We start from the raw sequence: 144,179 nt of genomic DNA, 5'->3' as shown, positions 1-144,179 counted from the left end.
CACACACACACACACACACACACACACACACACACACACACACACACACACACACTAATCCTGCCAGGACTCTTTAAAATCAGTTAAAATAACATAATTTAGGACTGTTTTTGATATTACAATATTATTAACCTCAGTAACATTAATTTCCAGTCAATTTTGACCAGTTTAGGCCGAAGGGTTGCGTCGAGGTAGCTGGATGACTAAGCTAAGTGACAGCAGTGGGCAGCACAAACATGTGGCACTTAAATTTCCAACATGGCACATCTAGGAAACAGAATGGCACTGCAGTGGCAGACAGGGTGTCATTTTAATAAACTATACAAATATTTGTCATCACAGTCAGCAATGCTCCAAACAGCACATAATGCAAAGAAGAGAGGTTGAAGATGTACTGTGTATATTAAACAGAACATGCACACTTTAACAAAGCAATAACTTCAGCGACAGGCACTGTCAATTGTGGCTGAAACGACTGGTTTGCTTGGGCCCCCACAAAACAAGCTGCCAATGGGCAATGATTATTGCTAGTAATGATCTCTACATACACAAACTGGCTCTACATAGGCAAGATCATGGAATCGCCATCATTATCCGATTCCTCAAACCCAACAGTGTGTACATCATCTTCTTCACACAATATTAATTAGTCCACCATTTCAGACAGGGCCATAACTACATGTGTGCGAAGTGTGCTTTGCACACAGCGCACTTTAGCTAAGGGCCCATCCTGCGCTGTGACCCCCAATTGGCCGCCCTATACCTGCAGCAGCACTCTTCATACCCACATGCCCCCCACCCCTGCGATCAACCCCCCTCCAGAGCAGCAGCATCTTCAGCACATATGTAATGTATCGTAATGTAGGTAACTGTGTGCTCAGCTCCATCTCTGCTCTGCACACAACTACATACATTACCTTACATTCTCCACCACCTCCGGCCTCCATCAGCATCTATCACCGCAGGCAGCTCTGCAGCTGTGTGCCCACTTTCTCTGCCCCCTCCCGGCTCATTCATTGCCCCCTCCCGGCCGCAAATCGAGATCCGCAGTACTCCCTCCTTCCCAGGCAGCTTGGCGCCGCCACCTCCTCCTCCTCCGCACCCCTGGGGTTAAAGATACCTTTATGTGTTCCATCAACTCTACAGCCATAGTGAGCGGGAAACGCCTATTAAGCATCATGGGAACCTTGTTTTGCACATTATCCCCTTTTGAAGTGTGAGTCTGGGTACTCCAGCAGTACACTATTTTTAAAATTAGGAAAACCTTATGAACATTTGTTTGTAAAACTGTTCACAGTTGTATATATTTTTTTTTTATGTGCACAGCATCAAGAGAATTTGGAATAAAGCATTGTCGGAAATCAAAGTGACATCGAAACAATATAACTGGATTCCATCAAAAGGAATGTATTGTGTATGTAACAATATTTAATATTTATATTGTATATTCATCAGCGCCCAGGATTGTGTTTTTTCCAACCTTTTTTTTTTTTTATACGAATCTAGATTCCATGTAGAGGAATCTAAAATATACATTGCTAAAAAATTTAATTGTGCCACAGGGGGGTGCCATACACACATAGGGTAAGAACCATTTGGCCTATCAAGCTACCCTAAACACATATACATGCACACACTAGGGTTACTTTTTTGTCGAAAGCCAATTAACCTACCAGCATATTTTTGAGTTTGGGGAAAAAACCTGGAGCACCCAGGGACAACCCACATAAGCATGGGGAGAACATACAAACGCCATGCAGTTAGGGCCATGGTGGGAATCAAACCCAAGACAGTGATGTGAGGCAGTTATTTATTATTCTATTTATTACCAGTTTCTTATATAACGCAGCATATTCCGTTGCACTTTACAATTAGAACAACAGTAATAGAACAATAGAACTGGGTAAAAACAGACAGTCGTAGAGGTAGGAAGGCCCTGCTTGCAAGCTTACAATCTATAGGGAAATAGGCATTGATACACAAGGATAGATGCTACCTATTACATAAGGGTCCACCAGATTGCTAGGTTATTAATGGGTTATATTATATGATCACCCATTAATGTTGGCCAAGGGTCAGGAGGGTTTGAGAGTACAGAAAGACAAAATATGTGAGGTTATGTGGACTGTACAGAGAGGATGTCATTGGATCGGGAAGCATTGAAAGTTATGTGGATGGGTCTGGAATTTGATAGGCTTGTCTGAAGAGGTGAGTTTTCAGGGAACGTTTAAAGGTTTGGAGACTAGAGGTGAGTCTTATTGTGCGTGGGAGGGCATTCCACAGAGTGGGTGAAGCCCGGATAAAGTTCTGTAATTTTGAGTGGGAACAAGTAATACGTGTGGATGAGAGATGCAGATCTTGTGAAGAGCGGAGAGGTCGGGTAGGGAGATATTTTGAGATGAGTGAAGAGATAGATGTATGTTGGTGCATTTTAGTTAATAGCCTTGTATGTAAGTAAAAGTATTGTATATTTAATACGGTAGAATACCAGTAACCAATGGAGGGACTGACAAAACGGATCTGCAGACGATGAACATCTAGCGAGGAAGATTAGCCTCGCAGCTGCATTCAAAATGGATTGTAGTGGTGAGAGCCTATTTTCGGGAAGACCAGTCAGGGGACTATTACAATAATCAATGCGGGAGATAATGAGAGCATGGATTAGAGTTTTTGCTGTGTCTTTTGTAAGATATGGTCGTATGTTGCATAAGTTTCTTCGATGTATGTAACATAATTTTGAGACAGATTGAATGTGTGGAACAAAGGACAGTTCAGAGTCAAGAATGACACCTAGACAGCGAGCTTGTGGGGTAGGGATGATTGCTTAGGTAATATAGTGGTGGATGCTCAATTAGCTTAGTGATATCATTCAGGTGCTTGAAAGGAAGGGGAATTTCTAAGCAAGAAAAAAAAAACATTTTGTTTCCCCCAGCACCCTGAATGATAGCAGTAACTAGATTTTAATCCCATACAATATTTTAGAATTCAGAGATCTATATCTAGGTGCAGGGCGTGGCACCCCAAAAAGGATTGTAGTGTTTGTATGAGAAGAGAATGGTCACCAGTGTCAAAAGCAGAAGAGAGATCAAGGAGAATAGGAAGTGAGTAATGGCCTTTAGATTTAGCAGTGACCAGATCATTCACTACCTTAGTCAGTGCTGTCTCTGTGGAGTGTTGGGCACGAAATCCTGACTGAAGTGGGTCGAGTAAACTGTGTGAGTTAAGAAAGTGTGTAAGGTGAGTGTAGGCAAGTTTCTCAAGTAGCTTGGAGGGGCATGGGAGCTGAGAGATGGGACGGTAGTTTGAGAGAGAGTTAGGGTCAGAATTTAGTTTTTCCAGAATGGGAATAATCACTGCATGCTTGTACAGAGAAAGAAAGATACCAGTAGGCAGAGAGAGATTACAGATTTTAGTTAAGGTTGGGATGAGCACAGCAGGCAGAGCTTTACTAATTTGTGAGGGTATAGAATCAAAAAGAGAGGTAGTAGAGTAGGCAGATGAGAAGAGTGCGGATACTTCATCTTCATTTATGGGATCAAATGACGAGAAGGTGTTAGAGGATTCAGGAAGGGAATTGAGGCTGTGGAAGAGCATACCATTTCATTTCGGATCTTATCAATCTTGTCCTTGAAATAGGAAGCAAGATTTTGCACACTGATAGTGGCTGGTGGGTTGGGTGAGGGAGGGACAAGAAGCGATTTTAATGTATTAAAACGTCGCTTGGGGTTAGAGGCTTGAGCAGAGATGAGCAATTGGAAGTATGTTTGTTTGGCAGAGTCCATAGCATTACGATAAGAGTGGTACACGGTCTTATATGTGAGAAAGTCACTTGAACTACGAAATTTACGTCACTGGCGTTCTACTTTACGCAAGAGATTTTGTAGATGTCTTGTGTATTTAGAGTGCCACAGTTGACATCTAAGTCTACGTGGACTGTGATGGTTAGCCAAAGCCACTTCATCGAGTGCTGTTTCTAGAGTTTGGTTAAGGTGTGATACAGCAGTGTCAGGAGAGGTGAATGTAGAAATTGCAGTTATGCTAACCCCTACACCATCCATTTCAGAACATTAAAAAGGTCATGAGAAATTGAAAGCTTATATGAGACCACGCAGGACTTTTGCCCGGGGCGCCGCCTTCCGGAGGGCGCTGGCGCCATCCGGAGGGCGCCGCACCGTGGCAAGATCCGCCACTGCTGCCCGCTGTGTCCCTGTCCGCCTCCGCTGCCGTCCCCATCCCGATCCCCGTCCCCGTCCCCGTCCGCCTCCTGAAGGGAACTAGACGCTATGCGTCTAGTTTCCCTTCCTGGAGAGTAACTTTGCTGAGCGGTGCGCGATGACGTCATCGCGCACCGCACAGCAAAGGTCCTCTCTACGAAGGGAACTAGACTCATAGCGTCTAGTTTCCCTTCGTGGAGAGGACCTTTTGCTGTGCGGTGCGCGATGACGTCATCGCGCACCGCTCAGCATTCAAGCGGCGCTTTTAATGTACAGGGGGCGTAATTGACCACGCCCCCTGTATTAGGCCATGCCCCATTTCCTGCCCGGGGCGCAGAGCGCCCTTGAACCGGCCCTGTATGAGACTTGAGGGTAAAGTTACTAAGTGGCACTTTTCAAAGCGTGCAGTTTTAGTCACTGGATTTAAAGGTAGAACAATGGTCGGTTTAGTGAGATTTGACTTAATCCACAATAGATGTCTACTATTTCTTTTACAAGATGTGTTATTATGCACATATAACAGGAAAACAAATGACCTAGTATAATACTGTTTATGTTAGGTGTACATTCTTGTGACATGGTTACACTAAGGGTGTATACACACGGTGAGATATTTTCTTTCGATTTTGACTATATAGTCAAAATCGCAAGAAAAGTTAGTACAGATCGCAAGGTGAAAGTCACCTTGCGATCCCGATGAGCGGTCCCGCCAGGTCGGCATCGCAAGAAAAGATAGACTGGGCAGGCAAGTCAATCCTTGCTAGATCGGTGTACTATCTAGTTCAGGGTTTCTCAAACTCGGTCCTCAGGACCCCACACAGTGCTTGTTTTGCAGGTAACCCAGCAGATGCACAGGTGTATTAATTACTCACTGACACATTTTAAAAGGTCCACAGGTGGAGCTAATTATTTCACTTGTGATTCTGTGAGGAGACCTGCAAAACATGCACCGTGTGGGGTCCTGAGGACCGAGTTTGAGAACCTGTGATCTAGTTCATCTCACATGTCAATGACATCTCACATAAGCGAAAATCTCACATAAGCCAAAATCGTAAGCACACAGAAAAGTTAGTCAAAATCTGTGCTATCTGGGCTCCAGGGAGTTGAAGGGAAATCGCAAGTGAAAATCGGCCATAGCAAGGATCTCACGGTGTGTACACACCTGAAGGGGTTGTAGTTCAAAATTGGAAGAATACCAACAACAACAACAACAAACCCTTTGTTGGTGCTGATATTCTTTCAACTTTGGGTACAAGTTGGAAGACTATGTCACAGAACCACATCATAAGGGTGTGCACATAATATAAACAGTATTATACTTTGTATTATTTGTTATTCTTTAATATGTGAATAACAACACAGCTTGTAAAATAAATAGAAGACATCTTTTTGTGGATAAAACCGTAAATCTCTCTGAACTGACCATTGTTCTATACTTCGTCTGTTTAAAGTACAGTAAGATGACTCTTCTTTGGTGTAGAGGGGTTCAGCATATTATTCTACAGACATTGCACAGGTAAAAGTACCCATACACATCTTAAAATCCAGTGGTCAAAGCTACCAAAGACTTTGAAAGGTTCACTTAGTAATTTACCCCTATGAAAAAAGACAACTAAGGTATTGAAAAGAGTTTTGTCGCAGTTCTAATATAAACTGGCACATACTTGAAATAAAAAAATGATTACCTTTGTAATGTTCCAAAAACAGCTGAGTACCCTTCTATCTGGGGAGTGATCCCATGATAGCAAGTTTTGGACCAAAGCTAGTGCATGCACCACTTATCTTTATCATAACTTCCAATATTGTGAGTGGGCAGGTCAGGACTACTGCGCTGGCACTCAAAAAGGGGGCATGGTCACAGGAAAAGGGGCATGGCTTTGGAGGAATGACGCGTGACACACAGACACTGTCTTGCGGGATCATGAAGGGAAATCCAGTGAGACAGTGTCTGTGTGTCAATCGAGTCTTTCCTCTGAAGCCACGCCCCTTTTCCTGTGATCATACCTGTGCAAGGAGGAGCTCCTCGTCAGCCGCTGTTAATGAACAACTGAGCAGCTGGAGGGAGACTTCTCCGATTCAACAACACAATGTGTGGGGACTCCTAGTCCCTTAATCCAGCACTGGCCACACCTCCCCTTCTTGTTATTGTGGGGGCATGTCTAGCACTCCCCTATGTTTCCCATGAATAGACGCAGCATACACGAGCACAGAATTTACTCACTGCTGCTCTGCTAAGGAGAACAGTGAGTGAGAGAGGGTCTCCCAACTTCCCCCCACTATGGGACACTGCGGCCCATGGGTGGGACAGTCCCAGAAAAATGGAACTGTTCTGCAAAAGTTGTGACATTTGGGAGTTATGCTTTAAACCTCAACCTGGTGTATGTGGCTATACTATAGCAATCCTAGTAATTCTAGCTATGTGTAAGCTGGTTCTAAATGTTAGCTTAGACCACCTCTGCTAAGCAGATCTACAGAATGCAGTGTGCAGTTGCAGCTAGTAGCAGGTACTGAGTCTGTCCCTGTTGTCTCCCCTACCTTCACCATTTCTACACCCTCCGGACATGTGGGGATGGACAGTACAATTAAAGATGGTGACATATAAATTGAGGATGCTAATGTGGAAGAAGTGCAACAGGATGATGGCGATATTTGCATACTATCTGGCTAATGAGGATGTTGTTTGTGTCAAAGTAAGTCAGATACCTGTGACAGAAGTTCTTGCTCATGAAAAAGAGAGAAACATAGAATTTGATGACAGATAACAATCACTTGGCCTATCCAGTCTGACCATGTACATCCACGCTACACACTAGGGTTAAGTTTTGTTGGAAGCTAATTAACCTACCAGTATATTTTTGGAGTGTGGGAGGAAATCAGAGTACCCAGAGTAAACCCACACAAGGATGGTAAGAAGAATATACAAGCTCCACACAGTTAGGGTCATGGTGGGAATATGACCCATGACCTTTGTGCTTTGAGGCAGTAATGCTAACCATTACACCATCCATACTGCCCATAAAAATAATGCCATTGTCATGCCTGCAGACAAGACCAAAAAAGCCACCTCTTGTATTTGGAACTATTTTTACCCAAATCCTGACAACATTTGTGAAGGCATACAGATGTACAATTTGTGAGGGCAAAGTTAATAGAGGTAGGGATATTAACCATCTAGTCACCTTCTCCCTGCTACGTAATGTGCAGTGAGTTCATGCAAGTTATTTATCAAAAGCTAAAACAAATCCTGTAAAATAGTAACAAGCAGTGCAGTATCAGCTATTAGCAGTTTGGACCAGCACATGCTATCTCAACCATCAACACCCTCATCATCAACCTTAATGATCTGAGGTAGCTCTTCCAAAATTGTTATGTGGGGACACAAACAAATGAAACATTTTAGCAATAAAAGGGACAGTCCCTGTAACTGGAGTGCTTGGTTTGTAAAACTGTGAATATCTTTTTTAAATTAACATACAATATAAGGATGGGTGGTAGGATATAAAGACAATTCCATCATGCACCATGTCACGATCCGGGTATCTGGACGCCATTTCTTACCCATCAGATGCCTCCTAAGGCTGGCTCAGCGCTCCAGGACCGGATCCCATCTGTTATCCTGATGTGTACATTCCTGTATCCTCTCCTGTCACTCTGGGACGCTGTCACAGTAAACGCCATATTACACCTGGCATGGCGTCTCCCGCGGCCTCCGCCGCCGTCCCTGAACTTCTGCATGCAGAGTGTCTGAGTGGCGATTACGTCAGCCGCGGCCTCCGCTGTGTCCGCGTGGTTGGATGTGCATCTGTCAGCCTGGCGCCTCCTGTCTCCGGTGGCCGGCGCCGCCATTACTGTTTTCATTACCACATGGATTACAAACCAAACTTCCCTCCAAGTGTCTGCATGGGCGCAGCCATCTTGGATTCTGTCAGCTGATCATTTCCACCAATCTGTTCTTAGTATTGATAATCTGCATAATTGCCTAGCCAATCCCTTCCTTGCTGCAGGTATAAATACACTGTGCCTGAGCAAGGAAGGCGTCAGTGCTTTGGTTGTCAAACCTAGTTCCTGTTTGTCTCTCTCCTGTGATTGTCTTCCAGGTTCCAGCTCCTGTCTCAAGACTTCCACCATAGAGACCCGCACCAGCATTCCACCTGCGGTGTAGCCTGACTCTCCAATCCATTGTGGATTCATCTGTTTCCAGCTACAACATTACCTGCTTCCAGCTCAGCTTCCAGCAGAGTACAGCTTCCCTTAAAGGGCCGGTGTCCTTTCTACACTTTACCACTCTCCACCGGTATTATTATTTCTCCGCTCTCAAGTTCTACATTTCAGTTCATATTTCATCGCTCCCAAGTTCATTTATTATTTAACTGGTTCCAGCCAGTATCCACTCCGTGCTAACAACAGTCTGGTTCCAGCCAGTATCCACAGCAGCTGTTTTATCTTCAGCAACCCAGCTTTTCCTGGAACACCAGCTGGCACAATCCTGGGTTATCTCCATTGCTACAGTCGGGCCTGGTAAGGACTTTCCATCTAGAAGATCATAAGAACTATCTCACACTACCAGTGCCCTGTGGCTCCTGCCATCCTGTAGTACCCAGGAACTGTATTTATTCTTTGCTGACTTTTACGTTTTCTTTTACTGCTGCTGTGTTGCGGAGTTGTCATAATAAACATCATTGACTTTTATCCAAGTTGTCGTGGTCACGCCTTCGGGCAGTTATTATTCATGTTACTTACATGTCCAGGGGTCTGATACAACCTCCCAGGTTCCGGTACATCTCAGCCCCTACAACTGAGGCTGCCTCCTGTCAGCTCAGGCCCTCAGTTGTGACAGTAAGCACTGACCTAATGAATCCAGCCGGAGACCAGGATCAAGCGGCCAGGCCGATGCAAGAACTGGCAGCCAGACTAGAACATCAGGAGGCTGCACAGGGCCACATCATCCGCTGTCTCCAGGATCTCTCTACTCGGCTGGATGGGATTCAGACAACTCTCCGTGGATCAGGCGCGTCTGGTGCGTCAACCACAGTGACTCCAGCTATAACCCCACCCACCTTACCCATTTCTGCTCCACGTCTTCATCTTCCAACGCCAGCAAAATTTGACGGATCTCCAAGGTTCTGCAGGGGATTTCTCAACCAGTGTGAGATTCAGTTTGAGCTACAACCTGGCAATTTTCCCAGTGACCGTACAAAAATTGCCTACATTATTTCTCTTCTCAGTGGCTCAGCCCTTGATTGGGCATCACCGTTATGGGAGAGGTCCGACACCCTGCTATCTTCCTACACTGCCTTCGTGTCAACATTCAGGCGCATCTTCGACGAGCCAGGCCGGGTAACCTCAGCTTCATCCGAGATTCTCCGTTTACGCCAGGGGTCACGTACTGTAGGACAATATCTGATACAGTTCCAGATCCTGGCATCCGAACTGGCATGGAACGACGAGGCCCTGTATGCTGCATTCTGGCATGGCTTATCTGAGCGTATTAAAGATGAGTTAGCTACCAGAGACTTACCTTCTAAGTTAGATGAGCTAATCTCACTCTGCACGAAAGTTGATTTACGTGTCAGAGAGAGAGCAACTGAGCGTGGAAGATCATCTGCTCCAAAATCTTCTGCTCCTCCTCCTCGTCAACTGTCACCATCTAAAGATGAGCCCATGCAACTTGGCCGTTCCCGTTTAACTCCTGCTGAGCGCCGAAGACGTCTCTCCGAGTCTCTCTGTCTCTATTGTGCAGCTCCGTCTCACACCATTAATGCCTGTCCCAAACGTCCGGGAAACTCCAAATCCTAGCTCGCCAAGGAGAGGGCCGGCTAGGAGTAATGATCTCCTCTCCATCTCCTCAAGATTGTAATCTCCCAGTCTCGCTTCAAGTTGCTCAACGTTATCGGAACGTCATTGCCCTCCTTGATTCCGGAGCAGCTGGGAACTTTATTACCGAAGCCTATGTTAAACGGTGGTCCCTACCCACCGAGAGACTTCCTTCGTCCATTTCTTTAACTGCCGTGGATGGCAGCAAAATTTTTGATGCAGTTATTTCTTTAAGGACTCTACCAGTTCGTCTGAGAGTGGGAGTTCTTCATTCCGAACTTATTTCTTTTTTAGTGATTCCAAGAGCCACACATCCTGTGGTCCTGGGCCTTCCATGGCTCCGTCTTCACAATCCTACAATTGATTGGACGATAAAGCAAATCCTGGCATGGGGTTCCTCCTGTGCTGAGACATGTTTGTTTAAAGTATTGCCTGTCTGTTCTTCCTCCCCTAGGTCGTCTGATGTTCCACCTCCTCCATATCAAGATTTCACGGATGTGTTCAGTAAAGCTTCTGCTGATATCCTTCCTCCTCATAGAGAATGGGACTGCCCGATTGATCTCGTTCCAGGGAAGGTTCCACCTCGAGGCCGAACTTATCCGTTGTCTCTGCCTGAGACGCATTCTATGGAGGAATATATTAAAGAGAACCTAGCAAAAGGGTTCATTCGACCTTCTTCTTCTCCAGCCGGCGCAGGCTTCTTTTTTGTAAAAAAGAAAGATGGTGGTCTGCGGCCGTGCATCGACTACAGAGGTTTGAACGACATTACCATCAAGAACCGTTATCCTTTACCCCTGATTACTGAGCTCTTTGACAGAGTTAGCGGAGCTACCATCTTTACAAAGCTGGACTTGAGAGGTGCATACAATCTCATCCGGATCCGTGAGGGTGACGAGTGGAAGACCGCCTTTAACACCCGTGACGGACATTATGAGTACCTCGTCATGCCCTTCGGATTGAGCAATGCTCCAGCTGTCTTCCAGCATTTTGTCAATGAGATCTTCAGAGACATTCTATACCGTCATGTCGTGGTCTATCTAGACGATATCCTCATTTTTGCCAACGATTTAGAGGAACATCGTTTTTGGGTTAAAGAGGTTCTGTCCCGTCTCCGTGTCAATCATCTCTATTGCAAATTAGAAAAATGCGTCTTTGAAGTCAAGTCCATTCCGTTTCTAGGGTACATTGTGTCCGGTTCCGGACTAGAGATGGATCCTGAGAAACTACAAGCAATCCAAAATTGGCCGGTACCCTTAACCCTCAAAGGGGTCCAGAGGTTCTTAGGGTTCGCCAACTATTACCGAAAGTTTATACGAGACTTTTCCACCATTGTGGCGCCTATTACTGCTTTCACTAAGAAGGGTGCTAACCCGTCCAAGTGGTCTGAAGAAGCCATGCAAGCATTTCATCTTTTAAAACAAAGGTTCATCTCTGCGCCTGTTCTGAAACAGCCTGACATCGACTCTCCTTTCATCTTAGAGGTGGATGCCTCCTCCGTTGGAGTAGGAGCGGTGTTATCTCAGAGGGCTAAAGATGGCCATTTACACCCTTGCAGTTTCTTCTCCCGGAAGTTCTCCCCAGCTGAGAGCAACTATGCCATTGGCGACCAGGAGTTGCTAGCCATCAAGCTCGCTCTAGAAGAGTGGAGGTATCTGTTGGAGGGAGCTTCTCATTCAATCACCATACTTACAGACCACAAGAACCTTTTATATCTGAAAGGCGCACAATGTCTTAACCCTCGTCAGGCCAGATGGGCACTTTTCTTTTCCAGGTTCGACTTTAAACTCCAGTTCTGTCCGGGCTCTCAGAATCGCAAGGCCGATGCCCTTTCCCACTCATGGGAGCAAGAAAATGAGTCAGAGTCTTCAGACAAGCATCCTATTATAAATCCGTTGGCATTCTCCACGGTAGGGATGGACTCTACGCCCCCATCAGGGAAAAGTTTTGTGAAACCGATGCTAAGGAAGAAGCTCATGCATTGGGCCCATGCTTCCCGTTTTGCCGGACATACAGGTATCCAAAAAACCCTGGAGTTTATCTCTAGGTCCTATTGGTGGCCAACTCTGAAAAAGGACGTCTTGGAGTTTATTGCGTCTTGCCCAAAGTGTGCTCAACATAAGATATCCCGCCAGTCGCCTGCGGGGCAACTGGTTCCACTATCTGTTCCCCGTCGACCTTGGACCCATTTGTCGATGGATTTTATTACAGATTTACCCATGTGCAACAAGTTCAATACCATCTGGGTGGTAGTTGACCGGTTCACCAAGATGGCACACTTCATTCCTCTCACCGGTCTTCCGTCAGCTTCCAAGTTGGCTCAAGTATTCATACAAGAGATCTTCCGACTCCACGGTCTTCCTGAAGAAATTATCTCAGATCGAGGAGTTCAATTCACAGCCAAATTCTGGCGGAGTTTATGTCAAGTCCTTCAAGTCAAGCTAAAGTTTTCCACGGCTTACCATCCTCAGACCAATGGTCAAACCGAGAGGGTGAATCAGGACTTGGAGGCCTTCCTCCGCATCTATGTGTCCTCCTCTCAAGATGACTGGGTTCAATTACTTCCCTGGGCCGAGTTCTGTCATAACAACCAGTATCATTCTTCATCTGCGTCAACACCATTCTTCACTAACTTTGGATTCCACCCTAAAGTCCCTGAGTTCCAACCGCTTCCAGCAACTTCTGTTCCCGCAGTGGATATCACCTTGCATCAGTTTGCCAAGATCTGGAAGAGCGTACGATCAGCTCTGCTCAAGGCATCGTTCAGGTACAAGAAGTTTGCGGATAAGAAGCGTCGAGCAGTTCCTGCTCTCAAGGTGGGTGATCGGGTATGGTTATCCACGAAGAATTTGAGGTTAAGAGTTCCCAGTATGAAGTTTGCACCTCGCTATATCGGTCCTTTCAAGATTGAACAAGTCATCAATCCTGTTGCTTACAGACTCCAGTTGCCTCCCTTCTTAAAAATACCCAGGACATTCCATGTTTCCCTGTTGAAACCGCTGATCTTGAATCGGTTTCATTTCTCACTTCCTCCAACTCCGAAAGTCCAAACTCAACGAGGCGTTGAGTATGAAGTGGCCAAGATCCTGGACTCACGTCACCGTTACGGTCAACTACAATATCTTATTGACTGGAAGGGTTATGGTCCTGAGGAACGTTCATGGACCAATGCTTCTGATGTCCATGCTCCTGCCTTGGTCCGGAGATTCCATTCCAAGTTTCCTCAAAAGCCAAAGAAGTGTCCTGGGGCCACTCCTAAAGGGGGGGGTGCTGTCACGATCCGGGTATCTGGACGCCATTTCTTACCCATCAGATGCCTCCTAAGGCTGGCTCAGCGCTCCAGGACCGGATCCCATCTGTTATCCTGATGTGTACATTCCTGTATCCTCTCCTGTCACTCTGGGACGCTGTCACAGTAAACGCCATATTACACCTGGCGTGGCGTCTCCCGCGGCCTCCGCCGCCGTCCCTGAACTTCTGCATGCAGAGTGTCTGAGTGGCGATTACGTCAGCCGCGGCCTCCGCTGTGTCCGCGTGGTTGGATGTGCATCTGTCAGCCTGGCGCCTCCTGTCTCCGGTGGCCGGCGCCGCCATTACTGTTTTCATTACCACATGGATTACAAACCAAACTTCCCTCCAAGTGTCTGCATGGGCGCAGCCATCTTGGATTCTGTCAGCTGATCATTTCCACCAATCTGTTCTTAGTATTGATAATCTGCATAATTGCCTAGCCAAGCCCTTCCTTGCTGCAGGTATAAATACACTGTGCCTGAGCAAGGAAGGCGTCAGTGCTTTGGTTGTCAAACCTAGTTCCTGTTTGTCTCTCTCCTGTGATTGTCTTCCAGGTTCCAGCTCCTGTCTCAAGACTTCCACCATAGAGACCCGCACCAGCATTCCACCTGCGGCGTAGCCTGACTCTCCAATCCATTGTGGATTCATCTGTTTCCAGCTACAACATTACCTGCTTCCAGCTCAGCTTCCAGCAGAGTACAGCTTCCCTTAAAGGGCCGGTGTCCTTTCTACACTTTACCACTCTCCACCGGTATTATTATTTCTCCGCTCTCAAGTTCTACATTTCAGTTCATATTTCATCGCTCCCAAGTTCATTTATTATTTAACTGGTTCCAGCCAGTATCCACTCCGTGCTAACAACAGTCTGGTTCCAGCCAGTATCCACAGCAGCTGTTTTATCTTCAGCAACCCAGCTTTTCCTGGAACACCAGCTGGCACAATCCTGGGTTATCTCCATTGCTACAGTCGGGCCTGGTAAGGACTTTCCATCTAGAAGATCATAAGAACTATCTCACACTACCAGTGCCCTGTGGCTCCTGCCATCCTGTAGTACCCAGGAACTGTATTTATTCTTTGCTGACTTTTACGTTTTCTTTTACTGCTGCTGTGTTGCGGAGTTGTCATAATAAACATCATTGACTTTTATCCAAGTTGTCGTGGTCACGCCTTCGGGCAGTTATTATTCATGTTACTTACATGTCCAGGGGTCTGATACAACCTCCCAGGTTCCGGTACATCTCAGCCCCTACAACTGAGGCTGCCTCCCGTCAGCTCAGGCCCTCAGTTGTGACACACCACTTGTAGACTAGAGTTAGAAGGAAAAGCATGGTGTTATCCCTCATATTCAGACTCTCTTGAGCACATCATAAATGTATTACAGTTAGGCTGATTTGGAGTTTGCAGCTCTGCATTGCAAGTATATATTTTCTTTTTCTTTTTTTAATACTTGTCATGAATTCTTGCCTATTAACATATTCTTTTATGGCCTTTTCTCTTCTCAGTTACTGCAAAACAGATGATTGTGTTTTTTTTTTAAATGTATTAAATTTTTTAAATTAATCAACAAAATTAATCCGTATGTAGCAATTAATCACAATCAATCAATCAATCAATCAATCAATCAATCAATCCTTGTTTTACCTGCCTGACACTGCATACCCCATCTCCATATTGCTGCACTGCCATGGGGCCTCTTCTTTTGAAAACATACTTTCTATGGGGTCAAATAGTTTATTAACCTACCATCCTGTCTGCCACTGCTCTGCTGCAATGTTTCATAGATGTGCTATATTCTCAATGTAGCTGCCATGTGTTTGTGCTGCTGCTCTGTCATTTCATTTAGCCAGCCAGCCTTTGGCCAATATTGGTGAACAATATTTTGAGCTGTGAGTGGGTCAAAATAGGCTAGAAATTACTGGAAATTAATGTTATTGAGGTTAATAATACTATAGGAACAGAAACAGGCTCAAATAACATGATTTTAACAGGTTTTTTTTTTTAAATAAAATCCAGGTTTTCACAGTGGTTTTGGCAAAAACAGAAAACAAAGCCAAAACAAAGAAGGTGGTTTTGGCAAAACCAAAACACAGGGGTCATTGCACATCTCTACTAAAACCTACAATTATCTCACATACTGTATAGTTAGAATGAAAGTGTCCTGCATGGCATGCTAAGCATTGTGTGTTTTAAATACAGGGGTGGGGTAAATTAAAAGTTATTGTTGATGAGGGTCACATTTGTTATACTATTACTGATTGCTCCATGTTAAGTGTCTGATTATGGTACAGTAGGTTTGGTGTTCAAAGCTCTTCCCTGTATTATTGGAATTACAATACAGTAGAATTAAAACAGTGAAGGTTACCATTACCAGGTGCAAGCACAGGCGACTTATACCCCTTTCACACCGCAGCTTTAACCCGGTAAAATGCAGATTTTTCAGCCTTCCTAAACGGTTCTAGCTGCGATGTGAAAGGGCCACCTTGAATTTACCGTTTTCAAAATACTGGTATTTTGAAACGGTTAAAAAGCAGGGTCCTACCCGGTTCAGAACCGTTTCATTGTGCAGTGTGAAAGGCTCTGAAACAGTATTTCCAAGCCACAGAAGGTGATAGGCTGTCTCCATGTGTGATGTCACCAGGCAAAAGCAGGAAGCTGGAGGAAAAACACATCAGACACATGAGAGTGGGTTTAGAAGCGTTTTCTTACTGCAAATATATTATACAATGGCAACTTGGAGTGATGAAGAGGTGAGGGAGCTGCTAAGAATCAGAGGGGATGAGGAAATCTGCAGACAAATAATACCTCTTTTACACTCGCAGGAAAGTTCATTCCCGGGAATGTGTCCCGGTATATTTGCCGGAACACATTCCCGGGAATGACCCTTTCACATTAGCGGGCTGACCCGGCATATTGCCGGGTCAGTGACGTCACCGCTGAGTCTCCCAGAGGCGGTGCTTGGAGATAATCTTCTCCAAGCACCGCCTCCTCCTATGAAGAGAACGGGTGCCGGGTCGCCTTGACCCGGTATACCCGTTTACACTGGCAGCTTCCCGGGACGGTCCCGGGTTCAACCCTGCTCTAGACCTGGGATGAAATCCCGGGATGCTCGTCCCGGGAAATTGTCCCTGTACCCATTTACACTGAGAAAAATCCCGGGATGATGCGCGTTCACGTGCAATATCCCGGGATTTTTCTGCGAGTGTAAAAGGGGTATAACTGGGATAGTCAAGGATGCACTCATATATAAAAACATGGTTAAAATGCTTGAAGCTGCTGGGTTCCATCGTACGACTATCCAAATTATTAATAATTAATTAATTAATAATTATTAATAATGTGTGGGCCAGAAAAGTCCATTTATAATGACAACCACTGTTTTCTATGGGTGAAACGGGTTCAGTGTAAAAGGTACCAAAACGGTAATGAAATGGTAATATACTGGTTACAACATGCGATGTGAAGGGGGTTTAACTGCTCAGACCCGTTTTAAGAACCGTTTAAAGAACTGTTTCAAAAGCAGGTTTTGCGATGTGAAAGCAGCATTAATCACACATAGCTCTAGAGTTAAATATCTGAATATGGCACATGTCTGGAGTGTGAATCCACTGCTAAATGAGATGTGATGTGTGCATTTTAATAAAGAGAATGGTGTACACTAGTACAGATGTGTCCACATACACCTTTCCATGTATGGCACAGTTTGGCATGCCATAGACACAGAGATTTAACCATGGTTTATGATTTTTTTTAAATTTGCTTCTTTAACATTCTACTTACATATTCTATTATGGCAAAAAAAAAAAAAAAAAAAATCTATCCACTCACTACTCGTAGAAAAAAAGCTTATCCATGCTATGTATATTGGCCCTCATTCTGAGTTGTTCGCTCGTTAGCTGCTTTTAGCAGCTTTGCACACGCTAAGCCGCCGCCTACTGGGAGTGAATATTAGCTGTGCAGAATTGCGAACGAAAGGTTAGCAGAATTGCGAATAGAATAGCGATTAGAAATTTCTTTGCAGTTTCCGAGTAGCTCGAGACTTACTCTGCCACTGCGATCAGTTCAGTCAGTTTCGTTCCGGGCTTGACGTCACAAACACACCCAGCGTTCGCCCAGACACTCCCCCGTTTCTCCAGCCACTCCCGCGTTTCTTCAAGAAACGCAAGCGTTTTTTCACACACACCCATAAAACGGTCAGTTTCTGCCCAGAAACACCCACTTCCTGTCAATCACACTCCGATCACCAGAACGATGAAAATTCTTCATTATGCTGTGAGTAAAATACCAAACTTTTGTGCTAATTTACTTGGCGCAGACGCACTGCGAACATTGCTTATGCGCAGATTGCGACTTATCGCACCGATGCGAAGAAAAAGAACGAGCGAACAACTCAGAATGAGGGCCACTGTGCCAAATTGAGCAAAATAGAAAAGGTGTGAGTGGACACATCTATAATTTGTTCTGATATTAATTCTATTTGTTCTGCCTTCACTGTGGTGTTTCTTTTAACCAAATTCAGACAGACAGCATAACCACCTCTACTTTTCAATAATTCCAATCAGATGTGATGATCTGAAGAATGGTGTTTATTATGCAATAGAGGAAACTGTTAAAATTCTAAGAATACAAATAATGAAATGCAATTATAATGTGCAAAGATAGGATAATGCCATATAAACATATAGACATGTTGGAAGCAGAAACATAAAGAAAGGGTGCAAACATTACTTAATCGCATGTACAAAGGATTGGCTGCAGCTGGCATGCATACAGTAGCTATACTAAAAAATATGGGTGCCCTGGGGGGGTTTGGCTGGGCTAGTTTAAAGGTGCCCTGCACCCTGGATGTGAACCCCAAAGTGCTAGGGACTTGCTCGACAGAGGTGACCTCGACACAGTGGGCAAGCCCATATTATTGGCCAAATATATGCTAACAACCTCTAATTATAGTATTCTAATTTGCAGTAATAATTGCATAGTGCATCTGCACCCATTCCTTTTAGTGTAGCACCAGAAATCTCAGCAAATAGCACCTCTCAGTACAACCACTACGGTGTGCAGTCTAGAGCTATTCCCCTTGCATAATACATACAGTACAGTAGCTGTCAGCAGATCTATGCCAGCAGATTTATGGGTCAGTATCTCTTTCTATTGACTTCTATGCTGCAGGTGAGCACATGTGTGATGTCTGGCTGGGACCCAAAGGAAAGTAGAAAATGGATGCCTCTACTGAATTACCCAGAAAACCCTGAGAACCTTGCTATGGTGAGCTGTGAGGTTCTTAATTGAGCTATAGTACTTCTGTGCTGACCACTAGATGACACTAATAACAGAAATAACAGAAATAAGATGTACTGTGTCATGAACCTGACTTACTTCTCCCATGTTCAAGTAACCAATCCTGTGACTTACTGTACCTCAGCTTCAGAATTCCATATTGACTTTTGCTTCATTCTCTGACACAAGTATCTCCTGAGTATACTGGTTATCAAGCTTCTATACCTTCAGTGAAGACTGTGTTACTGCTGCAGCAAATTCCCCAGGCTGATTGTGCACTTGTGCAGACTTCATATTGCTGGTAACCATTTCTGTGCTTATTTGCAGGGGTTATGCAAGCTATCCTGTGTGCAGTACTGTGATGCTGTCATTGTCATCCCTGCACCCCATGCACCCCAGCGTGTACCCCATGAAGTTCCTGCCATACTCGGTACTGGGAGCTGTCATGACACTTGCAGTCAGCTGATCTCCACATCACCAACCACAGGCCTCAGTCCAGTCAGCTGACTCCACTGTCTTATTGCTGCAGAGCAAGGGGAATAAAAGGATCTTTTCTGGTAAATAGCCTGAACAACGTTGCTTCCTGCTTTGCTTCCAGGTCTCCGTTTAGCTCCAGAACAACCATTCACTAGTTGTGCTATGCAGCAATACTCCTGGTTCCAGTTGGTGCAGCAATACTCCCGGTTCTAGTCAGTCTAACGCAGTGGTAGCCAACCCTGGTCCTCAAGAGCTACCAAAAGTTCACGTTTTTCAGCTCACCTGGCAGGTGCACATGTGACTCCTTGCTGGTTAATCATAGACCCAGATTGGGGTAATGGAGGTGTGGGGTGTGGTGTCTCTGGACTGTCTGAGCTGGATGGCTTTAGTGTGGCATACCTTTACATTCTATTAACACTTTTCACACGCTGATTTCTTTAACACTATTTCTCCATTTTAGCTACATATAATTTTTGTATCCTTTATAGCATAATTTATTAACACTATAGTTTTTTTCACTAGTATGCTGCACTGGGATTTCTGGCTTATGCTGATTTTTTGGGGTGCCACACCCTGCACCTAGATATAGCGCTAGGGACCCCAAATATACAGAGAGGCCTTGACGTGGTTTTGGGGCTAATTTATACATTTGCGCAAATATATGTCCTGAGATCTCTGAATTCCAATATTGTGTGGGATTTAAATCTGGAAACTGTTATCATTCAGGGTGCTGGGGGAAACAAACTGCCTTTTTTCCTTGCTTAGAAATACCCCTCCCTTTCAAGCACCTGGATGATATCACTAAGCTAAATGAGCATCTGCCACTATATGTGTCAGTGGAGAAGAAGAAGGCTGACATGGGTGTCAGATAGGAGAAGGCTCGCTGTTCACAGTACTATAGCCGTCCGAAAAGAGCCAGTGCTGCCAGCCTTGATAGGAAGGAGCCAGGCTCCAGCACGCTGTGACACAGACACTGACTTAGGAAATCAATAAATTGAGCTATGTAATGGGGGATCTTCCTTCTTGGGTAACTAATAACCTGCCAGTTTTGTTTGCTTTCAATATACATATATTGCATTCCTCACAAAAATATGAAAGTCTGTAATGGAACAAGGGTGCAGCATTGCTGTGTCATAGTGGATGTAACCACAGCTTTCAATGGGCTTGGTCACAAACCTAGGAGTAATACTTAGCACTTATGAAGTGCTTGGCCATCCCCAACCTGTCTGAAACTCGGATGTACCTCCTTATATCCTGTGTCCGTGTATTAGACTGTCCTGTCCCCTCAAATCCCGACTGTCCTACAGAAATTACTTGTCAATAAGATATTGCCTGATTTTTTAAAGAACTGATTTTTATTGAGGTTTTTTCATAACAGAAGAAATATACGTTTGACAACATGACACCAGTATCGAGAAATTGCGACCCTCAGAACATAGGGAACGCACCAAAAAATGAATCAGAGTAGGTATACATAAGTCAAACAACAATGTGCAATGAGAAAAATACAGTCAAACGCGGGGGGGGGGGGGGGGGGGTGGAGATAGAGAGAGGGGGGGGGTCTAGGATGGAGAAAGGAGGGGGGGGTGAAAAGAGAGAGAGGGTAGAGCGCTGTCAGCCTAACAAAGGAGGAATCCTCACACAAGGGTGGGGTCATGAATATAAAACCATATATCATTATACATAGTCATTGATCAAATTACTGCAGTTGAGATAAAATATAGCATTTTTATAAAGGAGAGACAGGCTAGGCATGGAGAAGATATGTATAGAAAAATAAAGAAGATGGTATCCAGGAGGGTGACGAGGAGAAAAAAGGAGGGAAACAACAGGAAACAGGAAACCAAGTTATTTGGACAACTTCCAATGGGGATTTTCAAAGGCTGCAATTATCGTGGATTGAGTGGTCTGGTCTAGGGTAGCCATATAGGGACCCCATTTTTTGTAAAACCCAGCGAGGCCAGAGGCTCCCATAAGGAGAGTGGACCTCCGATCAAAATACAAGTATTGTAACATAGTTTTTAGAACTTCAGCTAAGGAGGGGGTCGATCTGACGACCCAATGTTTCAAAATTGCTTTTTTGGAGATGGTAAACAGCATGGTCAGCATGGGGAAAAGTAGGTTAATCCCTCTCACCGAGCTCCAAATGGAAAAATTAATGCAGAGACAGGCCAGCGGGTCAGGTCTTAGTGACGTATGAAAATGGGTATTTATGAACACAAACAATTTGTTCCAGAAGCGTTGAATCCTGGTACAGCTCCAGAAGCAGTGGTAGAAAGAGGCTCTAGCCCCTTTACATTTAGGGCACCTATTAGGGATCACAGGATCTATGGAAATCTGTTCATAGGGGGGCAAGTATGCACTGTGGATGGATTTAATGTGTACCTCCTGTAAATATGCAGAGCTTAGGATTGACATGGTGCGATGGTGATGAGAAGGTCAAAAGAGGTCACACTCGGAATGTCTGCTTGCCAGGAGGCAACCAGTCTGGGGATGAAAGGCTTGGAGGGGATATTCACGATGAGGGAGTAAATTTGTTTTAATTTGTAGGGATGGGATTCCCAGCGCTTTAGAACTTTGGCTAGTGGGGAGGAGGGGGTCGGGAGAAAAGAGTCAAGGCGCAATGATAGTAGATAATGTCTCACTTGGAGATACATAAAGAAGTGGGAGGACGGAATGGAGTACCCGTCTCTTAGCGTTGCAAATTGAACAGTATGGCCGCCCGGGTCAAATACTTGGGAAGCAGCGCACAGACCCCTCTCCCGCCATCGAACAAAGAGAGCATTGTGAAGGGAAGGAGAAAGAGATGGGTTACCCCAAAGAGATACATAAGAGGAAGCAGTATGGTCAGATTTAAGCTTCTTGTGTAGTTTCCCTTAGCTAAAGTAAGTGTCCCGAAATAAGGGGTGTTCCAGGATTGAAGAGGGTATGTCAGCTTTCTTGGCGTGGAGAAGGGCACAAGGGGAGTAGGGTCGAAAAGCGTCAGTGTCGAGAGCTAAATCAGTATAGGTGCTTTTACCTAAGAGCCAGTCAGCAGCATATCGGAGAAAGATTGTGAGAGAATAGGAAAGAAAGTCCGGGACTCCAAACCCACCCTTTGACTTGTCCATTACAAGCTTAGCAAATGCCACTTTTGGTTTCTTCCCATGCCATATAAATCGAGTCATAGCCTTGTGTAGTGCGACGCCATCCGCATCTCTGAGTCTGATTGGAAGAGATTGCATAATATAAACATTTTGGGGGAAAATCATAGATTTGATAACTGCAATCCTCCCTAGCAAGGAGAGCGGTAGGGTAGCCCAACCATCCAATTTAGAAAGCACAGCCTTAATGGCCGAGGAAAAATTTAGCTCATAGATCCGTGAAATATCTTGTGGGATGTTTACCCCTAGGTATTTAAAGTGTGACTGAGTGATCGTGAAGGGTGATGTCTGTGTAAGTGAGGACAGTGAGGAAGGGGGTATGTGTATAGGAAGCAGTTCTGATTTTGTGACATTGATCTTATAACCAGCCGTCTCACCAAAGTCCGAAATCAAATGCAGGATTTCCGGGACTGACGTGAGAGGATTCGAGACAAATAACAGCATGTCATCTGCGAATAGGGCGACTTTAAGCTCAATGTTACCGATATAGATGCCAGTGAAGGAAGAGGAAAGTCTGAGGGCTAAAGCTAGAGGTTCTAGGGCGATGGCAAAAAGGAGGGGGGAAAGTGGGCAGCCTTGTCTAGTGCCTATTTCTATGTAAAAGGGGTCGGAAAGAAAACCATTGCAAGAAATTTGAGTGGCCCGGGACGAATATAATGCGCGGATAGCCTGAATGAACGCGTCAGGAAAGTTAAAACGTTTCAAGGTTGTGTATAGGTGTGGTCATTCGACAAGGTCGAAGGCCTTTTCCGCGTCCAATGATATGATGGCATAATCCGAGGAGGGCAAGCTACCATGGCAGGAGTGTAAAGCCGCTATCACCTTCCTTACATTGACTGCCGAGTGTCTACCTGCAATAAAGCCCGTCTGGTCAGGGTGGATGATGTGGGGAAGTATGAGTTTCAGGCGATCGGCCAATATCTTGGCGAACAATTTATAATCCAAGTTTAACAAAGATATTGGTCGGTATGAGCCTGGGAGGGATAAATCTCTGCCCGGTTTAGGGAGCAGTTTGAGGAGTGCCGAGTTGTAGTGGAGCGGGGGGGTCTTGGCTAGCATTATGGAGTTGAAAATGTCTACCAGGATGAAGTCAAATTTGTGAGAGAGGAGTCTATAAAACTCTCCACTATAGCCATCAGGGCCTGGGGCCTTGTTGGGTTTCAACTGTTTGATCGCTAAGTGGACTTCAGCGAGAGTGATCGGGGATAAAAGTTGAGAAGCCATATTATCGGAGAGGGCAGGGTAAGGCAGAGCTTCCCAGGAGAGAGGAGTGGTGGGAGAAGTGTCAGCGGGGGTGGTGGGAGAGTGCGGTGGATGAGAGCAAGATGTCGGGGAATGCGAAGCTGGTGAGGATGGGTGCAAGGTGATTGGAAGAGTGGATGAGTATAATTGGGAAAAGTAAGACTGCATGATGTGAGCAATCTGCTTGTTTGTGGAAGTCAGTGTGCCGTGTTGTGTGCGAAGGGGGGTGAACCACTGCAGGTGAAAATGTGCCTCGAAGCAAGTTGGAGAGTAAACGGCCAGACTTGTTCCCGAATTTATGAAATTTGTAGTGGACAGAAAAAAGGTATCTATCCCCCACTTCGGAAATGTGTTCGTCAAAGTGGGTTTTAGTGAGCAGATATGCTTGCTTAGTGGCCGGTGAAGGTGCCTGTTTGTACGCCTGAAAGGCCTTAGTGAGAGCGTCCTGGAGCCCCAGGTACTGCTTGGAGAATTTCTTGTTGGAAGCTGCAGTGAAAGACATAATCGCTCCTCTGAGAACGGCTTTTGCCGACATCCAGAACAGAAAAGGATCCGTCTGGAGATGCTCAGAGCTGGTAGTGCAATAATCATCCCAAGTAGCTTCCAAGAAGGACTTGAAAGTAGAAGAGCGACAAAATCTAGAGGGGAATTTCCATAACCTAGTCGAGTCTCTGTCGTCAGGAAAGTGGATATCCATAGAAATCAAAGCATGGTCTGACAGGGAGATGGGGGCAATAGAACAGTCCGTTACCTGAGGAAAAAGAGCATGAGAGATGAAGAAATAATCAATGCGGGAGAGAGAGCCGTGCGCTGCCGAGAGACAGGTGTATTCTCGCTCCGTTGGATACAGGGCTCGCCACAGGTCAATAACCTGTAGAGTGGATGTGAGGAGGGGGATGCCTACTTTAGGAAGTGGAGGGGGGGTCCCTCGCATATTCGATCTATCAAGTAGGGAGGAAGAGATCAGGTTAAAATCTCCGCCAATAATCAAATTGTCTCCCATGAAGGGGGTCAGAAGGGTAATCAAGCGCTGGAAGTATAACTTAGAATAGGGAGGGGGAATATATATATTAGCCAGTGTGAGATCTCTTGCCCAGCATATCCACTGAGACCACCACATATCTACCTGTATCGTCAGTAACGACGCTGTGAATTTCAAAGGCCAATGAGTGTTTTATCAGGATAGCCACTCCACGTGCCTTGGAGCTGTAGGAGGAAGATGCCAATACAGACCAGCCCAACATTCCCAGTTTCGCAGACTCAGAAGGAGTCAAATGAGTTTCCTGGAGGAATGCCACATCCACGCCAGATTTTTGTAAGAAAATCAGAATTTTCCTGCGTTTCGCCGGAGAGTTAATCCCTCCAACGTTCCAGGTTGCGTAGCGTAGACTAGGCATCCCCCGAGGAAACAGGGGGAAAAAAAGACATTGGTTTAAAACATAAAAGTACAACAAGGGGAACTTTCAGTACAAGGATGCCAAAGGACATCAGTAAAACTGACCCATTTAGACAGTACAGGACAGCGCTCAAAGGAGTAGGAGAAGGACACCACATAGGAAGGGAGGGAGTATATGGGAGGGGGAAAAGGGAGCACAGATGAAAAGAGGCATACAAACGCTAGCATTTGAAGCCAAACTTCCGAGCAAATGTACACATAATAACTGAACAAAAAGGATATACATCCAGCACGGAGGGGCATATCCGTCCCCGATCCTCAGAATGCAGTAAAGTATAACTGTATAACTGGACCCCGGAGGTCCCAGCAGCGCATTGCGCAAAAGGACCTTAAAATAACATGCAGTATACAGAGAATGAGCCATAAGTGTGAAAAAAGAAGAGGAAAAAAGGCAGCGTTATAAATTTAGAAAACATTATTCAGACATGAAAACATGCATGGCAGGAATAACGTAATGAGGCAATTTAGAACATGGAGCACACTCCCTCATTCTGGGGAATCAGAGATGTCTGCATCCTTGGCCTGGGACAGCTCCTGGAGGTAGTCCAAAGCGTCAGGTGGGGTGGAGAAGTCCTTAAATGAAGTCCCATCATAAATGCGAAGCCTGGCTGGGTACAGTAGGCCAAATTTGCGCCCTTCAGCGACTAATCGAGAACAAACAGGGGAAAAGGATTTCCTGGCCCGTGATAACTCAGCGGAGTAGTCTTGAAAAATAAGGAGCTTATGTCCTTCCCACGACAAAGATTTAGCTTTATGAGAGGCTGACCATATCTCCATCTTGTGTAGATAATTTAAGCAGCGGAACAGGGTAACGCGGGGTCTCGGCATGTTAGGGGTCGGTGTCGGGCCAACCCTATGGACCCTTTCTATAACCATGACCTGGCAAACCGCCTCTATGCCTAAGAGTGAGGGTAGAGTGTTGCGGACAAAATGGGCCAATGCGGGCCCCTTGATAGACTCAGGGAGGCCGACCAGCCAAATATTATTTTGACGCGATCTGTTCTCAATGTCGTCGATCTTATTCCACAGCTGATAGGAATCATTAGTGAGGCGCTTCACAGTGTGCTGTAAATCTCCTATATCATGGGAGGCTACACTGAGCTGTTGTTCTGTTGTAGAAACCCTGTGTGTCAAATGTTGCAGCTGACTGATGATATCAGCCACTGCTTTAGATAGTAGGGGAGTCATAGTGGCTGTAATGGCCGCCACCACCTCAGCATATGTCACAGGGGCATCGCAGCCCACACTCACGTGTCCCCCAGATGTGGGTCCCTCGGCCGCGGCTTTCTTGTGCAGGGGGGGGAGCGCTCTCTACGGCAGAGTCCGCCTGCATGGTCCCCGCAGCCTGCCGCTTCTCCTGACGTGGAGGCTGCGGCTGTTGCTGCTGCTGGTCCGGCTGGGGCTGCGGCACCAGCGGCGCTAGAAAGCGGTCCATGTGAGCAGTGGGAGGAGTAGGTGCACTGCGGGCTGGCTCCGGGGGTCAAACGAGGCTTTAAAAGCCTAGTAAACGGTGTCTGTAGAGGAGCGGGGGACGGAGCTCAGAACGGAGCTCAGGTCTCCATGAAGCCGGAACCGGAAATTAAGATATTGCCTGATTTAAAATAAATATTTGATTTTTTTTTTTAAATAAGTAATTTTGTTTGTGTAGCTATAATCTAAGTTACTAAAGGCTGAATACACTAAGGGGTGTATTTACCAATACCCATATAAGAACCCTATTCATTCCTTAATGCACATATAGCGGCAATAATAAACTAATTATTGTTGTAATTTATTAATAAAATCATAAATCAATATGAGCTCATCCCTGTGAAGTGTAAAAAATAATGCAATTAATTTACATCTGGCTGCATGTGTGCAAGTGCTCATTAACTGAGATGGAGAAAAATCCCCTCCAAAAATAGGAAATTTGTAGCTACTGTATTTGCAGGTCATGACACATTTCCCCATACCTCAGTCCCTATACACTACAATGTAGACTGCACTTGCAATGGAAAACAGAGGGACTACACATAGTGGCGTCGTGAGGGGGGGGTGGGGGGGGGGTGGCCCGCACCCGTGTGTCACCCTTCAATGGGGTGACACCAAATAGAGCCGCGCGCCAGCATCCCATTCCCATCCAGCAATCTGAGAGAGGCGAGACACGTCTGCGGGCCGCGGCGCTGTCCACACCCCCTTCTCCCCGCTGTCACTGTCAGACAGTACGGACCCATGTCAGAGTGTTGCAGGCGGGGAAGTGTACCTTTGTCAGCAGGGGTGCAATCGTAACTTCATGGGGAGAAGCCGGGAAGCCCCGCCTCCTGTCTGCACAGGATGTCTTATTGATGGTGTCTCATTGTTGGTGGATTCCTTACGCCGAGGCTGGGCACTACACTGTCTATTCTCCTCCCACCGGGCCGCGCCGCACCGCACCGCAAGCGTGAGGCAGTGATCCCGGCAGCCACCTCACAAACACCAGGCTGCCAGATCCCAGCACCAGCCGGAGCGGAGGGACTGCTCAGCAGGCTGCTGTGTATTAGTGCGGTGCTGCAGCCAGTGTGCGGGGCCAAGCTTTGACAGGAGCAGCAACCCAAGGTCAGTGCTCTCTGCCCACTGTCCCCCACCATTACTGCCCCACCATCCCAGTGTCTCCCACCCTGCCCAGTGTCCCCCACCATAACTGCCCCCCCACCCCAGTGTCTTCCATCCTGCCCAGTGCCCCCACCATTACTGCTCCACCATCCCAGTGTCTCCCACCCTGCCCAGTGTCCCCCACCATAACTGCCCCCCATCCCAGTGTCTCCCATCCTGCCCAGTGCCCCCCACCATTACTGCCCCATCATCCCAGTGTCTCCCACCTGCCCAGTGTCCCCCACCATAACTGCCCCCCATCCCAGTGTCTCCCATCCTGCCCATTGCCCCCCACCATTACTGCCCCACCATCCCAGTGTCTCCCACCCTGCCCAGTGTCCCCCACCATAACTGCACCCCCCCACCCCAGTGTCTCCCATCCTGCCCAGTGCCCCCCACCATTACTGACCCACCCTCCCAGTGTCTCCCACCCTGCCTAGTGTCCCCCACCATAACTGCCACCCCATCCCAGTGTCTCCCACCCTGCCAAGCCAGTGTCTCCTCATTTCCCTCCCCAACCAGCCCACTGCACTCTTCTCACTGCTCCTGCACCTAGAATGTCCCCTGCCAGTATAGTCACAGTGTCCCCTTCTCATGCACATTAGTGTCCCCCCTCTCACCAACATCTCACTCCCCCTCCTTCCCATAGAGCCTAATTTCCACCCCTACCCTTCCCAACCTGACGACTGCCCGTCTTAACTGCTTACCTGCTAGAACTTCCAGCCAGTCCAATCACAGTGCCTCCCTCATTCAGCATAGTGTATTGCTACCATCACCATTTCACTGCCCACCTTCCCATCCAGCCCAGTGTCCCCACATCACACTGCTCCCCCCATCCAGACCAGTGTCACCACATCGCACTGCTCCCCCCATCCAGCCCAGTGTCCCCCCATCGCACTGCCCGTCCCCATCCAGCCCATTGTCCACCTGTATTGTATTGTACTCTCCCTGTCATAAACAGTATATCAGTGTATGTATTGGGATTGGGGCTGATATGCCGGTGGTCAGGATCCCAGAAGTCATCATATCAACCTCGAGATCCCGGACACCAGAATGCCAGCAGGGGAGTGGGGCGCTCGCCACCGGTGCTTTTCACACTCTATGGGTGTCGTGGACTCCCACAAGTGGGAATAGGCACTGTTGGTCGGCATGCTGACCGTCGGGATAGTGAGAGAGCGGGATGTAGGGGGAGGTCATGTGACTGTCGGTCTCCTGACTGCCGGTCACATAACTACATCCCGTTTATGTTACTACTTTTGCCATTACATTCAGTGATATACACTGAATATATAGTAAAACTAGTACAAAAAGGGTTCCGTGTGGTGTGATACAGAAGGAGGTCCATGGGGGTGACACCATGAGTTACCATACCGGGTGACACCAACCGTAGTGACACCTCTGACTACACAGCTGATATTTCCGTTAATTGCTGTACACTCTTAATAGATTTCAAGGGCACAGCTAATGTGGAAACTGTCAGAAAACTGCATTTTTTAAAAGACTTTCTGCAGAGAGAGATAGATTTGGGTGGGGTATGCTCAAACTGAAATCTATACTGCAGTGTTAAAATAAAGCTGTAATTTATGCTGGCCATACACTATGAAGATATCGCGTATGAATGTTTGATTTAGACGCGTCATATGATGTATTGTGTGCACATAGGCCCTCATTCCGAGTTGTTCGCTCGCAAGGCGATTTTAGCAGAGTTACACACGCTAAGCCGCCGCCTACTGGGAGTGAATCTTAGCTTCTTAAAATTGCGAACGATGTATTCGCAATATTGCGATTACAAACTACTTAGCAGTTTCAGAGTAGCTTCAGACTTACTCGGCATCTGCGATCAGTTCACTGCTTGTCGTTCCTGGTTTGACGTCATAAACACACCCAGCGAGCGTTCGCCCAGACACTCCTCCGTTTCTCCAGCCACTCCCGCGTTTTTTCCGGAAACGGTAGCGTTTTTATCCACACGCCCATAAAACGCCGTGTTTCCGCCCAGTAACACCCATTTCCTGTCAATCACACTACGATCGCCGGAGCGAAGAAAAAGCCGTGAGTAAAAAAACTATTCATAGCAAAATTACTTGGCGCAGTCGCAGTGCGAACATTGCGCATGCGTACTAAGCAGAAAAACGCTGTGATGCGAAGAAAATTACCGAGCGAACGACTCGGAATGAGGGCCATAGTACGTGTTTTGGGTATGATTACGATGCGATGCACGGCCCCGTGGGTCGAATGTTGCATACTCAGATCATATGTGCAGCACATATTATCCGTCGGAATTGTATGCACATTGTACCTTGGGCCCGATTCAGCCCTGATCGCTACTGTGCATTTTTGCACAGTGGGTGATTATCGAACTACTGCACATGCACCACAATCCACTCGTGCGTCGCCAAACAGCAACAGGATAGTGTGAACATTTTGATTGCACGAGCGTTCGCAAGGTGATTGACAGTAAGAGGATGTTTGTGGGTGTTAGCTGACTGTTTTCTGGGAGTGTCAGGAAAAACACAGGCATTCCCAAGTGTTTTCAGGGCGGGTGTGTGACGCCAGCTCCGGCCCCGATCAGCCTGATTCCTTCGCACTGGAGGAGTAAGTATTGAGCTACGCACAGACTGCGCACACTGCGCACAATGGGAAAAACATTCGATGGTGAGTGTGTTGCAAACAGTTTTGCAGCTGTCCACTGACTGAGGGGAATTTTCGCACAGTGTACACATACATTTGCACACTTGCACAGGGCAAATTTTCACTCCCCCTGGGCAGCGACTATCTGATCGCAGGACGGTGTAATTTGCAGCACAGCGATCAGGTCTAAATTAGGCCCCTTGGGTTATGCATATACATTGCATCGTACAGATGTAGCCACGCTAGTCGTGGCTCCGTCTGTGCTTAGGCGTGCCTAGGACTCGGCGTCCGTCTCTGACTGGGCGTGCGTGCCCGTGATGGAGACGTGCTGCATTCTCTTGAATGAAGAACATCTCCATCCGCACGCCCGGACAGAGATGCTCTGAATGGGAGCATCTCTGTGCACTCCCGGCGTGACTAGGCAGATGGTCTTACAGGCGTGCTGATGGAGCTTGGAGGAGACGTGCTGTCGGACCGGAAGCGGAAGTGATCAGCTGCGAGGAGGAGGAGTCAGGGAAGCCGCGCCAGGCGGAGTGGAGCGGGCAGTGGGTGATAGCTACTGCTGCCGCTGTTGTCTGCTGTCTAAGTGTGCGGCTGCTGTGTGAGCGGCTGGGAGCAGAGTTCAGCGGAGCGGGCATCGGGGGATCGCTGCTGCTGCCACTGTTGTGTGAGTGTGAGGCTGCAGGGGAGCTGCTGCGGGCTGACTACAGTGCTATGTGAGTGTGTGTGTGGGATTGTGTGAGTGAGAGGGCACTGCGTGAACCGTTGCTGCTACCGTGGCTTGTGGACTGTGTGTGTGTGAGGAAGAGGGAAGGGTGAGTGTTGCTGCTGGGTGAGTGACTGAGGGTGTGCTGCTGGGGGTAAGAAAGGGTGTGAGTGCTGCTGCAGTGAGAGAGTGAGTGAGAGATTTCTGCCAGGGGAGTGAAAGTGTATGAGGGCTGCTGCTACTGGTAGTGAGTGTGTGCTGCTGCAGCCAAAGCCTGCGTATGTGAGGTCTGTGGTCTGTGGATGAAGCAGGAGCCGGAAGCCGAGTGTAAAGGAGGTGCAGAGAGCTGGAGCAACTGCGAGGTGGAGTATTGGTGTCGCAGGAGAGGACCCACTCAGATAAGTATTGATTATCTACTTTATTGTGTATTGATTATATTGGCTAGTTAGTCTTTATTGTTTTCATTGGGTTTTTTCCGGAAGGTATTTAAAAAAATGGGAGGGGCATGATTGAGAGTCTCACCCAGTGCGTGTCGTGCAAGGTGTATGCGCACCTGGAGTAGCCGACCCAGGGCGAATACATATGTGCGAGATGTGAGCGAATGGTTGCCCTGGAAGCCCAGGTAACTGATCTAGAGCAGACTGTTACGCGACTGAGGGATATTCACAATCTCGAGCGAATGGTGGAGGAGTTGCAGCAGGGGTCACTGGTAGACGAGGATAATCAGGTAGGCAGTTGGGTCACTGTTAGAAGGATGAAAAAGAGGGGGAGGTATGACATCTCGGATCTATCAAACCCGAATAAATTTGCCCGATTGGACAAAGATTCGGTGGATGATGGCGAGGAAATGACGGAGCCGGAGGAGACGGCTCCCTCTAGCAACCGAAGGAGTGGTCCCTCTGGCTCAGATGGGATGAAAGCTAGAGAGGCGCCCAGGCAGATGGTGGTGGTAGGGGACTCTATCATCAGGAAGGCAGATAGGGCAATCTGCTACTGGGATCGTGATCGCCGTATGGTATGTTGTCTCCCGGGGTGCTCGGGTATGGCACATCGCGGACCGGGTAGATAGATTGTTGGGAGGGGCTGGGAAAGACCCGGCAGTCTTGGTGCACGTTGGCACCAACGACAAAGTTAGTGGTATGTGGGATGTCCTGAAGAAAGATTATAGGGACTTAGGCCAGAAACTAAAAAAAAGGACATCAAAGGTAAAATTCTCCAAAATATTACCAGTGCCACGCGCTAGCCCAGGGAGACAGAGGGAGATTAGGGAGATAAATGTGTGGTTTAGAGACTGGTGTAGGAAAGAGGGCTTTGTGTTCTTTGAACACTGGGTGGACTTCTCAGTCAGGCGCCATCTTTTTTCTCGCGATGGATTGCACCTGAATGAGGAGGGGGCTGTGGTGCTGGGGGAAAGGATGGTTAGTAGGTTGGAGGAGCTTTTAAACTAGGAGCCTGGGCGGAGGGTTTAGCTAGAAACTATAGGACATGCAGTGAGAACAGTAGGGATGATGGTAGTGAGATAAATGGGGGTGGAGAAGGGGGGAGGGAAAGTGCAGCCGGTAAGGGTATTTACATGGGTTCTAATAAGGGTATTAAGAAAGGTATTGCCAAAGCATTAACTAATAACAATTATGTGTCATCATTACAGCATATAGAAAATGATGTACGGAACATAAGGGAAAATACGTCAGGGCGGTGAATTTAGACAGAAACATTGGGTTGATCAAAGAGAAGAGTAAGGTGGGCAATATTAAGTATGGTGGGGTTGGAGAAGGAGCAAGAAGGACAGTCTGTACCAGTAACTCTAGGGATGCACTGGTAAACCAGGATAGGATATCCTTAAAAAAAACAAATGAATAAAGGAACCGCTAAACTAAAATGTATGCTTTTAAATGCAAGAAGTCCAACAGGTAAAATGAGGGAATTGGAATTGTTAGCATCAAAGGCTGAGTATGACATTATTGGTATTATGGAAACATGGTGGGACGACTCCCACAACTGGGTTGCAAACTTGAAGGGGTATTCTCTTTTCAGGAGGGACAGGGCATGCAAAACAGGAGGAGGTGTATGTCTTTATGTTAAACCATCACTTAAACCATACTTAAAAGAGGTTATTTATGAGCAGACTGGCAATAATGTGGAGTCACTATGGGTTGAAATCTCAAGTGGGGGTATTCATGCAAAAAAACTAGTCATAGGCACGTGCTACAAACAGCCGGATATTAGCATACATGGGGAAGAACAACTCTTGCAGCAAATCGAAACAGCTGCGGGATTGGGGGACATCCTTGTGATTGGGGATTTTAATTATCTGGATATAAACTGGAGTAACGATTCATGTGTTAAAGCAAGGGGAAACAGGTTCTTAAATATGTTAAAGGATCACTACTTGTCTCAATTAGTCGAGGACCCAACTAGGGGTAAAACTACTCTGGATCTAGTAATTACTAATAATATGGACATTATATCAAACACAAAAGTTGGGTAGACTTTGGGTAACAGTGATCACTATATGATCACATTCAACATCAGTTTCAGGAAACATAGCTACAGGGGTTCTACGAAAACTTTTAACTTTAGGAAGGCTAATTTCAGTATGCCGAGATGTGCACTTAACGACATTGAGTGGGAAATTCTGTTTCAAAACAAGAACACTACGGAAATGTGGGATGTTTTAAAAGGGTTGCTGGATAGCAATATTCATAAATTTATTCCCATGGGCAGTAAACGCAGGAGTACTAAACTCAAACCAATGTGGCTTACCAAGAAGGTTAAGGCAGTAATGTATAAAAAAAGCAGGCTTTCAAAGCATTTAAATCGAATGGAAAGGGAGAGTCTTTAAAAAAATGCAAAAAAGCAATAAGAGCAGCTAAAATGGAAAATTAAAAGCAAATCGCTATAGAAAGTAAAACCAATCCTAAAAAGGTTTATAAATACATAAACGGTAAAAGGTTAAAAAATGAGAATATAGGTCCATTAAAAGATGAATTTGGAGAATTGATAAATGATGATGAAGTAAAAGCGGAAATACTGAACAATTTCTTTTTTATCAGTATTCACCAGAGAAGAACTGATGGTGGGAGTAGTGCATAACTATTGTGACAGTAATGATTCATGGTTAGATACTTGTTTAAGTGAAGAAGTAGTCCGGGAAAGACTAAGCAAAATTAGTATTAATAAATCACCTGATCCTGATGGACTTCACCCGAGGGTTCTTATGTAGCTTAGTTCACAACTAGCACAGCCCCTATACTTGATTTTCAATAGTTCAATTAGATCAGGCATATTACTGAAGGACTGGCATATAGCTGAGGTAGTGCCATTATTTAAAAAGGGATCCAAAAATCATCTGGGTAACTACAGACCGGTTAGTTTGACGTCTATAGTGGGGAAAATATTGGAAGGAATTCTAAGGGACAGCATACAGGAGTATCTACAGACCGCTATGATTATTAGCAAGAACCAGCATGGGTTTGTGAGGGACAGGTCATATCAAACTAATTTCATTAGCTTCTATGAGGAAGAGAGCAATAATCTTGATCAGGGAAAAGCAGTGTATGTGGTCTACCTAGATTTTGCAAAAGCCTTCGATACAGTGCCTTACAAGAGATTGATCAACAAATTAAAAGGAGCTTGGTCTAGGAAAAACTATTTGCACATGGATAAGTAACTGGCTGGATAGCAGGGTACAGAGAGTAGTGGTCAATGGGAAGTCCTCAAGATGGACCCCAGTAGTCAGCGGAATACCACAAGGGTCCGTACTCAGGCCACTACCGTTCAACATATTTATCAATGACCTAGAAATAGGCCTGGAAAGGACAGTGTCAATCTTTGCAGATGAAACTAAACTGTGTAAGGTAATTAACTCGGAATTAGATGTGGAGTCCTTGCAAAATGATTTATCTAAACTTGAATTCTGGGCGTCTAAATGGAAAATGAGGTTCAATACAGACAAATGCAAGGTTATGCATTTCGGAACTAAAAACAAACTCGCAGCCTACATATTAAATATAGAACGTCTAGGGGAAACAGTATTGGAAAAAGATTTGGGGATACTCATTGATAATAGGCTTAAAAACCATACACAATGTCAAAGCGCAGTAAAGAAGGCAAGTAAGGTGCTAGCGTGCATAAAATGGGGAATTGAGACAAGGGACTCGTATGTAATCCTGCCGCTGTATAAAGCATTGGTATGTCCGCACCTGGAATATTGTGTTCAGTTTTGGGCATCACTGTATTAAAAAGATATCGGTGAACTCGAAAGGGTTTAATGGCGAGCTACTAAATTGATTAAAGGCCTAGAGGGACTGGATTATGAGGAAAGGCTTACTAGGTTGAATATGTATACACTAAAAAAGAGGTGCCTAAGAGGAGATATTATATTAATATCTTCAAATATGTAAAGGGTCATCACAAAGAGTTATCAGAGGTATTATTTATTAAAAGAACACAGTTTAGGACATGTGGGTACTCGCTGCGGCTGGAGGAGAGAAAGTTCCGAACGCAACGGAGGAAAGGGTTCTTCACTGTTAGGGCAATAAGGATTTGGAATTCCCTACCAGGGAAGGTGGTACTGGCGGACTCTGTAAATTAATTTAAAAAAGGAATGGATAAATTTCTGAATGAAAATGATATCCAAGGTTATAATATTTAAAATATTAACGTGGTTAATCCAGGGGTAATATGAGTTATAGTAGTTAACTAGTCATAATCATTATTCAGCGGGTATGTTAGAATCATCACAACTTAATACGGGTTGAACACGATGGGCAATTTGCCTCTATTCAATCTCAATTACTATGTTAACTATGTTATCAGCTATTACTGTGGTTCTAGTGGCGATAAGTAATTCTCTCAATACATCATTATCCTAGAATTTATATTGCTTTGATAGCATTATTATTTTCTACTGGAATTACACTTTTTTTCTACCCTGTGAGGTTAAATTCACAGTTTTTTCACTAGTGGGTATATTTACTAAGAAGCAGCTTTTTCAGTGATTCGGGCTAGGGTTTAAGAGGGCAATAATAATAAATGCAAATGAAAACATGGTTTGCATTTTATCTCATTGCCTAACTAAATACACCAACCAGAACAAGTGATAAGTGGTGGCTTATATAACCCCTATGTGTGTTGTTTTGGATCAACACAATTGAAATATACAGTATAATGAAACGGTGACATCAATAAATCTTTGTCTTTGTTCTGTGTAACAATGAATTATCAGCAATAGCACCACTACCTCGCATCTGTTTATTTAACCTCTTAAGAGATACCGACACATATGTTTAAGTTTACTTAACGGTTATTTTTAATTGAATAACTTTTTGAAGTTTGAATATATATTTATAACTAAATCAGTTACTACATAGAACAATTTTTTTCTTAACTTGAAACATATTATCTTTTCAATAAAATATATTAAAATACATCTTTAAATTATATATTTTTAATATAAAAAATTTGTCCATGAAGACGTTAAGTTCTTGAGTGTTGTGTCTGAACTGCCACCGAAACGGTTACGGATCAAAAGAACTACAGTAAGAAAGTCTACCATCATTAGGTCAACACCATATGGTCGACAGTGAAAAGGTTGACTTTGACAAAAGGTCGACATGGTCATTAGGTCAATTTATGAAAGGTCAACACAGGAAAAGGTTGACAGATACAAAAGGTCAACACATGAAAAGGACAGAATGGAAAATGGTCAACACAGGTAAAGACACAGTATTTTTGCATTTTTTTTGGGTGTCGTTTTCACCGTCTGAGCATGTGGACCCCCAATTAGTGCGCTGTGTCCCCTATCATGTCTTGCTTCATAAGACCATGCTTTGGGCAAGGTGCCTCGATATGCTACTGCTGCGCTTGGCACAGGTTCTATTCCCAGTTGTAGTCCACGTGGATAGTAAAGTATGAAAAAGTTTTTAAAAAGTGATTTTTTTTTTACAAAAGCTCATGTCGGCCATATGTGTTTCAACCATTGGCATGTCGACCATTTGAACCTGTTGATCTTTTGTACCTGTCGACCTAAGCACTGTCGACCATTCATAGGTCAACCTAATGACCATGTCAACATTTTGACCATGTCGACTTAATGCATGTCAACCATTTGGTGTCGACCTAGTGACTGTCTAACTAGACTACTTGAACGCATACCCACCAAAACAATGTAGCACAAAAAAACTTAAGCAAGACAAGCCATGAGATTTGTCTTTGTCACACCAGTTACCTGTACATCATTGCAACCTTTAAGCCTGTGTGGGAATCCATATACAGTACCTCAGAAAACAGAATACCTGACACGAGATGATGATTTGTGTATAACAGCACTGCTATATACTTAGGGTTTCATGCTGAGTTTGTCAAATTTGCATATAAATTGCAATTGCTGTATACATCCTTATGAAAGGCATATTTTGCTTTACTTGCACAGCTGGCCATATCACAAAGATGCTTTCAGCTTGGCAGGAGCAATACAATATATATGTCTGCTTTACGTCACGAGTGAATACATGTATATGCACCTGGTTTATGCAATCAGATATGACTTCAAAGTGATAGCAGCAAATAAGTTCCAAAAGATGCCCTTAAAACATTCATACAAAACTGTTTTATGCATACTGTATTTTAGGGCAGGATTCGGTATTTCTCTGACGTCCTAGTGGATGCTGGGGACTCCGTAAGGACCATGGGGATAGCGGCTCCGCAGGAGACTGGGCACAACTAAGAAAGATTTAGGACTACCTGGTGTGCACTGGTTCCTCCCACTATGACCCTCCTCCAGACCTCAGTTAGAATCCTGTGCCCGGCTGAGCTGGATGCACACTAGGGGCTCTCCTGAGCTCCTAGAGAGAAAGTATATTTTAGGTTTTTTATTTTACAGTGAGATCTGCTGGCAACAGACTCACTGCAGCGAGGGACTAAGGGGAGAAGAAGCGAACCTACCCAACTGGTGGTAGCTTGGGCTTCTTAGGCTACTGGACACCATTAGCTCCAGAGGGATCGACCGCATGGAACCGGCCATTGATGTTCGGTCCCGGAGCCACGCCGCCGGCCCCCTTACAGAGCCAGAAGCAAGAAGTGATCCGGAAAATCGGCGGCAGAAGACTCCTGTCTTCAACAAGGTAGCGCACAGTACTGCAGCTGTGCGCCATTGCTCCTCATGCACACCTCACACTGTGGTCACTGATGGGTGCAGGGTGCTGGGGGGGGGGGGGCGCCCTGAGCAGCAGTATAAACACCTTGCCTGGCAAAATAATCACAATATATAGCCCCAGAGGCTATATATGTGATAATTTACCCTTGCCAATATTCCTGAAAAATGCGGGAGAAGTCCGCGAAAAAGGGGCGGAGCTATCTCCCTCAGCACACTGGCGCCATTTCTCCCTCACAGCTCCGCTGGAAGGAAGCTCCCTGGCTTTCCCCTGCAGTCTACACTACAGAAGGGTAAAAAAGAGAGGGGGGGGGGGGGGCACTAATTTTAGGCGCAATATACATATATAGCAGCTATAAGGGGATATAATTTAATTAATCCCTGTATTATATAGCGCTCTGGTGTGTGCTGGCATACTCTCTCTCTGTCTCCCCAAAGGGCTTTGTGGGGTCCTGTCTTCTGTCAGAGCATTCCCTGTGTGTGTGCGGTGTGTCGGTACGGCTGTGTCGACATGTTTGATGAGGAGGCTTATGTGGAGGCGGAGCAGATGCCTATAAATGTGTTGTCACCCCCTGCGGGGCAGACACCTGAGTGGATGGACTTGTGGAAGGAATTACGTGAAAGTGTCGACTCCTTACATAAAAAATTTGACGACATGCCAAATGTGGGACAGCCGGCTTCTCAGCTCGTGCCTGCCCAGACGTCTCAAAGGCCACCAGGGGCTCTAAAACGCCCGCTACCTCAGATGGCAGACACAGATGTCGACACGGATACTGATACCAGTGTCGACGACGAAGAGACTAATGTAATGTCCAATAGGGCCACTCGTTACATGATTGAGGCAATGAAAAATGTTTTACACATTTCTGATGTGACCCCATGTACCACAAAAAAGGGTATTATGTTTGGAGAGAAAAAACTACCAGTAGTTTTTCTCCCTTCTGAAGAATTAAATGAAGTGTGTGAAGTAGCGTGGGCTTGCCCCGATAAAAAATTGGTAATTTCTAAAAAGTTACTAATGGCGTACCCTTTCCCGCCAGAGGATAGGTCACGTTGGGAAACACCCCCTAGGGTGGATAAAGCGCTTACACGCTTATCAAAAAAGGTGGCACTACCGTCTCCGGATACGGCCGCCCTAAAGGAACCTGCTGATAGAAAGCAGGAGGCTCTCCTGAAGGCTATATATACACACACTGGTATTATACTGAGACCAGCTATTGCTTCAGCATGGATGTGCAGTGCTGCAGCTGCATGGTCAGATTCCCTGTCAGAAAACATTGACACCCTATACAGGGACACTATATTGCTAAACATAGAGCATATTAAAGACGCTGTCTTATACATGAGAGATGCACAGAGGGATATTTGCCGGCTGGCATCTAAAATAAGTGCACTGTCCATTTCTGCCAGGAGAGGGTTATGGACTCGGCAGTGGACAGGTGATGCAGATTCAAAAAGGCACATGGAAGTTTTGCCTTATAAGGTTGAGGAGTTGTTCGGGGATGGTCTTTCAGACCTAGTGTCCACAGCAACGGCTGGGAAGTCAGCATTTCTACCACATGTCCCCTCACAACCAAAGAAAGCACCGTATTATCAGGTGCAGTCCTTTCGTCCCCAAAAGAGCAGGCGGGGTAGAGGCGCGTCCTTTCTGCCCAGAGGCAGAGGGAGGGGAAAAAAGCTGCAGCATACAGCCAGTTCCCAGGAACAAAAGTCCTCCCCCGCTTCTTCTTCTAAGTCCGCCGCATGACGCTGGGGCTCAACAGGCGGAGCCAGGTACGGTGGGGGCCCGTCTCAAAAACTTCAGCAAACAGTGGGCTCGCTCACAAGTAGATCCCAGGATCCTTCAAGTGGTATCTCAGGGGTACAGGCTGGAATTCGAGACATTTCCCCCCCGCCGTTTCCTCAAATCTGCCTTGCCAACAACTCCCTCCGGCAGGGAGGCTGTGATAGAGGCAATTCACAAGCTGTATTCCCAGCAGGTGATAGTCAAGGTCCCCCTACTTCAACAAGGACGGGGTTACTATTCCACAATGTTTGTGGTACCGAAACCGGACGGTTCGGTGAGACCCATTTTAAATTTGAAATCCTTGAACACATATATAAAAAAATTCAAGTTCAAGATGGAATCGCTCAGGGCGGTTATTGCAAGCCTGGACGAGGGGCATTACATGGTATCACTGGACATCAAGGATGCTTACCTGCATGTCCCCATTTACCATCCTCACCCGGAGTACCTCAGATTTGTGGTACAGGATTGTCATTACCAATTCCAGACGTTGCCGTTCGGCCTGTCCACGGCACCGAGGGTATTTACCAAGGTAATGGCCGAAATGATGATACTCCTTCGAAAAAAGGGAGTTTTAATTATCCCGTACTTGGACGATCTCCTGATAAAGGCGAGGTCCAGGGAGCAGTTGTTGGTCAGCGTAGCACTATCTCAGGAGGTGCTACACCAGCACGGATGGATTCTAAATATCCCAAAGTCACAGCTGGTTCCTACGACTCGTCTACTGTTCCTGGGGATGGTTCTGGACACAGTCCAGAAAAAAGTGTTTCTCCCGGAGGAGAAAGCCAAGGAGCTGTCATCTCTAGTCAGAGGCCTCCTGAAACCAAAACAGGTGTCGGTGCATCACTGCACGCGAGTCCTGGGAAAGATGGTAGCTTCCTACGAAGCAATTCCATTCGGCAGGTTCCATGCCAGAACTTTTCAGTGGGACCTGTTGGACCAATGGTCCGGATCGCATCTTCAAATGCATCGGTTGATAACCCTGTCTCCAAGGACCAGGGTGTCTCTCCTGTGGTGGCTGCAGAGTGCTCATCTCAAAGAGGGCCGCAGATTCGGCATACAGGACTGGGTCCTGGTGACCACGGATGCCAGCCTTCGAGGCTGGGGGGCAGTCACACAGGGAAGAAATTTCCAAGGACTTTGGTCAAGTCAGGAGACTTCCCTACACATAAATATTCTGGAACTGAGGGCCATTTACAATGCCCTAAGTCAGGCAAAACCCCTGCTTCAAAACCAGCCGGTTCTGATCCAGTCAGACAACATCACGGCAGTCGCCCATGTAAACCGACAGGGCGGCACAAGAAGCAGGACGGCGATGGCAGAAGCCACAAGGATTCTCCGATGGGCGGAAAATCACGGTGTTAGCACTGTCAGCAGTGTTCATTCCGGGAGAGGACAACTGGGAAGCAGACTTCCTCAGCAGACACGATCCGACTTCATCCAGAAGTCTTCCAACTGATTATAAACCGTTGGGAAAGGCCACAGGTGGACATGTTGGCGTCCCGCCTAAACAAAAAGCTAGAAAAATATTGCGCCAGGTCAAGAGACCCTCAGGCGATAGCTGTGGACGCTCTAGTGACACCGTGGGTGTACCGGTCGTTTTATGTGTTCCCTTCTCTTCCTCTCATACCCAAGGTCAGTGGCGTAACTACTGCCCCCGCAGCCCTCGCGGTGGCTTGGGGGCGAGGGGCTGCGGGGGCGCCGCCACTGATTTAGAGCAGATTGACATGCGGACGAACGTCCGCATGTCAATCTGTTGTCACTAGCCCCCCGCTGTGAAGTAGGGACACGGAGGGCACAGCGTACGCCTCTCCTGTGTCCCTCTGAGTCTCCGGCGTGTCCTATGAAAAGGGGGCGTGGCTTCGCGGAGGACCCGCGATCGCGGGCCACGCCCCCGTTTCGTCACTGAGGGGGCATGCCCAGCGCTCTGTGAGCTGCTGGCATGCCCTCTCTCCCACTGTCTGCGCTGAATAGACGCTGTGCGTATGCGCACAGCGTCTATATTCACTACTGCTCTGCTATGCAGAGCAGTGACTGTAGGAGCCTCCCAACTGCCCCCCCCATCGCGGGACACTGCGGGAGGTATGCATATATGGCACTGGGGGGGCACTGAGGGGGCATATATGGAACAGGGGGGGGCACTGAGGGGGCATATATGGCCTGAGGGGGCATATATGGCACTGGGGTGGCACTGAGGGGCATATATGGCACTGAGGGGGCATATATGGCACTGGGGGCACTGAGGGGGCATATATGGCACTGGGGGGGCACAGAGGGGTCATATATGGCACTGAGGGGGCATATATGGCACTGCGGGGGGCACTGAGGGGGCATATATGGCACTGAGTGGGCATATATGGCACTGGGGGGCACTGAGGGCATATATGGCACTGGGGGGCACTGAGGGGGCATAGATGGCACTGGGGGGCACTGAGGGGGCATATATGGCACTGGGGAGGCACTGAGGGGGCATATATGGCACTGAGGGGGCATATATGGCACTGGTGGGGCACTGAGGGGGCATATATGGCACTGGGGGGGCACTGAGGGGGCATATATGGCACTGGGGGGTACTGAGGGGGCATATATGGCACTGGGGGGCACTAAGGGGGCATATATGGCACTGGGGAGGCACTGAGGGGGCATATATGGCACTGGGGGGGCACTGAGGGGGCATATATGGCACTGTATGTGTACCTGACACATGGGGGGCTATATTTGGCACTGGGGGCACGTGAGCACCTGGCATTGTGGGGGAATATCTGGCACTGGGGGCATATGTGGCACTGGGGGGAGAGGCTATATTTGGCACTGGGGGCATGTGAGTACCTGGCACCGTGGGGGAATATCTGGCACTGAGGACATATGTGGCACTGGGAGCACAGCCCTAGCAACAAGCACTACCCCCTAGCAATGAGCATGACACCCAGTGCATGAAACCCCTGGCAACGAGCATGACACCGAGTGCATGAAACACCTGGCTATGAGCATGACACCCTGAGCATGAAAACCCCTGGCACCGTGCATGGAACCAAGAGCATGAAACCCCTGGCAACGAGCAGGTAATTTAAAAGTAATTAGAAGCCTTAATGTAGGACTTAATGTGTAATGGGCATTACGGTGTGTGGCATAATGTATCACGGACATTGCGGTGTGTGTCAGAATGTGTCACAGGCATTACGGTGTGTGGCAAACTATATCACGGGCATTGTGGTATGTGGTATAATGTCTCAGGGGCATTGCAGTGTGGCATAGGGTATAACGGGCATTGCGGTATGTGTCACAGGCATTACGGTGTATGGTATACTAGATCACGGGCATTGTGGTATGTGGTATAATGTCTCAGGGTCATTGCAGTGTGTGGCATAATGTATAATGGGCATTGCGGTGTGTGGCATAATGTGTCAGGCATTACGGTGTCTGTATACTATATCACGGGCATTGTGGTATGTGGTATAATGTCTCAGGGTCATTGCAGTGTGGCATAATGTATAACGGGCATTGCGGTGTGTGTCATAATGTATCACGGACATTGCGGTGTGTGGTATACTATATCATGGGCATTGTGGTATGTGGTATAATGTCTCAGGTTCATTGCAGTGTGTGTCATAATGTATCACGGACATTGCGGTGTGTGTCATAATGTATCACGGACATTGCGGTGTGTGGTATACTATATCATGGGCATTGTGGTATGTGCTATAATGTATCAGGGGCATTGCAGTGTGTAGCATAATGTATAACGGGCATTGCGATTCCTGTCATAATGTGTCACAGACATTACGGTGTGTGGCATAATGTGTCGGGGGCATTACGGTGTGTTCATATTGTGTCATGTGCATTATTGTGTGTGGCATAATGTCTGAGGGCCTTTGCAGTATGTGGCATAATGTATACTGGGCATTACTATAAGGAGGAAAAATGACAAATAATGGAAGGGGCATGAATCAGGATTATTTTTCTTTCCTGTGGTGGCTAACGTCTGGGCGTGCAGGTTGCAAAACTGGGGTATAAGGTAGTCTATTCCTGCAATGCCACGCCTCTTTATGCGAAGCCGCGCCCATTTAAACAAAACCACGCCCCTTTTTGGCGCCGCGCGCCTTCGGCGCGCACATGTTTGTCCCTTTCCTAGTGCCAATTATGGGGGGGGGGGGGGGGGCGCCGAAGAATTTTTTGGCTTGGGGGAGAAAAATTTCTAGTTACGCCACTGCCCAAGGTACTGAGGATAATAAGGAAAAGAGGAGTAAGAACTATACTCATTGTTCCGGATTGCCCGAGAAGGTCTTGGTACCCGGAACTTCAAGAATTAATCTCAGAGGACCCATGGCCTCTGCCGCTCAGACAGGACCTGCTGCTGCAAGGGCCCTGTCTGTTCCAAGACTTACCGCGGCTGCGTTTGACGGCATGGCGGTTGAACACCGGATCCTAAAAGAAAAGGGTATTCCGGAGGAAGTCATTCCTACGCTCATTAAAGCTAGAAAGGATGTAACCGTACAACATTATCACCGCATATGGCGAAAATATGTTGCGTGGTGTGAGGCCAGGAAGGCCCCAACGGAGGAATTTCAGCTGGGTCGATTTCTGCACTTCCTACAGTCAGGGGTGACCATGGGCCTAAAACTGGGTTCCATTAAGGTCCAGATTTCGGCTCTGTCGATTTTCTTCCAAAAAGAACTGGCTTCACTGCCTGAAGTTCAGACATTTGTTAAGGGAGTGCTGCATATTCAGCCTCCGTTTGTGCCTCCAGTGGCACTGTGGGACCTCAACGTGGTGTTCAGTTTCCTAAAGTCACATTGGTTTGAGCCACTTAAAACCGTGGATTTAAAATATCTCACGTGGAAAGTGGTCATGCTTTTGGCCTTGGCTTCGGCTAGGCGAGTGTCAGAATTGGCGGCTTTGTCATGTAAAAGCCCCTATTTGATTTTCCATATGGATAGGGCAGAATTGAGGACTCGTCCCCAGTTTCTCCCTAAGGTGGTATCAGCTTTTCACTTGAACCAACCTATCATTGTGCCTGCGGCTACTAGGGACTTGGAGGACTCCAAGTTACTGGACGTAGTCAGGGCCTTGAAAATTTATGTTTCCAGGACGGCTGGAGTCAGGAAGACTGACTCGCTATTTATCCTGTATGCACCCAACAAGCTGGGTGCTCCTGCTTCGAAGCAGACTATTGCTCGCTGGATTTGTAGCACAATTCAGCTTGCGCATTCTGCGGCTGGCCTGCCGCAGCCTAAATCGGTAAAAGCCCATTCCACGAGGAAAGTGGGTTCTTCTTGGGCGGCTGCCCGAGGGGTCTCGGCTTTACAACTTTGCCGAGCTGCTACTTGGTCAGGGGCAAACACGTTTGCAAAATTCTACAAATTTGATACCCTGGCTGAGGAGGACCTTGAGTTCTCTCATTCGGTGCTGCAGAGTCACCCGCACTCTCCCGCCCGTTTGGGAGCTTTGGTATAATCTAGAGATGTGCACTTGAAATTTTTCGGGTTTTGTGTTTTGGTTTTGGGTTCGGTTCCGCGGCCGTGTTTTGGGTTCGACCGCGTTTTGGCAAAACCTCACCGAATTTTTTTTGTCGGATTCGGGTGTGTTTTGGATTCGGGTGTTTTTTTCAAAAAACACTAAAAAACAGCTTAAATCATAGAATTTGGGGGTCATTTTGATCCCAAAGTATTATTAACCTCAAAAACCATAATTTCCACTCATTTTCAGTCTATTCTGAATACCTCACACCTCACAATATTATTTTTAGTCCTAAAATTTGCACCGAGGTCGCTGGATGACTAAGCTAAGCGACCCTAGTGGCCGACACAAACACCTGGCCCATCTAGGAGTGGCACTGCAGTGTCACGCAGGATGTCCATTCCAAAAAACACTCCCCAAACAGCACATGACGCAAAGAAGAAAAAAAGAGGCGCAATGAGGTAGCTGTGTGAGTAAGCTAAGCGACCCTAGTGGCCGACACAAACACCTGGCCCATCTAGGAGTGGCACTGCAGTGTAACGCAGGATGTCCCTTCCAAAAAACACTCCCCAAACAGCACATGACGCAAAGAAGAAAAAAAGAGGCGCAATGAGGTAGCTGTGTGAGTAAGCTAAGCGACCCTAGTGGCCGACACAAACACCTGGCCCATCTAGGAGTGGCACTGCAGTGTCACGCAGGATGTCCCTTCCAAAAAACCCTCCCCAAACAGCACATGACGCAAAGAAAAAAAGAGGCGCAATGAGGTAGCTGTGTGACTAAGCTTAGCGACCCTAGTGGCCGACACAAACACCGGGCCCATCTAGGAGTGGCACTGCAGTGTCACGCAGGATGGCCCTTCCAAAAAACACTCCCCAAACAGCACATGACGCAAATAAAAATGAAAGAAAAAAGAGGTGCAAGATGGAATTGTCCTTGGGCCCTCCCACCCACCCTTATGTTGTATAAACAGGACATGCACACTTTAACCAACCCATCATTTCAGTGACAGGGTCTGCCACACGACTGTGACTGAAATGACGGGTTGGTTTGGACCCCCACCTAAAAAGAAGCAATTAATCTCTCCTTGCACAAACTGGCTCTACAGAGGCAAGATGTCCACCTCATCATCATCCTCCGATATATCACCGTGTACATCCCCCTCCTCACAGATTATCAATTCGTCCCCACTGGAATCCACCATCTCAGCTCCCTGTGTACTTTGTGGAGGCAATTGCTGCTGGTCAATGTCTCCACGGAGGAATTGATTATAATTCATTTTAATGAACATCATCTTCTCCACATTTTCTGGATGTAACCTCGTACGCCGATTGCTGACAAGGTGAGCGGCGGCACTAAACACTCTTTCGGAGTACACACTTGTGGGAGGGCAACTTAGGTAGAATAAAGCCAGTTTGTGCAAGGGCCTCCAAATTGCCTCTTTTTCCTGCCAGTATAAGTACGGACTGTGTGACGTGCCTACTTGGATGCGGTCACTCATATAATACTCCACCATTCTTTCAATGGTGAGAGAATCATATGCAGTGACAGTAGACGACATGTCCGTAATCGTTGTCAGGTCCTTCTGTCCGGACCAGATGTCAGCATCAGCAGTCGCTCCAGACTGCCCTGCATCACCGCCAGTGGGTGGGCTCGGAATTCTGAGCCTTTTCCTCGCACCCCCAGTTGCGGGAGAATGTGAAGGAGGAGATGTTGACAGGTCGCGTTCCGCTTGACTTGACAATTTTCTCACCAGCAGGTCTTTGAACCCCAGCAGACTTGTGTCTGCCGGAAAGAGAGATCCAAGGTAGGCTTTAAAACTAGGATCGAGCATGGTGGCCAAAATGTAGTGCTCTGATTTCAACAGATTGACCACCCGTGAATCCTTGTTAAGCGAATTAAGGGCTCCATCCACAAGTCCCACATGCCTAGCGGAATCGCTCTGTGTTAGCTCCTCCTTCAATGTCTCCAGCTTCTTCTGCAAAAGCCTGATGAGGGGAATGACCTGACTCAGGCTGGCAGTGTCTGAACTGACTTCACGTGTGGCAAGTTCAAAGGGCATCAGAACCTTGCACAACGTTGAAATCATTCTCCACTGCGCTTGAGACAGGTGCATTCCACCTCCTATATCGTGCTGAATTGTATAGGCTTGAATGGCCTTTTGCTGCTCCTCCAACCTCTGAAGCATATAGAGGGTTGAATTCCACCTCGTTACCACTTCTTGCTTCAGATGATGGCAGGGCAGGTTCAGTTGTTTTTGGTGGTGCTCCAGTCTTCTGTACGTGGTGCCTGTACGCCGAAAGTGTCCCGCAATTCTTCTGGCCACCGACAGCATCTCTTGCACACCCCTGTCGTTTTTTTAAAAATTCTGCACCACCAAATTCAAGGTATGTGCAAAACATGGGACGTGCTGGAATTTGCCCATATTTAATGCACACACAATATTGCTGGCGTTGTCCGATGCCACAAATCCACAGGAGAGTCCAATTGGGGTAAGCCATTCCGCGATGATCTTTCTCAGTTGCCGTAAGAGGTTTTCAGCTGTGTGCGTATTCTGGAAAGCGGTGATACAAAGCGTAGCCTGCCTAGGAAAGAGTTGGCGTTTGCGAGATGCTGCTACTGGTGCCGCCGCTGCTGTTCTTGCGGCGGGAGTCCATACATCTACCCAGTGGGCTGTCACAGTCATATAGTCCTGACCCTGCCCTGCTCCACTTGTCCACATGTCCGTGGTTAAGTGGACATTGGGTACAGCTGCATTTTTTAGGACACTGGTGAGTCTTTTTCTGACGTCCGTGTACATTCTCGGTATCGCCTGCCTAGAGAAGTGGAACCTAGATGGTATTTGGTAACGGGGGCACACTGCCTCAATAAATTGTCTAGTTCCTTGTGAACTAACGGCGGATACCGGACGCACGTCTAACACCAACATAGTTGTCAAGGCCTCAGTTATCCGCTTTGCAGCAGGATGACTGCTGTGATATTTCATCTTCCTCGCAAAGGACTGTTGGACAGTCAATTGCTTACTGGAAGTAGTACAAGTGGGCTTACGACTTCCCCTCTGGGATAACAATCGACTCCCAGCAGCAACAACAGCAGCGCCAGCAGCAGTAGGCATTACACTCAAGGATGCATCGGAGGAATCCCAGGCAGGAGAGGACTCGTCAGAATTGCCAGTGACATGGCCTGCAGGACTATTGGCATTCCTGGGTAAGGAGGAAATTGACACTGAGGGAGTTGGTGGGGTGGTTTGCGTGAGCTTGGTTACAAGAGGAAGGGATTTACTGGTCAGTGGACTGCTTCCGCTGTCACCCAAAGTTTTTGAACTTGTCACTGACTTATTATGAATGCGCTGCAGGTGACGTATAAGGGAGGATGTTCCGAGGTGGTTAACGTCCTTACCCCTACTTATTACAGCTTGACAAAGGCAACACACGGCTTGACACCTGTTGTCCGCATTTCTTTTGAAATACTGACATCTTCAATCTGACTATCAGGAACTGGACTGCGGGTGCTCCTTCCAGCACTTGCAGGGGGCGTGCAAATGGTGGAAGGCGCATGCTCTTCACGTCCAGTGTTGGGAAGGTCAGGCATCGCAACCGACACAATTGGACTCTCCTTGTGGATTTGGGATTTCGAAGAACGCACAGTTCTTTGCGGTGCTTTTGCCAGCTTGAGTCTTTTCATTTTTCTAGCGAGAGGCTGAGTGCTTCCATCCTCATGTGAAGCTGAACCACTAGCCATGAACATAGGCCAGGGCCTCAGCCGTTCCTTGCCACTCCGTGTGGTAAATGGCATATTGGCAAGTTTACGCTTCTCCTCCGACAATTTTATTTTAGGTTTTGGAGTCCTTTTTTTACTGATATTTGGTGTTTTGGATTTTACATGCTCTGTACTATGACATTGGGCATCGGCCTTGGCAGACGACGTTGCTGGCATTTCATCGTCTCGGCCATGACTAGTGGCAGCAGCTTCAGCACGAGGTGGAAGTGGATCTTGATCTTTCCCTAATTTTGGAACCTCAACATTTTTGTTCTCCATATTTTAATAGGGACAACTAAAAGGCACCTCATGTAAACAATGGAGATGGATGGATACTAGTATACTTATGGATGGACTGCCGAGTGCCGACACAGAGGTAGCTACAGCCGTGGACTACCGTACTGTGTCTGCTGATAATATAGACTGGATGATAATGAGATGAAATCAATATATATGTATATATAATATCACTAGTACTGCAGCCGGACAGGTATATATTATATATTTATTATGTAATGACTGATGACGGACCTGCTGGACACTGTCAGCTCAGCAGCACCGCAGACTGCTACAGTAAGCTACTATAGTAGTATGTATAAAGAAGAAAGATAAAAACAACAACCACGGGTAGGTGGTATACAATTATGGATGGACTGCCGAGTGCCGACACAGAGGTAGCTACAGCCGTGGACTAACGTACTGTGTCTGCTGATAATATAGACTGGATGATAATGAGATGAAATCAATATATATGTATATATAATATCACTAGTACTGCAGCCGGACAGGTATATATTATATATTTATTATGTAATGACTGATGACGGACCTGCTGGACACTGTCAGCTCAGCAGCACCGCAGACTGCTACAGTAAGCTACTATAGTAGTATGTATAAAGAAGAAAGAAAAAAACAACAACCACGGGTAGGTGGTATACAATTATGGATGGACTGCCGAGTGCCGACACAGAGGTAGCTACAGCCGTGGACTAACGTACTGTGTCTGCTGCTAATATAGACTGGATGATAATGAGATGAAATCAATATATATGTATATATAATATCACTAGTACTGCAGCCGGACAGGTATATATTATATATTTATTATGTAATGACTGATGACGGACCTGCTGGACACTGTCAGCTCAGCAGCACCGCAGACTGCTACAGTAAGCTACTATAGTAGTATGTATAAAGAAGAAAGAAAAAAACAACAACCACGGGTAGGTGGTATACAATTATGGATGGACTGCCGAGTGCCGACACAGAGGTAGCTACAGCCGTGGACTAACGTACTGTGTCTGCTGATAATATAGACTGGATGATAATGAGATGAAATCAATATATATGTATATATAATATCACTAGTACTGCAGCCGGACAGGTATATATTATATATTTATTATGTAATGACTGATGACGGACCTGCTGGACACTGTCAGCTCAGCAGCACCGCAGACTGCTACAGTAAGCTACTATAGTAGTATGTATAAAGAAGAAAGAAAAAAACAACAACCACGGGTAGGTGGTATACAATTATGGATGGACTGCCGAGTGCCGACACAGAGGTAGCTACAGCCGTGGACTAACGTACTGTGTCTGCTGCTAATATAGACTGGATGATAATGAGATGAAATCAATATATATGTATATATAATATCACTAGTACTGCAGCCGGACAGGTATATATTATATATTTATTATGTAATGACTGATGACGGACCTGCTGGACACTGTCAGCTCAGCAGCACCGCAGACTGCTACAGTAAGCTACTATAGTAGTATGTATAAAGAAGAAAGAAAAAAACAACAACCACGGGTAGGTGGTATACAATTATGGATGGACTGCCGAGTGCCGACACAGAGGTAGCTACAGCCGTGGACTAACGTACTGTGTCTGCTGATAATATAGACTGGATGATAATGAGATGAAATCAATATATATGTATATATAATATCACTAGTACTGCAGCCGGACAGGTATATATTATATATTTATTATGTAATGACTGATGACGGACCTGCTGGACACTGTCAGCTCAGCAGCACCGCAGACTGCTACAGTAAGCTACTATAGTAGTATGTATAAAGAAGAAAGAAAAAAACAACAACCACGGGTAGGTGGTATACAATTATGGATGGACTGCCGAGTGCCGACACAGAGGTAGCTACAGCCGTGGACTAACGTACTGTGTCTGCTGCTAATATAGACTGGATGATAATGAGATGAAATCAATATATATGTATATATAATATCACTAGTACTGCAGCCGGACAGGTATATATTATATATTTATTATGTAATGACTGATGACGGACCTGCTGGACACTGTCAGCTCAGCAGCACCGCAGACTGCTACAGTAAGCTACTATAGTAGTATGTATAAAGAAGAAAGAAAAAAACAACAACCACGGGTAGGTGGTATACAATTATGGATGGACTGCCGAGTGCCGACACAGAGGTAGCTACAGCCGTGGACTAACGTACTGTGTCTGCTGCTAATATAGACTGGATGATAATGAGATGAAATCAATATATATGTATATATAATATCACTAGTACTGCAGCCGGACAGGTATATATTATATATTTATTATGTAATGACTGATGACGGACCTGCTGGACACTGTCAGCTCAGCAGCACCGCAGACTGCTACAGTAAGCTACTATAGTAGTATGTATAAAGAAGAAAGAAAAAAAAAAAAACACGGGTAGGTGCTAGGTGGTATACAATATTATATATATATTATATACAATTATATATATATATATATATATATATATAATATATATTAAACTCATAAACTGGTGGTGATTTATTAAACTGGTGGTCAGGTCACTGGTCACACTATCAGCAACTTGCAAGTAGTACTCCTGAGTCCTAAGCAGACAATCACAATATATATTATACTGGTGGTCAGTGTGGTCACAAACAATGGCAGTGTGGCTGGCACTCTGGCAGCAAAAGTGTGCACTGTACGTTATATGTACTCCTGAGTCCTGAGTCCTGCTCTCAGACTCTAACTGCTCCCCACTGTCAGTGTCTCCCCCACAAGTCAGATAATACAGTCACACTATCTCTCTCTATCACTTCAGCAAGTACTAGTAGTAGTAGTACTCCTCCTAATGCTCCCCAAATTACTACTGTGTCTCTCTCTGTCTCACTCTCTTCTCGAATCTCTATAAACGGAGAGGACGCCAGACACGTCCTCTCCCTATGAATCTCAATGCACGTGTGAAAAATGGCGGCGACGCGCGGCTCCTTATATAGAATCCGAGTCTCGCGATAGAATCCGAGCCTCGCGAGAATCCGACAGCGTGATGATGACGTTCGGGCGCGCTCGGGTTAACCGAGCAAGGCGGGAAGATCCGAGTCGCTCGGACCCGTGTAAAAAAACATGAAGTTCGGGCGGGTTCGGATTCCGAGGAACCGAACCCGCTCATCTCTAGTATAATCCCCATGGTCCTTACGGAGTCCCCAGCATCCACTAGGACGTCAGAGAAAATAAGATTTTACTCACCGGTAAATCTATTTCTCGTAGTCCGTAGTGGATGCTGGGCGCCCGTCCCAAGTGCGGACTGTCTGCAATACTTGTATATAGTTATTGCCTAACTAAAGGGTTATTGTTGAGCCATCTGTTGAGAGGCTCTGTTATGTTCATACTGTTAACTGGGTATAATATCACGAGTTATACGGTGTGATTGGTGTGGCTGGTATGAGTCTTACCCGGGATTCAAAATCCTTCCTTATTGTGCCAGCTCTTCCGGGCACAGTATCCTAACTGAGGTCTGGAGAAGGGTCATAGTGGGAGGAGCCAGTGCACACCAGATAGTCCTAAATCTTTCTTAGTTGTGCCCAGTCTCCTGTGGAGCCGCTATCCCCATGGTCCTTACGGAGTCCCCAGCATCCACTAGGACGTCAGAGAAATACTGAATCCTGCCCTAAAATACAGTATGCATAAAACAGTTTTGTATGAATGTTTTAAGGGCATCTTTTGGAACTTATTTGCTGCTATCACTTTGAAGTCATATCTGATTGCATAAACCAGGTGCATATACATGTATTCACTCGTGACGTAAAGCAGACATATATATTGTATTGCTCCTGCCAAGCTGAAAGCATCTTTGTGATATGGCCAGCTGTGCAAGTAAAGCAAAATATGCCTTTCATAAGGATGTATACAGCAATTGCAATTTATATGCAAATTTGACAAACTCAGCATGAAACACTACGAGAAATAGATTTACCGGTGAGTAAAATCTTATTTTTTACAACATAACAAAATAAAGAGCAGAATAAATTGGAGATTTCCTTTCAAGTTGCCATTTCCATATTAAACTACTGTATGGCCAAAACCATGTTGAACTGCAGGTGGTCAGAATTAGATTTTGTAGAGGGACGTGGGGATCCGTACAGGATATCAGCGTTTGGTATACCGGCAGACAAAAATACTGACACTTGAATACTTACCCCATGCCGGGGTTCTCTCAATCGGGATGACGGTGTTAGTCATATGACCACCAGCATCCAATCTACCAGCATATCGTATGTATTCTGGGATGTGTGCAAACCCAAATTTATAGAACAGTGTAACAATAAAAATACCCAGTATTTGTGGGCTACATGCAAAAGCAGCCAGTATTTACCATGCATGCAAACATTTTCTGTATGTGCTGTGCTTGAAAAATTACAGGAGCTGATTGGTCACTATGAACAACTTCTCAACATTATCGCTCTCTTAGATTTGATAAATCTCGCCCCATATCTGTAATCTGCACAGGACATTGTAGGTGGTTATTGATTCAGTAAATGTATTAAATATTTGAAGTCAGGAAGGAATGTTTTGTATCCTGCCAGGCAGGGCCGGTTGTAGACCTTGTGGTGCCCAGGGCGAAAGTTTCCTTCCCCCCCCCCCCCCCACACCCACGATAGGTAAAACAGGGTTAGTGTGCGCCGTAGGCGTGCGTCAAAAAATAGGGGTGTGGCTTCATAGGGAAGTGGCGTGGCCACAGTTATGCCCCCTGTAGTTGTGCCCCCAGTAGATTTGCCCCCTGTATCTGTGCCCTCAGTAGTTGTGCCCCTGTAGTTTTGCCCCACTGCTGTGCCCTCAGTAGATGTGCCCCCTGTTGCTGTGCCCTCAGTAGTTGTTCCCGGTGCTGTGCCCCCAGTAGTTGTGCCCTCAGTAGACGTAAAAATAGGGGCATGGCTTCATAGGGAAGGGGCGTGGTCACAGTTATTCCCCTGTAGTTGGGCCCCCAGTAGATTTTCCCCCTGTATCTGTGCCCTCAGTAGTTGTGCCCCTGTAGTTTTGCCCCACTGCTGTGCCCTCAGTAGATGTGCCCCCTGTTGCTGTGCCCTCAGTAGTTGTTCCCCGGTGCTGTGCCCCCAGTAGTTGTGCCCTCAGTAGATGTAAAAATAGGGGCATGGCTTCATAGGGAAGGGGCGTGGTCACAGTTATGCCCCAGTAGTTGGGCCCCCAGTAGATTTTCCCCCTGTAGCTGTGCCCTCAGTAGTTGTGCCCCTGTAGTTTTGCCCCCTGTTGCTCTGCCCTCAGTAGTTGTGCCCCTGTAGTTTTGCCCCTGTTGCTGTGCCCTCAGTGGATGTGCCCCTGTAGTTTTGCCCCATTGCTGTGCCCTTAGTAGATGTGCCCCCTGTTGCTGTGCCCTCAGTAGTTGTGCCCTCAGTAGATGTGCCCCCTGTTGCTGTGCCCCGTTTCTGTGCCCTCAGTAGATGTGCCCCCTGTAGCTGTGCCCCAGGTAGCTGCGCTTACAAAAAATAAACATACTCACCAGCCCCGCTCCTGACCACTGCTGTTGTCCTCCATCTTCGGCTGCCGCTCCTTGGATCTATGGGAGAGACGTCACTCCCATAGCACTGCACACAGACACTAGACGTCAATTATGACCTCTAGCATCTGATGCCGCTCCCGCAATGCTGTGCGGTGTGCAATGACGTAAAGCGCACCGCACGGCACCAGTGGGAAGGGACAGTCGGCGATGGTAGCTGCGCCCCCAGGACTGCGGCGCCCCGGGCAAAAACCCAGGCTTACTTAGCAGTTACACTATGAGGATACTACTGTGTCTGTGTAGCATCTTTTGCCGTGTGAGACTATGTTAATAATGCTATAACCCCTTGGTGTACATCCGTATGTCTGCATGTGAAAGGATTAAGACACCCACTTCAGTGTCTTTAGATACTGAAATACAGCTTGGTGTTGCAAATGTAAGCATCAGTCGCAGCATCGAAACTTGCACCAGCCCCATGTTATTTGTAGAATCCTCATCAAAGTATGGCATCCAACATGAGTGATAAAGTGTCTGAGTATATGCCCAGTTCAGCTACTTGCATACAGCACTCCTAAAATGCCCATAAGATGGACCATGTTCATGTGTCTAAGTAGCCACCTCCCATTCCCCAACCAGGAACACCCGGCTCATTTTGTCTCGATCGCAACTGTGCATCTGGGTGCACACACATTATGGGATACATGCACCTATAGGCGTGCGCAGTACATTTTATTCGGGGGTGCACTGTCAGAGGGGCATGTCTAGAACTGCCTATCGGGCGTGTCAAGCACTGCCTATTGGCACTCACTGCAATGTAAAACTTCTTTCAGCCACACCATCATCTCCTCAATGCATTGTCTCTCAGCTACACCATCAACTCCTCCCTACATTGTCTCTCAGCCACACTATCATCTCCTCCCTGAGTTGTCTCTCAGACACACCATCATCTCCTTGCATCATCTCTCAGTACACCATCATCTTCTCCCTTAGTCATATCTCAGCACACCATCATCTCCTTCCTAGTTTGTCTCTCAGCCACACTATAATCTCCTCCTTGCCTCATCTCTTAGTCACACCATCATCTCCTGCATTTCGCAGCCACACCATCATCTCGTCCCTGAGTCATCTCTCAGCATACCATCATCTCCTTTTTGCAACTCTCAGCACACCATCTCCTCCCTAAGTCATCTCTTAGCACACCATCATCTCCTCACTGCATTGTCTCTCCGCCACACCATCATCTCCTCCCTGCATCTCTCAGCACATGATCTCCTCCTCCCTGCGTCATCTCTCAGCCACACCATCATCTCCCTGCATTGTCTCTCCGCCACACCATAATTTCCTCCCTAAGTCATCTCTCAGCCACACCATCATCTCCTTCCTGACTCATCTCCCTGCCACACCATGATATCCTGCCTGCATCTCTCACCACCCCCTCACTTTGTGTCTCTCAGCCCCCTCTCTTCACTGTCATTTAGCCTGCCTCCGCACATCACTATGTGTTTCACAGCCTGTCCCCCTTCATTCTGTCTCTCAGCCTCATACCCTTCACTGTTCCTCAGCCTGCCTCTCCCCTTTCACTCTGTTTCTCAGCCTCCCCCCTTCATTCTGTGTCTCTCAGCCTCATACCTTTAACTGCTACTCAGCCTGTCTCTCCCCTTCACTCTGTGCCTCTTAGCCTGCCCTCTTTCACCCTGTGTCTCTCACTCCCTTCACTGTCACCCAGCCTGCCCCCCCCCCCACCTTTACTGTGTCTCTCAGCCTGCTCTGCTTCATTCTCTCTCAGACTCATACTCTTTACTGTCTCTTTTGCTCTCATCCTGACCCCCACCCCTCACTCCCTCACTATGTCTCTCAGCATCCCCCCCCCCACCCGTTCATCTGTTCACTTGCAGCCACTCTCAACTGTATGTCTGTATGAACCACAGAATGTGAGGCCAGGCTGGTGTCACAGTCAGACAGCATGGGAGTGGGCTGCACTGTAAAGCCTGTGTCACGCTCCTGGCAGCCTGGCAAAATGGGTGGCGACAGTAATGGTGGGCCGAGTCACAAGTGCAAAGTGTGCGGCTGGCAGTATGGCATACCTGCTGCTAAATTCTTAAGGGCACGTCATACTCAAGTGTACCCAGCTGTATACTTGCACCATTAGCGAATTTCTACATTAGGGTGTGCCTGTGTACAGTAGGCACACCCCTTGCGCACGCCTATGCATGCATTGAGACTTTTTGGCAAGCAAGATGCGTGCATAGTTGAACTGATCATTTGCGTGAATATCGGCATTGTGAGCGACACAGAATCAGACCCTATGGGCCAGATATAATGGCTTGCAAAACGGCCGGAGCTCCGAGACTCCAGCTGAACTTGTAAGTTTTTTTAAAGCAGCAAACAGTTACAGGGCAAAACCTGGATGGTTTTGACTTGTAAACATTTGCTGCTTTAAAAAAATGTTTGAGTTCTGCCAGGATCTCGAAGTTCTGGCTGCCTTGCAAGCCATTACATCTAGCCCTATGTGTTTGTTGTGGATCAACACAATTAGAATTTCAGAATGGGCGAACTGATTTTTTTTTTTACTATGTACTGTACTCAGGGCCGGTAACAGAAATCTTGGGGCCCGGTACAGTGATATCTCTGGGGCCCCCTCCGATTATATATATATATATATATATATATATATATACACACACACACAGCAACAGGACCTGGCACAGCCTCTTATGTTACTAATGTTCTGAGAGCCGTCACAGGAGAACGTGAATACAATACAGCAGGTGCGGCACTCCAATAAATAAACGTTTTCACGGCAGTATATATGACGTTTCAATGCCTTTAATAATATGGCATTTTCATCAGGACAAAGAATACAAAAATGTGTCTTACCTTATAATGAACTAGACACCCAGTGAAGCACCAAAAGACGCGGCGGGACTGCACACCCGGTCGGCGGCGCTGAACAAGTGACGTCATTCTGGTCAACCTATCACGGGGGAAACCGATGACGTGTGCCATCACCATGGATACATCTAAACAGGAAGTAATAGCAGAACAGGACCGAAGCATGTCTATATATAATAAAATACACTAGCTTAGAGAACTGAAACAAAATTATAGTCAGACAGTATTAGTTAAATGGTAAGAATATTAATACCAGACTGCTCATTTAACCCTCTAGGGGCCAGCGTACCTAAATAAAAAATTCATCTAGCCTCATACTGCATAAGTCGCAAACCCTGATTACCACCTCTGAGTGATGGTGGAATGTGGTCTATCATACGATATCGAAGTGATGTCAAGCTATGGGATGCTGTGGCAAAATGTCTTGCTACAGGCTGCTCGCTAGTGCCTGAGACAAATGCTGCCTTAATGGCAGAGCGATGTGCAGCCATCCGTTCTTTAAAAGAATGATGTTTTGCCTATATATGATTGGCCACAAGGGCAAATAATTTGGTATACAGTAAATTTGGTATAGCAGGTGAGGTTAAAACGGATCTTTAAAGGTTTGCCTGTATGAGGGTGGTTAAAAGTATCACCTGAAATTAAAAATGGACAGGTGACACAAGTACAACGAACACAACCCTTTTTACCAACAATACTAGGGTTGCTATTGATGGAAAAATCAGATCAGAATCAGAATCAGCTTTATTGGCCAGGTATACTTGCGTATACTAGGAATTTGTCTTGGTTTGCTATACAAAAACCAAGTAGGTAACAGGTAAGCATGTGTGTGTGTGTGTGTGTGTGTGTGTGTGGGGGGGGGGGGGGGGGGGCAAGTAAAGTTACACAGATAGGTGTACCGTAGGAACACTAGTTAGTTACATGTACGTCTAGTCAGTCAATGTTCAGGAGTTCAGCAGGCGGACTGCTTGGGGAAAGAAACCTTTGAGGCTTCTGGTGGATCTGGCGGGGACAGCCCTGTAACGCCTGCCTGAAGGAAGCAAGTTAAACATGCTGTGGCCGGGGTATAGCTGGTCTTTTACTATCTTCATTGCCCGCTTTTTAGCTCTGGACAAGTACAGGTCCTGGACTGAGGGAAGGTCGGCCCCGATGATCTTCTCTGCGGTTCTGACACCCTTTTGGAGCCTGCATCTGTCCCTCGCGCTGGCGGAGCTGTACCATACGAGTATCGAGGAGCACAGTACCGACTCCACAATCGCGGAGTAGAAGAGGAGCAGAAGCTTCTGTGGAATGTTGAACTTCCTTAGTTGCCTGAGGAAGAACAACCTCTGCTGCGCTTTCCCAACAGTGGCGTCAGTGTTGGACCCCCATTTAAGGTCCCGGGATTTCACCAAGATGTCCCTCAAATTGGGGCCACGTTTATAACAAGACATAATACGCGTCTCTGTAAGGGGTAAATCTACATCAGACTGAATAATGGCCACAATCGTTTAGAAACACTGTTGATCAAAGAACTAGCCTGGTTATACTTACTGACCCAAAGTAAAGCTGGGCATTGTACCCTATTCTTTTTATCGAACAAAGATGACCTATCAATCAGTAATACCCTACGTTTACAATCCTGTACATGTTTAACCATGGTCAAGAAAGCGTTTAATCATAGCTTCCATCTGGATCTCAGCTTGCACTGGATCAGATGTGATGCGCCTTACTCTTAAAAGCTGAAAATAAGGAAGGCCTTTAATAAGTGGATGAGGATGACCACTACTTGAAAGAAAGAGATTATTTCTATCAGTAGGCTTAGAAAATAAACTAGTAGAGATCACACCATCTTTGCATGAGATCGCAACATCTAGAAAATTAACTAAGCTGGGGCTGGCATTAAAAGTGAATTTAACGGGACTGCTACTAGCATTATGTGATTCGATGTGATTACTCAAGTCATCACTAGGACCTCTCCAAAATACCAATAGGTCGTCTATGTAGCAACAGAAAAATAATTTTTTATATATATATATATATATATATATTAAAGCGCAACAAAATTTGCTGCGCTATGTAATAAACTATACACACATATATATATATATATATATATGTATTTCTCTCCTTCCTCACCCCACACACACACCACAGTCCACAGTCTGTGTTTCCCTTTCTCTTTCCTCCCACAGTCTGTCTCCCCCCAATGACTCCATGCTGCATTCCCAGCTCCTCCACCCCATCAAAAAGCCCTGTATCCCTTCACCAATCCACTCTTACCCCACCTGTGCTACACTCCCCAGTATCCAGACCTGAACATCACACAGCAGGTACCATGCGGCCCTCACACCCCACCAGAAGAGGTCGGCGCAGGGCATGAGAATCCTGGCCAGCGGAGCTGCTGCCATGTCCCGTAACTGCCCGCAACAGAGCTGTACCCAGATGAGCGGGTGCACACTCGTGCCACACAGTCACTGTGTGTTAGAAGCTCTGGTCACTCTAAGCCTGCACCCACACCGCCTACAGCTCGCTGCCCTATTTGGACAAGACGGCTCACATCCTCCTGGGCACAAAGTGGCATATCTTTGGGGCCCCTCTGATCCTTGGGGCCCAGTACATGTGTTCCCTTTGACCCCCCCTGACGCCGGCCCTGACTAGTGTCAGGAACACCAACCCCATCTGCTTATTTAAGGTCTTGGGTATACTCTATGTAATGCCACAGAAACAATTTAGAACAAAACAAATTAAGTAAGACCAGTCATGAGGTTTTCCATTGGTTCATCTGCAACCTTAAAGCCTGTTTGAAATTAACATACCGGGTATGGGTGCGACTAGGTGCGCTGGGCGAGCACTACATGTATTGTCAAAGCGAAGCCACGACAAGCGTGGCTGCATCTGTATATATACATAAATACACACACATATATACACACACACACACACACACACACACACACACACACATATATATATAAAAGTAGAGAGTAAACGGCAGCACTCATGCAGACTGGTTCAGGTATATGAAGAGAAAAAAGTGTCCCTTTATTGCCTACATGTTTCGGGGAAACTCCCCGTCCTCAGGGCCAGACAAACATACAATCCAATAAACCAAACATTTATACGATACACAGACAAAGACATTAGTGCTCAAACTGTTCTCACCTGTCCACACGGCGTGGCCGCCCGCCAGCTTCCACAGCTCACTTCCGCGTCGCCAGGCCATGATGTCACGACGCACCGTGCGGCAGGGAGGTTACCACGGTGATCAACAAACAACTTACACAGGCGCTGTCACAACTACGGAGCCTGCACAAATACAAAATTACAAAATTACCAAGACATTTAAAAAACATGCAAATCACTATACCAGTGCCTCTATATGTGGCGCTATTATATTAACCACATATCTAAAGGATTTAAACAATGTGATAATCCCTATAATCAACTATTAAGTTTTAATATTATAATTATTCATATATATCATTTTAAACTAATCCAGGATAGCGATCAAATTCCTACTGTAAACTATATCTATATAATTACCTCTAATCCCTATCCAAAGGAATGGAATTACAAGAAACATTGCAGCCCCAAATTTTCATTGAGACTGCCAGGGGACAAGGTGCCCAGGTTGAATATCCACCGTGACTCCTTCTGGAGGAGCAACCGATCCCTGTTACCCGCCTCAAACTAGGGGGAATATGATCAATAAGAATGGCCCTGATACTGGCCACCCCGTGTTTTGCCCCTAGGCAGTGACGGGCAAAAGGCTGGTCGCTAGGCCCTTTTTCAAATGCTTTTTTAATCGCACTCCTATGAAGTGCCATCCTCTCCCTAAATTGTCGTATGGTCTTGCCCACATAGGCAAGACCACACGGACAAGTAAGTAAGTAAATCACATGTGTTGACGTACACGTGAGTCGATGTTTAATGGGTAGTTTCCTACCAGTTTGCGAATGATTAAATGTTGGACCTGTCATTAAGGTATTGCACGTGGCACATCCGAGACATCTAAAGCATCCTGCCTTGGGTCTAAGAAAATGTGTTTGCTTTGACTTAATCATATTAGTAACATCAAGCTTTACTACATAATCGCCTATATTGTTACCTCGAGTATGGCTGGGTAACAGACTAGTGTCAGAAAGACACTTCAGGGATGGTTCAGTTTGAATTATTGGCCACAATTGCTTAGCTTTCTTAACTGTACGTCTGGAGCTGGTAGAAAATTTACTCACCCACGGCAACTTATTCACTTCCCTAGTGGTACTATTTTTAGTTAACAAGGTCTCTTCTCTAGGTATTTTTAGGACTGCTGCCTTAGAACGTTCCAACTCCCTAATTGGATACACTCTCTGTGCAAATTTTTTAATCACATCATCCAAAGCTATATTGGTCTCAGTGGGATCCGAAGTAATGTGCCGTACACGCATAGATTGGGAGTACGGTAAACCTTTGCGTAACGTCAACGGGTGGAAACTTTGATAATTTAATAATGTGTTTCTATCCGTGGGTTTAACAAACAGAGACATGCTTAGCTGATTATCACTACGTGTAATACTGACATCCAAATAATTAATTTGGTTTTCATCAATCGTAAATGTGAATTTTACTGCATGTGATGTTGCATTTTGTTTACTCCATAACTGTACTAGATCTTCCCTGGAGCCATTCCAAAACACAATGAGATCGTCAATATAGCGTCTGTAATATATGACATGAGAGTTCACATTTACGAGTGTATCAGGAGGGTTACAAGGGAGTGACCATCCTTATCAAGGCACCCACTCACTCACAGTACTCAGGATTGGGACATTTGGTGCAGCTGTGTTTACATGCTGCTTTTTAAGCTTCCTCACATCACTCATACAGTGCATCAGGACAACATCTTTGTATAGATCCATTTATAAGTTGCTTCTTAGCCATGGAAGCTAATTCAGATATGGATGCGACATTGGAACTGGTGCACCAAGATGCACGTGAGCGCTTGAGTTTTTCTGATGTGGAGGCTAAGGCCATCTTGGTGGAAAGGAGATTAATTGATGAACCCATTACAAACACCAATGAGGAATTGTTTCGGATGTGGTCAAAATTGAAACAGAGGGAATGTGATTACACATATCACGGAATCACATTATCGGATTACTATCACAGTAATCTGATTCCGAGGGGTTTTAGGATTGCTAACTCACCGACGATCGGCCGTTACAACGCTCAATTTTGTCGCCGGTGGGTAGCAATCCTAAATAAATGTTCTATGGACTTAATACTACTGGTGGTGGTGGAGTCCACTAGAGAACTGAATTTAGTGAAGGAGCAGATACAGTCCTTTGAACAACAACACAAAGCTGGATTGAGTGCAGATGCACTGAATGATTGGATCAATAAGCTTAATGTTCAAATAGAACAATATCGACAAGATCTAATATGATTCAAGCAGGACAAACTAAATAAAGTCAAAAGAGATTATGACCAAAGACAAGTCTATCCCTGGCTGGGGAGCTATAGGCCGAATCAATCAAAGTATGCCTATAGACGCAAACAGCGGACATGGCGACGTAGAGAACAGCCAGGAATGACCTCTGTAGCTAGTGATTCCGACACGACATCGGCTCCCTCTACATCAACAGAAGGAATCGTCCCTTTAGGACCACACCAAGTAGGAGTACGAACACGTTCCAACCATACTCCAATAAGCGGATGAGGCAGAGGACGCGGAGGTCGCGGCAGAATCAAAGGATCCTACGTGCCAAGACCACCACGACCTTAAAAGAGCTAGTCTTTAATCTTTCATCCACACCTCTTACTGACCATGAATATGGACTTTTAGCCAAAGGACTTTCTTTTGTCCCCACAATGATTCCTAATCCTCTGGAATGGAAAACAGAAGTCTGTCGTCTCAACAGGACATTGAAACGGACAGAATATTTCAGTAATATGTCCCCTGCACAGGCACCCTTTGAGGAGCCCTCAGTAGAGATACCTCCACAATTACGAAAGATAGCCCCAAGATCTTATTTCGACCCCCCGAGCCAGAATTCTTCCATCAGGACGTATGTCCGTATGCTGGAGAGGGAAAGACAACAGGCTATGACTGATCCGGTGCATTTTAATTTGAGTAAAGAAGAGAGGTTAACACTTAAAGAACTTTCTGGTAGGACGGATATCGTAATCCGCAAGGCGGATAAGGGGGAATCTATAGTCGTTCAAGACATTGGGGACTATATAACTGAATGTGAACGACAGTTGAATGATACAGCAGTGTATAAACGCCTTAGTAAGGATCCCATTAGAGAGTTCAAACAAGAATTGAATATCTTTTTATTAAATTCAAGGGATCAGGGCTTTATAACACAAACCATTTGCTCGGCCCTTATGGTTGAATTTCCACTAGCACCTCTTTTTTACACCATACCAAAGGTGCATAAAACCTTGGAGAACCCTCCTGGCCACCCTATTGTGTCGGCCAGGGGTTCTCTATATCAACCAATATCAGTCTATTTGGACACTTATCTTAATCCCTGTATACAGGCTTTACCATCCTTTTTAAAGGATACATCATCACTGTTGCTACAATTACAACAATTGGGTCAATTGCCCGAACACACTTTGTTGTGCAGTGCAGATGTCACGAGCCTCTACACCTGCATCCCACATGATGCAGGTGTAGAGGCAGTGAGATGACTTATTGTGGATAATACTAATTATCAGGGTCCTGACTTGGCTTTCTTCTTGCAGTTGTTGGAGTTGGTTTTGCAAAGAAATTATTTTGTGTTTAATGGTACCTTCTTTTTACAGATAGCGGGGTGTGCGATGGGGTCCTCAGTGGCCCCATTGTACGCCAATGCGTTTATGTACCAATTAAAGAAGGACATGTTTTATTTAGACCCCTGTGTGAACTCTTATGTCATATATTACAGACGCTATATTGACAATCTCATTGTGTTTTGGAATGGCTCCAGGGAAGATCTAGTACAGTTATGAAGTAAACACAATGCGACGTCACATGCGGTAAAATTCACATTTACGATTGATGAAAACCAAATTAATTATTTGGATGTCAGTATTACACGTAGGGATAATCAGCTAAGCACGTCTCTGTTTGTTAAACCCACGGATAGAAACACGTTATTAAATTATCAAAGTTTCCACCCGTTGACTTTACGCAAAGGTTTACCGTACTCCCAATTTATGCGTGTACGGCGCATTACTTCGGATCCCACTGAGACCAATATAGCTTTGGATGATATGATTAAAAAATTTGCACAGAGAGGGTATCCAATTAGGGAGTTGGAACGTTCTAAGGCAGCAGTCCTAAAAATACCTAGAGAAGAGACCCTGTTAACTAAAAATAGTACCACTAGGGAAGTGAATAAGTTGCCGTGGGTGAGTAAATTTTCTACCAGCTCCAGACGTACAGTTAAGAAAGCTAAGCAATTGTGGCCAATAATTCAAACTGAACCATCCCTGAAGTGTCTTTCTGACACTAGTCTGTTACCCAGCCATACTCGAGGTAACAATATAGGCGATTATGTAGTAAAGCTTGATGTTACTAATATGATTAAGTCAAAGCAAACACATTTTCTTAGACCCAAGGCAGGATGCTTTAGATGTCTCGGATGTGCCACGTGCAATACCTTAATGACAGGTCCAACATTTAATCATCCGCAAACTGGTAGGAAACTGCCCATTAAACATCGACTCACGTGTACGTCAACACATGTGATTTACTTACTTACTTGCCCGTGTGGTCTTGCCTATGTGGGCAAGACCATACGACAATTTAGGGAGAGGATGGCACTTCATGGGAGTGCGATTAAAAAAGCATTTGAAAAAGGGTCTAGCGACCAGCCTTCTTTACAGTATATATATATATATATATATATATATATATATACACACACACACACTGGGTGATTCAAGAGTCACAATAAACCCTTTTGTTTCAAAAACTGTGCAGGAAATGGGAAAACTGAATACTCCAGTAAGGTATGGGTGGGATGGGCTATCTTTTAGGGTATGTACCGAGCATGGGCACCATCTTTAAATTGGCCATCTTGAATCTAAGTCAGTTTTTTTCAAATGTAAAGGGGGTCGTGTAACATATAAATAACATCAGAATTTGCTGAAAAGTTTATTTGAAATAACAGTTATGGTTCAAAAGTTACAACACTTTTTGGAAATTAGGCACCTGCAGTGTTATGTGAAATTGGAGGTTTTTTCTAGGTGCCTGTTGTTAAAATCTGCAGCTACAGTATGACACAGAAACTTTGTTCTCCAGACATCATAATGACCTCAATTCTCTCCTCTTTTGTCAAAGCCATCTTGTTACCTGCAACAAAAAAGTGTTGTAACTTTTGAAACATGTTAAAGTGTGTACCTTTTGTCTGAGGTTGTTTGTACTCCTCCCCCTCCCTCTGGGGGGTCTGATAGTCACACAAATACAAAATAACCTTTATATCAGTATTAATTGTTATAAGTAATTATTGGGAAATGATACAATACTTTCTTCCATTCCATATTCCTTACATGTGATACTACTTCATCTATGACCTTCTGACTAATATTCACTAGCCTTACCATGCAGTCTTATAATATATATATATTTGTCTTATACCACAACAGCCCACAGACAGAAGGTCCCAGCTGAAATGCATTATGCGTCTCAGCTAGAGTCCCATGTGAGCTACACACGCAAACTCCCTACTATTGCCTAGGCCAAAACCGCCCAAATATTACTCCTTGACAAAATCCGTCAAGTAACCTCGTTATATCGCTATATTGCATTATACATATGATTTAAACATTTAAATACCCTCAGTTGTAATGAACCAAAGACCATATAAAGTATAACATCTTTTACTCCATAAACAGTAACTGCAATGTTATAGATGACTTACATGTGGACAGTTACAAATAATGCAATATAGATTACCAGGTCAGATACACAATACAGTTTTACAACTCAGAAGTGAATTCCTAACTTGATCCCAGTAATGTATTACCCCATTCTGTTGCTAAATAAACTTCAATGCAGGTTCTAGTTATTCCTTACTCGTATATGTTCTTGGTGTACGTGTAGATATATATATATATATGTATGTGTGTGTGTGTGTGAATGCATGAATGCAAGAAATCTGTGCTAGTGTTATCAGATTGTGCTCTTCCCTGTGTACGTGTGTATAAGGATGTGAGTAGATGGCTGTTCCAGAAAGCATGGTGAGAAACATGTGTGTGTGTTTGTAGGTGATGATATTGTTAGGGGATAAATGTTTAACACGCACTCGGCTAATCAATGGACTAACTGGTAAATGCTGGATAATCATCTACCTGAAAAACATCTAGTGTGTGTGTGTATATAATATATATATATTTGTGTGTATGTTAAAAAGTTATCAGTATGTGTATAGAAGGTATAAATAAAGGTAGAGTGTGTTCTAGTATAATCAGAAGTATGGTTACCTTCCAAAGAAAGTGTTTTGTTGAGTGGATTTCCAGAAGCCAGGTCAGTGTTGTGTCCTGTATTGTAGTGTCAGGAAAAGAGAGTTTGTTTTTGGGTGCGGGGACTTTATATAACCTTTCCCAGCATGCACTTCACCAACCTACCCCCACAGCTGCACATGGCTTGGAAGTGGGACATAAGGTCCATGGCTGGCTAGGTGTCATTTCCTGTTCTTTGTATTACTGTAGCTCATGTTACGATCAATACAGTATATTTCTTTTGTTCTATATACAGCTGATTTATTCCCAGTGTATTTCTTAATGTGCGCAAGCAGTCTTGCGCATGCACACATTATCAGTGGTGCTGAGCAGACGCGAATATCGATGCTCCTTCACAGTCCCCCTGTTGTCGGAAATCCGACACTGTAAGTTGGAAATGTATTTCTAGTTACTTCTCCCTATCTTAATATAAAACCTATTCACTTCTGTAGTTATACATACAAAAAAATAATAATTTTGGAGTTAGTGCAGTTACTATAAACAAATACAGTCTTTCAAACAAGTTTCCATAAGTAAGATACACAAAATCAAATTCATGAACAATTTTGCATGTACATAAAAAATAATTGAACCCGAGCGCAAAGTCCTTGAACCCGCCGCAAAGTCCATGAACGCGAAACGCAAAGTCCTTTCAGGCAGGGGGATCAAACAATCTTGTAAGGGATTGAAAGTTACGGGGAGATAAAAAAACCTCTGTTTCTTTTTGTTTTCAGTAGGAAAACCCCCCCCAAAGAGAAAAACATCTCTGTTATGCTCCCCCCTCCCTTAATAGTTCCTCATTTGACGAGTCTTTGTCTTTAAAAGTTCTTCTTTGTATAGTTCTAGTGTGTCTTGTAGTTGTGTATTCAGTCTTTTTATCTTCCGGTAGACAATTATTAACACAATGTACATAATCAATACCAAAAAGATGAGAACTATTACGGGATGTATGAGAAGGTTGAAGAATGATGTTGCCTTTGGGCTGTATCCGAAGATGCTTTCCCACCAAGATACTTTAGAGTCTTCTTCTAAGGCATGTATAATACTTGTTATCTTGACAGTATCATGATCCAATTTGATGGTCGCTTGATTTTCATTCTCCTTCAGTTTCTTCAGGATGTCGTCCTCTTTCCCGAAGTCGAGCAGCCAGTTCATAAGTTCTGTACCAAATCCAAGTGGAATCTTTTGAAGTCTCACTGGAGTGTCTGGGAGGATATCTAGTCGCTTCTCTGAGGTTACTGGGGTTCTTCCTCTCTCGTCTGCTACATCGATACCTAGAATGGGATTAAGGGTACAATACACTCCTCGGAGGAGAGTTCCTCTTTGCGTGCAGATAGTAGCATATACAGTATATGAGGCATTTTGGAGTTGATACCAGCACCAGTATCCATGTCCCAGATTCTTTAAGTTAGATGATGGTTTTGGACTAGCATCCATCAAACAAGATCCTTCAGAGTCCCAGCACTGTCTTCTAAGAACCCTGTCGTGATCTCCTTGGCACAAAATGGCATTTTCTCGTTTCCAACAACCATCTGTATCAATTAGATACGGATTCAATCCTTCATATGTTACAATGTCAGATTGTAGGTGTGGATGGAGAATTGTCTCTCCAGACATGAGAATACCTAAGTTCACTGCAGTGTAACGCTGCCTTTCCGTACCTGAAACGGGAGCTAGAGAAGAGGCAGTACAGGTCAGGTTCTGACAACCATGCCACTGAGTGAGCCACCACTTTGTGTGGTTCAACGCAAAGGAAGGGACAAATGGTCTTATCCGCTGCCTAAGGTTGGATGGATAGTGACCATTGTGAAGGGAGGATACAATATGTTTTAGATTTTCTGACAGTTCACTCTGAACCTGGGTGCATGCCAGTGCTAGCTGAGTTTCATCTTGTTCTGAAATCATGCCTGCAACCAATCCTCTAAATTTTTCACGAAGAGCAAAGGATAGGGATGTTGTGGCATCTATTTGAGAATGTTGCAAGTGTTCAAGGATGTGATTTACATCTAATTGGGTCTTTATTCCTTCTCCTGTATGTTGTGCCAGACTCCCAAGTTTACTCCTTAGAACTTCCAAGTCCATGGTATTAAGAGTGCCTAATCCTAATGCTCCTCCTCCCAAAAATGTGGAAAGGATATCTTTTACTCCTACTTTTCCTAACACCCAAACCATATTTTCTTGTTTCCTGACCAGATTCTATCCAACCCTTTAGCATGTCTATATGGTTTCTCACAAACTTTTCACATCTATAGTCCCAGTGATCTACTCTGAAGTCAACTACTGAAATTCTCCAAGTATACAATACGAATTTAACATCTGTTATAATATTCCATGGAGAAGACAGTTGGGGCGCTATTACATCTGCTATTTTATGTGTAGTGAAATTACACGCATCTAGGTGTGGTTTGACTGGTTCAAACGGGTACCACTGGTCACTATCCCCTGGTTGCAAGGAAAGGAATTTGATAGGTTTTATTTTGGAGAGATAGACCCACTGTGAAAATGTCCAACACCCTTCATCTACTGCTTCACAGAATGGCCAATTAAAAGGTCCATCTATATTTATATCAAAATTGATATCTCTTCCACTGGGATCCTTCCAATCAAAGGACACATATCTATTCCTATACTCCTCAGTCATAGGGGTCCCATCCATCCATACATCAATTATGGGAGTATCTATTCCATTGCAAATTATATCCCATCTCCATGGATTCACATCAGACATTACCATTTGTTTATCTGATTCCCAATGTGCATAGGTGATAAAATAGTACCCAGTAACATCTGGTATACATTTATCTCTCATTATGGATATCATAAAAGATCGTATGGATGGTGATCCCTCTATCTGAATGTATTTAAGGCTTTTGGCATCAGTTCGGATTTTCAAAACGATTGCTCTGTACAAGCCTTCCATGTCTACTGAGCCAATCTGATCGTTCCATATTGCTTGGCCTGTGCTGCTGCAGTTTAATTTCAGCATCATGACACTAGTTTGCAAATAATCTGTGGGAATGTGGCCTTGTGCATATTTGGACTCCCTTGTGATTAACATTTTGGAATCTCTTAACATACAATATGCTTTCATAGTGCCTATGATGGGTATAGGTCTATCAAAATATGTTCTGACACGTAGGGTATCCTGAACATTAGATCCTATAAATGTGGATTTGAGAATATACCATCCATCATATTCTCCCCCGGTGGTGTCTTCAGGGTTCAAGACACCATCTCTTGTGCACACTACTTCAGTGGTATTATCAATTGGTTTTTTATATGGGTGTAAATGTGGGTCTTTTGAAATCCACCTCATGGATTTAATGGGTCCTGAATCGGTATCTCTAAAGTGGGTATATTCTTTCAAGCATAATGCATGCAATTCATATTGAATAGCAGACGCATTAACTACCGGTGTATAGTGTTGGACCATACAATCAGCAAAACCATCTCTCCAAAATCCATACAAATACCATTGGCCCGGTACAAAGGTGTAATTGTAGTAGGGCGCCTGGATTTTACCTTCCTTACATTCTATTGCTAAGAGACCCGACTGGTTAGTAGGTTCGGATCTCATGTAATTTACTTGTGGTGTTGTATTTGACCCCCCCTTTTCTCTCTTGCTGTTAAGAGGGGTAACAGATCCTACCAGTACCACACCTACCAATAGTACCAGTGTCTGTAAGCTTAGTTTTCTCAGAGGGCGGTTTACTCTGCACCTCTTGGTTCCTAGGGAGGAATAGGATTTGTAATGGTGTCCTTTGGGAACTGGGGTTACAGCTTTTCTCCCTGGTTCCATGATCTGCTAAGAGAGAAGGCATGAGTATAGTTCCAATAAAGGCAGTTTATGTATAACCGTATGCTGGCTTTCAAAGAGATCTGTCTCCTGCCTTGTGCTTCTTTTTACCTTCACAACTTATTGAGCACTCTGGCATCTTTCTGGACTGGAGAGGTCCTGGTGGTCTTTGTTTGGTCTATATGGACCCAAAGAACCTTGCGCCTCCTTTGAGAGTCTCTCTTTGTAGTTACTGGCCTTTGTACCTTTAACATGGTATCACCCATTGTCTCAAGGACTTGATATGGTCCCTCCCAGTTTGCATCCCAAGGGCCTTATTTACGGAAAACTTTGACCATTACTGAGTCACCTACAGAGGGCATGGGTGTCTCCCCCTGTAGATAGGGTTTATGCAGCCGCAGAGCTGCATAAGGCAACAGTCCCTTGAGATTATCTTGCACCTGTTGCAGGAACGTATCTCTTGCGACAGCATCTTTAATTGGGTTTGACAATTGGGGCTCATTAGGGAAGCAAAGTGGCATTTTGCGACCTGTCATGAGCTCAAACGGAGTGATCCCTGTGGTGGATGCTTCCGTGGCCCTAATACCAATGAGTATTGCAGGTAAGGCTGTTACCCAAGAAGAGCCCTTCTGTAACAATGCCTTAGCCAACCGGGACTTGATGGTCCGATTCATTCGTTCCACAATTCCAGCTGATATTGGGTGATAAGGGACATGAAATCGCTGCTTTATGTCCAGAAGTTCACAAAGGGCTTTCATGACCTTGCCAGTGAAATGGGTCCCACGATCTGATTCTATGATCTTTGGGATACCCCAGCGTGACAAAATCTGTTCCCATAAGACCCGTGCTGTAGTGGTGGCTGAATCATTTGCTGTAGGAATGGCTTCTACCCACTTCGAGAACACGTCAACTACTACCAAGGCATAGCGACAATTTCGACTGCCAGCTGGTAGTGGTCCTATGAAGTCTATTTGCAGAGTTGCCCATGGCCCTTCTGCAGGAGGCACACGCTGTAACACTGGCTTGAGGGCTGGTGCCCGAGGGTTGATTTGGGCACACACCAAACACTGTTGGGTGACATTTTCTACAGTTTTGAACATTCCTGACCAGTATAATTTGCTCTTTAAAAGAGAAAAAAGTTTATCCCGGCCAGGATGTCCTAGGAGCTGATGATTGAGTCTTGTCAGTTCCACTTGGAGATGTGAGGGTACTGCAGGGAGAGGTTCTAATCCTTCTCCTGGTGAATGGCACAGTATACCCTGTCTTATAGACCAGGGGTCTTGTGGTGGAATTATGTGAGTCATAAGAATAGAGTATTTTGCTTGCTCATCTTCAAATGACACTGGTCCTTCTGCAAGGGCTTTCCTACGTACAGCTACCTGGAATGAAGGCAAAGCTTGAGCATCAGGATCACGGAAAATCCCAGATACTGCAGCCACTTTTGCCGCTTCATCTGCTGCATTGTTCCCTAGGACTAAGGGATCGCTCCCTTTTTGGTGTGCAGGGACCTTAATGATTGCTGCTTCTTCTGGGTGTGAAACACCCCATTCCCATAATTCTGTTAGAACTGAAACGTGAGCCAGAGGTTTATTCTGGCTGTCAACAAATCCACGTTTTTGCCAAGTTTGAAGATGTGATGTAAGAGACCGCACTACATATGAGCTGTCACTATATATAGTGCATTTCCCTTGGGGTTGTAGGAGGAGTGCTTCCTTCACTGCCTCCAATTCAGAACGTTGGGCTGACAGGTGACCCGGAAGTCTAACCAGAATCTGGGCTCCTGTGGTCTCATCCAAGACCGCATAACCTGTCACATATGACCCATCCAGGTAAGAGCGGGACCCATCAACAAAGATGATTCTGTCATCGGGGTGCGCTACCTGCCTAAAGAATGGTGTTGCAAGGGAATGTGTTACTTGGCTGCAATCATGCTCTGTTCCTGTTGTGTTTAACAACTGGGAAAGGACATACTTGGCTTTGTGACAGATTTTGATATTCCGCCCACTGAGGTCCATTATCCATCTGCTGAGAGACTCCAGGAAGTGTATCCCGGAGTAGGAGAGTTAGTGGAGAGTGAGGTGTCTGCACAGTAAGCTGTCTGAACCCTACAATATGCTCTGTCACTTTGACAGCATAATGTATGGCTGCAAGTTGCTTTGCACATTCATCGAATCCTCTTTCCACTGGTGAAAGAAGTCTTGAGAAGTATCCAAGAGGTCTGATCATTGTTCCCACCTCCTGAAGGAGGACCGCTGATATAGACAATGAACCAGCATGTGCTTGGATGGCCAAGTTTCCATCTGGATGTGGGGTGGCTAGAACTGGGGCAGAGGAGAGGTCTCTTTTAAGTGTGATAAAAGCTTCCTCTTGAGTATCTGCCCATCCTTTCAGTGATGGTTTTTCACCTCTGAGTAATTCATAGAGAGGCTTTGCTTTGGTAGCAAAGTCTTCTATGAACTCCCTCATGAAGTTTGCAACCCCCAGGAACTTACGCAAGTCCTGTAAGGTGCCTGGCTTGGGTAGTTTTACCAGTGCTTCCACGTGGGCAGCCATTATACCCTTTGTTCCATGGGCAATCTTAACTCCTAGGAATATTACCTCTGACCTCGCCAAGTTTGCCTTGTGAGGACTCAGTTTGAGTCCTGCACGTGACAGGAGGCCTAACAATTCCTGTAAGAGGGTTAAGTGCTCCTCCATGGTCTCTGTATGAAGGAGTAGGTCATCAACATACTGTAGCAGGCATTCTGTGCATGAGAAAACACTCAGAACTGCTGCTAATGCCTGATGGAAGTAAGTTGGACTACTATGGAATCCTTGTGGTAGAACGCAAAACATGTATTGCGTATCACGTACAGTGAATGCAAACTTGTACCGGCAATTTTCAGTTAAAGCTATAGAAAAAAGTCCATTAGCCACATCAATGGTTGAGAACACTTGGCTTTTGCCATTTATCCTTGCCATGATGTCTGGTGTTTCTGCCACTACCTGTGCTGATATGGGAGTGTATTTGTTCAAAACACGGAGATCAATTGTGAGTCTCCAGGTGTTTGTTTCCTTCTTCTTAACTGGCCATAAAGGATTATTGCATTTTGAATTTCCCTTTATGACCACTCCCCTTTCTTCTAAGTCCTCTACAGCTTCCACCACAGGTTCCATGGCTTCAGGAGGGAAGCGATATTGACGCTGAGGTGGTGGGTCTGGCCCTTGAATGTCCACCTGTACATCAAGCATTCTTCCACAGTCATTTTTTCCTTGTGCCCATAATTCTGGATACTTGTACACAATAGGTTCAAGGTCTTTGTTATGTGAGACCTCTGGCCATTTATGGACAAGCATGTTGCTTTTGACATTTGTTTGTATGGGTGAGCTCAGAAAATGCTGTTGTATAACCCAAACCTTTGATTTTCTGGGACCCCTCCATACCATACCATTTGCCAGACCCAGAATCCAACCATTTTGTGTCATTACATCAGTTCCAATGATGTTATCGGATCCTGTGTAATACCACATTGGAATGTTTAAGGAGAAATCACTGCTGATTTCTAAGTTGACCTCATTAATCCTATGAGCCTTCACCCCCCCTTGTTGGTGATCAAAGCCGATCACCACACACAGAGGGCTATCTGGGTCTAAATCATGTTCTACGTTGGTGATTGAAATTTCAGTTCCAGTGTCAAGCATGATTTGTAACCAAATATTTTTTATCTTTGCCATGATATGGGGTCTCCCTGAAGGATCCAATATGAGGCTACATATTGGTATCAGATCCTTTGGGACCCCTGACCTTCAATCTATCTGCATCAGAATTCCTGTGGGAACTTCTGTTGCACAGACTGCTACTTGTTTTTGCTGCATTGCATTGAATTGTGGAGCAGACTGCTTTTCTGCTTGCACATTTAAAGCTGCCACACTTTTCTGTAAAGTGTGAGACGGGCAAATGTTTTGTCCGTATGGAATTACTATATCGCTTTTTGAAGCCATTAGTATTTCCGGATTGGGATGGGAATTTGTTAGGACAATTTAATCTTTTATGTCCCTTCTGTCTACACCTGTAACAAATCAGGTTCTCACTCTCCGCTGGTGGAGCAGAGGGCTGAGATACCGTTTGATTGTGTTCATGGTATGCATGGTGGCGATCTTTTTTTATGCCTCCTCGCATATCATGTTCCCTAACCTGGACAGATTTCTTAGAACTCAACAGTTCTTTTCTGAATTCCTCAATTATTCTGGCTGCTCCAGAAATTGTGGTTTCCCTCTCAGCCATTGTACGTAGATTGACATTTGTGTATGTGAATTTTTCCACAAATGCGCGAATCATGCCTGGTGGCGTATGGGACTTATGGTCATTGGTTATTGTCCTATACATGGCTTCAAACCTACCACATAGAGCTAATGGCTCATGTTGTATGGTGGGTGTGAAGTGAGCAAGGATGTTTGGAGTCACTTCCTTATGTCCTGTTGTTAATATCATAAGTGCAGAAAGTCTTTCCTCTCTGTTATGATATAAGCCATTTTTGGGGGCGGAGTCCCCAGTGATGTCGTACCGTTGACTGAGGTGAATGGGTAACCACAATTTGAACAAATCCATGCGATCTTCTGGGGCTACACTAAGTTGTGTGCAATGTCCCTCAAAAATATCGCATGAAGTGAATGGATCTACATTGCCATCATATTGTGGGAATTCTCTCTTGAGGTCTAACAGGATCTTTGTTCTCTTTATATCATTACCTTGCGGTTGATTGAAAGAAAACAAATCCTTTTTTCTATTGTGGACTTGCACAGAGCTAGAAGTGGAATCAAGTACATCCCATCCACTTCTATTCTCTTGTACACCAATAGGATTTTCCCCTATTGTTAATGGGTATTGTAGTGAACGCACTACAGGTATTGCAGGATAAATCATGGGGGTACTTAATTCCTGTTGATCATTCCTGCTATCAAGCAGTGTTACATGTGGTTCCAAACTAAATGTTTGGTTCCCTGTTGCTCCACTACCTTCCCTGTTATATACACAAACCTGTTTTGTGGGTATTGATCCAGTGGGATCAATTCTAGGATTTATGGACAAATTTTTGATAGAATTAGAAAGATCAGTTATTAAACCCTGCATATTCATCATCATTTGGGCTCTACTATCCAGATCTTGTTGCATCTGTGCCATATGGGCCTCAGTAGTAGCCATGTTATCATCTGCAGTATTAAGCTCAGTGCATAACTGTGCAATCTCAATTTCTCTATCTGTGCAGTCTTTACAACTGCTTTTTTCCACATTTGTCTTTAATGTATCATTTTTCTTGATCTTTTCTATATTACAACTATCTTCCTGATCTAGCATTTTTCCTTTTTTAGTCAACATACTTCTAGCTAACATTTCTGCATGTTCTGGTGTCCAAATTATGTCTTCATAAACTTGTACTAGTTTAGCTAACATTTTTAACCTTTTAGAGTTGTGGTTTAGATTCCATCTATCATTACAAAGCTTATCTTGACTATAAACTTGATCTAACAATTGTAACCACAAATTTTCAGCTGATGTATAGCTAGTTGGTGTAACTGGATTATACATGCTATCCTTTGCAAGTTTCTTAATGGTAAGGAAATCCATATCTACCTATGTAATGACCCGAGTAATATTTTCTGTCTGTTGTGTGGAAATGAAGTCCTCAATCCTGTATGGGATTGGTGAATTTATCTTGCAGACCTGGAGCCACCCAGCCGAAATCGCTAATATCGGCCTTAGAACAGGTACCCAGTGCGCGCCGCCTGCTCAAAATTCTTAATGTGATCGCCGAAGCAAGTACCCACTAGACAGCTTTCAAAGACGTGTTTCTGCAAGAAATACAGGTTGGTTTTCTGCTTTCGCTATCCTGGAAAAGAGAGTACAATAACCCGAATATTGTGTTCTATAGTAGATGGTCATTAGTAAATATTGTAACAATATTTAAAAAAAAATATGAAAAATTACAGAAAAATTATAACATTTTCCAAATAAAAGATTTCAAGTTAGTGTTCAGTCAAACCTACTAATATGCAAGTCTCAGTTCTCTAGTCCAGCTAGAGAAAGAAATGTTAGCACATTTAAACATAAGCAGATTGTTAATTGCTTTGAGGAATGTAATACTCAAAGATAAAATATTGTTTTGTGTAACCATTTAAAGAAAAAGGAAATAATAATACAAACAAAATAATGCTTCTCTGCTGGTAATTGTAGTTCTCTGTGGCCTTTAGATATTACAATTGTAGCAGGACTGTTCGGGCGCCAATGTTAAAGTGTGTACCTTTTGTCTGAGGTTGTTTGTACTCCTCCCCCTCCCTCTGGGGGGTCTGATAGTCACACAAATACAAAATAACCTTTATATCAGTATTAATTGTTATAAGTAATTATTGGGAAATGATACAATACTTTCTTCCATTCCATATTCCTTACATGTGATACTACTTCATCTATGACCTTCTGACTAATATTCACTAGCCTTACTATGCAGTCTTATAATATATATATATATTTGTCTTATACCACAACAGCCCACAGACAGAAGGTCCCAGCTGAAATGTATTATGCGTCTCAGCTAGAGTCCCATGTGAGCTACACACGCAAACTCCCTACTATTGCCTAGGCCAAAACCGCCCAAATATTTTCTCGGAAACCGAACCCCCCCGAACTTCAGCCTTTTTACACGGGTCCGAGGCAGACTCGGATCTTCCCGCCTTGCTCGGCTAACCCGAGCGCGCCCGAACATCATCATCCCGCTGTCGGATTCTCGCGAGGCTCGTATTCTATCGCGAGACTCGGATTCTATATAAGGAGCCGCGCGTCGCCGCCATTTTCACACGTGCATTGAGATTGATAGGGAGAGGACGTGGCTGGCGTCCTCTCCGTTTAGAGTAGAGTAGAGAGTAGAGAGTCTAGAGACACTTGATTTACTAATTTTGGGGAGCATATTACACAGCTTAATTGTGGGGGAGACTGGGGAGCAGTTATAGCAGGAGTACATATTTTAACAGTGCACACTTTTGCTGCCAGAGTGCCACTGCCAGTGCCAGTGTGACTGACCAGTGACCACTGACCACCAGTATATTGTGATTGTCTGCCTGAAAAAGTTAAACACTCGTCGTGTGGTGTTTTTATTCTATAAACGCATTCTGCTGACAGTGTCCAGCAGGTCCGTCATTATATAATATATACCTGTCCGGCTGCAGTAGTGATATATATATATTTTTTATATCATTATCATCCAGTCTATATTAGCAGCAGACGCAGTACGGTAGTCCACGGCTGTAGCTACCTCTGTGTCGGCAGTCGCTCGTCCATCCATAATTGTATACCACCTACCCGTGGTGTTTTTTTTTCTTCTATGTTCTTGATACTAGTAGCTTACTTTAGGAGTCTGCAGTGCTGAGCTGACAGTGTCCAGCAGGTCCGTCATTATATAATATATACCTGCCGGCTGCAGTAGTGATATATATATATATTTTTTATATCATTATCATCCAGTCTATATTAGCAGCAGACGCAGTACGGTAGTCCACGGCTGTAGCTACCTCTGTGTCGGCAGTCGCTCGTCCATCCATAATTGTATACCACCTACCCGTGGTGTTTTTTTTTTTTTTCTATCTTCTTGATACTAGTAGCTTACTTTAGGAGTCTGCAGTGCTGAGCTGACAGTGTCCAGCAGGTCCGTCATTATATAATATATACCTGTCCGGCTGCAGTAGTGATATATATATATATATTTTTTTATATCATTATCATCCAGTCTATATTAGCAGCAGACGCAGTACGGTAGTCCACGGCTGTAGCTACCTCTGTGTCGGCAGTCGCTAGTCCATCCATAATTGTATACCACCTACCTGTGGTGTTTTTTTTTTCTTTCTATCTTCTTGATACTAGTAGCTTACTTTAGGAGTCTGCAGTGCTGAGCTGACAGTGTCCAGCAGGTCCGTCATTATATAATATATACCTGTCCGGCTGCAGTAGTGATATATATATATATTTTTTATATCATTATCATCCAGTCTATATTAGCAGCAGACGCAGTATGGTAGTCCACGGCTGTAGCTACCTCTGTGTCGGCAGTCGCTAGTCCATCCATAATTGTATACCACCTAACCGTGGTGTTTTTTTTTTTTTTATATCTTCTTGATACTACTAGTAGCTTACTTTAGGAGTCTGCAGTGCTGAGCTGACAGTGTCCAGCAGGTCCATCATTATATAATATATACCTGTCCTGCTGCAGTAGTGATATATATATATATTTTTTATATCATCATCCAGTCTATATTAGCAGCAGACGCAGTACGGTAGTCCACGGCTGTAGCTACCTCTGTGTCGGCAGTCGCTAGTCCATCCATAATTGTATACCACCTACCCGTGGTGTTTTTTTTTTCTTTTTATCTTCTTGATACTACTAGTAGCTTACTTTAGGAGTCTGCAGTGCTGAGCTGACAGCATCCAGCAGGTCCGTCATTATATAATATATACCTGTCCTGCTGCAGTAGTGATATATATATATTTTTTATATCATTATCATCCAGTCTATATTAGCAGCAGACGCAGTACGGTAGTCCACGGCTGTAGCTACCTCTGTGTCGGCAGTCGCTAGTCCATCCATAATTGTATACCACCTACCTGTGGTGTTTTTTTTTTTCTATCTTCTTGATACTAGTAGCTTACTTTAGGAGTCTGCAGTGCTGAGCTGACAGTGTCCAGCAGGTCCGTCATTATATAATATATACCTGTCCGGCTGCAGTAGTGATAGATATATATATATATATATATATATATATTTTATATCATTATCATCCAGTCTATATTAGCAGCAGACGCAGTACGGTAGTCCACGGCTGTAGCTACCTCTGTGTCGGCAGTCGCTCGTCAATCCATAAGTATACTAGTATCCATCCATCTCCATTGTTTACCTGAGGTGCCTTTTAGTTGTGCCTATTAAAATATGGAGAACAAAAATGTTGAGGTTCCAAAAATAGGGAAAGATCAAGATCGACTTCCACCTCGTGCTGAAGCTGCTGCCACTAGTCATGGCCGAGACGATGAAATGCCAGCAACGTCGTCTGCCAAGGCCGATGCCCAATGTCATAGTACAGAGCATGTAAAATCCAAAACACCAAATATCAGTAAAAAAAGGACTCAAAAATCTAAAATAAAATTGTCGGAGGAGAAGCGTAAACTTGCCAATATGCCATTTACCACACGGAGTGGCAAGGAACGGCTGAGGCCCTGGCCTATGTTCATGGCTTGTGGTTCAGCTTCACATGAGGATGGAAGCACTCAGCCTCTCGCTAGAAAAATGAAAAGACTCAAGCTGGCAAAAGCACAGCAAAGACTGTGCGTTCTTCGAAATCACAAATCCACAAGGAGAGTCCAATTGTGTCGTTTGCGATGCCTGACCTTCCCAACACTGGACGTGAAGAGCATGCGCCTTCCACCATTTGCACGCCCCCTGCAAGTGCTGGAAGGAGCACCCGCAGTCCAGTTCCTGATAGTCAGATTGAAGATGTCAGTGTTGAAGTACACCAGGATGAGGAGGATATGGGTGTTGCTGGCGCTGGGGAGGAAATTGACCAGGAGGATTCTGATGGTGAGGTGGTTTGTTTAAGTCAGGCACCCGGGGAGACACCTGTTGTCCGAGGGAGGAATAGGGCCATTGACATGCCTGGTGAAAATACCCAAAAAATCAGCTCTTCGGTGTGGAAGTATTTCAACAGAAATGCGGATAACATTTGTCAAGCCGTGTGTTGCCTTTGTCAAGCTGTAATAAGTAGGGGTAAGGACGTTAACCACCTCGGAACATCCTCCCTTATACGTCACCTGCAGCGCATTCATCATAAGTCAGTGACAAGTTCAAAAACTTTGGGCGACAGCGGAAGCAGTCCACTGACCAGTAAATCCCTTCCTCTTGTAACCAAGCTCACGCAAACCACCCCACCAACTCCCTCAGTGTCAATTTCCTCCTTCCCCAGGAATGCCAATAGTCCTGCAGGCCATGTCACTTGCAATTATGACGAGTCCTCTCCTGCCTGGGATTCCTCCGATGCATCCTTGCGTGTAACGCCTACTGCTGCTGGCGCTGCTGTTGTTGCTGCTGGGAGTCGATGGTCATCCCAGAGGGGAAGTCGTACTCGTAAGACCACTTTTACTACTTCCACCAAGCAATTGACTGTCCAACAGTCCTTTGCGAGGAAGATGAAATATCACAGCAGTCATCCTGCTGCAAAGCAGATAACTGAGGCCTTGGCATCCTGGGCGGTGAGAAACGTGGTTCCGGTATCCATCATTACTGCAGAGGCAACTAGAGACTTGTTGGAGGTACTGTGTCCCCGGTACCAAATACCATCTAGGTTCCATTTCTCTAGGCAGGCGATACCGAAAATGTACACAGACCTCAGAAAAAGACTCACCAGTGTCCTAAAAAATGCAATTGGACCCAATTTCCACTTAACCACGGACATGTGGACAAGTGGAGCAGGGAAGGCTCAGGACTATATGACTGTGACAGCCCACTGGGTAGATGTATGGACTCCCGCCGCAAGAACAGCAGCGGCGGCACCAGTAGCAGCATCTCGCAAACGCCAACTCTTTCCTAGGCAGGCTACGCTTTGTATCACCGCTTTCCAGAATACGCACACAGCTAAAAACCTCTTACGGCAACTGAGGAAGATCATCGCAGAATGGCTTACCCCAATTAGACTCTCCTGTGGATTTGTGGCATCGGACAACGCCAGCAATATTGTGTGTGCATTAAATATGGGCAAATTCCAGCACGTCCCATGTTTTGCACATACCTTGAATTTGGTGGTGCAGAATTATTTAAAAAACGAGAGGGGCGTGCAAGAGATGCTGTCGGTGGCCAGAAGAATTGCGGGACACTTTCGGCGTACAGGCACCACGTACAGAAGACTGGAGCAACACCAAAAACTCCTGAACCTGCCCTGCCATCATCTGAAGCAAGAAGTGGTAACGAGGTGGAATTCAACCCTCTATATGCTTCAGAGGTTGGAGGAGCAGCAAAAGGCCATTCAAGCCTATACAACTGAGCACGATATAGGAGGTGGAATGCACCTGTCTCAAGCGCAGTGGAGAATGATTTCAACGTTGTGCAAGGTTCTGCAACCTTTTGAACTTGCCACACGTGAAGTCAGTTCAGACACTGCCAGCCTGAGTCAGGTCATTCCCCTCATCAGGCTTTTGCAGAAGAAGCTGGAGACATTGAAGGAGGAGCTAACACAGAGCGATTCCGCTAGGCATGTGGGACTTGTGGATGGAGCCCTTAATTCGCTTAACAAGGATTCACGGGTGGTGAATCTGTTGAAATCAGAGCACTACATTTTGGCCACCGTGCTCGATCCTAGATTTAAAACCTACCTTGGATCTCTCTTTCCGGCAGACACAAGTCTGCTGGGGTTCAAAGAACTGCTGGTGACAAAATTGTCAAGTCAAGCGGAACGCGACCTGTCAACATCTCCTCCTTCACATTCTCCCGCAACTGGGGGTGCGAGGAAAAGGCTCAGAATTCCGAGCCCACCCGCTGGCGGTGATGCAGGGCAGTCTGGAGCGACTGCTGATGCTGACATCTGGTCCGGACTGAAGGACCTGACAACGATTACGGACATGTCGTCTACTGTCACTGCATATGATTCTCTCCCCATTGAAAGAATGGTGGAGGATTATATGAGTGACCGCATCCAAGTAGGCACGTCAGACAGTCCGTACTTATACTGGCAGGAAAAAGAGGCAATTTGGAGGCCCTTGCACAAACTGGCTTTATTCTACCTAAGTTGCCCTCCCACAAGTGTGTACTCCGAAAGAGTGTTTAGTGCCGCCGCTCACCTTGTCAGCAATCGGCGTACGAGGTTACATCCAGAAAATGTGGAGAAGATGATGTTCATTAAAATGAATTATAATCAATTCCTCCGTGGAGACATTGACCAGCAGCAATTGCCTCCACAAAGTAGTACACAGGGAGCTGAGATGGTGGATTCCAGTGGGGACGAATTGATAATCTGTGAGGAGGAGGATGTACACGGTGATATATCGGAGGATGATGATGAGGTGGACATCTTGCCTCTGTAGAGCCAGTTTGTGCAAGGAGAGATTAATTGCTTCTTTTTTGGTGGGGGTCCAAACCAACCCGTCATTTCAGTCACAGTCGTGTGGCAGACCCTGTCACTGAAATGATGGGTTGGTTAAAGTGTGCATGTCCTGTTTATACAACATAAGGGTGGGTGGGAGGGCCCAAGGACAATTCCATCTTGCACCTCTTTTTTCTTTCATTTTTCTTTGCGTCATGTGCTGTTTGGGGGGTGTTTTTTGGAAGGGCCATCCTGCGTGACACTGCAGTGCCACTCCTAGATGGGCCAGGTGTTTGTGTCGGCCACTAGGGTCGCTTAGCTTACTCACACAGCTACCTCATTGCGCCTCTTTTTTTCTTTGCGTCATGTGCTGTTTGGGGAGTGTTTTTTGGAAGGGCCATCCTGCGTGACACTGCAGTGCCACTCCTAGATGGGCCAGGTGTTTGTGTCGGCCACTTGGGTCGCTTAGCTTAGCCATCCAGCGACCTCGGTGCAAATTTTAGGACTAAAAATAATATTGTGAGGTGTGAGGTGTTCAGAATAGACTGAAAATGAGTGGAAATTATGGTTATTGAGGTTAATAATACTTTGGGATCAAAATTACCCCCAAATTCTATGATTTAAGCTGTTTTTTAGGGTTTTTTGAAAAAAACACCCGAATCCAAAACACACCCGAATCCGACAAAAAAAATTCGGTGAGGTTTTGCCAAAACGCGTTCGAACCCAAAACACGGCCGCGGAACCGAACCCAAAACCAAAACACAAAAACCGAAAAATTTACGGTGCTCATCACTACAAATATTACTCCTTGACAAAATCCATCAAGTAACCTCGTTATATCGCTATATTGCATTATACATATGATTTAAACATTTAAATACCCTCAGTTGTAATGAACCAAAGACCATATAAAGTATAACATCTTTTACTCCATAAACAGTAACTGCAATGTTATAGATGACTTACATGTGGACAGTTACAAATAATGCAATATAGATTACCAGGTCAGATACACAATACAGTTTAACAACTCAGAAGTGAATTCCTAACTTGATCCCAGTAATGTATTACCCCATTCTGTTGCTAAATAAACTTCAATGCAGGTTCTATTTATTCCTTACTCGTATATGTTCTTGGTGTACGTGTAGATATATATATATATATATATATATATATATGTATGTGTGTGTGTGTGTGAATGTATGAATGCAAGAAATCTGTGCTAGTGTTATCAGATTGTGCTCTTCCCTGTGTACGTGTGTATAAGGATGTGAGTAGATGGCTGTTCCAGAAAGCATGGTGAGAAACATGTGTGTGTGTTTGTAGGTGATGATATTGTTAGGGGATAAATGTTTAACACGCACTCGGCTAATCAATGGACTAACTGGTAAATGCTGGATAATCATCTACCTGAAAAACATCTAGTGTGTGTGTGTATATATATATATTTGTGTGTATGTTAAAAAGTTATCAGTATGTGTATAGAAGGTATAAATAAAGGTAGAGTGTGTTCTAGTATAATCAGAAGTATGGTTACCTTCCAAAGAAGGTGTTTTGTTGAGTGGATTTCCAGAAGCCAGGTCAGTGTTGTGTCCTGTATTGTAGTGTCAGGAAAAGAGAGTTTGTTTTTGGGTGAGGGGACTTTATATAACCTTTCCCAGCATGCACTTCACCAACCTACCCCCACAGCTGCACATGGCTTGGAAGTGGGACATAAGGTCCATGGCTGGCTAGGTGTCATTTCCTGTTCTTTGTATTACTGTAGCTCATGTTACGATCAATACAGTATATTTCTTTTGTTCTATATACAGCTGATTTATTCCCAGTGTATTTCTTAATGTGCGCAAGCAGTCTTGTGCATGCGCACATTATCAGTGGCGCTGAGCAGACGCGAATATCGATGCTCCTTCACAAAACATAACTGCTATTTCAAATCTGTTTGCAGCAATAAACTTTACAGCATATACTGATTAAATATATATACACACACACACACTATGTATATATTCTTACTATTAGTTAACCAGAGCCAAGAGAGAGACATGGGAGACAGAGGTAGGCATAGGGAGAAATTCAGCGAGACTTGAGGAGAAAGAGACGCGAGGGGAGAGAGACATGTGGAGAGAGACTAGAGCGAGAAATAGAGAGAGAGAGGGAGAGAGAAAGGCATGGGGAGAAAGAGAGACATAGAGAGACAGAGAAAGACATGGAGAGAGATAGAGGGAAAGACAAACAGAGAAAGAGACATGGAGACAGAGAAGGACATGAAGAGAGAGAGAGAGAGAGAGAGAGACGAGCGAGAGAGAGAGAGAGACATGGGGTGGGATGTACTTAAAAGAATGCGTTAAAACCGTTGTTTTTGGGGGTTTTACCTAGAGATGAGCGGGTTCGGTTTCTTTGAATCCGAACCCGCACGAACTTCACTTTTTTTTCCACGGGTCCGAGCGACTCGGATCTTCCCGCCTTGCTCGGTTAACCCGAGCGCGCCCGAACGTCATCATGACGCTGTCGGATTCTCGCGAGGCTCGGATTCTATCGCGAGACTCGGATTCTATATAAGGAGCCGCGCGTCGCCGCCATTTTCACTCGTGCATTGAGATTGATAGGGAGAGGACGTGTCTGGCGTCCTCTCCATTAGAATAGAGATAGATAGATTAGATAGAGAGAGATTGTGCAGAGTCGCAGACAGAGTTAGTTTACCACAGTCAGTGACCAGTGCAGTTGCTAGTTAACTTTTATTTAATATAATATATCCGTTCACTTCTCTCTGCTATATCCGTTCTCTGCCTGAAAAAAAAACCGATACACAGCACAGTCAGTCACACAGTGTGACTCAGTCTGTGTGCACTCAGCTCAGCCCAGTGTGCTGCACAGTCATCAATGTATAAATTAAAAGCTTATAATTAATTGTGGGGGAGACTGGGGAGCACTGCAGGTTGTTAGCAGGAGCCAGGAGTACAATTATATTAATTAACAGTGCACACTTTTGCTGCAGGAGTGGTGACCAGTGCCTGACCACCAGTATAGTATTGTTGTATACTACTAATATCTCTTTAAATATCAACCAGTCTATATTAGCAGCAGACACAGTACAGTGCGGTAGTTCACGGCTGTGGCTACCTCTGTGTCGGCACACGGCAGGCAGTCCGTCCGACCAGAATTGTATTATTTATTATTATATACCTACCACCTAACCGTGGTTTTTTTTTCATTCTTTATACCGTCATAGTGTCATCCTAATTGTTACGAGTATACTACTATCTCTTTATCAACCAGTGTACAGTGCGGTAGTTCACGGCTGTGGCTACCTCTGTGTCGGCACACGGCAGGCAGTCCGTCCGACCAGAATTGTATTATTTATTATATACCTACCACCTAACCGTGGTTTTTTTTTCATTCTTTATACCGTCATAGTGTCATCCTAATTGTTACGAGTATACTACTATCTCTTTATCAACCAGTGTACAGTGCGGTAGTTCACGGCTGTGGCTACCTCTGTGTCGGCACACGGCAGGCAGTCCGTCCGACCAGAATTGTATTATTTATTATTATATACCTACCACCTAACCGTGGTTTTTTTTTCATTCTTTATACCGTCATAGTGTCATCCTAATTGTTACGAGTATACTACTATCTCTTTATCAACCAGTGTACAGTGCGGTAGTTCACGGCTGTGGCTACCTCTGTGTCGGCACACGGCAGGCAGTCCGTCCGACCAGAATTGTATTATTTATTATTATATACCTACCACCTAACCGTGGTTTTTTTTTCATTCTTTATACCGTCATAGTGTCATCCTAATTGTTACGAGTATACTACTATCTCTTTATCAACCAGTGTACAGTGCGGTAGTTCACGGCTGTGGCTACCTCTGTGTCGGCACACGGCAGGCAGTCCGTCCGACCAGAATTGTATTATTTATTATTATATACCTACCACCTAACCGTGGTTTTTTTTTCATTCTTTATACCGTCATAGTGTCATCCTAATTGTTACGAGTATACTACTATCTCTTTATCAACCAGTGTACAGTGCGGTAGTTCACGGCTGTGGCTACCTCTGTGTCGGCAGTCGGCAGGCAGTCCGTCCATCCATAATTGTATTATTATTATAATATATACCACCTAACCGTGGTTTTTTTTTCATTCTTTATACCGTCATAGTGTCATACTAGTTGTTACGAGTATACTACTATCTCTTTATCAACCAGTGTACAGTGCGGTAGTTCACGGCTGTGGCTACCTCTGTGTCGGCAGTCGGCAGGCAGTCCGTCCATCCATAATTGTATTATTATTATAATATATACCACCTAACTGTGGTTTTTTTTGCATTCTTTATACCGTCGTCATAGTGTCATACTAGTTGTTACGAGTATACTACTATCTCTTTATCAACCAGTGTACAGTGCGGTAGTTCACGGCTGTGGCTACCTCTGTGTCGGCAGTCGGCAGGCAGTCCGTCCATCCATAATTGTATTATTATTATAATATATACCACCTAACCGTGGTTTTTTTTTCATTCTTTATACCGTCGTCATAGTGTCATACTAGTTGTTACGAGTATACTACTATCTCTTTATCAACCAGTGTACAGTGCGGTAGTTCACGGCTGTGGCTACCTCTGGGTCGGCAGTCGGCAGGCAGTCCGTCCATCCATAATTGTATTATTATTATAATATATACCACCTAACCGTGGTTTTTTTTTCATTCTTTATACCGTCGTCATAGTGTCATACTAGTTGTTACGAGTATACTACTATCTCTTTATCAACCAGTGTACAGTGCGGTAGTTCACGGCTGTGGCTACCTCTGTGTCGGCAGTCGGCAGGCAGTCCGTCCATCCATAATTGTATTATTATTATAATATATACCACCTAACCGTGGTTTTTTTTTCATTCTTTATACCGTCGTCATAGTGTCATACTAGTTGTTACGAGTATACTACTATCTCTTTATCAACCAGTGTACAGTGCGGTAGTTCACGGCTGTGGCTACCTCTGTGTCGGCAGTCGGCAGGCAGTCCGTCCATCCATAATTGTATTATTATTATAATATATACCACCTAACCGTGGTTTTTTTATACCACCTAACCGTGGCAGTCCGTCCATAATTGTATACTAGTATCCAATCCATCCATCTCCATTGTTTACCTGAGGTGCCTTTTAGTTCTGCCTATAAAATATGGAGAACAAAAAAGTTGAGGTTCCAAAATTAGGGAAAGATCAAGATCCACTTCCACCTCGTGCTGAAGCTGCTGCCACTAGTCATGGCCGAGACGATGAAATGCCAGCAACGTCGTCTGCCAAGGCCGATGCCCAATGTCATAGTACAGAGCATGTCAAATCCAAAACACCAAATATCAGAAAAAAAAGGACTCCAAAACCTAAAATAAAATTGTCGGAGGAGAAGCGTAAACTTGCCAATATGCCATTTACCACACGGAGTGGCAAGGAACGGCTGAGGCCCTGGCCTATGTTCATGGCTAGTGGTTCAGCTTCACATGAGGATGGAAGCACTCAGCCTCTCGCTAGAAAACTGAAAAGACTCAAGCTGGCAAAAGCACCGCAAAGAACTGTGCGTTCTTTGAAATCCCAAATCCACAAGGAGAGTCCAATTGTGTCGTTTGCGATGCCTGACCTTCCCAACACTGGACGTGAAGAGCATGCGCCTTCCACTATTTGCATGCCCCCTGCAAGTGCTGGAAGGAGCACCCGCAGTCCAGTTCCTGATAGTCAGATTGAAGATGTCAGTGTTGAAGTACACCAGGATGAGGAGGATATGGGTGTTGCTGGCGCTGGGGAGGAAATTGACCAGGAGGATTCTGATGGTGAGGTGGTTTGTTTAAGTCAGGCACCCGGGGAGACACCTGTTGTCCGTGGGAGGAATATGGCCGTTGACATGCCAGGTGAAAATACCAAAAAAATCAGCTCTTCGGTGTGGAGGTATTTCACCAGAAATGCGGACAACAGGTGTCAAGCCGTGTGTTCCCTTTGTCAAGCTGTAATAAGTAGGGGTAAGGACGTTAACCACCTCGGAACATCCTCCCTTATACGTCACCTGCAGCGCATTCATAATAAGTCAGTGACAAGTTCAAAAACTTTGGGTGACAGCGGAAGCAGTCCACTGACCAGTAAATCCCTTCCTCTTGTAACCAAGCTCACGCAAACCACCCCACCAACTCCCTCAGTGTCAATTTCCTCCTTCCCCAGGAATGCCAATAGTCCTGCAGGCCATGTCACTGGCAAGTCTGACGAGTCCTCTCCTGCCTGGGATTCCTCCGATGCATCCTTGCGTGTAACGCCTACTGCTGCTGGCGCTGCTGTTGTTGCCGCTGGGAGTCGATGGTCATCCCAGAGGGGAAGTCGTAAGCCCACTTGTACTACTTCCAGTAAGCAATTGACTGTTCAACAGTCCTTTGCGAGGAAGATGAAATATCACAGCAGTCATCCTACTGCAAAGCGGATAACTGAGTCCTTGACAACTATGTTGGTGTTAGACGTGCGTCCGGTATCCGCCGTTAGTTCACAGGGAACTAGACAATTTATTGAGGCAGTGTGCCCCCGTTACCAAATACCATCTAGGTTCCACTTCTCTAGGCAGGCGATACCGAGAATGTACACGGACGTCAGAAAAAGACTCACCAGTCTCCTAAAAAATGCAGTTGTACCCAATGTCCACTTAACCACGGACATGTGGACAAGTGGAGCAGGGCAGGGTCAGGACTATATGACTGTGACAGCCCACTGGGTAGATGTATGGACTCCCGCCGCAAGAACAGCAGCGGCGGCACCAGTAGCAGCATCTCGCAAACGCCAACTCTTTCCTAGGCAGGCTACGCTTTGTATCACCGCTTTCCAGAATACGCACACAGCTGAAAACCTCTTACGGCAACTGAGGAAGATCATCGCGGAATGGCTTACCCCAATTGGACTCTCCTGTGGATTTGTGGCATCGGACAACGCCAGCAATATTGTGTGTGCATTAAATATGGGCAAATTCCAGCACGTCCCATGTTTTGCACATACCTTGAATTTGGTGGTGCAGAATTTTTTAAAAAACGACAGGGGCGTGCAAGAGATGCTGTCGGTGGCCAGAAAAATTGCGGGACACTTTCGGCGTACAGGCACCACGTACAGAAGACTGGAGCACCACCAAAAACTACTGAACCTGCCCTGCCATCATCTGAAGCAAGAAGTGGTAACGAGGTGGAATTCAACCCTCTATATGCTTCAGAGGTTGGAGGAGCAGCAAAAGGCCATTCAAGCCTATACAATTGAGCACGATATAGGAGATGGAATGCACCTGTCTCAAGTGCAGTGGAGAATGATTTCAACGTTGTGCAAGGTTCTGATGCCCTTTGAACTTGCCACACGTGAAGTCAGTTCAGACACTGCCAGCCTGAGTCAGGTCATTCCCCTCATCAGGCTTTTGCAGAAGAAGCTGGAGGCATTGAAGAAGGAGCTAACACGGAGCGATTCCGCTAGGCATGTGGGACTTGTGGATGCAGCCCTTAATTCGCTTAACAAGGATTCACGGGTGGTCAATCTGTTGAAATCAGAGCACTACATTTTGGCCACCGTGCTCGATCCTAGATTTAAAGCCTACCTTGGATCTCTCTTTCCGGCAGACACAGGTCTGCTGGGGTTGAAAGACCTGCTGGTGACAAAATTGTCAAGTCAAGCGGAACGCGACCTGTCAACATCTCCTCCTTCACATTCTCCCGCAACTGGGGGTGCGAGGAAAAGGCTCAGAATTCCGAGCCCACCCGCTGGCGGTGATGCAGGGCAGTCTGGAGCGACTGCTGATGCTGACATCTGGTCCGGACTGAAGGACCTGACAACGATTACGGACATGTCGTCTACTGTCACTGCATATGATTCTCTCAACATTGATAGAATGGTGGAGGATTATATGAGTGACCGCATCCAAGTAGGCACGTCACACAGTCCGTACTTATACTGGCAGGAAAAAGAGGCAATTTGGAGGCCCTTGCACAAACTGGCTTTATTCTACCTAAGTTGCCCTCCCACAAGTGTGTACTCCGAAAGAGTGTTTAGTGCCGCCGCTCACCTTGTCAGCAATCGGCGTACGAGGTTACATCCAGAAAATGTGGAGAAGATGATGTTCATTAAAATGAATTATAATCAATTCCTCCGCGGAGACATTGACCAGCAGCAATTGCCTCCACAAAGTACACAGGGAGCTGAGATGGTGGATTCCAGTGGGGACGAATTGATAATCTGTGAGGAGGGGGATGTACACGGTGATATATCGGAGGGTGAAGATGAGGTGGACATCTTGCCTCTGTAGAGCCAGTTTGTGCAAGGAGAGATTAATTGCTTCTTTTTTGGGGGGGGTCCAAACCAACCCGTCATATCAGTCACAGTCGTGTGGCAGACCCTGTCACTGAAATGATGGGTTGGTTAAAGTGTGCATGTCCTGTTTTGTTTATACAACATAAGGGTGGGTGGGAGGGCCCAAGGATAATTCCATCTTGCACCTCTTTTTTCTTTTCTTTTTCTTTGCATCATGTGCTGATTGGGGAGGGTTTTTTGGAAGGGACATCCTGCGTGACACTGCAGTGCCACTCCTAGATGGGCCCGGTGTTTGTGTCGGCCACTAGGGTCGCTAATCTTACTCACACAGCTACCTCATTGCGCCTCTTTTTTTCTTTGCGTCATGTGCTGTTTGGGGAGGGTTTTTTGGAAGGGACATCCTGCGTGACACTGCAGTGCCACTCCTAGATGTGCCCGGTGTTTGTGTCGGCCACTAGGGTCGCTAATCTTACTCACACAGTCAGCTACCTCATTGCGCCTCTTTTTTTCTTTGCGTCATGTGCTGTTTGGGGAGGGTTTTTTGGAAGGGCCATCCTGCGTGACACTGCAGTGCCACTCCTAGATGGGCCCGGTGTTTGTGTCGGCCACTAGGGTCGCTTATCTTACTCACACAGCGACCTCGGTGCAAATTTTAGGACTAAAAATAATATTGTGAGGTGTGATGTGTTCAGAATAGGCTGAAAATGAGTGTAAATTATGTTTTTTGAGGTTAATAATACTTTGGGATCAAAATTACCCCCAAATTCTATGATTTAAGCTGTTTTTTAGGGTTTTTTTAAAAAAACACCCGAATCCAAAACACACCCGAATCCGACAAAAAAAATTCGGTGAGGTTTTGCCAAAACGCGGTCGAACCCAAAACACGGCCGCGGAACCGAACCCAAAACCAAAACACAAAACCCGAAAAATTTCCGGCGCTCATCTCTAGTTTTACCGCATTTTCAAATGTACTAACCCCCGGCTGCCCGCTTAACAAAGCAGAAGGTATCGCCACCTTTTTATGGTGATACCCTATAGAAACCTGAGGGCTTCTTACCACATCCCGCCGCCTCTGCCGCCCCGAGCCGCTCATGCCGACCCCCTGGCATACCTGTGTACAGACAACCTGTGGTCCCAGAACCCAAACTCCTCCTCCCCCAGCAAAACAGCCGGAGGTCCTTCCGGTTGCAGGGAGGTAGAAGAGGAGCCCGGGGCTGACTGCTGACATCACCTCCCGGGGCTGGGAGGTGACAGAGACCCCTGGGAGGTGACTGAGACTTCCCGCACACCTTCTGTCAGGTATCACGTGGGGGCTCTGTCAACGCATTGCGACGTTAATCACATATGTTAGTACATATGCGATTAGCATCGCTGCAGTGGGCAACGAGGGATGGTGATGTATTTTAATTCATCCCGTCCCATGGAGAGAGAAAGAGTCATGGAGAGAGAGTGAGACATGTAGAGAGAGACATGGGGAAGAGAGAGAGACATGGACAGAGAGAGACATGGGGAGAGCGACATGGGGGAGAGAGACATGGACAGAGAGAGACATGGGGGAGAGCGACATGAGGGGAGAGAAATGGAACTATATTTATGAATGAATGCTGGACACTGTTATTACACTTGGCACACATGGAGCACAGCTACTATAAGCAAAGAATGATTAATTGTATAGTTCATAGAAAGCAACAACCCTGACGGAATACGTACGCCTTTACCGGTGGACGGGATGCTGCCTGTCATTATCCCAACAGCGGCATCCCACCCGCCAGAATGCCGGCAGCGGGGCGAGCACTGAGAGTACCATTGCGGGCTCGCTGCACACATCACAATTGGGAATAGCCCTGTTGCGCCGGGATTCCGGCTGTCGGTATTGTCAGTATTTCAGCATCGGTATCCTGAACGCTGGGATCCTGACAGCCAGCATTTTACCTGCAACCCACCTTGATGCCTTCTGTGTTTGCATTGCTCATTCATGAAACTTTTACTGGGAATCTACAGAGCTTGTTAGATGTGTTGTAACCAGGGCCGGATTAACAATGGGGCGGGTGGAGCTGCAGCTCCAGGCCCCCCATGAAAATAGGCCCAGATGGTGCTGGTAGACATTGGTGACAAGAAAAAAAAAATTTCTGTCACTACTGTCAGTGGCCGTCCGAATCCCCGCCCTCTATCTCCCTCACCCTTCCACCCCACCTAGTGTCCGACTACACATACACTTCATAGTGCGGCGCAGCTGAATGGCCTCCCTGCGCTTCTGTGCAGATGCACTGCAGTGCAATACTAGGAGGCTGGCCGCGCCACTCACGTCATGTCTCCTCCCACTGCTCCTCTCAGACGCTGCCGTAGCTGAAAGCGCGAGATCCAAACGACGGGGACCCGCTGCTGCCCGCTCCTCTGATGGGGACCCGCCGCTGATGGTTACCCGCTTCTGCCGTCGCCTCTGATGCGGAGCCGCTGCTGATGGTTACCCGCTGCTGCTGTCGCCTCTGATGCGGACCCGCTGCCGCCACCGATGGGGACCCGCTACTATCAAAGGTGCAAAGTGCTGCCTGCACAGTGAAGGGATGCCTGGTCACATGTTAACAAAGTGCCACCTGTTCGGGGGTTAGGGGATGCCTGTCTCAACCCTTTCACTGTGCCCCCCCCCTTGTTTCTTTTCTCTGTCTCTCTGTCTCTCTCTCTCTCTCTCTCTCCCTTCTCTGTGTGTGGGTCTCCCCCTTCTCTCTCTCTGGGCGGGATGTACTATAAGACATCGCCGCCCCTCGCCACCTACTGCAGCGATACTAATCGCATATGTACTAACATATGCGATTAGTATTGCAATGCGGTATAGGTGGCGCAATGATTTCGGCGGGGGTCAGTGGGGGTCTCCGTCACCTCCCAGAATCGGGAGGTGACATGTGCAGGGAGTCCCCGGGCTTCTCCTCCTCCCCCTGCAGCCGGAAGGAGACAAGGCTGTGATGCGGGGGAGAAGGAGGAGGGGGGAGGACCAGCAGCAGCTCAGGTATGCCGGGGGGAAGGGGGGGTTGTCGTGAGCGGGGCAGAGCGACGGCGGGATCCAGCGGTGGCGGTAAGAATCCCATAGGCTTCTATAGGGTATCGCCATAAAAAGATGGCGATACCCTATGGGGCGAAAACGCAGCGGTTGGGAGTTAGTACATATGAAAATGCGGTAAAACGGGGGTTTAACCGCATTTTCCCTTTAGTAAATCCCGCCCTCTGTCTTTCTCTCTGTGGGTCCCCCCTTCTCTCTGTCTCTGGGTCTCCACCTTCTCTCTTTCTCTCTCTCTCTCTCTCTCTCTCTCTCTGTGGGTCTCATTTTCTCCCTATCTCTGTGGGTCTCCCCCTTTTCTCTCTCTCTGGGTCTCCCCTTTTCTCTCTCTCTCTGGGTCCCCCTATTCTCTCTCGCTCTCTCTCTCGCTCTCTCTGTGGATCTCCCCCTTTTCTCTCTTTTCTTTGGGTCTCCCCCTTTTCTCTCTTTCTGGGTCTCCCCCTTTTCTCTCTCTCCGTGGATGTCCCCCTTCTCTCTCTCTCTCTCTCTCTGTGGGTCTCCCTCTTCTCTCTCTCTGTCTCCCCCTTTCTCACCTTCTCTGTGTCTGCACCCTTCTCTCTGTGTGTCTCCCCACTTTACTGTGTCTCACTTCTACTCTCCCTCTCTCTGTTCCTTCACTCTCTCATGGTCCCCCCTTCTCTCTCTATCTGTCTCCCCCTTCTTTCACTCTCTCCATGTGTCCCACTTCTCTCTCTCTCTCTGTGTCTCCCCTTCTCTCTCGCTCTCTGTGTCTCCCCCTTCTCTCTCTCCCTCTCTCTCTCTCTCTCTGTCCTCTTACTCTGTCCCCCCTTCTCTCTCTATCTGTCTCCTCCTTCTTTCACTCTCTCTCTTTTTGTCTCCCCCTTCTCTCTCTCTGTGTCTCCCCCTTCTCTCTCTCTCTCTGTCTCCCCCTTCTCTCTCTCTCTGTCTCCCCCTTCTCTCTCTCTCTGTCTCCTCTTCTCTCTCTCTGTCTCTCCCTTCTCTCTCTCTCTGTCTCTCCCTTCTCTCTCGCTCTCTGTCTCCCCCTTCTCTCTCGCTCTCTTTGTCCCCTTACTCTGCCCCCCCTTCTCTCTCTATCTGTCTCTCTCTGTGGCTCCCCCTTCTCTCTCTGTCTCCCCCTTCTCTCTCTCTGTCTCCCCCTTCTCTCTCTTTCCCCCTCTCTCTCTCTCTGTGTCTCCCCCTTCTCTCTCTCTCCCTGTGTCTCCCCCCTCTCTCTCCCCCCTCTCTCTCTCTGTCTCCCCCCCTCTCTCTCTCTCTGTCTCCCCCTTCTCTCTCTCTGCCTCCCCCTTCTCTCTCTCTCTCTCTGTGTCTCCCCCTTCTCTCTCTCTCTCTCTCTCTGTCCCCCCCCCCTCTCTCTCTCTCTGTGTCTCCCCCTTTTCTCTCTATCTCTCCCTTCTCTCTCTCTCTCCCTTCTCTCTCTCTGTGTCCTCCCCTTCTCTATCCCCCCTTCTCTCTGTCTCTCTCCCTTCTCTCTCTCTCTCTCTCTCTCTCTCTCTCTCTGTCTCCCCTTCTCTCTATATATCTCCCCCTTCTCTCTTTCTCTCCCTTTTCTCTCTCTCTGTCTCTCCCTTCTCTCTCTCTCTCTCTATGTCTCCCCTTCTCTCTCTTTCTGTGTCCCCCCTTCTCTCTCTCTCTCTCTCTCTCTCTCTCCCTTCTCTCTCTCCATGTCTCCCCCTTCTCTCTCTCTCTGTGTCTCCCTATTCTCTCTCTGTGTCTCCCTATTCTCTCTCTCTGTCTCCCTATTCTCTCTCTCTGTCTCCCCATTCTCTCTCTGTCTCTCACACTCTGTTTCCCCCTTCACTTATCACCCCTTTCCCCCTTTCTATCTTTACCACTTCTCCCCCCTCTCTCTATCTCCCACTTTTCCCTCTCCCATGTCTCCCCCTTCTCTCTCTCTCCCTCTCTCTGTCACTCTCTTCTCCCTCACCCCCTCTCTGTATCTTCCCCCTTCTCTCTCTCTCTTTGTGTCCCCCTAATCTCTCTCTCCTCTCTCCCTCTGTGGCTCCTTCCATTCTCTCTCCCCCTTTCTCTCTCTACCCCCCTCTTTCTCTGTCTCCCCTTTCTCTCCCTGTCTCCCCACTTCTCTCTCTCTCTCTCTCTATATATATATATATATATATATATATCCCCCCTTCTCGCTCTATCTTTGTGTATCCCCTTCTCTCTCTCCCCTCTGTCTCCCATCAACCCTTTCTCCCCCTTTCTATCTCTACCACTTCTCCCCCTCTCTCTGTCTCCCGCTTTTCCCTATCCTCTGTGTCTCACCCTTCTCTCTCTCCCCCTATTTTCTTTCTCTCTGTTTCCCCCTTCTCTCTCTGGCTGTATCTTCCCCTTCTCTCTCTCTCTCTCTCTCTCTCTCTCTCTCTCTCTCTCTCCATATGTCTCCCTTCTTTCTCTCTCTGTCTCCCCACTTCTGTCTCCTCTCCTCTCTCTCTCTCTGTCTCCTCTTTCTCTCTGTGTATCTCTCCATTCTCCCTCTGTGTCTCCTCCTTCTCTCTGTCACCCCCTATTTCTCTCTGTCTCCCCTTTGTCTCCCTCCCCCTTTCTCTCTCCTCTCTCTTTCTCTCACCCACCCCCTCTCTGTCTCCCTGTTCTCCCTCTGTCTATCTCTCTCGCTGTATCTCCCCTTTCTTTCTCTCTCTGCCTACACCTTCTCTCTTTGTGTCTCCACCTTCACTCTTTCTGTGTGTCTCTCTATGTACCTACCCCCTTTCTCTCTACCACGTCTCCCCCCTCTCTCTCACCATATCGCTAGTCATGCCACCACAGCACTGGTCACACCCTTGTGGGGGCACACAGTAGGCCCTTCAGCAATTTCAGCTCCAGGCCCATGTGGACCTTAATCTGGCACTGGTTGTAACTACACACAAAACTGCCTCCTGCTTCTGCTTGCTGACTGGATAGATGAATGTAGCAGTAGAAACAGCTTCTGTGCACTGCTGTACAATACACATATATAGCTCATTAGTCCTGTTCCTGTTATCATGAACTACTCGGAGTTGATCTAGTGTGGTAACTAGGTCGACAGTGACTAGGTTGATACCTGACATAGGTCGATGCGGTCATTAGGTCGACATGGGAAAGGTTGACATTGAAAAAGGTCGACATGAGGTTTTTTGTTTTTTTTTTGCTGTTGTTTTCTTCGTAAATTGACCGGGAACCCCAATTGGTGCACCGTGTCCCCTTGCCATGTTTCGGGCAAGGTGCCTCGCTCCACTACCGCTGCGCTCGGCACAGATTACTATTCCCAATCGTAGTCCATGTGGATCGTAAAGTATGAAATAATTTAAAAAATGGAAAACATTTTTTGAAAAACCCATGTCGACTTTTTCATGTGTCGACCTTTGCCACGGCAACCCAGTGACCATGTCGTCCTAATGCATGTCGGCCAATAGTGGTCAACCTAATGAGTGTCGACCTAAAGACCGGATACTGAGCTACAGTACTATGCTGTGATTTATTATCTGCGGGAAGGATTAATGAACTCAATGAGCTCATGTTTATACATGTAATCTAATAGCGGATACTTCACAGGGATCAGCTGTAACTGTGGTAATAGTGACAATGGAGTAACCGAATACATCATTGTTATATATTGCAGTGATTACATTTTTATACTTGATATTTTTGTCTTATTATCTGTATATGTATTATGTATCTGTATTATATTATCTGTTCTGCCTGTGAGTTTAAATTCACAATTGTTGCTCTAGTGGGTGTATTTACTAAGCAGGAGCTTTTCAAGTGGCTTTTGCTGCGGGATTTAAAAGGTCTATAATAATAAATTCCTAGTAATAAATGTTTTTTCCATTTAATTGGACCTTTTAAATACAACAACCAGAACCACCGATAAGTGGTGTCTTATATAACCACAAGGTGTGTTAGTTTGGATCAACACAATATGAATGTATGAAAGAGTGAACTCAATAAACCTGTATTTTTTCCATTGTGTAACTATGAGATATATCAGCAATAGCAACATTACCTCGTATCTGTTTATTTAGTTAAGGTCAAGTGTATAATGTGTATTGCCAACCAAAACAATGTAGCACAAAGTAAGCACACAGGTCATGAGGTTTCTGTCTCACCCGATACCATTACATCACTGTAAAATGTAAGCCTGTGTGAGAATGCACTTACCTCAGAAGCACAGAGTACTGGACACATGATGATGAGTTGTGTAAAATAACACTGTTATATACTTAGGGCTCATGCTGATTTGACCTGAATTCAATTTAAGTGGTATTTTAGTACAGGTTGAGTCTCCCTTATCCAAAATGCTTGGGACCAGAGGTATTTTGGATATGGGATTTTTCCGTATTTTGGAATAAATGCATACCATAATGAGATATCATGGTGATGGGACCTAAGTCTAAGCACAGAATGTATTTATATTACGTATGCACCTTATACACACACAGCCTGAAGGTCATTTTAGCCAATATTTTGTATAACTTTGTGCATTGAACAAAGTGTGTCTACATTCACACAATTCATTTATGTTTCATATAGACCTTATACACACAGCCTGAAGTCATTTAATACAATATTTTTAATAACTTTCTTTATTAAACAAAGTTTGTGTACATTGAGCCATCAAAAAACAAAGGTTTCTCTATCTCACTCTCACTCAAAAAAGTCCGTATTTCGGAATATTCCGTATTTCGGAATATTTGGATATGGGATACTCAACCTGTATCTGAATATAATCAAAGTGGGCATCTCATTTAGGGCTTCAACTAGCATTAGCATATAGATGCAGGAGCAACTACGGTGATAGACACTAAATGGGTTGCAGTGCCAGGTGACTCAGCCCGCTTGAACAAACACTTACTGTACTTTTTATGTGGATGGAAGCGTAGATATTGGTGGTGCACATCTGCTGAGGAAAAGGCGCATCGATTACATCTGCATCCAGTTACACATGAGCTCCTTACTGAACTACCCCATAAAAAATACAAAAAACAGAAACACTACTTGTACAGCGCCTCACTAATAAATGAATTGAATCTAATAGACAACAATTGTAAACTGCTGAGACACCGCGCTTGTCGTGACCACTATGTGAGGAATGGATGGACAGACTAAAACAACAGAAATGGCTGCGCTGTGTATCGGCAGTTATATGAAAAGAGAGCAAACGTGTGATAAACAGATGTTATAATTTAATATAGAAAATACGAATAAAAATTGACATTAAAACAATACTAACACACCTATATCTGACTCAGGTGATTATTGGCTAATTAAGCCATGAGAGAGTTCATATTCCACAGTTCAAGAGGAAAAGAGATTGAATATCGTGCAATTCCAAATAATTATCTCATAGACGTCACCGTGTAAATGGTTGTGAGCAGGGGTTAAAGTGAGCCGGAATGGGGCGGAACTGCGTTCCGTCAGTTCCACCAGGAGACGGAACGCAGTTCCGCCTCCCCCCGGCTCACCTAACCCGATGTCCCGGGCGGCGCTGCAGGGAGATGCCGGGCGCCCGCTGAGATCGCGTTACCAGCGGGCGCCCGTCTCCCTCTCCGCAGCGGCAGCCGGAGCTCAGTACTGAGCTCCGGCTTCCGGCTCTGTCAGTGCGCGCTATGGGAGAGACGTCATGACGTCTCTCCCATAGTGCCGAGGAGCGGGCGGCGAGAGAGGACTGCGGCGGGAGCAGGGCTTGGTAAGTATGGTGCTCCCCCCCCCCCCCTCCCTCCTATATGTGTACCACTAGCGGCGTTTCTACTGGGGGCTAGTTACTGGGGGGCTTTTACTACTGGGGGGCTTTACTACTGGGGCAAACTACAGAGGGGCAAAACTACTGGGGGGATTTACTACTGGGGCAAACTACAGAGGGGCAAACTACTGGGGGGCTTTAGTACTGGGGGCAAACTACTGGGGGGCTTTACTGCTGGGGCAAACTACAAGGGGCAAACTACTGGGGGCATTACTACAAGGGGGCAAGCTACAAAGGGGCAAACTACTGGCAGCATTACTACTGGGGGCTAAACTACAAGGGGGCATAATTACAGGAGCTAAACTACTGGGGGTATAACTACAAGGGGGCAAACTACTGGGGACATTACTAACTTTGGCAAACTACAGGGGCTAAACAACTGGGGGCACAACTGCAGGGGGCATTACCACTGGGGGATAAACTACATGGGGCAAACTACATGAGGGCAAAACTAGTGGGGGCATTACCACTCAGAGGCTAAACTAAAGGGGGGGGGAGTAAATTGCTGGGGTCATAACTGCAGGGGCATTACCAGTATGGGCATGACTACTGGGGCTAAACTACAGGGGCTAAACGACTATGGGCAATACTACACAGGGGCATTACCATTAAGGGCATTACTGATGGGGTGCACAGCTAATGAGGGCATTGTAAAGGGGGCACTACTGTTGGGGTCATTGCATAAGGGGCACTACTACTGTGGGCATTGTATAAGGGGTGCTACTGCTGGGGGCATTACTGTATGGGCCGACAAAGAAGCTGCGTTCCCGGTCCGCCCTCCGTCGCTCCACCCCTACCATCGCCGCCGCACTGGAAGCCCAGGTTCCAGACTCCCAGCTGCAGCGGATCTGGGACAAGGCCGGCTTTATTATCCCTGCCGCTGCATCGAGCTCCTGTGACCGCGGCGCTACTAGTTCAAATCTGTCGCTGATTGGCTGCCGGTCCGCAGCAGTTTTGAAATATTAGCGCCGTGGTCACAGGAGCTCGATGCGGCGGCAGGGATAATAAAGCCAGCCTGGTTCCAGATCCACTGCAGCCGCCCTCAGCCTCTTCTGCCGCCCCGCCCTCGGACCTCTGCGCACCCACAGTCTCCTCCTCCGCACTATCTCCGAGGCCCACAGCCTCCTCCACGTCACGCCTACCACATCCTACTCATCCACAGCACCGCAGACCACCGCCGCTGCTAAACAGGTAATCTAACCTGCTGCCTTTCTCTCTCCCTAGTCCCTACTGTATTCCCTTGCTGTCACTTTCCATGTCCCTGCTGTCACTTTCCATGTCCCTGCTGTCACTCTCCCTGTCACTCTATAATGTGAATTTCGGCTCATACCGTGTGCTATAATGTGAATTTCGGCTCATACCGTGTTCTATAATGTGAATTTCGGCTCATACTGTGTGGTGTAATATGAATGTGGCTCATACTGTGTGGTATAAATGTGAATTTCGGCTCATATCGTGTGCTATAATGTGAATTTCGGCTCATACTGTGTGGTGTAATGTGAATTTGGCTCATACTGTGTGGTGTAATGTGAATTTGGCTCATACTATGTGGTGTAATATGAATGTGGCTCATACTGTGTGGTATAAATGTGAATTTCGGCTCATACTGTGAGGTATAATGTGAAAGGGGTCCTACTATTGTGGTGCATAATGTGTATAAGGGGTATATGGTGGGGTAAACTACACTGAAGGGCACGCCCCCTTTTGCGTGGCCACGCCCCCTTGTCAGGAGTGTGCGCACCTTCGGCGCGCACATAATTGCTCCCTTCACTTTTCCATACCCCCACTTCAAAATTTCCACTTGGGTACTACTACTGTGGGCATTATTACTATTGTGTGACCACGCCCCTTTCTTTTTGAGGTCACCCCCCCTTTTTTGCTGCGCGCGCCGTAGGCGCGCGCAATACCTTTATTACATGGGCACCGTGGGGAGGGGGGTGAGTTCCACCACCTCTCTAGGACCACTTTAAGCACTGGTTGTGAGCATATAATACCTCTTCCGAATGGGCTGGTGTAGAGTAGCCGAGTGTCCCCGGCTAAACAGTCCTGCGTTGCCCAGTGTACTGCACAGCGGAGAGGGAATCTGGATGCTGCCTGTTGATAGACACTCGCCTCCTGCAGCGGTAAAAGTTGTTCCACGGTTGTCACCTAATTGCAGCGGTGAAGTAAGCAGCAGTCTGCTAAGACGGTGAGCCGGTCAGTGTTGGTAATGGCGAGACCGGTATGGATTGCACGAGAGTGTATCACCTGGACCAGGTGTGCATAGGGGTGGAGTCCTGACGCGTTTCGTCACGATTACGTGACTTTATCAAAGGTGTGGCCCTACCTCCAGACTAGTCAGTATTTAAAGCCAAAACGGCTGATAGCCAACAGATGTCAGTAATTAAGACAATACATTATAAACACGTTCGCTCTCATAATAAAACAATAATAAAACAAAATATAAAGAAATATTAAAAAAATATTAAAAATATATATACATGGCAGAAATTACTTGTGTCCTATAATTAGATATCTAGATAGATAATAATATAATGTGCCTAAGCATTTATACAAAAGATGCTAATAATTAAATGAACAGCCAGCCACCAGGTTATCTGCACCATATCTATATCAGGTGTTCCTGCACTATTCATACTGGGAGATCACATAATACTGAGCGGAAAGACAATAACTGTGTATCTTAGTAGATCAACAGAATTTAGATAGGTCTATAATTGTCTGGCACTTTATCACTATCAAAGGATCAGTCGAACCACATTGTAAACAAAAATAAATAAAATAAAATGAAATTCTATATAGTTAATATACGCCGACGTGGCCGCCATAGATTCGAACTCAGGTCCAGACAAAAATACTATTCAGAGACCTAACCTGATGCGCCACTGATCCTGCTATATGTATTAAGGCCATACTATAGCATATGATTACAAAAGGTCAGGTATTATCTAATACATTTTGAAGAACCTGACATAAATATGATTGGATTTATGTGCATGATGAGGACAAGTAAAGGAAGGGGGAAAGAAGGGGAACGGTGACCATTCATCAGACACCAGACATTAAATAACATTTGAGACGGGTAATCCTCAAAAGGCCATTGTGAGTAGTTATAATACAAAAGACTGAAACTATCTTACAAATAAAAATATGTATATAAAGCAAATGTTTAATCTATTTCCATACAGCGCTCCACCACTCTAAGATTTGGTCTGATCAGATTCATAATTAGAATTAATAAGGAAATGAAAAGCTGTATATAACTGGCAAACACCAGTGTGGTCATCGTGGATTCGAACTTGAACCTAACGGTAGCCTTATTCAATATCCCGACCTGATACGTTACTGATCCCACTCGATATGAAGGGACCACAATATAGCCAATAATAATAAGATATCTTAGAGCTTGTCTTAAAGCTTATCTTCGAGCACTTGGAGTGCCTACAGTGGATAAGATTATATTCACATCAAGAAAAACTAAGTGTACAGATGATTCACAGCGGGGTAATCACAAATGTGTGTTGGGGCTAATGGAGGAGAAAGAGATGAATACACAAATGGATCTGCGAGGAAGTAAATAGGCATATATCATTAGCCCATTATTATCAGAGATCGAATTCAATACATTCGTTTAGACCCTCCGGCATTAGGGTGCTCAGTTTATGGATCCAATAGTTCTCCCTCAAACATAGCTTTCTGTATCTGTCTCCTTCACGTATTGTTGGTGTAATTGTTTCAATACCAATTAGTTTAATATCCTCTGGATTTTTTTGATGTTTATCTGAATGGTGTCTAGAGACACTATGAAACACAAATCCTTTTTGAATATTGTGTCTATGTTCAAGAAATCTGGTTCTGAGTGTCCGTGTCGTCCTTCCCACATAAATAAAGCTACATTTGCAGATCAGTAAATATATTACAAAGGAACTGTTGCAATTGATATGTGAACGAATCTCCACCTATGAGAAATTGGGAGTATTAAAAACTTTCACATTATTTAAGATGTATGAACTAGTGATGCATTGCTTGGCCCCACATCTAAAGCACCCGATAATTTTGGGGAGCCATTGAACCTTTTCAGCGAAGGTGATATTGCTCTCCATTTTTCTTTTGTCTACAAATAGACTTGGTGCAAGGAATTGTTGCAAATTATTCGATTTTTTTTAAATGACTGACGGTGTGTCTTTCAACTCAGTTTTAAGAACCTGATCTGTCAAAAGAATAGAGTAATTATTATATATGATATTCTTAATCTTTGACAAGGAACTGTTAAATTGTGATATGACATGCGGTTGATCTGATTCAAATTTGTGAGAATGAGTTTTGTGTACTAATAAATCTTTCCTGTCTAAATTGTTAGCCCTTTCACAGGCTGATCTAATCAAGGTTTCAGGATATCCTCGAATCTGAAACGAGGTTGAAATCTCATCTGCTTGTAATTGATAGTCTGATGTATCACTGCAATTGCGTTTAATACGTCTTATTTGTCCAAAAGGAATATTATTGAGCCATGGCTTGTAATGGGAACTATCATAGTGTATGAAATTAAGAGTATCAACCTCTTTACGAAAAGTTTTGGTTGAAATTTTACCATCAACTATGCTAAGTGAGATATCGAGAAAAGAGATAGAAGTGTTGCTAGAAACACCCGTGAACCGCAAGTTGAAATCATTAGCATTCAATTGGGTGATAAAATCAGTGGAGAGGGAGATATCACCATCAAAAATAAAGAACATATCATCTATGTAACGGCCATAGTAGACGAGGTCTGTGCCAAAGCTCCGCCCCCACACATGGTGGTCCTCAAAGGCTCCCATATATAGGTTGGCGAAGCTAGGCGTGAACCTCATCCCCATGGCCGTCCCAAGTATTTGTAAATAATATTTCTTATCAAAAACAAAAGAATTGTGTGATAAAATGAAGGAAATTGAGTCCACTATAAATTGCTGTAATTCAGGCTCAATATGATTAATCCTGGCAAGGTGATCTGCTATGGTAGACAGACCCTTCTGGTGTGGAATGTTGGAATAGAGCGCTTGTACATCACAAGTCATGAAAAAGAAAGAGCTCTGCCAGTTGATATTTGAAATGGCATTCAAAAAAGTGGTGGTGTCTTTAATATGTGAACGTAAAGATGATGCGAGTGGCTGTAAAAAGAAATCCACAAAATGTGATAAATTAAAAGTGAGGGACCCAACACCAGAAATAATAGGGCGACCGGGGGGTGCAGTGAGTGATTTGTGGATCTTAGGTAAATGATAATACGTGGGAGTGATGGGGTGTGCAGGAATAAAATACCTGTGTTCCTCTTTAGTTATAACACCTTTATCCAGTGCTTCCTTTATTAGAACAGTCAAGGATCTAAGATAATTCCTTGAGGGATTGTTAGATAATTTAGTGTATGTGTTACCATCATCAAGTTGTCTGTGAGCTTCTAATAAATAATCATCTGTGTTCTGTATAACAATGCCCCCCCCCCCCCCCCCCGTGTCAGCCGGCTTAATGACAAGAGAGGGGTCGCTGGCCAATCTCTGCAGAGCTAATCTCTCTTGGACTGTGAGGTTCTGTCTGTATTTGAATCTTTTGTGTTCCTTCTGACATAGAGCATTCAGATCATCAAGGGTTTTCTTATAGAAAATATCTATAGGGGGACTTCTGTGATGCAAAGGAAAAAAGGATGATTTGTTCCTAAATTTGGAAAGACGTTCATTTGAGTAGTCCTGACTAAAGATAGGGACAGTTGAGTCAGTGGGATGATTTTCTAGGAGGAGAGATTCCAGTGTTTCTAAACTAGTTTGGTCCTGATCATCTAATATGATGGGAAAACCATCTATTTTCCGTTGGGCCAGCTTTTTAGTAGCAAAATATCTTTTGCGTGTTAATGTTCGAATATACATGTTCAATTCAATGAATAGATTAAAAAAAGCAGGGGGTTTGGAGAGGGCAAATTTAAGGCCTTTCGCTAAAAGTCGTGTTTCTGAATCTCCAATAGTTACAGAGGATAAATTGAAAATGTTGGTGGTACTCATGGTCTTAAGTCTCGCTTTTTTTCTCTGTAGCCTGTGACCTCCTCTACATCCTCTATGGTTTCTTCTCTGGCTCTTTTTGGTGATTCGGGTCTGAGTACTTCGTAACGATTGGGCATGTGATATGGAGGTCTGTATTTGAAGGTCCCCTGTTCCTTCTCTAAAAAATTATCGGAGTGGATACCTGTGGATCCAGTTTTGGTGGGGGAATTATTGTGTGAGAAGACTTTGGGTCTAACCACTGGATCAGCTGACATGGCTGTCTGTGTGGGATAATGTTCATAGACCTGTTTATGGGCTTGTGGTGAATTGGAGTCCCCATCCATAGGATGCTTCTGATATCTACTTACTGATTTCTTATAGTTGCTGTTAGTTCTCTTAGGTCTCCGATTGGATATACTCCTAGATCTGCCCCTATTGGTGGTATAACGTTGTTTGTTATAATTGCGTACTTTATTTAGACTATAATCCTCTGTATCTCTATTGAATTTTCTATTTTTGCCATCTATGACTTCTTTTTCAAATATTTGTATTTTATGATTTAATTTTAAGTCATTATGTTTGAATTGAGGATGGCCAGAGAATATGCTAAGTTTCTTTTTGGTCTCCTCTATTTCTTGGGCTAGTGATGTAACTTTTTCCCTACGGTAATTAACTAACAGCTCCATTAATGACCAATTCCTCAAAGGTAGAGATTCGTTCACATATCAATTGCAACAGTTCCTTTGTAATATATTTACTAATCTGCAAATGTAGCTTAATTTATGTGGGAAGGACGACACGGAAACTCAGAACTGTCACTGACCTGGGTTGGGGATGTTGTGAACTCGGGGGTGCTTCCGATGGTCGGGAAAAGGAACCACAGGTAGGTCGGAGCAGGGATGGTCGGATATAGGATTTCCTCATACAAGACTCTAACAGTTAGGTTTGGTAAAAGAATGCTGAGGAACTTTATTAAGGGAAAGGAGCAATACAGCGGCACATGAAAGAACGTGAACTTGTAGGCAATGTCAAAAAGTTACTGAAGAATTCATGAGCAATAATGAAGGACACTGAAGAATTGTGAGCAATGTTTAAAGACACTGATGAATGAAGAACTTGTGAGCGATGGTGAATGACACTGAAGAATTGGTGAGCGGAGTTTAAGGACACCGATGAATGAAGAACTTGTGAGCGATGATAAATGACATTGAAGAATTGGTGAGCGGAGTTTAAGGACACTGATGAATGAAGAACTTGTGAGCGATGATAAATGACATTGAACGCTGGAAGCACTAAGGTTGGTTTGGTCAACAGGCCTTGCTGAATCCAGGGAGCGCTAGCAACTGCACTGCAGAGGAACACACTAGTTGCTCGGATCACTGGAGACTGTGCTGCAGGAAGGCACCCTGAATGCTAAGTGCACAGAAGTGAGCAATAATGAAGGACACTGAAGAATTTGTGAGCGATGTTTAAAGACACTGATGAATGAAGAACTTGTGAGCGATGGTAAATGACACTGAAGAATTGTGAGCAATGTTTAAAGACACTGATGAATGAAGAACTTGTGAGCGATGGTGAATGACACTGAAGAATTGGTGAGCGGTGTTTAAAGACACTGATGAATGAAAACTTGTGAGCGATGGTGAATGACACTGAAGAATTGGTGAGCGGTGTTTAAGAACACTGATGAATGAAGAACTTGTGAGCGATGGTGAATGACACTGAAGAATTGGTGAGCGGAGTTTAAGGACACTGATGAATGAAGAACTTGTGAGCGATGATAAATGACACTGAACGCTGGAAGCACTAAGGTTGGTTCGGCCCGCAGGCCTTGCTGAATCCAGGGAGCACTAGCAACTGCACTGCAGAGGAATACACTAGTTGCTCGGATCACTGGAGACTGTGCTGCAGGAAGGCACCTTGAATGCTAAGTGCACAGGAGTATAGCTGCTGGAAAACACACTGCGTACGGGAGCTCTGGCATCCACTTCAGAAAAGAGACGATACTCAGGCACCGAGGCTCTGCCCGGCGTCTGACGTTGAATCTCCCGCCTCCGCTGGATTGGCGGAACAGTCTGATGACGTCACCTGCTCCCCGCCCACGTGATGCCGGGTGTCATGGCAGCGCCCCTGCCCCGGAGAACCGCCGGGAACCGCGCCAGCCAGACGCCGAAGCCCGTGGACCACCGAAGGTGGAGGCCGCAACACAGACCAGCAAGCACGCAGGGGTAAGCGCGGCGAATGCCGCCTCTGGCATGTGACAGTACCCCCTCCTCCAGGAGTGGCCCCCGGACACTTCCCAGGTTTTGTTGGATGTCTGGAATGGAAGATCCGCACAGTCGGGGAGCCATAACTTCCGTAGCCTTGACCAAGCTCCTCTCCTTGGGGCCAAAACCTTTCCACTCCACCAAATACTGTAGATTCTTGTGAAGATCACGAGAGTCAAGAATAGCTTTGATTTCAAAGTCCGTTCCAGCTTCAGTCTCTGCAGAGGTTGACCTCGGGTACTTTGAATGGAACCGGTTTAGAATAAGGGAGCGAAGGAGAGAGACATGGAAGGAATTTGGTATCCGGAGATGGGAAGGCAATCCCAATTTGCAGACAACCGGGTTCAGGACTTGTAACACGGGATAAGGACCAATAAACCTCGGAGCGAACTTCATAGTGGGCACCCTTAACCGAAGATTGCGGGTAGGGAGCCATACCCTGTCACTAACCTTATATTGGGGAGCTGCTCGTCGCTTCCTGTCCGCAAAGAACTTATAACGGCTGGAGACTCTCTTGAGGTTAGCATGGACTCGACTCCAAATTTGACTGAAGTGCCGGAGAGTAGAGGCTGCAGCAGGAACATCCTCCGGAGGACAAATGGGTAATTCTGGAACTTGGGGATGGAATCCATAATTAATGAAAAATGGGGACTCACCGGTCGAAGAGTGGTACAGATGATTATGGGCAAACTCGGCCCATGGCAACAGTTCCACCCAATCATCTTGCGAGGGAGAGAGGTAAACACGGAGAAAAGTCTCTAGATCTTGATTGACGCGTTCAGTTTGCCCATTGGTTTGTGGATGGTAAGCGGATGAAAACTTGAGTTTTATTTGTAAGGCTGTACAAAGGGCTTTCCAGAATATTTCAGGGAACTGTACCCCCCGATCAGAGACGATTTCCTGTGGTAACCCGTGCAGGTGGAAATGTTCCCGGAAAAATAACAAAACCAACTTGGGAGCTGATGGTAACCCGGTCAAAGGTACAAAATGTGCCATCTTAGAGAAACGGTCAATAATTACCCAGACGGTATTGTGACCCTTGGAGAGAGGCAATTCAGTGACAAAGTCCATAGAGATATGGGTCCAAGGCCTCTTAGGAATGGACAGTGGATGCAACAACCCCGCAGGAGGCAAATGAAGAATTTTGTGCTGAGCACACTGAGGACACGAGTTGACATAACTTTGAATATCCTTCTTCATAGTGTCCCACCAGTAAGATCTTCGTAGAAACTCCCACATCTTTTGAACTCCAGGATGACCGGAAAACTTGGAAATATGAGCCCACTGCAACAACCTTGGTCGGAATTTAGCTGGCACAGACATTCTCCCAGGAGGAGGACACAGAGCGGTGGGAGCTGCTAAAATAGAAACTGGACTGAGAATCAAAGCCTTTCCAACGGGGTTCTCCTCATCTGAAGCCGTCAAGGAGCGAGATAAAGCATCAGCTTTGGTGTTAAGCATCCCGGACCCCGGTATTTAATGACAAACGAGAATCGAGTGAAAAAGAGCGCCCATCTAGCTTGACGGGGATTCAAGCACTGGGCTGTCTTGAGATACAGCAAGTTCTTGTGGTCGGTATAAATCGTAATTAGGTGTTCAGCACCTTCCAATAGATATCTCCATTCTTCCAGGGCAGATTTTATTGCCAAGAGTTCCTGATCTCCGATGGTGTAGTTTCGTTCAGCAGGAGAGAACTTGCGAGAATGGAAACCACATGGATGCAACTTCCCGTCAGAGGAGTACTGTGAGAGCACGGCACCGATGCCGACCGAGGAAGCATCGACCTCCAAGAAGAATGATTTTGAAAAATTCGGTTGCTGGAGTACCGGAGCGGACATAAAGGCTGCTTTCAACTGGGCGAAAGCTGCTACAGCTTCAGAAGACCAGTGACTTGGGTCAGACCCCTTTTTGGTTAGAGCAGTAATAGGTGCCACAATGGTAGAGAATCCCTTTATGAATTTCCGGTAGTAATTCGCAAAACCCAGAAATCTTTGTACCGCTTTCAAAGAAAGAGGCTGAGTCCAGTCCCGAATAGCAGTGAGTTTTTCCGGGTCCATGCGAAGCTCCGTACCTGAGATGACGTAACCAAGAAATGGAATTGAAGGAACCTCAAAGGTACATTTGGAGATCTTACCGTAGAGATGATTCCTTCGTAGACGAAGAAGTACCTCCTTAACCTGAATTCTATGCTCCGTGAGATACTTAGAAAATATCAGAATGTCATCCAAGTATACCACTACACTTAGGTATAACATATCTCGGAAGATTTCATTCACAAAACCTTGGAAGACGGCAGGGGCATTACTGAGCCCAAAGGGCATTACCAGATATTCGTAATGCCCATCTCTGGTATTGAAGGCCGTCTTCCATTCGTCCCCCTGTCGAATACGAATCAAATTATAAGCTCCCCTTAAGTCGAGCTTCGTGAAGACATGGGCTCCGCGAACCCTATCAAATAGTTCCGTGATGAGCGGCAAAGGATATTTGTTCTTAATGGTGATCTCATTTAAGCCGCGGTAGTCAATGCATGGCCTCAACCCTCCGTCCTTCTTCTTCACAAAGAAGAAGCCAGCTCCCGCCGGTGAAGAAGAGGGGCGAATGAATCCTTTCTGCAGATTAGACTTGATATAATCCGACATGGCTTGGGTCTCAGGCAATGACAAAGGATTTATGCTCCCCCGGGTGGCATCTCCCTGGGATGAGCTCAATGGGACAGTCCCAGGGTCTATGGGGTGGTAACTGATCGGCCGCCTGTTCCGAAAACACGTCTGCAAACTCCCGATAGGCCTCCGGAATGAGCTCCTCATCCGACTTGGAAGATACATGGAGCGGATAGACAGGAGTGAGACAATTAGAATGACAGAATGAACTCCAAGATATTATTTGTGACTACTTCCAGTCGACGTGAGGGTTGTGTACCTTAAGCCAAGGAAGACCAAGAACCAGATCGTGAGGCATCTCCCGAATCACTAGGAACTCCAGATGTTCTTGATGTAGAACTCCAACCTGCAGTTTGATTGGCTTGGATTGTGCGACTTGAAATAAGCCCATTAGAAATTTGGGTACCATTGATGGCAATCAGCGTAATAGGTCGTTCGACGGATTGTAACTGTAAACCCAGTTTTTCAACTCAAGAAAGAGAAACAAAATTCCCTGCAGCCCCGGAGTCCAGCAGGGCCTTAACAGGTTTGGCTATAGACCCAGAAAACAAAGACATGGAGAGTAAACAGTCCACTGTCGGAGAAGGTTTAGATGTAACCCCTAGCTCGACTCCTCCGGAACAAGCTAGGACTGCCCGTTTCCCGGACGGGACTTGCAAAACTTGAGAAAGTGATCCGCAGCTCCACAGTAGAGGCAGAGTCTACCCTCACGACGGCGCTGTCGTTCTTCCGGGGACAGCCGAGATCGATTAATTTGCATAGGTTCGTCTGGACTTGGAGTGATCGTTTGCTTAGTCGGGAGAGACCGGAATCTGGATCGTTCAGTCCGACTACGTTCACCACCTCGTTCCTGCATACGAAGATCCACCTTTACACAGAGTGAGATCAACTCTAAGGAATCTGGCAAGTCCCTAGTGATCAGTTCGTCCTTTAGACGGTCAGAGAGACCATTCCAGAAAGCGGCCCGGAGAGCATCATTATTCCAGCGCAGTTCCGAAGCTATGGTTTGGAAATGAATCACATACTGTCCCACTGAATGGGAGCCTTGTCGGACTCGGAGCAAATCCGAAGAAGCAGCGGTCGTTCTGCCGGGCTCATCGAAGATCCTACGGAATGACATGATAAAGTTGGTGTAACTGGAAACCAACGGGTCAGAACGCTCCCATAACGGAGACACCCAATCCAACGCTGAACCTTCAAGCAAGGAAATAATGTATGCCACCTTGGACCGATCTGTGGGGAAGTTGTGTGAAAGAAGTTCAAAATGTACCTCGCATTGGTTGAGAAAACCACGGCAATTCTTTGGATTCCCGTTATAGCGAGAGGGAGTGGGGAGCTGGAGGCGTGACCTGGTTCCGGGCAAGGATTGAACATTACCAGGGACAACTACTGGAGCAGGTACTGGAGATGGAGCCGGGACTACAGAAGCCAGAGAAGCCTGAATTTGATCCAGCCGACCAGATAACTCCTGGAGATACTGCATCACTTGGCTTTGTGCCGTCTCCTGACTTTGAACTCGGGAATCCAGATCCTGGATGGCGCTTGCCCCTGGGTTCCGATCCCCCCGGGTCCATGTGGCCTGAGTATACTGTCACTGACCTGGGTTGGGGATGTTGTGGACTCGGGGGTGCTTCCGATGGTCGGGAAAAGGAACCACAGGTAGGTCGGAGCAGGGATGGTCGGATATAGGATTTCCTCATACAAGACTCTAACAGTTAGGTTTGGTAAAAGAATGCTTAACTTTATTAAGGGAAAGGAGCAATACAGTGGCACATGAAAGAACGTGAACTTGTAGGCAATGTCAAAAAGTTACTGAAGAATTCATGAGCAATAATGAAGGACACTGAAGAATTGTGAGCAATGTTTAAAGACACTGATGAATGAAGAACTTGTGAGCGATGGTGAATGACACTGAAGAATTGGTGAGCGGAGTTTAAGGACACCGATGAATGAAGAACTTGTGAGCGATGATAAATGACATTGAAGAATTGGTGAGCGGAGTTTAAGGACACTGATGAATGAAGAACTTGTGAGCGATGATAAATGACATTGAACGCTGGAAGCACTAAGGTTGGTTTGGTCAACAGGCCTTGCTGAATCCAGGGAGCGCTAGCAACTGCACTGCAGAGGAACACACTAGTTGCTCGGATCACTGGAGACTGTGCTGCAGGAAGGCACCCTGAATGCTAAGTGCACAGAAGTATAGCTGCTAGAAAACACACTGCGTACAGGAGCTCTGGCATCCACTTCAGAAAAGAGACGATACTCAGGCACCGAGGCTCTGCCCGGCGTCTGACTTTGAATCTCCCGCCTCCGCTGGATTGGCGGAACAGTCTGATGACGTCACCTGCTCCCCGCCCACGTGATGCCGGGTGTCATGGCGGCGCCCCTGCCCCGGAGAACCGCCGTGAGCCGCGACAGCCAGAAGCCGAAGCCCGTGGACCACCGAAGGCGGAGGTCGCAACACAGACCAGCAAGCACGCAGCGGTAAGCGCGGCGAACGCCGCCTCTGGCGTGTGACAAGAACCAGATTTCTTGAACATAGACGCAATATTCAAAAAGGATTTGTGTTTCATAGTGTCTCTAGACACTTTTCAGATAAACATCAAAAAAATCCAGAGGATATTAAACTAATTGGTACTGAAACAATTACACCAACAATACGTGAAGGAGACAGATACAGAAAGCTATGTTTGAGGGAGAACTATTGGATCCATAAACTGAGGACCCTAATGCCGGAGGGTCTAAACGAATGTATTGAATTCGATCTCTGATAATAATGGGCTAATGATATATGCCTATTTACTTCCTCGCAGATCCATTTGTGTATTCATCTCTTTCTCCTCCATTAGCCCCAACACACATTGGTGATTACCCCGCTGTGAATCATCTGTACACTTAGTTTTTCTTGATGTGAATATAATCTTATCCACTGTAGGCACTCCAAGTGCTCGAAGATAAGCTTTAAGACAAGCTCTAAGATATCTTATTATTATTGGCTATATTGTGGTCCCTTCATATTGAGTGGGATCAGTAACGTATCAGGTCGGGATATTGAATAATGCTACCGTTAGGTTCAAGTTCGAATCCACGATGACCACACTGGTGTTTGCCAGTTATATACAGCTTTTCATTTCCTTATTAATTCTAATTATGAATCTGATCAGACCAACTCTTAGAGTGGTGGAGCGCTGTATGGAAATAGATTAAACATTTGCTTTATATACATATTTTTATTTGTAAGATAGTTTCAGTCTTTTGTATTATAACTATTCACAATGGCCTTTTGAGGATTACCCGTCTCAAATGTTATTTAATGTCTGGTGTCTGATGAATGGTCACCGTTCCCCTTCTTTCCCCCTTCCTTTACTTGTCCTCATCATGCACATAAATCCAATCATATTTATGTCAGGTTCTTCAAAATGTATTAGATAATACCTGACCTTTTGTGATCATATGCTATAGTTTGGCCTTAATACATATAGCAGGATCAGTGGCGCATCAGGTTAGGTCTCTGAACAGTATTTTTGTCTGGACCTGAGTTCGAATCTATGGCGGCCACGTCGGCGTATATTAACTATATAGAATTTCATTTTATTTTATTTATTTTTGTTTACAATGTGGTTCGACTGATCCTTTGATAGTGATAAAGTGCCGGACAATTATAGACCTATCTAAATTCTGTTCATCTACTAAGATACACAGTTATTGTCTTTCCGCTCAGTATTATGTGATCTCCCAGTATGAATAGTGCAGGAACACCTGATATAGATATGGTGCAGATAACCTGGTGGCTGGCTGTTCATTTAATTATTAGCATCTTTTGTATAAATGCTTAGGCACATTATGTTATTATCTACCATGTATATATATTTTTAATATTTTTTTAATATTTCTTTATATTTTGTTTTATTATTGTTTTATTATGTGAGCGAACGTGTTTATAATGTATTGTCTTAATTACTGACATCTGTTGGCTATCAGCCGTTTTGGCTTTAAATACTGACTAGTCTGGAGGTAGGACCACACCTTTGATAAAGTCACGTGATCGTGACGAAACGCGTCAGGACTCCACCCCTATGCACACCTGGTCCAGGTGATACACTCTCGTGCAATCCATACCGGTCTCGCCATTACCAACACTGACCGGCTCACCGTCTTAGCAGACTGCTGCTTACTTCACCGCTGCAATTAGGTGACAACCGTGGAACAACTTTTACCGCTGCAGGAGGCGAGTGTCTATCAACAGGCAGCATCCAGATTCCCTCTCCGCTGTGCAGTACACAGGGCAACGCAGGACTGTTTAGCCGGGGATGCTCGGCTACTCTACACCAGCCCATTCGGAAGAGGTATTATATGCTCACAACCATTTACACGGTGACGTCTATGAGATAATTATTTGGAATTGCACGATATTCAATCTCTTTTCCTCTTGAACTGTGGAATATGAACTCTCTCATGGCTAAATTAGCCAATAATCACCTGAGTCAGATATTGATGTGTTAGTATTGTTTTAATGTCAATTTTTATTCGTATTTTCATTATTAAATTAAAACATCTGTTTATCACACGTTTGCTCTCTTTTCATATAACTGCCGATACACAGCGCAGCCATTTCCATAAAAAATACATACTGATAAAAAGGTTTACACCCTGAAACCTTGATATACACCATCTGTGTCGGCAATCTTGGTTTATGATTTTTATTGATTCTGAGTGGCTTCTGTTACTGCTGCATCCTATATAATAAAAGGCTAACACTGCTCCTCACCTCTATGGTGATGGCGCCCAGTGGAGGAATTCAAGTGTTGCTTCATTCAGGTGCGCACAGTTGTCGGCGCTGACATTACTGTTATGTTGTTCCATCATTTTGACGGGCTGGTAAGTAATATATATGACAGACATAAGGTGGCCTCTAAATCTGCTACAGTATACTGACCACTGCTGTGGCCTTGAGAGGGCACCAAGGCAAATATTTTTTATATGAAGGGATTGAGTGCCATCATACTGTGTATATATATATATATATATATATATATATATATATATATATATAAACCAAGTGATAAAGTAATATGGAAACTTTAAAATAATACTATTAGTATTAAGCAAAGTAGATAAAATGAAGTAACCATCACCAGAGTGACAGTCTAACTGCAGGTAGTAAAAGTTTGAAAAAATAAAATAAAATAAAGCACAGCGGAGGACAGCATAATTTTTTTTTATTAAATATCAAAATAAAAACAAAGTTCTTATCTTTCAAGAGAGGCAATGTCTGAGAAAGCCCAACATGTTTCATCCAATGGACTTCATCAAGGGGGTGTATATATGGAATCCAGTCAGGATTCTGGCAGTCGAAGCACCGACACTGGATTACCGACACTGCTCAGAATGCCAGCTCTGGCATACCTACTAGGGTCACAATCCTGGCACCAGATTCCCTACCCCCGAGATCCCTATTGAGTGTTTGCTAGGCCGCCAGACTTGGGAGAGGGGAAGGATGGGTTTAGGATGAGGAGGGAGGGTTTGAGTGTGCTGCAGGGAGGGGGGTTAGGGCTAAGGTTAGGCTGTGGGAAGGGAGGGATATATATATATATATATATATATATATATATACATATCAAAAGCATTTACCCCTCAGTCTCTCTGTAAAACTCCACTATAAGGGACCTGGAAATCCTTGAAAAAAATAGACGTACAGAATGTCTAAGGGCCCTAGGCTGATAGCTGAGGGTCTCCTCTTTTCAGGGGTACAAGATTTTTGAAAATCGGTCATAGGGAACCTGAGATATTCGACTTCTAAGCAGTGGTCCCCATCTGAGACTGTTAATTGCTCTTCCCAGCCAGATATCTCAGGTTCGGTGGACACTGGCAGCTTCTTGTCACTACTCTGCTCAGAACCAGACATATCAGCCTTCCAGCAGCTGGTCCCTGCTTCAGCTCCTCACACCTGGGGGTATATTTACAAAGATTCGTGTTTTGGCCGTTTTGAAGGGTGATTGAACTCGAATGGTATCGGGTGCATTTTACTGCAACTTTCTGAATCCTGATACGGTCATTCACTAAGCTGCCGACTTTTCACAATTCGTATTTTCCGATGTCGATGTGATTCGTAATATCAGGCGTTTTTTTACGGGAGTGATGAGTAAAACACTTCCTGACAAAACACAAGGAATCCCGGCCGGATCTGTGAGATCCGTGCAGGGCTTCATTGTGTACCTTAAAAAGGTTTTTAAAGTGTTTAAAAATCTGAAAAAAATTGCGTGGGGTCCCCCCTCCTAAGCATAACCAGCCTTGGGCTCTTTGAGCCGGTCCTGGTTGAAAAAATATGGGAAAAAAATTGACAGTGGTTCCCCCATATTTGATCAACCAGCACCGGGCTCTGCGCCTGGTCCTGGTGCAAAAAATACGGGGGACAAAAAGCGTAGGGGTCCCCCGTATTTTTTGAACCAGCACCGGGCTCCACTAGTCAGAGAGATAATGCCACAGCCGGGGGACACTTTTATATAGGTCCCTGCGGCCCTGGCATTAAATCACTAACTAGTCACCCCTGGCCGGGGTACCCTGGAGGAGTGGGGACCCCTTAAATCAAGGGGTCCCCCCCTCCAGCCACCCAAGGGCCAGGGGTGAAGCCCGAGGCTGTCCCCCCCATCCATGGGCTGAGGATGGGGGGGCTGATAGCCAAGTGTAAAATAAAAGAATATTGTTTTTTGCACAAGAACTACAAGTCCCTGCAAGCCTCCCCCGCAAGCTGGTACTTGGAGAACCACAAGTACCAGCATGCGGGGGTTAAACGGGCCCGCTGGTACCTATAGTTCTACTGCAAAAAAAATACCCAAATAAAAACAGGACACACACACCTTGAAAGTACAACTTTATTACATACATTCCGACACACACATTAGTGCCGTTTCTAGCGGCGGGCGCGCTGTGCAACCGCACGGGGCGCCCGCCGCGGCACTTTGTGTGTCCTAATCTCCTCTCCTGCCCCTTCCCGAGCGCTCCTGCTCGGGGGGCGGAGTTTCACGGAATGACGCGTTTGCATCGTGACCTCACGACGCAAACGCGTCATTCCGCGAAGCCCCGCCACCCGAGCAGGAGCGCTCGGGAAGAGGGAGAAGAGGAGATAAGCCTGGAAGGAGGAGGCGGCCAGCGCAAGGGACGTGAGGCGGCCGGACCCGAAGAGCGGGAAGATGTAAGTATTATCTCTATCTCTCTCTCTCCCCCTTCCTTCCCCCCACTTGACACCTGCCTGCCGCACTGTGTAAAATGGGGATACCTGCCTGCCGCACTGTGTAAAATGGGGATACCTGCCTGCCGCACTGTGTAAAATGGGGATATCTGCCTGCCACAAAGTGTAAAATGGGGACACCTGCCTGCGTACTGTGTAAAATTGGGATATCTGCCTGCCGCACTGTGTAAAATGGGGACACCTGCCTGCCGTACTGTGTAAAATGGGGACACCTGCCTGCGTACTGTGTAAAATGGGTATATCTGCCTGCCGTACTGTGTAAAATGGGGATACCTGCCTGCCGCACTGTGTAAAATGGGGATATCTGCCTGCCGCACTGTGTAAAATGGGGGCACCTGCCTGCGTACTGTGTAAAATGGGGATATCTGCCTGCCGCACTGTGTAAAATGGGGACACCTGCCTGCCGTACCGTGTAAAATGGGGGCATGTGCTTGCCGCGCTGTGTAAAATTGGGATACCTGCCAGCCGCACTGTGTAAAATGGGGATACCTTCCTGCCGCACTGTGTAAAATGGGGATACCTGCCTGCCGCACTGTGTAAAATGGGGATACCTGCCTGCCGCACTGTGTAAAATGGGGACACCTGCCTGCCGCAGTGTAAAATGGGGATACCTGCCTGCCGTGCTGTGTAAAATGGGGGCACATGCCTGCCGCGCTGTGTAAAATGGGGATATCTGCCTGCGTACTGTGTAAAATGGGGATACCTGCCTGCTGCACTTTGTAAAATGGGGGCACCTGCCTGCGTACTGTGTAAAATGGGGATATCTGCCTACCGTACTGTGTAAAATGGGGATACCTGCCTGCCGCACTGTGTAAAATGGGGATATCTGCCTGCCGCACTGTGTAAAATGGGGGCACCTGCCTGCGTACTGTGTAAAATGGGGATATCTGCCTGCCGCACTGTGTAAAATGGGGACACCTGCCTGCCGTACCGTGTAAAATGGGGGCATGTGCTTGCCGCGCTGTGTAAAATTGGGATACCTGCCAGCCGCACTGTGTAAAATGGGGATACCTTCCTGCCGCACTGTGTAAAATGGGGATACCTGCCTGCCGCACTGTGTAAAATGGGGATACCTGCCTGCCGCACTGTGTAAAATGGGGACACCTGCCTGCCGCAGTGTAAAATGGGGATACCTGCCTGCCGTGCTGTGTAAAATGGGGGCACATGCCTGCCGCGCTGTGTAAAATGGGGATATCTGCCTGCGTACTGTGTAAAATGGGGATACCTGCCTGCTGCACTTTGTAAAATGGGGGCACCTGCCTGCGTACTGTGTAAAATGGGGATATCTGCCTACCGTACTGTGTAAAATGGGGATACCTGCCTGCCGCACTGTGTAAAATGGGGATACCTGCCTGCCGCACTGTGTAAAATGGGGATACCTGCCTGCCGCGCTGTGTAAAATGGGGACACCTGCCTGCCGCGCTGTGTAAAATGGGGACACCTGCCTGCCGCGCTGTGTAAAATGGGGACACTTGCCTGCTGTAATGTGTAAAATGGGGACTTTTTTGATTTTTATTTTTCCCCCCCTGTGGTGGCGTGATGATATCAGACGAGGCCACGCCCACTTTGATGAGACCACGCCCATTTTAATCAGGCCACTCACCCTTGTCGGGAGCGCGCGCCTTAGGCGCATAAGTGCTTTTTCTTTTTATAGGTATATGGGGGGGGCACGCAATTTTTTTTTATAGCAATGGGGGGGGGGGCGCATTTTGAAATCTCGCACTGGGAGCCAAATTGTCTAGAAACGGCCCTGACACACATACTTACCTATGTTCAGATGCCGACTCGGCCCACGTCTCAACGTCGATTCCAGGGTACCTGAAAATAAAATTATACTCACCTAAATCCAGTGTGTCGTGTCCTTTTTTAATAATCCACGTACTTGGCAAAACAAAAAAACGTAAACACGACCACGCACTGAAAGGGGTCCCATGTTTACACATGGGACCCCTTTCCCCGACTGCCAGGACCCCCCTGACTCCTGTCAAAGAGGGTCCCTTCAGCCAATCAGGGAGCGCCATGTCGTGGCACTCTCCTGATTGGCTGTGTGCTCCTGTAGTGTCTGTGAGGCAGCACATGGCAGAGATACAATGTAGCGCCTATGCGCTCCATTGTAGCCAATGGTGGGAACTTTGCGGTCAGCGGTTGACCGAAAGTAACCTCACCGCTGACTGCAAAGTTCCCACCATTGGCTACAATGGAGCGCATAGGCGCTACATTGTATCTCTGCCGTGTGCTGCCTCACAGACACTACAGGAGCACACAGCCAATCAGGAGAGTGCCACGACGTGGCGCTCCCTGATTGGCTGAAGGGACCCTCTTTGACAGGAGTCATGGGGGTCCTGGCAGTCGGGGAAAGGGGTCCCATGTGTAAACATGGGACCCCTTTCAGTGCGTGGTCGGGTTTCCGTTTTTTTGTTTTGCAAGTACGTGGATTCTGAAAAAAGGACACGACACACTGGATTTAGGTGAGTATAATTTTATTTTCAGGTACCCTGGAATCGACGTCGAGACGTGGGCCGAGTCGGCATCTGAACATAGGTAAGTATGTGTGTGTCGAAATGTATGTACCGTATATACTCGAGTATAAGCCGACTTTTTCAGCACTTTTTTTTGTGCTGAAAAAGCCACCTCGGCTTATACTCGAGTCAGTGCAGGCAGAGGCAGAGCAGTGTGAAGGAGGGACATGGAGCGCACAGCGCGCGGCGCTCCTGTGTCCCTCCTGCATCTCCGGCGGCAGCAGCGGCGGTTCTATTACAGGAAATACCCGTTCGTGACCTCTGATCACGAACCGGCACTTCCTATAATAGACCCGCCGCGGCCGCCGAAGATGCAGGAGGGACACAGGAGAGCCGCGCACGCTGTGTGCTTCGTGTCCCTCCAGAAGACAGCGCGGGATCGACGGAGGGGTAAGTAACAGCACTGTGGGGCATACCTGGCACTTGGGGAGGGAACGTATCTGGCAGCACTGTGGGGGCATATCTGGCAGCACTGTGGGGGCATATCTGGCAGCACTGTGGGGGCATAACTGGCAGCACTGTGGGGGCATAACTGGCAGCACTGTGGGGGCATATCTGGCAGCACTGTGGGGGCATATCTGGCAGCACTGTGGGGGCATAACTGGCAGCACTGTGGGGGCATATCTGGCAGCACTGTGGGGGCATATCTGGCAGCACTGTGGGGGCATATCTGGCAGCACTGTGGGGGCATATCTGGCAGCACTGTGGGGGCATATCTGGCAGCACTGTGGGGGCATATCTGGCAGCACTGTGGGGGCATATCTGGCAGCACTGTGGGGGCATAACTGGCAGCACTGTGGGGGCATATCTGGCAGCACTGTGGGGGCATATCTGGCAGCACTGTGGGGGCATATCTGGCACTATGAGGGCATATCTGGCACTGAGGGCTGTGTACGGCTAGAGCTGCATTTCCCACCCTAGGCTTATACTCGAGTCAATAAGTTTTCCCAGGTTTTTGTGGTAGAATTAGGTGCCTCGGCTTAGAAACATAGAAACATAGAATTTGTCGGCAGATAAGAACCACTTGGCCCATCTAGTCTGCCCCTTTTTTTTTTTTATATATTATTTTTTTTTTTATCACTAACCTTATTTGTTCCTTATTTCTTTGTAAGGATATCCTTATGTCTATCCCATGCATGTTTAAATTGCTCTACTGTCTTAGCCTCTACCACCTCTGATGGGAGGCTATTCCACTTGTCCACTACCCTTTCTGTGAAATAATTTTTCCGCAAATTTCCCCTGAACCTCCCCCCCTCCAGTCTCAGTGCATGTCCTCGTGTCCTATTGCTTCTCTTCATTTGGAGAATGTTTCCCTCCTGGACTTTGTTAAAACCCTTCATATATTTGAAAGTTTCTATCATGTCCCCCCTTTCTCTTCTCTGCTCCAAACTATACATATTGAGATTTCTTAGTCTTTCTGGGTAAGTCGGGTCGACTTATACTCGAGTATATACGGTAATAAAGTTGTACTTTCAAGGTGTGTGTGTCCTGTTTTTATTTGGGTATTTTTTTTTGCAGAAGAACTATAGGTATCAGCGGGCCCATTCAACCCCCGCATGCTGGTACTTGTGGTTCTCCAAGTACCAGCTTGCGGGGGAGGCTTGCAAGGACTTGTAGTTCTTGTGCAAAAAACAATATTCATTTATTTTACACTTGGCTATCAGCCCCCCATCCGCTGCCCATGGATGGGGGGGGACAGCCTCGGGCTTCACCCCTGGCCCTTGGGTGGCTGGAGGGGGGGACCCCTTGATTTAAGGGGTCCCCACTCCTCCAGGGTACCCCGGCCAGGGGTGACTAGTACGTGATTTAATGCCAGGGCCGCAGGGACCTATATAAAAGTGTCCCCCGGCTGTGGCATTATCTCTCTGTCTAGTGGAGCCCGGTGCTGGTTTCAAAAATACGGGGGACCCCTACGCTTTTTCCCCCCCGTATTTTTGGAACCAGGACCAGGCGCAGAGCCCGGTGCTGGTTGATTAAATATGGGGGAACCCCTGTCATTTTTCCCCCCATATTTTTTCAACCAGGACCGGCTCGAAGAGCCCGAGGCTGGTTGTGCTTAGGAGGGGGGACCCCACGCAATTTTTTTTTCTGTTTTTACACTAAACAGACCCTTTCCCATAGATAACCATGCACAGATCTCATTGATCCGTGCATGGTTATCCAAACCCGACTGGAAAAAGCAGGTCTATCTTTTTTGCTGCTTTTTTTAACGAATCGAAAAAAAATAGACCCGCACTTGAGCACTCAGAGACTAACACCCAAATACGAATGAATAGTGAATGCCCGTATTGTATGAAATAACAGCCGCGTTTGACTGATGGTCTATTCATTCGTATTTCAGAACTTTGCCAATCAAACCATTACGAATAGACCAGACACTGCCGAGTTTTCTGCTTAGTGAATTCCCGGATTGGGACTTAGAAAAAAAAACACAAATCGGCCAAACTCGGATTTTTAGTAAATACTAGCCCTGGTATGCAGTTTTATAGTTTCATCGGTGGATTGCTCTGGCTTCTGAACTCTGATCCCCAAGTCCCCAGTACCTCCTGAAAGGTGGGATTCTCTAGTGTTTTACCTCATTGAAAGCTAAGAAACCTATTTTCAGGAACTGGAGATATCTGCAGTCAGGCAAGCATCCCGACCACCAGAAAATTATGAGTATTAAGCCCACTCCACTATCCAACCCTCCCCTGTGTATTAAACCCTGCCCTACCCCTCTGTAAGTCATGTACTGGGGGCCCTTCATTCACCCCAATGCCACCTTCTACAGTTTAGTGTTCTTCCTCCTGCCCCATCTCCCACCATCGGTGCAGTAGAGAAGTAATAAGCAGAAATTACTGCTTCAGGTCCTACATGCTGAGCGGAAGATAGAACACCCCCTACTGCCAGCGGGACATCAAAGCTGCCACTGATAGCACCTCCCACCTCTACTGCTGCAGGATGGGTAGGGGCCCCAGTGCATTGCTTTACCCAGGGGCTTACACTGCTGTTAAGACAGCCCTGCTGATGCTAATTGGATGCACAGTTAGGGATAGCTATAGACTTGCACTGAGTGGTGGATTAATGAAACACTTTCCATGTAGTGTTTCATATGAAGAACTGCCCATTAGCAGTAGAGATGAGCGGGTTTGGTTCCTCGGAATCCGAACCCGCCCGAACTTCAGGTTTTTTTACACAGGGCCGAGCGACTCGGATCTTCCCGCCTTGCTCGGTTAACCCGAGCGCGCCCGAACGTCATCATCCCGCTGTCGGATTCTCGCGAGGCTCGTATTCTATCGCGAGACTCTGATTCTATATAAGGAGCCGCGCGTCGCCGCCATTTTCACACGTGCATTGAGATTGATAGGGAGAGGACGTGGCTGGCGTCCTCTCCGTTTAGACTAGAGTACTAGAGAGAGACACAAATTTTGGGGAGCATATTATTAGGAGGAGTACTACTTGCTGCTGATAGTGTGACCAGTGACCACCAGTTTAATTAATCCGTTCTCTGCCTGAAAAAAAACGATACACAGTGTGACACAGTCACATACCATATCTGTGCTCAGCCCAGTGTGCTGCATCATATGTAATACTGTATATCATTATCTGACTGTGCTGAGTGCTCACTGCTCACACAGCTTAATTGTGGGGGAGACTGGGGAGCAGTTATAGCAGGAGTACATATTTTAAGTACAGTGCACACTTTTGCTGCCAGAGTGCCACTGCCAGTGTGACTGACCAGTGACCACTGACCACCAGTATTGTGATTGTCTGCTGACCACCAGTATATTGTGATTGTCTGCCTGAAAAAGTTAAACACTAGTCGTGTGGTGTTTTTATAAACGCATTCTGCAGACAGTGTCCAGCAGGTCCGTCATTACATAATATATACCTGTCCGGCTGCAGTACTAGTGTGATATATATATATATATATTTTAATTTTATCTCATTATCATCCAGTCTATATTAGCAGCAGACACAGTACGGTAGTCCACGGCTGTAGCTACCTCTGTGTCGGCAGTCGCTCGTCCATCCATAATTGTATACCACCTACCCGTGGTTTTTTTTTTCTATCTTCTTGATACTAGTAGCTTACTTTAGGAGTCTGCAGTGCTGACAGACAGTGTCCAGCAGGTCCGTCATTACATAATATATACCTGTCCGGCTGCAGTACTAGTGTGATATATATATATATATATATATATATATATATATATTTTAATTTTATCTCATTATCATCCAGTCTATATTAGCAGCAGACACAGTACGGTAGTCCACGGCTGTAGCTACCTCTGTGTCGGCAGTCGCTCGTCCATCCATAATTGTATACCATCTACCCGTGGTTTTTTTTTTTTCTATCTTCTTGATACTAGTAGCTTACTTTAGGAGTCTGCAGTGCTGAGTCTGACAGACAGTGTCCAGCAGGTCCGTCATTACATAATATATACCTGTCCGGCTGCAGTACTAGTGTGATATATATATATATTTTAATTTTATCTCATTATCATCCAGTCTATATTAGCAGCAGACACAGTACGGTAGTCCACGGCTGTAGCTACCTCTGTGTCGGCAGTCACTCGTCCATCCATAATTGTATACCACCTACCCGTGGTTTTTTTTTTTTCTATCTTCTTGATACTAGTAGCTTACTTTAGGAGTCTGCAGTGCTGAGTCTGACAGACAGTGTCCAGCAGGTCCGTCATTACATAATATATACCTGTCCGGCTGCAGTACTAGTGTGATATATATATATATATATTTTAATTATATCTCATTATCATCCAGTCTATATTAGCAGCAGACACAGTACGGTAGTCCACGGCTGTAGCTACCTCTGTGTCGGCAGTCGCTCGTCATCCATAAGTATACTAGTATCCATCCATCTCCATTGTTTACCTGAGGTGCCTTTTAGTTGTGCCTATTAAAATATGGAGAACAAAAATGTTGAGGTTCCAAAAATAGGGAAAGATCAAGATCGACTTCCACCTCGTGCTGAAGCTGCTGCCACTAGTCATGGCCGAGACGATGAAATGCCAGCAACGTCGTCTGCCAAGGCCGATGCCCAATGTCATAGTACAGAGCATGTAAAATCCAAAACACCAAATATCAGTAAAAAAAGGACTCAAAAATCTAAAATAAAATTGTCGGAGGAGAAGCGTAAACTTGCCAATATGCCATTTACCACACGGAACGGCTGAGGCCCTGGCCTATGTTCATGGCTAGTGGTTCAGCTTCACATGAGGATGGAAGCACTCAGCCTCTCGCTAGAAAAATTAAAAGACTCAAGCTGGCAAAAGCACAGCAAAGAACTGTGCGTTCTTCGAAATCCCAAATCCACAAGGAGAGTCCAATTGTGTCGGTTGCGATGCCTGACCTTCCCAACACTGGATGTGAAGAGCATGCGCCTTCCACCATTTGCACGCCCCCTGCAAGTGCTGGAAGGAGCACCCGCAGTCCAGTTCCTGATAGTCAGATTGAAGATGTCAGTGTTGAAGTACACCAGGATGAGGAGGATATGGGTGTTGCTGGCGCTGGGGAGGAAATTGACAAGGAGGATTCTGATGGTGAGGTGGTTTGTTTAAGTCAGGCACCCGGGGAGACACCTGTTGTCCGTGGGAGGAATATGGCCATTGACATGCCTGGTGAAAATACCAAAAAAATCAGCTCTTCGGTGTGGAAGTATTTCAACAGAAATGCGGACAACATTTGTCAAGCCGTGTGTTGCCTTTGTCAAGCTGTAATAAGTAGGGGTAAGGACGTTAACCACCTCGGAACATCCTCCCTTATACGTCACCTGCAGCGCATTCATAATAAGTCAGTGACAAGTTCAAAAACTTTGGGCGACAGCGGAAGCAGTCCACTGACCAGTAAATCCCTTCCTCTTGTAACCAAGCTCACGCAAACCACCCCACCAACTCCCTCAGTGTCAATTTCCTCCTTCCCCAGGAATGCCAATAGTCCTGCAGGCCATGTCACTGGCAATTCTGACGAGTCCTCTCCTGCCTGGGATTCCTCCGATGCATCCTTGCGTGTAACGCCTACTGCTGCTGGCGCTGCTGTTGTTGCTGCTGGGAGTCGATGGTCATCCCAGAGGGGAAGTCGTAAGCCCACTTTTACTACTTCCACCAAGCAATTGACTGTCCAACAGTCCTTTGCGAGGAAGATGAAATATCACAGCAGTCATCCTGTTGCAAAGCGGATAACTGAGGCCTTGACAACTATGTTGGTGTTAGAAGTGCGTCCGGTATCCGCCGTTAGTTCACAGGGAACTAGACAATTTCTTGAGGTAGTGTGCCCCCGTTACCAAATACCATCTAGGTTCCACTTCTCTAGGCAGGCGATACCGAGAATGTACACGGACGTCAGAAAAAGACTCACCAGTGTCCTAAAAAATGCAGTTGTACCCAATGTCCACTTAACCACGGACATGTGGACAAGTGGAGCAGGGCAGGGTCAGGACTATATGACTGTGACAGCCCACTGGGTAGATGTATGGACTCCCGCCGCAAGAACAGCAGCGGCGGCACCAGTAGCAGCATCTCGCAAACGCCAACTCTTTCCTAGGCAGGCTACGCTTTGTATCACCGCTTTCCAGAATACGCACACAGCTGAAAACCTCTTACGGCAACTGAGGAAGATCATCGCGGAATGTCTTACCCCAATTGGACTCTCCTGTGGATTTGTGGCATCGGACAACGCCAGCAATATTGTGTGTGCATTAAATATGGGAAAATTCCAGCACGTCCCATGTTTTGCACATACCTTGAATTTGGTGGTGCAGAATTATTTAAAAAACGAGAGGGGCGTGCAAGAGATGCTGTCGGTGGCCAGAAGAATTGCGGGACACTTTCGGCGTACAGGCACCACGTACAGAAGACTGGAGCACCACCAAAAACGCCTGAACCTGCCCTGCCATCATCTGAAGCAAGAAGTGGTAACGAGGTGGAATTCAACCCTATATATGCTTCAGAGGATGGAGGAGCAGCAAAAGGCCATTCAAGCCTATACAATTGAGCACGATATAGGAGGTGGAATGCACCTGTCTCAAGCGCAGTGGAGAATGATTTCAACGTTGTGCAAGGTTCTGCTGCCCTTTGAACTTGCCACACGTGAAGTCAGTTCAGACACTGCCAGCCTGAGTCAGGTCATTCCCCTCATCAGGCTTTTGCAGAAGAAGCTGGAGACATTGAAGGAGGAGCTAACACAGAGCGATTCCGCTAGGCATGTGGGACTTGTGGATGGAGCCCTTAATTCGCTTAACAAGGATTCACGGGTGGTCAATCTGTTGAAATCAGAGCACTACATTTTGGCCACCGTGCTCGATCCTAGATTTAAAACCTACCTTGGATCTCTCTTTCCGGCACACACAAGTCTGCTGGGGTTCAAAGACCTGCTGGTGAGAAAATTGTCAAGTCAAGCGGAACGCGACCTGTCAACATCTCCTCCTTCACATTCTCCCGCAACTGGGGGTGCGAGGAAAAGGCTCAGAATTCCGAGCCCACCCGCTGGCGGTGATGCAGGGCAGTCTGGAGCGACTGCTGATGCTGACATCTGGTCCGGACTGAAGGACCTGCCAACGATTACGGACATGTCATCTACTGGCACTGCATATGATTCTCTCCCCATTGAAAGAATGGTGGAGGATTATATGAGTGACCGCATCCAAGTAGGCACGTCAGACAGTCCGTACTTATACTGGCAGGAAAAAGAGGCAATTTGGAGGCCCTTGCACAAACTGGCTTTATTCTACCTAAGTTGCCCTCCCACAAGTGTGTACTCGGAAAGAGTGTTTAGTGCCGCCGCTCACCTTGTCAGCAATCGGCGTACGAGGTTACTTCCAGAAAATGTGGAGAAGATGATGTTCATTAAAATGAATTATAATCAATTCCTCCGTGGAGACATTGACTAGCAGCAATTGCCTCCACAAAGTACACAGGGAGCTGAGATGGTGGATTCCAGTGGGGACGAATTGATAATCTGTGAGGAGGGGGATGTACACGGTGATATATCGGAGGATGATGATGAGGTGGACATCTTGCCTCTGTAGAGCCAGTTTGTGCAAGGAGAGATTAATTGCTTCTTTTTTGGTGGGGGTCCAAACCAACCCGTCATTTCAGTCACAGTCGTGTGGCAGACCCTGTCACTGAAATGATGGGTTGGTTAAAGTGTGCATGTCCTGTTTATACAACATAAGGGTGGGTGGGAGGGCCCAAGGACAATTCCATCTTGCACCTCTTTTTTCTTTCATTTTTCTTTGCGTCATGTGCTGTTTGGGGAGTATTTTTTTGAAGGGCCATCCTGCGTGACACTGCAGTGCCACTCCTAGATGGGCCAGGTGTTTGTGTCGGCCACTAGGGTCGCTTGTCTTACTCACACAGCTACCTCATTGCGCCTCTTTTTTTCTTTGCGTCATGTGCTGTTTGGGGAGTGTTTTTTGGAAGGGCCATCCTGCGTGATACTGCAGTGCCACTCCTAGATGGGCCAGGTGTTTGTGTCGGCCACTAGGGTCGCTTATCTTACTCACACAGCTACCTCATTGCGCCTCTTTTTTTCTTTGCGTCATGTGCTGTTTGGGGAGTGTTTTTTGGAAGGGCCATCCTGCGTGACACTGCATTGCCACTCCTAGATGGGCCAGGTGTTTGTGTCGGCCACTAGGGTCGCTTAGCTTACTCACACAGCTACCTCATTGCGCCTCTTTTTTTCTTTGCGTCATGTGCTGTTTGGGGAGTGTTTTTTGGAAGGGCCATCCTGCGTGACACTGCAGTGCCACTCCTAGATGGGCCAGGTGTTTGTGTCGGCCACTAGGGTCGCTTAGCTTAGTCATCCAGCGACCTCGGTGCAAATTTTAGGACTAAAAATAATATTGTGAGGTGTGAGGTGTTCAGAATAGACTGAAAATGAGTGGAAATTATGGTTTTTGAGGTTAACAATACTTTGGGATCAAAATGACCCCCAAATTCTATGATTTAAGCTGTTTTTTAGTGTTTTTTGAAAAAAACACCCGAATCCAAAACACACCCGAATCGACAAAAAAAATTCGGTGAGGTTTTGCCAAAACGCGGTCGAACCCAAAACACGGCCGCGGAACAGAACCCAAAACCAAAACACAAAACCCGAAAAATTTCAAGTGCACATCTCTAATTAGCAGTATATGTGATATTGCTGCATAGTAAGACTGATGTCATGTTAGTTAATGGGAAGGAGATTGCTAAAGATGACCGGCATTCTCTAATATTGGGGTCTTTTATATATAGCTTAAATGCTTGTGATATACATACTGCACAACTTACAATAAAATCTGTAATACCAGTGTCAAAGTCAGAAAAATATCTCTATGCACACTACCATATTTGCACCTCACACAGGTCCGTGCTGCGCATGCGTACGCTCTCCCGTACGTGCGCATACTCACAGTCGCGGGCACCCGCAGGCGCCTGGTATGCGTATTTACGGTAGAGTTTATGTGGTTGTAGCGTGCGACTCAATCGTAACATATTTTCAGTAATAATGTATTTTGTAGATCATGGTCCCTTTGATAGATTCTGAAAGTTTGGTTAATATAGAATGTTTATGAACAGAGGAATCCCTCTTTGTTTGATACGAAGGGTCAGACAGGAGTAATACAGTGGTGTTTAGTATCCATCGGAAGAATATTTAATTAGAAATATTCCGGTGTTGGCTTGAAGCAGATCAATCGCTCGTGCGAATAGTTATGGACATAAGAAGTTTATGAACATTTACTTTATTTGCACTTTATTACCCATGCGGCGGGAAACCCAGTTTCCCTCCCACCTGAGCAGTTGGAAATCGTCACAGCCCACCTGTATGAATTAACCTATGACCTTTTGTTATAATGCGAAGCCGAATTCCTGTGTCCAATGGACGATCAGATTGTAGGGACCATTAGATTGCATTGTGTGTGGGGCATAAATAGGCAGGCCGACCACATCCAGCTCTCACTCTTCAACGGTTCTCATTGCTGAAAATCGGGTGCTGGATGTCCAGGCGCATGCGATCGTTTCCCCTTGTGCGTAAGTTTTTCTCCGTAATCATATTGTCTTACTGTGAGCCATTTCTCTCATCTCTCTCTCTCTCTCTCTACTCTTTCTCTCGTATTTTCCCTTGATTAGATTGTATTGTATTGTATTTATAGTGTAGTTATTTGGTTAGGAAGTCTCTGTTATATTGTAGTGTATCATTTGTACTGTGATTCCTTTTTACAAGTATATTAGTTATAATACATTTAATAGGCTTTGGACCCTAAACAAGTATCTGTGTATTTTCTCATAGTGTTAAGAATTCTCTGAGCGTCGGTGACGCTCAAACAGCTTTGTAGTTAATCAGGTTACACAAGGTTGCACTTACACTTTGTCTCTACATTAAGGTTTACTGTGTATTTCATTGTTAAGGGTATAGATATACAGGTTTTGCGTTGTGAGCGTCTGCGCCGCTGGTGATCTCCTCGTGGTCTCGAGCGTCCGTTACGCCATAGCGAATCATTACGTTAGTCATAGCCAATAGCGTGCTTGTCTGTGATCTCTGGGCCGTGAGCGAACGTGACGCTTGAGCGTCTCGCCTACGGCTGAGAGATCGTTACGCAACTTGCGTACCCTTACGGTACTTCTTAAGTAAACAGCGTACAGTGTTCTTAGACCTCATAAAGGGTTATATATACGATAAATATTTAGCTTTATCAATTGGCGGCTCGTCCTGTCCTTCACATATCTGCACTAGGTAGATCAGCAGACATTATCCCTCAGCAAAGGGCGGGAGGTTGTCTCGTAGTGCTGACGGGATAAGCGTCTGCTTCGCTTAGATAACGAGTGCTGAAGGAATCCGGGAACCGGAGGTAAGAACAAAACGCTTGTGGTTTTTTTTTTTTTTTTAAACTGTTTATTTTTCTTCTGTCTTGCGTATATACGCACGCATACATATATATATCTGCATTTCTTTTCCATCTGTGTATTTCATTTGTCGTATATCACCATCCTGTCTGCCAGTTTTATAGTTGATAGAAAAGTGCTAAAAGAGACTTGCTGTTATTTCATAGTTTAAGAATAGAGGTAATAGTTAAAAGTGTAGACAAACACACAGGTTTGCCTGGGAGATAAGGCAAAGCCAGTGGGGTACGCGGTAGATGATCAGGGATCGTTTACATTGATAAAAGTATATTGTGTTACGGTGGATCTTTGTTTTGCGTACACGTGTCTCTAACAAAGACTAGCGTACGCAATCCAAAGGCCGACGCACGCAGCGTTCATTACGCAACGTAGCGTCCGGTTACGCCCACGTAGCTCAAGTCACGATAAGTTGATTTTTAACGCAAAGCGGTAAATAGCGCAACAGGCGGTAAATAACGCAAGTCTATTTTTGGAAATCCAAAAATTTAAATTAACAGATCCTGCTCCTAATTGGTAACACAGCTGGGCTAAAGAAAATTTTCTGCGCAGAAATAGAAATAGAAACAAAAGTGTACATGTGATGAGTGAGTGTTTTTACAATTTTTAAAGGTTGAACCACAAGAAAAGTCGAGTACTCGTGAGGTACATGCGTGTAAGTGACGTGCACGGTGGCTAGGGAGGCATCTCTGGTTAAATACAATTTTGAGCATTAGAGTATAGCGGACCAGGAGGTCACACTGTAACAAGACCAGGAGGTCACACTGTAACAAGACCAGGAGGTCATAACAGACCAGGAGGTCCAGGTACAGCCGACAAGGAAGTCCGCTATACAGTTCACAGGCACAACACCGAAAAGGGTTGGTGCAACACCCATATAGGCCATATAAGCTCTGGCTGAAGGAATTCGCAGTCGTAAGTTTCGATTCCATTGGTCTTTCCGTACATAAGCTTAGTTGTTTGTGTACTGAACGACTGGACCGCACGTAAGTGTGTGCAGTAGTTAGTAATCTGACCTAATACCATTAGAGTAAAGGGGTCACAAACGCTATCTGTACACTCTAAAGTGATTTGTGTAATTTTTTTATTTTAAGGGAAGTTCGCTGCTCACTCAGGAACTATCCAGCAACCAATAGTTACTGGAAAGAGTAAGTGTTCTTCGGATAACCCTCACAGGTTCCAGTAAATAGAGGTTCAGGTCGCAGGGGCCCTAGGTCGAGTACGCCAGCACCATATCGGTGTGATCAGGTCGTATAGGTCGGCGTGGGCGAGTGAGTGGGGTACTCGGTAAACCGCCACCGTCAGCCTATTGTTGGCATTTGGTTTTTCGTAAAGGGTTGGCTAAATAAAGCAACACTTTCGGGGGCCACTTGTTCAGGTAGGGGGCGATCAACCTCGGTTCGGGTTGATTCAGTGGTCCGGCCAATTGGGTCGGCCAGGTATATCATGTGTGAGAAATATGGAAGTCACACAGAAACTTTATGTGATGAATGGGAGAGAATGACTGTGCATGACGGGGAGAAATTCCCAAGAATAGGGAGCTTCAGCTCAGAAGTGTTACAAAATTTAAGGAGGAGGATATGTCTCATAAAATCAACAAAGAGACGAATTCAGCATTATGATTATTTACAGTTGTGGCAACAGGAAGGTGAGATACAGAGAGGTTTGGCTCAGGCGGCGGGATCTGGCTCTAACAGAAAATTAATTGCCACGGCCCCGCCGCCACCATATATATCAGGAGAGAAGTTGATTACGGAGAAAGACGCACTAAGGTGTAACAAAAAATCACTTAGTAACTGTGTAAATGTTAATGATAATGTTAACCCATTAACCCATGCAAGTATTAACCCGTGCAAGTTGTACCCTGTTTTGAACTTTCCTCAGGAGTGTGATCAAGAGGACGAATTGGCAACGATTTCAGCGCTCTCTCTAGCAGCCACCATAGCAGAGACCACAGTAGGCACAGCTCCACCCACGAGATTAGTAAAGGCCCCTAGCGGAGGGATAGGTGAGGTCGTATCAACTGGTGAGTACGGCACCATGCATTATGCTGAAACTATTTCACCACAGCCTGTAGAATCTACACAGAATGAGGTTGTTAGAATTACACCTGTTAGAGTAATAGCAGTGCCAAATGGGAAAACAGACGCATCAGGAGCCACTCCCATTAGGAACATTGCCATGTATACTCCATTTTCCCGAATGGAATTAAGGACCATAGTGTCTGAATTTCCTGACCCTAGAAAAGACTTAGTTGCCAGTCAAAAATACATCAGAGACTTAGGTAACACTGTAGAGCCCAACAATAAAGACTGGCAGATATTGCTGAGAGCATGTTTACCCTCAAATGTCGACGCAACTCAATTTTTAGCTGATTGCGGACTAGATCATGATGTACCTCTTACAGATGTGTACAACCAAGATAATGTGAAAAGAATAAACTTGCAGCTAAAAGAGTATTTCCCAGCAGTAGCTAAATGGAATAAGATATTCTCCATTAAACAGAAGGAGTCAGAGACAGCTGCAGAGTATTTTCACAGAGCATTATTAGAAATGGCAAAATACACAGGTATAGAGGACATTAAAACAGACACAAACCATCGGGAAGTAGCAGTATCGGTACTGATGGATGGTTTAAAAGAGTCATTGAAGACTAGGGTACAGACCACGCAACCATGTTGGCGAGGTCTGTCTGTGGCTACTTTGAGAGAGGCTGCTATTGATCACGACAGAAACATCACCAGACACAGGGAACAACAAGGTGACAAATTAATGTCAGTAAGTATACAGGCTCTGACCACAAGGCAGCCTTTGTTTGTATCACCAAATCCTGTGGGTAAGTCAAGTATGGTTACTTGTTATTCTTGTCACAAACAGGGACACATGGCACGAGATTGTAGATTAAAGAATCCACGAAACTCATACCAAACCCCTAGACAACGACACGACACACGACATTGGGAGCAAGGTCCGCAGAAACGGAGTTATGAGCCACATACAGGGGAAACAAAAAGATATCCCCCAAACAGAGACTGGCATGCCTCTGGTAGTTCCCAACTATCTCCCTCACAAGTAGTTGCTGCCAGCGGGATTCAGGGAGGTCACCATACCCAATAGGGGTGTGGCCATACCTGTAATCTACAGCCAGTAAAATTAATTGCCAACCTTGAAAGTGAACCCGAGGTCGCAATCAATGTAGCTGGTAAAACTTTAAACTTTCTTGTAGACACAGGGGCGGCCAAGTCAGTGATAAATTCGACAGTGGGCATGAGAACCACTGGTAGGACAATTCCAGCCATGGGAGTAACAGGAGTAGTCCAGCACTACCCTGTTAGCAAACCAGCCGAGATTACAATAGGGCCTTTGCATACCAAGCATTCCTTTTTGCTGGCTGCATCGGCACCAACCAATCTCCTGGGAAGGGACTTACTGTGTAAAATGGGGTGCATCATTTATTGTACTCCTGAAGGTGTATTCTTGGACATACCTGAGAAACACGCTCAGGAAGTGCGAGACATGTTAGACTCCCCATCAAAATTAATGTCACATACCATTATGACAAATAGGAATCCATCCCAAATAGAAGAGATGACATCTCAGATACCAGAGTCACTTTGGACAAAAGACGGACAGGACACTGGATTAATGGCAAACGTAGCTCCAGTAGTGGTACAAGTAAAAGATGGTAGGATAGCCCCAAAAATCCCACAATATCCTCTGAAGCCAGAGGTGGAGTTAGGAGTTTACCCAGTAATAGAGCGCTTGCTACAACAGGGCATTCTGGTAAGAACGTCCAGCACTGCCAATAGTCCCATCTTCCCTGTTAAGAAGAGTGGGGGGAGGGGTTACAGGCTAGTGCAGGATCTAAGGGGGATTAACAAAATAGTTGAGAGTCAGTTCCCCGTAGTGCCAAATCCAGCTGTCATCCTAATGCAAATCCCTCCCACTGCCAAATTTTTCACTGTTATTGACCTCTGCTCCGCTTTCTTTTCGGTACCTCTGCACCCTGACAGCCAATATTTGTTTGCATTCACATACAGAGGAGTCCAATACACGTGGACTCGATTGCCCCAAGGTTTCATAGATAGTCCAAGTATATTTTCTCAGGCTTTGCATGATTGTTTACAGTCTTTCCAACCAGACAGTGGATCAGTATTGATACAGTATGTGGACGATTTATTACTGTGTTCAGATTCACTGGAAGCATCTCTGAAGGATACGAAACAGCTCCTGTTTCATCTTTCAGACACCGGACACAAGGTGTCCAAAGACAAGTTGCAATTATGCCAAACTAAGGTAAAATATTTGGGACACTGTCTAACACAAGGACTGAGACACCTGACCGCTGATAGAATCCAAGCAATTAGAGACATGACTCTACCACAAACCCAGCAACAGATCAGAACGTTTTTAGGAATGTGTGGGTATTGCCGTAATTGGATCCCAGGGTTTTCCATATTGGCGCTACCTTTGCAGGAAATGGTCTCCTCAAACAAACCTGATAGGATTTTGCATACAGACGAATCCGAAACAGCATTTGAGAGACTCAAACAGTGCCTAACGCAGGCGCCAGCGCTAGGTATGCCAGACTATGGGAAACCCTTTGAACTATACGGAACAGAAAGTGCTGGTTGCGCAGCAGGTGTACTAACCCAAAAACACGGTGATGCCAGCAGGCCAGTTGCATACTACAGCGCTCAGCTAGACACGGTAGCGCGATCCCTCCCCACATGCTTGCGAAGCGTTGCTGCAATAGCATTGCTAGTAACAAAAAGCGAAGATGTCGTGCTAGGCCACAACCTCACAATCCATACGCCACATGCAGTATCAGCCTTATTGAATTCTGCCCAAACCAGACACGTCTCATCAGCGAGGTTTACAAGATGGGAATTGGCACTAATGGCCCCCGTAAACATCACCATAAGGAGATGCAGTGCATTAAATCCTGCAACATATCTCCCAGGTGTGCTTGGTCAGGCACAAAGGGTGGAAGGTGAGAGTGCTGGGGAAGGAGGATTCAATACAAAGGAAGATACACATGATTGTATGGAATATTTGACCCAAAATTTTACCGCAAGGCCTGACATCAGTGACAACCCACTGGAAGATGCAGAACTCACGTTCTACACGGACGGTAGTTGTCACAGACAGTCAGACTCGGGAGACTTGTGTACTGGATACGCAGTCGTAGATGACCAAGACACCATAGAAGCGGAACCGCTAGGCCCACCTCACTCAGCCCAGGTTGCTGAACTGGTCGCCCTAACCAGAGCATGTGAATTGGCTAAGGGTAAGTCAGCCAATATCTACACCGATTCTAGATACGCATTCGGGGTAGTCCATGATTTCGGAGCCCTATGGCGCCTCAGAAATTTCATGACGGCAGCTGGTACACCGGTAGCGCATGCAGCTCACATAAAAAGGCTTCTAACAGCGATACAGGAACCCGACAGAGTGGCTGTTATCAAGTGTAAAGCACACACATATAGCCAAGACCCGGTATCACTTGGTAACAGCCGAGCAGACGAAGCTGCTAAGTTAGCAGCTGCTACCCCCATACAGACAGACACCACACAATTGATGGTATTTAATACCATTAACACACAGAAGTTGTGTAAAATGCAAAATTTGTGTTCCACACAAGAAAGGGCAGTCTGGAAGGCAAAGGGATGTAGCCAAGAGTCCTCAGGACTCTGGACGGATGGACATGGTAAACCAGTGGCCCCCAGAGCATATCTTCCATGTCTGGCTGAAGCAGCTCACGGGCTGACTCATCTAGGCAAGGAAGGGATGTGCAAATTGGTAAGAGCCTATTGGTGCGCCCCAGGATTCTCCTCTCATGCGAGTAAAAGAGCAATGTCATGCCTTACCTGTCTGAGAAAGAATATTGGAAAGGCAATACCTACAGAACCATCCCATATCCCACCTGCCGGCGGCCCTTTCCAGGTAATACAAATTGACTTCATTCAATTACCCCCTTGTCGGAATTTGAAATATGTACTTGTTTGTATAGATGTTTTCTCAAATTGGGTCGAAGCATTTCCTGCAGCTACAAATACCGCTATGTTTACAGCTAAGAAAATTGTGCAGGAATTTGTATGTAGATATGGTATCCCTAGAATAATCGAAAGTGATAGGGGTACCCATTTTACAGGTGATGTCTTTCAAGGAATGTGTAAGTTGATGGGAATTGATAGCAAGCTGCACACTCCGTACCGTCCACAGGCGAGTGCGAAGGTCGAAAGAGTGAACAGCACTATTAAAAATAAATTGAGTAAAGTGATGGCAGAGACAGGATTGACATGGCCAGAAGCTTTACCCATTGTATTGTATAGTATCAGAACCACTCCCAGGTCCCCTCTTAATCTGTCCCCCTTTGAAATCTTATTTGGTCGACAACCGCATGTCATGATTAACCCTCAAGATGATTTGAAATGTAACAATGAAGTAACTGTAAAGTACTTGATTAACATGAGTAAACAGTTAAGGAATCAAAATGATAATCTAAAGTTGGTGATTCCTGATCTACCTGATAGTAGTTGTCATGACATTGAACCTGGGGATTATGTAATGATACGAAATTTTCTACGCTCAGGTTGCCTTATTGACAGATGGGAAGGACCATACCAGGTCTTATTGACTAGCACGACAGCATTGAATGTTGCTGATCCAGAGAAGTCCCGTGATAAGGAACAGACGGTAGAGGTTGTATCACTGGAGTGTCTGTTCCAGGAGGACTGAGGCGGCACCTGAGCCTTGAAGACCGAGAGCTGTTGTCGACTCCCCACTCCCTTTTATTGTTTTTCTCCACTTCCCATCCCCTCTCCCTCAAATGTATTTTTCCTCCTTCTCATTCTTCTTCGTCTCCTCCTCAAAGATGGACTTGCCCCAAGAGACTGTGATCCGGATTTTCCTGTTGACCATGATGTTGACCAGAGCAGTCTGTTCCGGCGAGAGTACCATGGAGGTCGATAGAGGTTCTGGAATGGGTTCTGATGATAAAGATGGAGGCGTAGTTTTCCAAGATCAACCTAACCAACAAGCAAAGGCGAGTATCAGAAAATGATCCGATAGCATTGATCATAGAAGAAATTGTGACGGATTGTTAGCTGAAGAAAACTGTATCTGTAGGCTCTGTAACAATGTCATTGAGGATGGGTGCATAAAGAAATGCCAATCCAGTTTTAATATCCATATGGACCGGCATCCATTGAGTGACTATCACTCCTTAGTGGGTAACGTATTAAACAAAACAGATTGTTGGGTATGCTCTCAAGTACCTCAGGGTCATAGCAAATCAGGGCTAGTACCATTTCCTTTAACGATAGGGGAGGTATTTGAGTTAAATGGTGGGAGACCGGTGGACCGGAGGTTTAATATCTCCAGCCCTCCTAGTTTGAAGCTCCACCAATACCACGTGGATAGGTCCCTATTATGTTTCAACATCTCCAATCCCAGAAAGCCGGGAAATTGGGAAGTGTCATGGAGTAACCACACCATGACCTTTTCACATAGAGCAGATAGAATGCCTACAGATACAGAGCTTGTACGCCACATAGCCAGTAGAGGAAAATCTTTCCGGTATAGATACACCTTAGGAAATAGGATTACTAGAGTTGGAGAAGTATCACCAGGATACTGTGCACATATCGTACAACCTGATACGTGCATTAAGCAGATGGAAGAATTAGGGCTAGGAGATTTCACCTGGAAGGTGTGTAATATGGTAATGTCTTTCTCTGTCCCATATGTTCTCCCCGATGATGCATATTTCATATGCGGGAGAAAGGCCTTACAAGTGGCTTGCCCCAAACTCTGAGGGATTGTGTTATATTGGAAAAGTATTGCCTGAAGTGATGACTGTAACACATGACAAAATGAAAGACATACACCGTGGTGCCCAAGCTCCTTATACTCACACTCATTACGAGCACCGAGTTAAAAGACAACTGTCAGAAAGGTTAGAGCATCCGGCCTCTGATCTGATCCATGAATCCACCGGGATTCAGGTTCTGGTGGCGTTAGATTTCACTCGCACCGCTCGAGGAGTGATGAATTATAGATACATTTCCGCACTCGCCAATTTGTTAGATAATATCACTGAAATGTATGATGACACGTTTAGATACACTGGAAGAGAACTTCAAGCTTATAAAACAGAACTGGTACAGCATAGAATGGTTCTTAATTACCTCACAGCAGTGACAGGCGGATATTGTGTTACATTGGCAACACAGTACGGCGTGAAGTGTTGCACGTATATCACGAATAGCACCGAGGATCCGGTAGAGGTCATAGACCAAAAGATGGACGATATTCTCCAATTAAAGTGGGAATTTCGCCGAAAACACAATCTCACTCTTGCTGCTGTAGGTAATGAGCTGACTGGTTGGGTGTCATGGTTGAACCCGCGAAATTGGTTCTCCGGTTTGGGAGACTGGGCTCAAGGAGTCATAATGGATGTTGGAAAGTTTCTCCTATGTATTTTAGGTGTTGTTATATCTATTGGATTGATATTTAGATGCGGGCAGGCTTTAATGAGGTGCAAACAAAGTACAAGAGTGATGAGTTTGAGGAGTGAGGAAACTGTAATTAACCTGGATTTGATTTACGACCCAATGATAGAAACAATGATGTGATGAAAATGCGATTTCTACGGTCCGTTTCTTTCACCTGTTTTTCTGGTTTTTCTCCAAGATAACAAGACCCCCTTGGACGAGGAAGTTGATGAGACGCTATACAGACAACGGATAGACCAAAGACGAAGTTTTGACCACTTGAGATATGGACACTTGATGAACTTTGCCATGGATCCCCAGTTTCCCTAGAATTCTTAAAATTACGCTAGCCCAACATTTTTTGTAAATCTAATGGCATTGACAAAGCTTATTGCTCACGCTTAATGAGCAAAACAGCGCAAAGAAGACGACTTTCAACTGATACCGAACAAAACTTCGACGACAGATGTACATTTACCTGACATAGAATATCATTGCATTTTCCATAAGTATTCTTCATCTTCATCTCTACAACCCTCAGGTAATAACACACATAGTATAGGGAATACAGGCACAGATATCAGCAATCACATATCCCCCCATTCATGTATCATCAACTAAAATGTGCTCCCCATTTTGTTCAAAATCCGAAAAGAGCTCGGTAAAGTTTGACAGCCCATCCACAGACCTGTACCACAGGATAAGAAGGAAATCAAATGTATACTTCGCAATACCTCGAAGCTTGATTTACAACACGTACGGCACGATGATACATGACCCCCCCAAACATGGACTCATACACACATGCTTCTGCTATCACACTAGGTCATACCCTCTTCACACCTACTCCTCTCTCCTCCCTCACCCAACCATGGAAATGAATTAACCCCTGACATATATTTTTCTCCTTTTGAAATGTTTTCAGGAAGTGGCAGTTATTATTGACTGCCAAAGGGTGGACTGTCAAAGTCAGAAAAATATCTCTATGCACACTACCATATTTGCACCTCACACAGGTCCGTGCTGCGCATGCGTACGCTCTCCCGTACGTGCGCATACTCACAGTCGCGGGCACCCGCAGGCGCCTGGTATGCGTATTTACGGTAGAGTTTATGTGGTTGTAGCGTGCGACTCAATCGTAACATATTTTCAGTAATAATGTATTTTGTAGATCATGGTCCCTTTGATAGATTCTGAAAGTTTGGTTAATATAGAATGTTTATGAACAGAGGAATCCCTCTTTGTTTGATACGAAGGGTCAGACAGGAGTAATACAGTGGTGTTTAGTATCCATCGGAAGAATATTTAATTAGAAATATTCCGGTGTTGGCTTGAAGCAGATCAATCGCTCGTGCGAATAGTTATGGACATAAGAAGTTTATGAACATTTACTTTATTTGCACTTTATTACCCATGCGGCGGGAAACCCAGTTTCCCTCCCACCTGAGCAGTTGGAAATCGTCACAGCCCACCTGTATGAATTAACCTATGACCTTTTGTTATAATGCGAAGCCGAATTCCTGTGTCCAATGGACGATCAGATTGTAGGGACCATTAGATTGCATTGTGTGTGGGGCATAAATAGGCAGGCCGACCACATCCAGCTCTCACTCTTCAACGGTTCTCATTGCTGAAAATCGGGTGCTGGATGTCCAGGCGCATGCGATCGTTTCCCCTTGTGCGTAAGTTTTTCTCCGTAATCATATTGTCTTACTGTGAGCCATTTCTCTCATCTCTCTCTCTACTCTTTCTCTCGTATTTTCCCTTGATTAGATTGTATTGTATTGTATTTATAGTGTAGTTATTTGGTTAGGAAGTCTCTGTTATATTGTAGTGTATCATTTGTACTGTGATTCCTTTTTACAAGTATATTAGTTATAATACATTTAATAGGCTTTGGACCCTAAACAAGTATCTGTGTATTTTCTCATAGTGTTAAGAATTCTCTGAGCGTCGGTGACGCTCAAACAGCTTTGTAGTTAATCAGGTTACACAAGGTTGCACTTACACTTTGTCTCTATATTAAGGTTTACTGTGTATTTCATTGTTAAGGGTATAGATATACAGGTTTTGCGTTGTGAGCGTCTGTGCCGCTGGTGATCTCCTCGTGGTCTCGAGCGTCCGTTACGCCATAGCGAATCATTACGTTAGTCATAGCCAATAGCGTGCTTGTCTGTGATCTCTGGGCCGTGAGCGAACGTGACGCTTGAGCGTCTCGCCTACGGCTGAGAGATCGTTACGCAACTTGCGTACCCTTACGGTACTTCTTAAGTAAACAGCGTACAGTGTTCTTAGACCTCATAAAGGGTTATATATACGATAAATATTTAGCTTTATCACCAGCTTCATTGTGACTAATGTAATGAAACTGTGCTCTGTTCTTGCTCACTTTGCCTGTCATGCTCTCCTGGCTGCTAGGTCAGCTCAGTGGATATGTGCCTGACTAGATACAAGGTGAAGTATATGGATGAGCCTGATTAGGCACACCTAAGGTGAAGGCGGATGGGTTCAGTATGGTATACCAGCATACCGGCGCCGGGAGCCCGACCGCCGGCTTACCGACAGTGTGGCGAGCGCGAATGAGCCCCTTGCGGGCTCGCTGCGCTCGCCACGCTACGCGCGCAATGCTATTTTATTCTCCCTCCAGGGGGGTCGTGGACCCCCATGAGAGAGAATAAGTGTCGGTATGCCGGCTGTTGGGATTCCGGTGCCGGTATACTGTGCGCCGGGATCCCGTCAGTCGGCATACTGAAGACCACCCAAGGCGGACATATTGTTGATGTCACATATAACTATTCCTACTTGAACATCAGATCTTCTGTTAGAGATCCTTGTTGCTCTGTCTAATTCCTTGTTAACTAACCTCACTTATCCTGAACTTGTACCCTGACCTCTACTCTGACATTATTTACCCATTTCTGAATCATCTTACCTATCTTGACTATAGAAACAAATATAAGCAGCATAGTGATTCCATATCTAGGATGTTAAGTTATACCTTATAGAATATATTAATTAGAGATAAGGGAAACTATCACAATGTGGTGCAGACTGTAGAACACCTGAATAAGCCCTTGTGCAGATGTGTGATTTAAATAAAATCTTCAAGCCTACAGTAAATGATAATTATTTCACTGATATATACAATAGTTCAGCATGGCTTCCCAAATATTGTACATTTCGGATAAAGTCTATCTGATATTCTCTGTATGATTGTGAGGTGTAGGGTAGTCCTCATACTAATTTGTATAATAATACCCATCTGTCTGTATACCTCTTATTCAAATAAAAGATTAACAAATCCTTTCCATTGTTTGGAAGATCTGATACATCTCAGATGTCAGCGTTCATGCACACACACAAGGAATTTCTAGAGAACAAAGGTGCACTTGTTAAAGTGGATTTTAGACAAATAAATAATCGGTTTAATGGATACAATATATGAATTGTATATTCAAGTTCTTATCTTTCTAAAGTCAGCAAATAAAAAGGCAATAATGTGGTGATTTAAGAAAAATAAAGTATTTTTTAAAATGTGTATTCTCAGATATAAAGATATTTATAGATGCTGTATGTTTTATAGACTCTCAGAATGATGTCTGCAGTTAGTCAGTAAGCAACAATACTATAATGTAACACTTCTAAATCATTCATGGACTTTGTGTAACATTCTATTGTATCACCATTTAGGATCATTATAATGTATTTTATTAGTAAGACGATACATCACAGAAATGACCTGCATAGAGGCAGGGCCGGCATTGTGTGTGTGTGTGTGTGTGTGTGTGTGTGTGTGTGTGTGTGTGTGTGTGTGTGTATATGTGTGTATATATATATATATATATATATATATATATACTGCTCAAAAAAATAAAGGGGACACTAAAATAACACAACCTAGATCTGAATGAATGAAATATTCTTATTAAATACTTTGGGGCATATTTATTAACCTGGAGAAGGCATAAAGAAGTGATAAACCAGTGATATGTGCAAGGTGATAAA

Source organism: Pseudophryne corroboree, chromosome 3 (genome assembly GCF_028390025.1).
Source record: "Pseudophryne corroboree isolate aPseCor3 chromosome 3, aPseCor3.hap2, whole genome shotgun sequence".
NCBI lineage: Eukaryota > Metazoa > Chordata > Amphibia > Anura > Myobatrachidae > Pseudophryne > Pseudophryne corroboree.
This window is presented reverse-complemented; position numbering follows the sequence as displayed.